Source organism: Mugil cephalus, chromosome 12, assembly GCF_022458985.1.
Source record: "Mugil cephalus isolate CIBA_MC_2020 chromosome 12, CIBA_Mcephalus_1.1, whole genome shotgun sequence".
NCBI lineage: Eukaryota > Metazoa > Chordata > Actinopteri > Mugiliformes > Mugilidae > Mugil > Mugil cephalus.
Genome location: NC_061781.1, coordinates 19,932,920 through 20,077,098, shown reverse-complemented (window position 1 = coordinate 20,077,098; position 144,179 = coordinate 19,932,920). Strand labels below are relative to the sequence as shown.

At 43.1% G+C, this 144,179-nt stretch overlaps 3 protein-coding genes across 3 annotated transcripts; 1 reads left to right on the top strand and 2 right to left on the bottom strand.

Annotated features, from left to right (window-relative positions):
* Positions 1-59,114: 59,114 nt before the first annotated feature.
* zic2a (zic family member 2 (odd-paired homolog, Drosophila), a) lies at positions 59,115-63,372 on the bottom strand. Its single transcript, XM_047600588.1, has 3 exons — positions 61,661-63,372; positions 60,315-60,478; positions 59,115-60,132 (listed from the first exon to the last, which is right to left on the bottom strand). Exons 1-3 carry the CDS (start codon positions 62,631-62,633, stop codon positions 59,938-59,940), a joined length of 1,332 nt encoding a protein of 443 aa, XP_047456544.1. The 5' UTR covers positions 62,634-63,372; the 3' UTR covers positions 59,115-59,937.
* A 4,078-nt stretch (positions 63,373-67,450) lies between these two features.
* On the top strand, positions 67,451-71,945 carry zic5 (zic family member 5 (odd-paired homolog, Drosophila)). Its single transcript, XM_047600587.1, has 2 exons — positions 67,451-68,794; positions 70,109-71,945. Exons 1-2 carry the CDS (start codon positions 67,753-67,755, stop codon positions 70,546-70,548), a joined length of 1,482 nt encoding a protein of 493 aa, XP_047456543.1. The 5' UTR covers positions 67,451-67,752; the 3' UTR covers positions 70,549-71,945.
* Positions 71,946-84,782: 12,837 nt separating this feature from the next.
* Positions 84,783-137,469, bottom strand: clybl (citrate lyase beta like). The gene is made up of 8 exons (XM_047602045.1): positions 137,406-137,469; positions 108,048-108,261; positions 97,491-97,679; positions 93,010-93,111; positions 91,830-91,923; positions 91,223-91,390; positions 87,700-87,824; positions 84,783-86,546 (listed from the first exon to the last, which is right to left on the bottom strand). The coding sequence occupies exons 1-8, from the start codon at positions 137,447-137,449 to the stop codon at positions 86,451-86,453; spliced, it is 1,032 nt and encodes a 343-aa protein (XP_047458001.1). The 5' UTR covers positions 137,450-137,469; the 3' UTR covers positions 84,783-86,450.
* Positions 137,470-144,179: the final 6,710 nt, after the last annotated feature.

Genomic DNA, 144,179 nt, shown 5'->3' with positions numbered 1-144,179 from the left:
CTTTTGTGATTCTATCAAATTAATGCTGATTATTTGACCATATCAAACCTTCACACTTGAATTCCCTCATAAGAGGAAAAAAGCCAGAGGAGATTTCAGATGTTCCCAGTCGCATGGCAGAAGGTTATTGAAGGCTTTGAATAGAAGAGCGAATAAAATGTAAGGTGTAGCGCAAAAAAGGGCGCATTACGATGGCATACAGAAAATCACCGAGCCTACAGTTTAGCCAGAAAGGACAGCGAGCCTCCCCGGGGCGTGCCTCGCCATATTAATGCTGCACGGTGTAGGTGTGGTGCCAGCCCACTACCTATCCTTTATAATCATAATCCATTTCCACTGCTATTGTCCTCCATGGAAAAGTCTCACTCCATGAGATCGCCAAATGAGTGTGAGAGAAACAAGGAGACGCAGCAATGACGGTGTAGAAAGCGTGCGCGGGTGCACGCGTGTCTGTTGCGGGCAGGAGCTCGCCAAGTGAATGCCTATTAGAAAGTCCCCCTGAAACCAACCTGCCTATCCCACCCACAGTCTCCCCCCTCGGCCTCACCCCAAACCTACCGAGGCCTAATCATACGCTTGGATTTCTCTTAGATGACACGACCATAGCATTGCAGCAGCAGCAGTTAACCACTCCGCTTCTCGAACGTAGCATTAGATTTAGAACGGCGGTGAAAAACCCAAAACAGCTTGATTCTGGGCCTGCGCCCTCCGTCTCGACTCGACGTTCGAGCCGTGTTTATTAACCCCTCTAACGCGGCTCCTCTCGCGTCTGCGTGAGGGCGTGCATGTTTGCCTCAAAGGCCCGTCTGCCCCGCTCAGGGTCTTCATTACTGAGTGAGTGAGCAGTAGCTGTTCTGCTTGGGCGATGAAGGGAGCAAAGAGGTTTGCCTCAGAAAATGGGTTTTCTGGATTTTGCTTAATCAGATTTTGGGTTACTCGGTTTGAGACACCGTACAAAAACGGGTAGAAGGTGGCCTTTTGTTTATAATATCTTGGATGACCTTGATGTATATATATATATAAAAAATGTTTAAGTGGGATTATCTTGGGCAAATATTCAGTCGTAAAAAATCAGTCTACAACCTGAAGCTTCTTCCCAGCCTCTGTCAGAATAGTGGCACGGGGTGTTATGGATAGAAGGAGCTTCCCCATGTGACAGCACAGCTTACAACACAGCTAAAAGACAATTCAAAATGTGCAATAGTTTTTAATGTGTGCAATATGGGCAACTCTGAACTATTTACACTGCACAACCTCAGTGAGTTTAACTCAAAACCATATTATATAAAGTGCATATAAAATTATACTGTGCATATAAATGCACTTTCCAACTTTAGTGTTTTTTAGAATTTAATTGTATTTGCCTGCTTTTTTTAAAAAAAATCTTATGCTTCTAGCAAAAATAATCCCCAAATCAAAGGGGAGTTAACGTAAAAAATAAGGAAAAATAAAAGCTGCTACAAACGTTCCATTGTGCGTGTCTATATGTGTGCAATTTCCCCTATGTATCTGTCCTATATATCTATAGAAGGGACAGTGCTCACTCAGACCCAAACACACTGACCTTTCTAAGTGTCCTGTGATTATGATAGCCTGCCATTACCGGAGACACCGTAGAAGCAGACACACGCACCACTGTAGCCTCAACCGCTTACCAGTATTGATTTTCACTTAAGTCTTACAGGTCCAGCGTACACCTCTAACCCCTTCCGATCCACAATATTTACCTAGTTGCCAATATTTTGTCAGGGTGCCGCGGTGGCAGATATGTGTACAATGTGGCTGAGGGGCCCGTCCTTTTGACATCTGCGCCGGGTCCATTCAACCGAGCGCGACGGGGGAGCCAAGTATGAGATGCCCTCTTCATTCATTTGTTCCTGCTCCGTCTCCGTCCGCCGGCCCATCTAACTGCACTCTTTTCTCCCGCATTCGCTTGTTCTCACCCATTGTCGCCTCCTCTGTGTATTGTTTGCACGTTTGAAATGATGGCTTTCCTTTCATAATAAACCGGTCTCTTTAGATGGGCTTTCCTGTTAGTGAGTGTAACCTTCAACAGGCGCAAACTACATCGTCACGAAACAGAGCAACACAGTGTGACCGCAATTCTTGCAATGTTCTTGTTGTTGTTGTTTTTTTTTTCTCACAAAGAGCAGTGTGTATCTATAGGGGACGGGCCTTTCAGATTAACGTCATATTAAAATGATCACTTAAAATCATACACATTCCTTTTCTTTCACTTGAAATCTCTTTATGTTTAATTTGTACCTTTAGCCGCTCACAAAATGTGTTTGTTTTCTCATTCATTTCACCAAAAACATAAAAACTGTATCTCAGCTTTGACTGGGTGAAAAAAAAAAAAAAGTACACAAACTCCATAAAGTTCTGTTTTTATATTTTCACAGATTTCACGAGGAGGACTTGTTTTTAAAAATTAAAAAACATCTCCTGAAAATAAAATATCCTAGATAAGGGTGGCCTGCTCTAAAGTGGCGGATGTTGTCACAGGCCGCTCATTCTCCAAGAAACAGGAATGCAGAGGTGACCACTTGACTTCACATTTCACACTTGCATGTAATATAATGCCATAATCAGAATGAGAATCAGAATGCTTAGGCAAATTGTAAAGCCAGTCACTCTACAATAAAACCAACGGTGCACCCACACCTTTACCTGTTTGTGCAGGATGAGCCTCGCTCTCAGAGTTGAGTCAGGTAATATTCAATATTACAGCAGCCATTCTATCTGAATATTCATGGATGGCACATTTCCAAGTCCAGTGGTGAAGGAGAAACACAGGCTACAGCACAGATTAAAAGCAGGAGTCAAAGTCCCGGGGAGGAAGGGTGGAGGTGTGTGTGTGTGTGTGTGTGTGTGTGTGTGTGTGTGTGTGTGTGTGTGTGTGTGTGTCTGGGTTTGTGTGTGTGTGTGTGAGTGGGGTGGGCAGATTTTAATGCATGGTCAGAAGCAGGCATCATTGATTTCAACACTAAGTGAAGGACAAGGAGTGGAGAGCTCGATTCCAAATCAATGACACAGTCCAAAATGTCTACCATGCCGAGTGCAAGGCTCCCAGATTAGTGTGCAAAACTCAGAGTGGCACAAATATTGTCAGACACACACGTGACGAAACGTCCACGAGGGGAAAGACAGTTGGTTGTAAAGACTCACCGTCGGAAACAGGCTGCCTTGTCCCCCGTGACGTATATGGGTTGGTTTACTTCCAATTGCTTTAAAATAATAATAACGAAAAAAAAACAGAAAAAAAAAAAAAAAACAGAAGCGTGTCTAAGCATGGCATATGCAAAGAAGAACCACTTACGGGGATCCTATAGAGACCAAAGCAGTGGGTGTGATGGACTAATTAAGTAGGGCCTGTGTACTCAAACATCAATAGGTTCCATCAGACTGCACATAGCTTCTATAATGGCCCATACCCAATCATAAAGGGAATACTACTGATTATACACCTGCACATATACACAGATTTAAACATGCAAGGCTAATAGAAACAGTGCTAATATTAATTTAAAGATGGACATGCATGCATATACCGGTTAACATCTTATTTCAAATTAATTTGTGGTCATTCCTCCTCCTATTTTTAGTTCTTTTAAACACATTCAAATCAATCTAGCTGCAAAAAAGGAAGCCGAAAAGAAAGATGTTAATCAATTTACCCCGATTCTTTGACTGGTTAAAGAGTTGGGAGGGGAAAGAAGAGATATTACACAAAGAGGAAGAAAAGGGAAGCCACTGCCTGATATCCAAGTGGAGGTGCGGGCAGAAATTAAAATGTTTCATATCGAGCAATCCGAAATGAATTGGGTGAGGCAAGAGGAGAGAAAAGAAAAATCAATGGATCTCTGGCTGCGGTGAAAGGGACGGCATCACGAATGGGATTTGCCAGTGGGGCACAGCAGCTGCCAAATAACCTAGAGCTAAAGAATTACAATAATACTGATGAAGTGTGTGAGGGCTTTTAGAGGCATTGCTGGAAAATTGCTCTGATGGAGGCATAACAATGCTATCTAATTCGAGTGCCCTCTCTGTGGCTCTGAAAAGGCACAACAACGCATGTAACGTCACCTTCTGTTACCGCCACAGCCAGTTGTACATAAAGAAAGAGACAGAGCAGCATATAGGACGGGTTATCTTTGTGGGATGCGTGGATTTGCATCAGCTTCCAATATATAACACTACCAGTGGTCATCACTCGACAAGCTTTGGGAAACAACCTAGTCTGCAGTTTGTATTATGACAGCTGTACAGTGTACGCAGATGAAAAGAAAGAAAGAAAGAATGAAAACAAGCGAAAGCATAATAGAAAAAAACACAGCCTTCTATTCCTTCATTTCATTTTGTGCATGCAGCTGTAAAAAAAAAAAATATATATATATATATATCAGCAGAGGAAGGAGGGAGAGATAAGACGGGGTGAAGAAAGGGATGAGAGAAACAAGCTCCCATCATCTATTTTTATGCTGCATTTAATTTACATTTTCTTTTTGCTGCCGATAAAAGCGGACAGGGAACACAAGGACGGTGACACGGAGAGAGCTCCCTGGGTCAGAGGGCAGCAGTTAACCTGTCAGAAGCAGAGTACTGATTAGAATAAATCTACACACTCACTAGAGGTCAACTGCGGGCTCTGCTACCAGCCTGACCCGCCACTCTCTTTCAGCGGCCACCGGCCAATGTGACGTGTTACGGTGTGTCGGGAGCTTTGGACTGGTCGTAGATCTGAATGAGAATGTGTATTATTGCGTATGTTTGCTTTACTGGAGGTGCATTTATATATATTTTTTTTTATATTTCCGCCCATTTATAAAAAGGTGAATATGAGAACACAAAAATTAATAAATAAGGCTAAAAACCTAGGTTGGCAAGATCTGGGTCTTCAGAAAGTCTGTTGTTACCCCAGTACATGTGTCATCATTTTAGATTTTATAGAGATGGATTTTATTGTGCTGTGCGCTGAGAAGTTGACACATCAATAAATATTATTTTTGCTCTATTTCTGTCTACGGTTTCTCTGTTTTGGCTTTGTTTCTTTAGAGACGTTAAAAAAAAAAAAAAAAAAGACATGAGGAATATTGTTCCGTAATAGCAGAAATAGAAATAGCAATCGTTTAGTAACACATCCACCCGAAGCTATTTATCCTAAACTCACGCTGCCTGTAGAAACTGACAACTCTGAAAAAGTAAACCACCGAGCTGTTGTCCACATCTCCTCTTTAATGTGAGTAGAGGGGGAGGGCCCGCTCTGTGGGATGGAAATCTAACGCACATAAACACTAGACTTCATCTCTGGGGCTCAGAGGGCAAGACCCTGCGGCCCTCTTACAGAGGATGAAAGAGCTATCGTTGAATAAAAGAGCGAGGCTGCCAGTGTACACACACGTGCACACTGCCAGATGCGTGCACACGCAAAGAATACCTCATATGAAGAGCTGGAGGCTATAACAGTGTGAGCTACCATGTGGGATGTTTCTGGGCCCACACCTATGGAGGGTGTAAAGCCGCTGCTGAACGTGCAGGGTGAAGTGAGGTTACCCGCTGGAGGACTGGGAGGCTGGGGTTGAACAATCACAACAATAACAATTAACTGATCTGCACATCATCAACACACGGCTAATGAAGGTACTTGCTTTACTTTACTCATTTTCAAACTTTAATAGTAAGAGCAGAGAGATGTGTTTTTTAGACGAACATATTTGGACATGTAGAGTTTAAGTTCTCTTAACTGTGACTATTGCAATAAACACTGATGAAAGGGCCCAGACAACACGTAGAACAAATGTACTTTAAATTTTCATTCATACATTTTTCATTTTAGAGTCCACTAAGAAGAAAAACTCACAGGTGTGTTTCCAGTGACCATATACTTATGGCGTTCCAATCAATACAAAAATTGTCCTTGCCTCCAGCTTGTACATTGTACACAATAATTATTCATTTATAACTACATTTATTTATTTGTAGAGGATACTTCAGCACGTCTATGCCCATCTTTATATTTTGTTGGGCTTATTTGCCTGGGGCAGCAAACTAGTTATTTGAAGATTTAAAAACGACACTCCACTGTCGCAAAGGTAGCCGACACAAAAGGCACTCTTGGGCCGAACAGTCGTGGGGACTCCCTGAGGGTGACGACCCACTGGGGAGCTACCAGAAAACTACATACCTTCAAGGACTTTTCCCCCCGTTTGCATTCACTCTGCCAAAGAGAACGCTGAAGCCAAGTAAGAGCGGTTGGTGGTTGGTATAGCAACATCACTTAGTTCTGAGCAACATACGACAACGTCACTTTTAGGCTCGATAATGCCTGGACTCGCAAGGCGTGTGCTATTTTCAAGGCTTGCGATAAGAGCTGTTGTTGTGCATGGCATTTACCAGTGTTTACACTTAAAAAAAAAAATAGCAGTTGCCAATGCTGCATTCGAGTGTTCCACCAGTCAACACACACTTACGCCTTGGCCAATCTCTGCACACTTACTGGAGCAATCACTCAAAGACCTTCTTGTGCTGGGGAAATGTCTTTCCTGAAGAAGATTGTTTCAGTGTCCTTAAGTGCGATTGTGTTTCTCTGATTGGCGATTCTCTGGTACAGTTTTACAGCAATCAGGCATAACATTATGACCACCCGCCTAATACTGTGTAGGGCTTCCTTGTGCCTCCAAATCCGTTATGACTGATCAGAGAGTGACATGGGCCCTCAGAGTCTTTGGGTCCTATGGGTTGAGGGGAGGGGCCTCTGTGAATCAGGCTTGTTCAAGTGCATCCCACAGATACTTGACCTGTTTGGGATCTAGTGAAGTTGGAGGTCAGGTCAACATGCTGTTTTTCATGTTTTTTTAGGTTTTCCTAAACCATTACTGTGTCAGGCTGCATCCTGCTGGAGATGGCTGTTGCCATCAAGGAGTGTCATTGCTATGGGGTGGGGGTGTCTAGTCTGGTCTCGGTGGGTGGTACGTGTCTAAGTATAGTTCACATAAATGCCAGCGCCAAACATTTCCCAGCAGAACATTAAATTGTCCCAAGATGGTCAATGTTATTTACTTCTCCTGTCAGTGGTCATAATGTTGTGGCTGATTTGTATATACTGTCGTCAACATCATCCGCATAGCAAAAATAACTTCTGGAGCCACACTTTCTGTTTAGTCACATCAATATGTGTAGGATATAAGCTCAGGACTTATTTAAGGCCTGTTGTGTATGGACAATACCGCATTTCATTTCCTTTAAATGTACAAAACACATTTGAATTATGTAGTCAACAAAAAAGTGATTCTTCAAAATAGCCACCCTTTGCTTTGATTACTGATTTGCACACTCTCTGCATTCTCTCGATGAGCTTCACAGGGAAGTCACCTGAAATGGTTTTCCAAGAGTCTTGAAGGAGTTCCCAGAGATGCTGAGCACTTGTTGGCCCTTTTGCCTTCACTCTGCGGCCCATCTCATCCCAAACCATCTCGGTTGGGTTTAGGTCACATGACTGTTGAGGCCAGGTCATGTGACACAGCGCTCCAACACTCTTCTTGGTCAAAAGCCCTTACACAGCCTGGAGGTGTGTTTGGGGTCATAGTCCTGTTGAAAAATAAATGATGGGCCAACTAAACCCAAACCAGATAGGATGGCATGTCCCTGCAGGATGTTGTGGTAGCCATGTTGGTTCAGTGTGCCTTCAGTTTTGAATAAATCTCCAACAGTGTCACGAGTAAAGCACCCCCACACCACCACACCACCTCCTCCATGCTTCATGGTAGGAATCAATCATGTAGAAACCATCCGTTCACCTTTTCTGCATTGCACATAGGCATGATGGGTGGAACCAAAGATCTGAAATTTGCACTCATGTACTGATTCCCACTGGTCCAATGTCCATTCCTTGTGTTTCTTGACCCAAACAAATTGCTTCTGCTTGTTATTTTTCATTAGCAATGGTTTCTTAGCAGTTATTCGACCATAAAGGCCTGATTCGTGCAGTCTCCTCTGAATAGTTGATGTGGAGATATGTTTCCTACTAGAACCTGTGTGGCATTTATCTGGGCTCTAATCTGAGGTGCTGAACTTGTGATTTCTGAGGCTGGTGACTTGGATGAACTTTACTCAGCAGCAGAGGTGATTCTGGGTCTTCCTTTCCTGGGACGGTCCTCATGCGAGCCACTTTTGCCGTAGTGCTTGATGGTTTTTGCACTTGGGGACACATTCCAAGTTTTTGCAATATTCCAGATTGACTGACCTTCAGTCCTTAAAGTAATGATGGACTGTCGTTTCTCTTAACTTAGCTGATTGGTTCTTGCCATAATATATATAATTCTATCAGTTGTCAATTAGGGCTATCAGATGTCAACCTGGCATGACGGTCCCAACCCATTAAGACAGGGGTCTTTCAGGCCAAGGACCCCCAAACGGATGGAGAGATTAAGTAGGGATCCCCTACCTACTATATTTGCTTAATATTAAACTCGGCCTAGTGCTATTTATAAATATGCATTATTAGTAGTATTTTGCATTTAATATTAAGCTATTCAAATAATAACATGCGCAATATGACATAAACATACCTAACTGGTGTATTGACAGATACAATTAAAATAGAAAATAATTGACAGATTCAAGTGTCAATGTGTGTGATATGTGGCCTTGTGATTGGCTCAGCAGTGGTGTGGGCGGGGCCTACTGTTGAGGCAGCTCCTGTATCGCTGAATGAGTGCTGAATGACAGATAACATCTTCTGCCGCCATTTATCCCTTTACTAAAATGTTAATTAAGAACTAAGAAGGCAGGAAATTCCACAAATGAACCCTGACAAGGCACACCTGTGAGGTGAGAACCATTTCAGGTGACCACATCATGAAGCTCATTGAGAGAAGGCCAAGGGTTTGCAGCGCTGTCAACAAAACGAAGGGTGGCTACTTTGAGGAATCTAAAAAATAAAACACATTTAGAGTTATTTAACATTTTTTGTCTTCACTACACAGTTCCATACATCTTGCTTCACGTATTTGATGTTTTCAGTGTGTATCTACAATGTAGAAAGTAGTAAAAAGAGAAACACTGAATGAGGAGTGTGTGTGTCCAAACTTTTGACTGGTAGTGTAGAAGAGCGTGCGTTAACACCATGGAGTATTAGTATAAATGTTTAAATGATAAGCATAATTTCAAATTTAAGGGAAGGGTTTTTCATTTTTATTTTTAGGCAGAATAAAATTCCTGAATGAAGCAGGTGCTTATGAAGCAGCACCAGCAACAGACAATGCCCACAGGTAACTTCCATCTCTTTCTTTGTGTGAGTCAGAGAGATCAGTGGTGTCAGAACTATCAGGCCCCAGTCTCAACAGAAGGGGGCTGGTGAGGGGGGGTTCAGGTCAGGGGAACTCTTTCTTCCCCTGACCTATTGTTCTTCCTCGGTTTGAAAACACACCGGAGCTCTTTCATCCACGGCTCTGCACCCAGAGAAACAGGAAGTGTCGGCATCACAGACTCCATCCATCATCTCCAGCAAAAAGACCTGTCACATTTATAGACTTTTGACTCTCATTGTTATCTGCCTCTAACATGACTGACTCACACCATTACTCGTGGCGGGGTGAACATTGTCATCATAATTCCTTTCTTTTACCATGATGGTTTCGAGCGCTGCACTTTTCTTTGATATTTCTGCATTTCTTGATTTTCACAGCTGCTATTTATTGTCAGGGTGACATGACGAGCGTTTGAATCTGATATGGCTTAAGCTCTCCTCTCTCTCTCCCTCTCTCTCTTCTTCAGACTGACCAGGGCAGTTCACTTAGACAGGCTTAACTCTCCTCATCTCTCCTTCACCCAGCTCCAGGCCAACTCTAATAGCAATCAATGAAGACCCAGACACAATAGCTAATTCAATTTCCCTGCACCAGTTTTCTCATCAGGGCTCAAGGTCCTGTCCCCAGCTGATAGGGCCCCAGAACATGTCTGGAAGTGTGAGGATTTATCCAGGCTGTCAACCAACCCTTCTGTAATAGACACAGATAACCGGATTGTTCGAGGAGAAGGGCGAGCAGAGTGAGGTGAGGAGCAAAGTGAGATGAGGAGCTCACCTACCTGCATGCCCAAAGTGAGGCCCTTACTCGAAGCCCCAAGATACATCCCTCTCCCACACCTTCTACCAATTCCCTCTGCTCCCGATTAAAAAAAAAAAAAAAACGTAATCAAGAGACTTCAACTCCCACTTCGCTCTCTTCAATGAGATTTCAGAGACTTAGGGCAAGAAGGCTGAAAAAAAGAGGGGAAGGGACCTAGAAAGGAGGTGGAGGAGTGTGGTTCATGTCTGAGGGGTGCCAAGGGGAGATTAACATCTGTGTGGCTTCGGTTGACTTACCTGGGGTTCCCAAATGAGTCCCTGACTGCAAGACGGCGTGTATCCCAAACGAGGGGGGGAAAAAGTGAGAGAAGAGTGGATAAGAAGAGAGGCGGCACCCTCCTTTCGCTGTCTGTCAACTGGTGACCCAAGGGGCAGAGGTTTGAGGAGAAGGGATCAAAGGCAAACCGAAGAGGAGGAAGAAGCGGTATGTGAACAAATATAGGGGGAAAAGATATAGTCAATGATCTCTTTCTGTCTCCTTCGATCTTTGCCTCCTTTATTCCCCCCTCTCTTTGCTTGGCCTTTCAGCTCTCCTGGACAGTAACCTGCTGTCCACACCAGTCATAGTAAATAATACAAAGCTAGAGTGAGGCCTAAGTGCGCAACAATCTCCTACATGCATTGGGATAACAGAGTAAACAATACAAACATCAGAGACACAACAGCCCTCGGGCTCCGCATTCTGGCTCTCACACAGCCTGTGTGAAGTAGGCGCTCATCCGTGTGTGCGTGTGTGCACGCACGGGTTTGTCTTTTTTTTTTTTTTTTTTCCTCTTGCGTGCACATGCACGTTCAAATGTCATGTTCAGCAGTGTGAAAGCAGATATACTCGCGTCTCTAGCACCATCCGGGATCCCCGGTGAGAAGACATCTGATGGCAGATGCTGCAGTCTGATGGCAACTGAATTATCCAAACACACCAAACCATTACCTGTACCTAACTTTTATGCACACATGGCAATGCGTTCACACACACACAGTAGCACAGATCCTGGCGTGTGCAAGCACATATGCTCTGTGATACACTCTGACAATTCAAACCAGCTCCTAAACAACAATTGAAAAAAAAAAAAAAAAGACACTCCAATTTAGCATGCATTGAAACAAGCAAAGGCAAATCCATCCTTTAACAACAAAGGAAATGGGCAGTAAAATGCACTGAAACACTGATTTCCATTCCTAATGCATCAGACATGGCGGGGAGATGTTGCCTCTGAGGTCTTGAATGGCATGCCGGCAGTTGTCATCTGTCTGCTGTACAGCGAGTTAAAGCCGCTATGGCAGCCCAGACCAGACTGGTGTACAATGAGCTGGACGCGAGCCAAAATGTCTCCTCTCCAAACATCACACATTTCAGACAAGCCTTTCAACTCGCGCAGGATAGAGAAAAGGCTGAGTTCACAGAAAAGGGGAAAAAAGGGAGAAATAATTCAATTTATTATGAGCATGAAATAAGAGTTAAGATGTTGGAAATTTCCAGAAACATCTTTTTTTTTTTTTTTTTAAATAAAACTGAGACAATGGAGCAACGGCGTCGGCGTGATTAATGGAAATGTCAGATAATTGTTTCCTGGCAGCACTTCATTATTCTGCGTTCCTCTCTCAAAAGTCTCAACTAAAGCAAGAATTCATAAAATATGTAATTTAACTCTGACCTTTGGCAGAGTTCAGCAGGTCCCCATCTGTGTGTGAGGAGCACAGAGAGAGAAGAATGATGACCCCTTTAACAGCTTGCCTGCGACTACCTGCTGATCCAAAAACACTGGCCAGACATGAAGCCCCTGCATAGTCAAAGGATCAAACAGGGCCAGAGAATACTGCTTATTTCAGAGAAACAGAAAGAGGGGGTACGGCTGGGAGGGTGGGGAGGGAATTGGGGGTGTGTTTGGAGGAGTGGGGGGGGGCTCCAGCGGTACGTTTTGTGCTACTTTGGCCACTGGGGAAAGCAAAGGGTGGGGTGCAGAGGGGGCTGAGGAACAGGGGGATATGGGAGAGATGAAGACAGTAAGGAGGACGGGAGGAACCACAGAGAAAAATAGCCTTAAAGAAAGATAACGGGCTAATGCCACTCTATTAGAGATAACCCACACCTCGACTGCTGGGGGAAGAGGAAAACTACACAAACTGTAGTGTTTGAAGCCTAATCCCCTTTTACATTCTTAATTAGGAAACAACAAGGCGTAAGCCTCTTTTCTGGGCTGACCCACGCAGACTGAACTCATACGTGTGTTAAGATCTGAGGAGGAAAATTCTCTCCGTGGTTATATGGCGAAACACATGCGAGGCGCTTTTGCTATTTTAGTAAATTTTCATGTTAAGGTGGTACTGTATGAGCACAGTGGTGTGCAGATGTATATTCTCCACCTGACGTTAAACATTTATTGATTTTTAATTGTTAATGACCATGTGGACGTATCTCTTCTTCCCGCTCCCTCTGCTCTTCTCATCTGTGCATTGTCCTTGTATGACTCGCAGGCCTCTCGCGTGGACACCCAGCCTTAAATTGATGTCCTCTCTATCTCTCTCTCTTTCTCTCTCTCTCTCACACACACACACATGTGCACACAGAAACAGCTGGAGAGGCACACAGGGGCGGGTGACGCGAAATGCCCACAATGGCTCCAGAGGGATTAATTTCTCCCACTTTATTTGTTTATTACTGCATGGAGAGCAACTGGGGTGGCAGGCGCACAACAAACAGGATATAGTAGTGAGTGGCTTCCTCCTGATGCCACATGCTGATCCCTATATAAAGATGACTAAATCTGGTGGAGATGGAACGCGTGCAGCATTGTTCTAGTCCAATATACAGGGCAGGTGAGAGCGAGTTGCCGCGCGCTGGGTCTGAAGATGTTAGCTGAATTTCTTAAAAAGAACCGTGGCACATACACGAACGAAATCCTAGTTGTAAGCCCACGTGACAATTTGTGGGTATGAATGATTTCAGCTGAGAATTAATTGTAATTTATCCGCACGGCGCGTTTAATTTAGAGCACAGCCATGCTGAGAACTATACACATATATATTCCTTGTGTGTTGTGTATCGGTGATTGATGCTGGTATTTTACGGCAGACCTGCAGTTCGTCCAGTAGCAAAATGGCAAATGCATGTGTTTCTTTTCTGCTTACCTTATTTAAACCCACATGTATGAAAGTAGTAACCAGTGATAACCATTCTCATTCACTCAAGCTGAAAAAAAAGAAATAAATTTCAGTGTGGTGTGTGTTGTAAAAATCAGACTTCAGAGAATATTGTCGTCACATGGAGCAGTCAGAATATGACGCTGACAAAACAGTGTTGTCTATTTTTTGAATTGCTGAATACTGGTATCTTTATTAAGGTTCATATTTACTGGACTTAAAACTACATAAAAGATATTTAATAAGAATGATAAAAGCTTGAGATTAGGTGCAGAAAACAACAGCAAACCTGCATACAAACTTTGAGGTGGATTTCCTAAATTCTGCTTTAGAGACAAACAGCATGAACAGTTTCTGTAAAAAAAAAAAAAAAAAAAAAAAAAAAAAAAAGCCTTTCATTACATGTAACTATCCGAAAAGAAAACCCTCTAAAATGAGGCTAGTGAGTGCGGAACAGAATGTCCAATTTTAGATAAATATTCTCAAATCAGTGGAACTTAATCTGGGTCCCAGTGTCACACAGGATGAGCCTGACCTCCTTTTTTTTATTACACCCAGAGATATTTTTGTACCTTCTTAAGCCATATTCCTCCCTCCTCACAGCGAGAATCTCACTCTGGCTATCTGAGACTAATGAAAGTCATATTTACAGTGCCCACACGCACACAGGCACACACACGTACACACGCACACACACACACAGACACACACAGATGCAAATCACATTGCGGGTAATGTGATTTGTGATTTAAAAAAAAAAAAACTAAAAGTGTTAGTGAAGGCAGGTGAAGACATGAAAACCAGAGATGCCTCTTGAAAATCCATGTCATGGCACCGATGAAAAATGAACATCGAGCAGCGTAAAGCATTAATTAGCCACAATGGAATAAAATCAACCCTCATCATCAGACCATTAGCTTTTGCACGAAAAAAAAAGAAAAAGGGGAATTCTCTCGGATTAATTATATAATGTCCATTCACTATTTGTCCGTGTTTTAATTTCCAGCTAATTTCCAGCTAACTGGCAAAATGATATTCAATTACTTAATTAAGTATGATCCAGCTGCGTGCCATCTCTCCGCACCAGGGGCTGTCTCCCTGTGGGCTGCTGGTTTAAGCCTCTCTGCACTAATTATCACACTGACATTATCAGACTCTACCTGGCATTCTCCGTTACCTTAAGCACTGCACCATTACGGCCCGCTACCACAGCATCATTTGAAAGGACAGTGAGTCATTATGTGGCAGGGACTCGCAGTGTGCTCCACTAAAAGAAGAATTTTATACTTCTTCCTCCTCAGTCTGCTTTTCACCGGTCTTGAAGAGGACGGATCATAAACCACTGCAATGTGAATGATTTGCAATTAACAAATTTGAATAAAACTTCACAGCAGGCACTGCCTAGAATAAAAAAACACAGAAACAAAATAAACATGTTAGCACTGAGACAATGGGTGTGTTTGCTATTATACGACGAGTCAAAGGGACGCTATAGATAACCACAATGAGACATCCTGTGAGCTTTAATATGTCCTATAAATGACATAAAAGAACCCATACTCCTACATGTAAACACAAACAAGTGATAGTGCCTACTCCTGTTAGCTCTTATGTTCAATATGCTATATTTTTAGGTGATAACAGGGTGTACCGTTTGAATGGAAATACCAATTAAAACCACCTAGGGACCCAAAACAGTACACACACACAGAGTGTCCAGCCCACCCATGTCTACCTGACAACTGACAGCCCAATCTGATTAAAGGTTGATGAGAGGAGGGGTCTCCACCAGCCATCCACGGCAGGCCAAAAGTGATCACCATGGCGATGGGTAATTACAGCTGTCAAACGCATCCTCCATCCTGCTGGCACCGGTCTGATTGCGCTCAGCAACAATGATAGACAAGCTTAGCATGTTCTCCACCGACCGCCATCACCCTCGCTCCCTCTCCGCTCCGTTTAGCTGACACGCAACATTCGCGCGGCCACGCAACAGCCATGGCATCCCAGCCCAGTTTTAATTGTTTCTCTCTCCCTTCTCTCTCTCTCTCTCTCCTTTTTTTTTTTTTCCTCCACAGCCTCAGCCTCATCTCTCTCCCTCTCCGCTCCCTCTCTCATGCGGACAGCTCAGAAGTGCAAGTGTTATTACATGAAACTCCCGCTGTAGCATTAATTGAAGGGAGATATGGTGGGACAAAAGCGACGGGGGGTAGAGCATGTCCATTATCACTCCTGCTTTCAACAGGTCTCACATTTGGAAACTGCAAATTGCAAAAACTTGCAAGGGCAAAATGTTTGACATTATTTGATCTGCAACCATATGGTGCAAGCCGGGAGGGGGAGTAAACACAAAAACAGATAAATAAGTAAACAAAAGGAGCACGAGATACAGGCAGCACAATGGGAAATGTGGCCGGAGAGAGCAAACAAATCAAGAAAATAATTATCTTTAAGGTGTAATTAATGAGGGGTTTTGCTTGCAAATGTCAAACGCTCTCCCCCCTGACTAACTTCTCTTCCTGGTAGCCTCTCCTTTGCCGTGCCCTTGCCTCCTATCTTATGGCTGACAGTGACAATAGCCATACTGTGGATGCTAAACAGCCTATCGTGAAGTCTGGGAGGCAGGGCTACAAGTTCACATTGAGAAAAACATAACCTTCCTGCTAGCTTTGTGACGGTTGATTTAAGTTAGCAGTATTAATGAAGTCCAGTGTAACTGGACAGGGCTTCCATATCCCCTCTTAATTACCTGGCTTTGTCTCGGCATGCTTGTCCTTAATCTGACCTAATGTGGCTAATAACTGAACTTGAAAACAATCAAAACAGCAATTAGAAACAACAGCCCACAAAATGCTGAATTCTCAAATTAGTGGTCCGCTGCCTTTCATGTCAACAGGACCGAATAAAAAAAACAACAAAAAAAGAACTTCCAGGTTTTAGAGGAAAAAAGAGTCAAAAGCAAAAAGAGAAAGAAAAATGAAAGATAGATTCTCAATGTAATTGTAATGTGAGGTGAAAGCTTTCTCTAATTAATAGTTACCTTTATCATTTGCAGTAAAATTAGATTTGAATATTACATCAGAGTTTACATTTGGATATAGATTCTAATCTCTCCACATTCTCTGAATATTGCGGCACAACTTTGATGCGCTGACCAAATCATTTTAAACTACATAAACCAACTTCCTTCCCCCTTTTTTTTCTGTCCCGACCCAAATACGTCTTCAAGGAGGTCTTGTTTAAGCCTGTAAATTCCTTGAAAGTGGATGAAATTAGGATCTGCCTATTCCGGTTACAGTCCCGGCATGGTACTGACAAAAACAGATGAGTGTTTCTCCTGAGGGAGGGGATTGTGGGTATGGAACGAGTTAGCGGCGCCTGTTGTTGCAGCTGATCATAAAAGGCTACGTGCATGGGAATTCCACAGTAAAAACTGGAAAATGTTTGTTCCTATAAAAACATGTTAATGCAAAACAGTTAGGCGAAAGACAAAACTTAACAACGCTTAATAAGGTCGTAAAACGGGTGAATTTAATTGTCCGCAGTGTGTTAATTAATGTGAACATGTGCTGCTAAGAAATAGTAAAAGTTTATATTCAGAATAAAGTCAGAACAAATAAAATCCATTTTATATTAATAAAACCAAATTTTAATGAGAACTGTTACTGGAAGCATGCCCTAACGAAAAAACAAATACATGATCCTTGGAATCTGTAAACCAACCTTTTTGTTTTTTTCTAATTTGCCCTGACCAAACTAAATCTTTACTGTGGGCACATCGGAAAGGAAGCCAAATCCTCACTGATGTTTGATTGAGCTGAGGCAGCTCCTCTCTCTGGCCCCCCAACATTGCCCCAATCCACCAATGGGGCTCAGGCAAGCGGATTAGCAGGAATCCTGAGAGGAAGTTTAAACAAGAGGAAACATTAAATTTGAAATAAAACACAGGAAATGGGGTTAACTACAACTCCTCCCAGTCAGTACCAGTGGCTGGGCTATTTTTTGCCCAATTATCCTTGGTTAACGGGATTAATTACTCTAACTTCTTTTCCTTTTCTTCCTCTCTATGCAAACGGGCAATAAATCCTTCTCTGGGCAACACTGTCCAAGAGGGCCACTCTAATTAGCATAACAAGTTACGAAAACATTATGGCCTTCAAGTGCTTTCAGAGAAAACAACATCACAAGCGCACAGGATGCAGGACGGGATTTAGGAGGGCTATTTAATTGAATAAAATGTTTGAGGAGGTGGGAGGAGGGGTAAACACGCATAGTGACGCGAGGGAGGGCAGAAACATGAGTTATAAGGGCCTGCCTTCCACAGGGCCGACCCTGAGACGTTTGACATACGAAGAAAAAAGGGGCTAATGTGCATAAGTGACCAGAGAGTGCGAGAGACAGAACTGAGCCTTTTTAACCACACATACACACACACACACAACTAGAATCTGAACATTTAACAAAGCAATTCCACAAGAGAATATCATCCAACGAGCTGTATAAACGCATGTTTAAAATGAATTTCCTGGATGATGTCTGCACAGCTGAAGTGCAGAGGAGAGGAGCCACTTCGGTTGTGGGACTGCCTGCCCACCATCCGCCACCGCGTGCCAAAACCCACACCGCAGAGTCTGAAGGCAAAAACAGCCGTTTGCTAGCCAACCTGTTTAGCATGAGTCCCACCCAGTCGTCTGCTTTCACTAACCTGTCCTGACAAGTACCCAGATTAACGTAATCTTATATCAGTGCAGAGGAGCAGAAGAGAGCAGATGGACCCCCTGTGCCCCCACCCCCCCTCCGCCCCCAACCTCTCCACTCAACACACACACAGACATAAGCAAGCACGCAAGCGAATTCAAACTCTCACACTCATAAACACACATATTAGACTTAGCTGCAGAGTGCTTAGCATGCAAAACCTGGGCCCCAGCCACAGCAATTAATGTTCTCCCAGCAAATTGCCACAGCTTTGGATGATGCTGTTTGGGGAATGTTACTCTGTACACTCATATGCTGCGTCTGAGAGAACACTGCGGTCCTGCTGGTGAGCAAGTGTGACCATTTTAGAGCAAGAAGGAGGAAAAAAAACCCTGAAAGGATTTTTTTTCTTCATTCATTTACAAATAAATAAATAATAAAATATATTAATAGACAAGTAATTGAATAAGACGCTCAACAAGAGACTGCAGGCTGGGGAATTGAATTTGGGATTTTTATCACTTGTCATCTGCCGCGTTGAAGTCAGCTTGTCTTTTTACAGTTTCCCTGGTAAATCTCAACAACTTTGCTAAACTGAACAGATGGGCTTGCTAATTAGCAGCGCTCAGGCTGTAAGTTTGTTTATAAAGAGAGAAAGGGTTCCAGACATCTTGACACATTTTATTAACATATCATACCTTAAAGCTATGCTTCTTGGTACCCACCAGGCTCTTTAGCTAAATGCACACACACATGCAAGGGGGAGTCTTTCACACGTGCACATACACTTTCGTATAAACATGCCCGTGTGCGTCGGTGCGCACACATGCACTGTACACACCAGGGAAACAATAAAAGTCAGCCTTGCGAAACGGAACACCCTGTATGTATGCTCATGAATATGCACAATTAACTCTGTTTGTGTGCGCGCGTGTGTGTGTGTGTGTGCATGAGCGGATGTCTTCGCAGGAGTATAACGGCACATTTTGCACGAGTGTGTGTCCACTGTATAAATGTCTGCGTATGCGAGAGATGGTGTTTGTTTATGAGGGTGTCACCGTGCGTGTCATGCACATGTCCCTGCTAGGGCAGTGGCATGCTTCTCTCTCCAGCGGGCCCCCGTCCTAAATTCACCCCCCACGGTTTTGTCAGCTTTCACTATTGTGTGTCGGGACACTGACACTAGATGATGTCCCAAGTAGACAGGGTCGGTGAGCTCCCAGAGGGGCCCAGAGTATTCAGCAGCAGGATAGGATGGACTGAGGCTCTATCAGTGCCATTTAAACCTCCTGCCGGGCCCCACTTAGGACAGGGGCGACATCTCGGCACCCACCCACTACGCCGATGCAGTGAGATGTGAAAAACAGTGACAGAGGAAGAGTGCATGATAGAGGGAGATAGAGAGATGGAGAAAAATTCCATCACGAATGCCAGATTATATGGCTCATATCACTGTTATCATTTTTTCTTTTCTTTTTTTTTCCTCTTTTCGCCACATACCCACACACATACCACAGCCCGGTGTTTCGGCAGCCGCATATTGCCATGGTGATCTTGGTTAAGAGGCTTACATTCGGCCCATGTGGATGGTTGCTGGGGGACACTCCCATTGCCATGGTGATGGCTACTGGGAGGACACTCACATTGCCATGGTGACGATGGCAGGAGCCAGGCATGCCAACCAATGGGATGATGGATAGATGCCATGCAGGAGGCAAGGGGAAAACGTGACTGGAATGCCCGCTTGTTATGTCTACTGTCAAGGAGACATTTCATAAATTGCATCTTCACACATGGCTACATCCAGCGGCAAGCAGCAGCAGCTTTCCTGCACAGCGACATATTTGTGCCTTTGTGATGGAAAAATGAATAATTACAATATTCAAAACCGTAAAAAAACAAAGGACAAATATAGGGGCTACTCTAAAGATTAAAAAAGAAAACAGTGCAGATTAGAGATTTAACATCGCAGATGGCATGAATTATGGATAGGAAACATGCAAAGAAGGAGCTTCAAATTCAAAGCATGTGTAATGCAAAATACATCAGAGAAAAACATAAATTCAGTCACTGATGGAACAAGGTTGGAGACTGTTTGTGTCAGCATTTGTGTGTGAAATATGCATACCGCCTAATTCTACATTCCATCAGTAATAATAACAATACAGTAACAACAAAAGGGATTGGATGGCAATCTGGCGATTTAGCTCCAAATAATAGCTAAAGCCATTCCGTGTGCCTCCCAGCAGAGGGAGGTTGGGACAGGGTTGAGGGCCAGCGGGACGGGGCTGTGAATCAAGGGACCTGGGCTGCCTGAAGGCATGGCCCTGGTCCAAATCTAGCTCAGTGTAGGAGACGACGATGAGTTGTTTCACATATGTTTATGAGAATATGAGCAACAGAGGAGGTGGGACATAGTCGGAAAGGTGCCAAATCCATCCTGTGCATTTTATTTTAACACACAGAATTGCACACCCCAACACATATTTCTCAGTATCACTTATCTCTTCTGCAGCCAGCCAGCAACTAAAAGGTCAACCAAAACAGCTCATGGACCGTAACACCTCCAACTGCCAATAACACTTTCAAACAAATACATGTTCTACACATACTTACAAGTATATATATATAAATTGGTATATACTTCAGACAAAATAATGTGATATTCCCTACATGTGGCTTTCTGGATTGGTGTCACAAGAGACTATCAGCCTTTAGGAATCAGAACCGAGTGTTATCGTTGACCCTTAGGCAGTGGGAGTTTAAAAAACACACACGTATTGGACAAACTGTGTGTTTGTGTGCGTATACCCACTCATCAGCAGCAGCCAGATCACTCAGCTTAGAAACGGGCGCTGCACTGCTGGCTGCCTAGATTTAGCTTAAGTTGGCGGTTCAGCTAAGATAAAAGATTTAGCTGAGAGACTGGCACACAATTCGCCCGAGAAAGAAGGTGTTTATAACGCATTCAGGAGTGTGTCATGTCAACAAATTTGTCTCTGCATGGGCAGGAGCGCCTGCCGGATACTATCTCACGGTACACCTAAGGTGCTGAGAAACATCCTTTACGCTTGCAGATAGATAGTAACACAACCACAGAAGCATATTAACAGAAGTGAAGAAGAGGCTGTTATATGCAATATGTTATGCAATACAATCCGCATACTGTGGATTTGTGTCTGAGTATGATCATAAAACTCAATCACCTGCTGAAACATTCTGCCTCTTACTCTGCAGTTCAGAGATCTGCACTCTACAGATACAGCCAAACACACTATAAATATCTATGGGACACAGCATGATGAATACCATATCAGCTTGGGTGCAATAAAACCATTCAGCACAAACGCAATAATAATTTCCCACATTTCAACCGCATGGAAATTCACTCAGACACAGCAGCCACCCAACAGTACGGAATCCCATGCAGCTGCTAGCAGAAAAATGATCTCTCGAGTCGATTATATCATGTAAAAGCAATAGATGATAAAAGACACAGACGATGCCTCAAAATGAAATAATAGGCCGCTATTAGTGCCTTCATGATACTCATGCAGAACAACAGAAGTGCCGTATTCAGGTGGTATAGCACTTCCCATGTGACAATTCGAACTATGACAATTGCTTTTACTTTGAGAATGGTATTTATTTTTTTTTAGGGTGCGGGCACAATCATTCACGTCGAGATTCTTAACTATTATTGAAGTTTCTCATAACAGAACATGAAAAAAGATTATGCTAGATGAGGTGAGTTGTTGAATAAAAGTTTTTCTGCTCAGAACTGCTCATTTGCCTGAGCTTGCCACTGGTCTTCTAACTTTATCAAACCAAAACCTAAAAGAAATGTATTAACAATATGATTCTGCATGCATCTTTGGCTCATTTTTGGAAATTCCAGGCATGAAAAGGCAAGCTCTGCAAACTAACCCTAGCCCTAGCCCTAGCCCTAGCCCTAGCCCTAGCCCTAACCCTAGCCCTAACCCTAACCCTAGCCCTAGCCCTAGCCCTAGCCCAGGCTAAAACATCTGCAGTAATAATATTCATTATATTATGTAAGGATAGTGGGGTGGTGCTTCTATTAGGAACCTGTGTACAACTTTAATTTGACCCAATAATACAAAGATATGGAGGACATTATCTCATGTTTGTATGTCTTTTATGCTTCTTATGTTTTAGTTTTTCACGCACGGGTTCTTGGGGGAGAAATTGAGCATGGATTGCACCTTTAAAGACCTCCCCGCCTCCCCCAAACCTGCCCAGCCCCTGAGGAGACCAATAGAGAGCTGCATAACCAAAGTCCCTGCAGAGACAACAAGCCATGTGAAGTGTGAAACCCCTCGCTAAGTTTTCAGAAACGTGCATCGGCAAGAATGGAAATATTCGGGGAGAAAGAAGAGAACGAAGGGAGAGAGAGAAAGAATGGACAGACTGCTGTTTGACAAATATTGTGAGACGTGGTGGAGAGATGGTGGTGTTTTCATTGCTGACATCAACATAAATTTTCCTGGCGCGGCTCTCCTTGCCCAGCATGGGCTCGGCACTGGGAAACTGGAGAGGAAATTCTCAGAGCCGCAAGGGAGAGGAATCAAAGAACCGGGGCTCTGAGACCTCTGACACACTGAACTCCTTGCTGACCCCGAAACGCACAACCCTGCTCACACACACATAATAGACATGTACAAATTGATTCACATACGCACAATATCCAGGATCAACAAGGGCACGCAGTCCGATGGGCATAAACAAAATGGTGCATATACATTACTTTCAAGGGTATCCGGAGTAAGTGCTCATTGTTTTGTGTATTTAGAACCTGATCTTTCTGAAAGCGGTACATCTGTTTCTGCCATCTGATAAGTAGTGTTTGTCACCGTGTGGCTCCTGGGGGTGGCACACGCTGGACTGCGTCAGAACTGTGAGGCGTTCAGTGATGGACCAAAGGTTCAATGAGCCCTGTCGGAGGAGCCTCATTAAAACTTGACAGACACACACACACACAGATCTGTGTATGTCATACTGAGCATATACGTGCACATACACACACGCGCACACACACACAAACACGTGGCTTGAAATAATGATGATGTAATTAGCCCTGATATCCTTGAAATGTCGGGTGCCAGGAAGTCGGGATATGCTTCGTGTCATCCACCGCTTCCGAGTGTGAATGTGTGCATGTGTGAGCACACTATGGCGTCAGAGTTGCTGGAAACTGTACAATGAATGTGATGGCCACTCCATTCTGTGCCGCAGTGAGTAGGCTTTCCACACGAGCTCCTCCAAAAAGAAGCACATGCACAATGGTCACCATAATGAGGAACTCTTCCGCGCCGCTGCACACGCGCACAATTGGACAATTTGAGCAGGTGCGTGCAGGCAACTGCAACAAACACCTATGGCATTTTCTAGAACTTGATTGCGGTGCGTGTGTTTGTGTGTGTGTGGGAGGGAATGCATCATACCTAATAGGTGCTTGCTTAGTTTCACGGCCATGTCTGGAGACCATTCTTGATTGGGCACCAGGTGAAAGAGGGTGCAGCTGGCTAGACTTGAAATAAATTCTGTTTCCTCTGACCCCTGCCTGTGCGTGTGTGCGGGTGGATGCACCTTTGTGTGTGTGTGTATGTGTGTGTATAGCTAGAAGGTCCGGGGCGTGGGAGGGCATAATGAGTGGACAAAGCGACTTTGTGAGATGCCACCACAAAAACACATCATCAGTGTGAGAGGAGAGGTTACAGAGGTGAAGAAAAAAAAAGGGGGGTTTACAACACTGCTCAACCATGGCAAGTGGTAACCCTTATTTTTTGTGTTTGTCCGTCTTGCCCCATCACCCACTTATTATCAGTGGAACAAAGACAATATTCTCAGGGAGTGAAGATGGGTTTGGTCCAAGTGCACTATTCCGTGTGGATGTAATGAAATAACAACATTTAACATCGCGAAGCTGTGATTTCAGAGCTCCGATCGATTCGGAGGATGTGGATCCTCTCTGTAAAAGAAAACAGCTGTCGTATAAACCGTGACATTTTCTGGTGCGGCGCCGCTTCTTTCGTGTCACCTTCCAGAGGAGCAACAAGGTCCCCAATCAGAACTCGGAACAGACGCTGAGGCCCACCGAGGTCTGTCAAAGTGTGCAGGCTGTTTTTAATCCACTCTGCTGGAAATCTCCTCTGTAGGCGTGCGCGTGTGCTCCGTGAATGTCTGGAGCAGTGGGCATGATAAGCCGCCACAAGATAAAAGCTTGGTTTGAACAATGATGTCATGGATTTCCACAAATTTTCTGGGAGGTTGGTGGAGTCAGACCTGAAAAGCCGAGGCCCCCATTATGCTCCAGCAGTCTACCTTCCCTCTGGTATAACAATATGATGGCGATGGTTACATGATTAATCAACACAGTAGGTCTGAGGCTTTCACTTTATCCTTACAGTATCACACTCCCAAATGTTAGCCTCCTCTCCCCGCCTCAGTATATCTTTTTTTTATCTTCTCTGTGTCAGTAAACACTTGTTCTCCCCTTCCAACAAGGAGGAAAGAGGAGGGTGACTAGAGGACTCCAAATAATGCAATTAAACACTGACCGCAGGGTTCAGTGCTGCTTATCAATACACCCAGCAGGGGAGCAAAGACCAGCTCAAACCAGGGCTTCAGCTCTCTGCTCTATGTAGACAGGCATTTTATTAAAGCACTGCTGTATCCTCCCTCTTTCAAAACTTGTCTCTCCACCGCTCGCTGAAAATGAAACTCCAGCACCATCACGGGAAAGAGAAGGGAGGAATCGTCAAATGCTGGCTTGCGTATTAGGTGTGCTGTAGGGGGGGCTGCTCCCGTACTCAGTGATGAGGACAGGTGTGCTGTTCAACAAGTTCCTCCCCTCTCTGCTGTGTTTCACTCGTGGCACAGCTGACCTCCATGGGAGGCTTGTCTGAAGCATAGCCAGACTGAGAGCTAGCACACCAGCTTGGGGGCCCACAGAGCACACGAACCAGGTCTGGACCAGGGTTTCAGCCACGCAGTGGCGCTCCTATCCCCGCCCACCCCTTTGGTCAATTACTGACAAATGCTCAGCCTCTCCCTGGATCTCTGGTTTCCCCAACCTGGACACCAGATACCAAGAGGATAAACCTTGTCATACATAATAAACAGTGGCCCCAGGGCCTGGTGTGTGATCTCATCATGCATGCGGCCCCTGTAGAAATAAATGTGACAGACTGCAGTGAGGAAGTGTGCGTCGTGTAAGTGCCATGTGTGTGGAGAGCTTCAAGGGTGCCAAACAGGATGGCGCACAACAGCAGTGTGCATCCTCTGTTGCCCCATTATGTGATGCTCTGACGACCCTCACTCATCTGAGTAATGAAAATATGCACTGATAAGGATGGTTAAACTGACACAAGGTCTAATCAGGAGAAATAATAATAATAATAAAAAAAGGATTTAGACCATGGGGATCCACTGGTAGAAGAGGAAGCCGTGGGAAGACGGGGAGTTGCAAAGCCAAAAGGGCAAGGCAAAAATTGGCAAGAATTTGAATTTTCACATACTTCACCCAAATATGCAAAAATAAAAAGGGAGGATAGAGCAAAAGATAAAAGGGGGAACTTTTCACTACAAAGCCCAACTGGAGTGATGAGTGATTCTAGACAAACAGGGCTGGAGAGTTTAGTGAACAGAGCCAAGCACTTAGGGGACATGAAAAGCAGCAAAGCTCTGGCGAGGTGGTCCGACTGTTTCATCTCTCTGCAGGCTGAGGAATCAATGGGAGCAGGGAGAGAGGGCATTCCTGGATGACTGACTAACAGAGACACGGCAAGCGAGCAGGGGTGACCACGCAGAAGTGGTGAAGAATTATCAAGTAGAAAAGGGCTTAAAACTTAATTGCCGCACTGCATCATCTGTAACGTCTTCACCACCACCGCTGTGATTACCATGATTATCCTCCCGCCTTCAAATCACCATTATCATCTCCGCCATGAGACACCGGCCTGTTTCCCCTGTGGAGTTCTGGGGAAGTGTGTGGCCGGGCGTCCTAGTTAGCTTCAGGCTGTCCTGTGCAGACCAGAATGGGCCTCTGAAAGGGAAAATAAGCAGTTCGACAACAGCTGGACAAATGGACTATTGAGACAGGTGGACAGCATACCGCCCAGAAACACAAACACTAACAGCCTGGCAGTGTTACCCAAATACACAGGGTAGATACACGAGACGTTTCTCACATGCAGCTGATAAAAAAAAAAGAAGAGTCAAGTTTGGGTGCTGCTTTCTTCAACAGTCCATGCAAAAATAGCCAAACAACTATTTAGCAATGAGTGAGCATTAACGGCAAATCAGCCCAAAGCAATTAGCCAAACAGCGACTCTCAGAGATGGGCTTTGATCACAGAACAGCCAGAATATTTATGAAGAGATGTGATACATGAAATGAGCTTTGAGAATGGGCATCTGCGGGGGTCCGACATTGCTCCCCTTAGAGGGACCTTCAGGGGAGAACAACTGCTTGGACACACAATGGGGTTACCGGGTCTAAATCCACATTCAAAATGAAGGGCAGCAGGGACCAGGCAGGCCTAAAATGGCGGCCTAGTTTCAAGGCAGAGAGCGGAACGCAGGGAGTTAATCCATGGTTTGGAATAGGAGCAGAGGCAGCCACATCGCCGGTGAGTTGCTGTGTTGTGTGTGTGTGTGTGTGGGTGGGGGGGGGGGGGGGGGGGGGGGGGACATTGAGCTGTGTTCTCCGCTGACATGCTCAGTTCCACTTGGTTCCGCTCAGACAGAGCGCAAGAGTTTTTAACACACTCAAGCATGCGCTAATTAAAAATCCACACTCTGCATCAATGCTGCGGCAATCAATATGGTTAATTAACTCATCTATACATCACTACAGCACACACGGCGTACGCCAAGTTTCGGTTACGGTACAAGAAGATGTAAAGAAGATTACATCCTATTAACATGCCATTTTGAAGGAAATGTTGTTTGTTTCAAACCCGCAACTCTGTTAATAAGCTCGTCAATTTCTCCTGCTGCGCCTTTTAAAAATATACTTAATATATATAAATCATTACGATTCGTTTCACTTTTCTTCCCTTCGAATTGCAGCTCATCTTGTAGGAGGTGTGGTGTAAATTATATACATTTCACCTGTGATTAATGTTAACCAGGTTTGTAGATGGCGGCACATGTCTCACTGTTCCTTTCCTAATTAATTCACCCTGAGAGACTCGAACAAGGAAGTAGTTCTATCCTCCAGCCCTGGTGATAATCAAACTGCCCCCTGGAATATTTTCACACTTCAGCGTGGTGGGGAACTTGGGATTCTTAATGCAACCCCTGCTTCTTTAGGAAGTGTTAATTTGACAGCAATCTAATATCAGAGGGGAAAGGGCTTGTTAATAATTCCTGTGACTTCTGATATAAATGAAAAAAAAAAAAACATTCCTATACCAAGTTATTTACAGTACAGTTTGTATTGGGTTTTGTTGCCAATAACTTGTTCCAATTCGAAGTTACTTCATACATGCTGCATGTGGCATAGTGTTCTCAGTGCAACCAAACTTGAGTAAGTGCGGGAAAAGAATACTTATACGTTGCAGAAAGGACCTGCAAACAGAGATCTCATCACAGAAATGGTTAAAGTAAAACTTTTGATGTGCCTCTGTAAACTTTTACTGTTACTGGCTTTTACTGTAAACCACAATTCTGCAATTTAGTTTTTTTGCTAGCCAAACAAGGCGCTATGCACAGAAGGATGAAACAATATTTTTTTCTACTGTTGTGATATTTCAGTATGGATCAATTCTAAAAAAATAAATGACACAAAAATATTTGAGTATGCTCTAAAGTTGTTTCAAGTGTGTCCGCTTTGCTGTGGACATGGTGCGGCCTCAGCCCTCTGTCTCCCATTGTTAGTTCAGCCAGTTGTTGGGGGGCCCCCGGCCCAGGCGCTCTGTGCCCCTGGTCCGGCCGGCTCTCCTTGAAGCAACCCTGCAGCATTTCTCTTGTGTTTGTTGAGGGAAAGCAGAAAGGAGAACCTTGAACGTGACCCTCACAAGGGCTTTTATTCTCGGTTCGTGCAACGCCGTTCACATGAACTCCCTCCTTTATGTCGCACTCTTTATTTAACCCTGACTATTTGCCGAGTTTCTGCTAAAAATCCAATTAGGTTAATTTGAAACAGCTCTGGTGAGAGAACTTTATCCTTTTGGTGCAGAGATAACTAACCTAATTAAGACTAGACCTCAGTCCTCTTTGAGCCTGCAAATTAAGAGAAGAAAAAGAAAACTTGTCGGAGATTAGGGTTGAGATTAGATTGCTAAAGCAAACACTGGAGGGGAGGCCGCATTTTTAAATGCCTTTAAATTGTTTAGTGCTCTTTTAAGTCCAGGTTTTCACACTATTAACACCACAGACGGAAGATAACGGGAGCCATAAGTGTGATTCAATAATAATAATTATAAAAACAAAATAAGAAGAATGAGGATTAACAATACATCAGTCAGTGGAGCACAGAAAGAGTGATGCACTTAGGCCACCTGTGAAAGTAGACAGTGACTGATGGTGTTTTTATAGAGGGCCTTTAAAGTTGCTGCAACATGTGAGGCAACATAAGGGTTGTTCTTTTCCACTAACTGAAACACACACGTGCACACACACACACGCACACACAGAGTAAACACAAACAACAGGCCTGCTGAGTTCAGTTTACTCCTATCAGCTGGCTCTGACCATCCACATAGACCACCCCGACTCCTCAACTCTTCACTCTCATTGGGACAGGAAGGGAGGGAGGGCTGTGGGTTGGGATTTGGATGAGGGGAAGGAAAGGAAGAGGAGGAGGAGGGTGTGGGGGGTGGGTTGTGGGGGGGGCTCGTGGATGGATTTGAAGGGGGCCCTCCACCAAATTAAAACCCAATCAATGTGAATCTCACTCGGCCTGGTCAAAGCCCCTTTCAAACTAAAGCCTTTTTTCCCCGGACCCCCCTCCTCACCGCCCTTTCCAGTCACCCTCAGTATAGCCCCCCGCCCCCGCCGCCCCTCCACCCCAAAGCACACAGCCTCCTTCCTGACCCAGCACTATCATGTAGCGTTGACTTGAGGCGCTGGCTTCTACTCCTCTATTGCACACCGGGCAAAGCAACCACAGCCGACTCAACCCAGAATTACAACGCAGTAGGGATTAATCCCCAAACAAAGGCATGCAAAAGCAACCTGATTACAAATTGTGAACGCCGTTTTAGTATTTGTAGAGAGATGTTTTGCGACGTGTGAGGAGGTTGTGCAGGCGGAGGGGAAAACTTTTTTATTCAGTCACTGCATCATGGGTTCATACACGGCAGTCACAAAGAATGAGACATTCACGTGTATTGTTTGTTTTTTTTTTAACTGAGTTATTTCTGCATTTGAGCACATTAAATGAAAGAATGAAAAGAATAAAATGAGGGAATACGAGGTTAAGGTGCTGATGTCCATCCGTAAGATTGTTTAGAGACTTGGTGCAAATGCCCCTTTATAATCTTCAGGTGTCCACTTATGCAGAAAAGGGTAAATTTCCTAAACTCTTAATTTGAAGTTAGTCATATCGTATCATTTTATTGCCTCCATTTAAATCCAGTCAAATTGTGCTAACACAGTTGTACTGTATGATCATACACCCACAATATGGTCCCCCCCCACCTCACCCCACCCCCCGAAACACACACACACACACACACTCACACACACACACACACACACACTCACACACACACACCACCTGCTGAAGCAGAATTGGTGAGAGGGAGAGTCCTTCCTGGATGAAGCCTAACAGTGGGGAACAATTAAACCAAATACCAGCCTTTGATCACTTGGTCATGTGAACATGACAGGTGACCATATGGCTGATAAAATGCAAATGACAGTTGGCGCTTCAACTCTGTGGACGTATGCTGTGATGAGAATGCCTTTTAATGACTTTTACTGAAAACATCCTCCTTCGGTGCTGGATTTTCCATGCCTTAAGTGCTACAGAGGTGGATTTTTACGTCATAAAAAATGTCTGTTTTTGCTTCATAATCTGCTTTTATTCTCGTTCCGTTATTTAACCGGGCTGAGAACTGTGCCTGTGTGTGTGTGTGTGTGTGCAAACACACAAAGACTACACACATGCAAAGACAATAAAACACAAGATCATTAGACTTTTATAGCTGGACGGGCAGACAAGAAGGAAGGGAGGCACAGTAACAGTCAGCCATCACGAACAATCACTTGCAGATGCTGGAGTTGTTGTTACTGAAAGACACAAGGGTGAGAGAATGGAAGGTGAGGTCACATACATATTTGTGGCAGGATGCAGCAGAACAGACCTACTGTGTGATGTGAAGGGATGGAGCACTGGGTAACATGTGCACTCCGGTTGGCGCACGTAAACACCGGCAAACAAGAACACAAAATCTCCCCTTAAATGCACAGGCGCACACACGCAGAGCTCAGAGAGTGATTGAAGGCCCAGAGGCAGTTTCCATCTAGTAGCAGCAGGGGGAGCAGCTCAACTATTGTTCTGACTGGATCCAGGCCCAGGGCCCTGGCTTGGAGAGTGTGCCTGTTCACAACTGTTTGTGTTTGTATGGAAAAGCGTACACAGGGAAAAGAGTGATGGGTGCAGGAATAAAATAGTAACACACTGTCGTTTCTATTTGTCACTTTTTACCATATTTAATTTTTTTTTTTTGTAAGAGGTGTAAACTCTTTATCTTTTATGGTCAAGTGGTCAAGACAAATGTATAAATAAAAGAATTCCTTAAAGTGTAATAGATTTTTTTTTTTTTTTTAAATCTTTTCATATTCGACAACAAATATTCTGAAGATATTAAAACCAGCAGTGAACTTATCCTGCCCTGCACTCGGGTGCAAAAATGGTTAAAAACACCTTTATTTCTGTCATTACAATGAACACGACAAGCACAAATTATTCTGAACTACTGTCAGTGGCATTTTTTCAAGTTCCTCTTCCTGCAAATGTACATGAGCACGGGGGATGCCATTCTGTTTACACTGCTGAGAGGAATAAACGACACCAGCTGTGTTCATAAATAGTGAATTATAATATGGCACGTAGTGCCAAAGCACTCCTCTGTCATGTGTTAGCTAGCTAGCAATAGCCTTCGGATGAAGGCAAAAACCTGAGCGCAGTCCAAGCTTTGCTGACAATGACTGGACGATACATTCATTCATTACATGCCCTGTATTTTCACCCGATCTTTGGAAGATAATACAAGTATGCTCATTTTACACTTTAAGCACCCCAGTACACAATGACAAGGATTGATGTGGGCACATTACAGACACACGTGTGGCTAATTCAAGTTGTTAAATAAAAAAATAAATAATTGCCACAGTTTGAGTTTTATTTCATTGATATGTTCAGAAAACATGTGTTAAGATTCAAAGTACCTTTCATAGCTGCGTGGACCAAATATTTCAAAGTCTATTCAGCTCTGTATTAAAGTGGCATCATTTCAAACCCTGACCAAATAAAATTATAGCTATTTGCACCTCTAAAGCTGAGTGAGAAATATGTTACATTGCAATTTGGCTAAAACCATCTTTTACTAAATTACAAACCTCTCCATGTAGAACACCGAATACACAAACAATGTAACACTGAACATATTTAGACTGTTTCTACTAAGACAAATGTGCCCATTGTGTCTCGCCGCGTTGTCAACAGACGGCTTGCGAAAGACATCTACTGTGTTTGATTACACTAATTCCTGTTTGAGTGTCTCACACAACCATCGCCGGTTCGTGTCGCCTGTAGCCTTTGTCCCCCCCTCCTTCACAGTTGTGTGAGGACACTCACGGTTAATGGCTGTTAACAGCACAAAGTGTTAAAGCATCCAAATGCGGACAATTAGAGAGCCGTTCCGCCAGAAAAGACGGATGACTGCTGTTGGTGCAGAGAAGGGAGAGCCTTTATTCAGCGGCTCACACTTTCTTTTCTTATGCAACGTCTTGAGCTGAAAATAGGGGTTTAACAGGCCACTTCACCTCGGCGGCCGCCGCTCGGCTTACTGGGACACACATGCACATACTGGGTGTCCACTTGGGTCCACTTAGACACAACCGCACACCCACTCAAAGACCTTCCCACTGTAGGTTGTAAAGCTTTATCTAGTGTTTTTTCTATATACAGTATGAAGAATATGTCAAAATGGGGAAACTGAGTGAAGAATAGATGGCAGCTGAGTCGATGACATTACAGAGACTCTGATTGAAACACACCCAGTCCCATCAATCTCCTCCTTCATTTTCGCCATCCCTCTCTCTTCCCCGCTGAACAACAGACCTGCGTCATTTGCCACTGGCCTTCTGAGTGTGTGTTTGTGTGTGTGTGTGCCGCGGCCTCCAACAGGACCCATCACCTTGACCACCACGGCAAACCCAAGCCGGACTGACCTTGGCTTCCCCATTACCCATTAATTCCGAGACGTTCTGTCCATCTCCTCCTCAAAACCTCCATCTCTCAACCTTGTCTCCCACGGTTCGAGTCGCACATATACGCTCGTGTGTGTGCTCGCAAGCGCAGCCTCCCATGGCTAGGATTGCGCGCGCGCGTCGGGTCCAGTGAAGGTGACACCTTATGTCTCGTGCCGAGATAATGAAGGCTTTAACTTTACAACTCAAGCATATCAGATTGCAGCACCCCAGTCCCTCAGACAAGCGCCCGCTACATGAGTGATCTGAATGGGTCGCCGCCCTCCATTTCATGTGCAGTGAGCAGTGTGTGCACTGTAAAATCTGCCAAAAGGCCTCATCATCATAACCATCACTTATTTCGGAGTGTGCTCAGGGATCTGGTTTTAGTGAGACATATCGCGGCGCCTGCACGGATACGGACACCCTTCGAGGAGGGCAGGTCGCGCGCTGCGTACTACCGACTGTCATGTGTTAAAAAATAAAATAAAAACAACGTGCATAACCTTAGAAGATGTGAGTCAAGATGTCAAAAATCATTCACATGCTTCTAATGTGGCAAAGAAAAAAAAACATCCCTCCTAAATTCCCTCACCGCCTCTCTTCTATCCTTTCTCCTCAACTCACCTTTTCCTCCCCCTTTTCATTGAGGAAGGGTTCTTTCCATAATAAAAGGAACCTGTGGAACTAATCCTTGCAAATCTCCTGTGCTTTCTGTCCTATACCTCCAGGCAACACAGCACACTGAAATCCTCCATTTGCATGCCTAAACTGCACTAACTGTGAATAAACCCTTTTAGCTGCTAATGTAATAACATCTCCATTTCAGGAAAGGAGCAGGGGGTTAGCCAGCCCTCAGAGATTCAAGCGAGCTCACCCCTCTCCCTCCTCTCGGGCTACCCTCTCCCTTTTTCCCCTTCTCATCCCCTCTCGCTCCGCAGCACAATAGGGCCGGCATACAGATGCGTCGAGTGGCCCGCCTTATCAGCCCCATCTAGTTAGGGTCAGCTTTGGAAATGGAAGTGGAGTCCTGATTACAAGCAAGATAAGCAAGAACACACAGGCAGGCCTGGGACCGTATATCAGGGGACTGAAAGTCAAGTTGAACACGATTTCTCTATGTGTGTGTGTGTCTTTTAAAGCGTCTATATTTCCATTTAGTTTATATTAAAGACCAAAAGTGAACTTTCTTTAAAAATTGTGCATTAATTGAAGATGCTGATATTGAAAAAAGATGAACGGTAATGTTGTCATCAGTTTAAAAAAAAATTTTCAGTGCAGTGATTAGTATGTGAAAAAAATAAAAAATGCAGTTACGCAGACGCCATTTAACAGCATCTAATTGGCCACTTCGGCTCTCCGTTCCTTAGTAACAATAACCCACAGAACCCCGACACTGCCTTTCATCTCGAACTGAAACATATTAGCGCTGTTAAGTAGTACGGAGGCCACGAAACGCGCTCGCTTTACCACACGCAGGCAAACTCACGCGTAGAGTTAGATAGCATTATTTTTTCCGCAGTCATATCAAGATGAAGGTCAGAATTCATTACAAGCTCTCGTTCTTTCTTCCTCGGAGCAGGCAGCGAGAGATGCCAAGATATCACTTTAATTGTCCAATTACATGGAATATAGCTGTTCCAGCCCACCCTAACCTAGGTACTCCTCCCCAAATTCATCTTATGTGTGTGTGTGTGTGTGTGTTTTTTTCTGCTGTGAATTAGGGCTTAAACATTGGAGATAACGGAGATATTCCACGTGCTTCCTCCTCCGAGAGCTGACGTTCACTACCTCACAGAGTTCACATGAATAATATTAACATCAAAGAGAATTTCTTGGAACCTATCTGATCAAGCTGTATCATACATCGCCATGGCATGCCTGTAACACGTGCCGCTCTCTTCCACGCGCGCACGCACATAAACTGACACACCTAACATACATTGGTATTCTCCTAGTGTAAAGGGGAGACCCAGCAACTTCAAAGGACCCATTTTCCCCCACTACTACTACTACTAGTAGTACTACTGCGTACAGAATCAAGGAGACGTCAGTGCTGAGTGCAAGTGCCGCTGCCACGCTCAACTCAGATGCGCACAATGCAAGAAAAACCAAGCAACATATATGCCGAAACATCCATTACACAAATTGTTTGTAGCAAATGTATTCTGCTGACCCATTTTCTTTTCATTCATCCAGCTGAGCGTTTTACTCTGCTTATTCAAATTCACACGCAGCCACTCCTGATCCCCCTGCTTCTTTATGTTTCTGCACAACAATACGCACACTTTGCTTTGCCACGAATGCACGCTGCACAAATAAAGACACCTTTCTGGCGCTCAGGATGAAGGAAGTAAAAAAAAAAAAAAAAAAAAGATGATGGGAAATGTTCTTCTTCCTTGATGTTTGATGACTAAATAAATAAACACGCAAGCAGAAGAGGAATGAGAAAACACTGAGGAGGAACAGCTTGTAGCTCTGCCACTCATTTCAACCAACCAACCAAATGCCAAGGAAGGCCCCCCACCCCAAAAAAAAAAAAAAAAAAACACACATGAAAAAGATGAACTTATTGAGGTCTCTATTTCCATGGCAACACAGAATAGTTTTGATGATGTTCCTTCCCAGTCGGCAGGCAGGGCTTGGCCGAATCACGGCACAGATTGGTGCTCCGTGGCTTGTTACTAAGGGCGGGTTTAAAACGTGTGGAGAGAGGGAGAGAGAGAGAGAGGGAGAGAGAGAGAGAGAGAGAGAGAGAGAGAGAGAGGCGCAGATGGTTGGAAGAATTGCCACTTTGAAGAAAACCCCAACCCACACTCACAACTGAGTTCTGCAATATTGATTTGAATGGATGGTAGGGAAGAAAAACCTAGTGGCCTATGAATAAGTAAGTAATAGATAATATGGGCTAAATCAAAAGCCATTCAAACCGAATTGCATATGCGTTCTCAATGATGCAGAGGTCCAGTGCGTCGTTCTCTCTACATGAGGGCACAGCGAACTATGGTGCTGAACAGTGCTGTCAAACCTCCTCATGTCACGCCGCTAATACGCTCCAACTAAAAAGCACATAACGCAGACAGAACGGCAAAAGAGGGAATGAAAAAGGACGAAGGATCTCGACTGAATAAATCTTAATCTCTTTTAAATGAGCTAAACCTCTTTGCTCGGATTTGGTGGAATATTAATCAATATTTGACTACAGAAATGATGGTGACATGTATTAAAAATGGGACGTTGACAGGCAGAAATGATGACCAATGTGAACATCAAACCATAACTACGACTTATTAGATTCCCGCTAGTTTGTTAGGCTTTTAAAATCTTAATTACACATTTCTTCTCAGCGCTTGAGAGCCTCCAGTTCTTTTTGAATAAACAACCGTCGGGGGTTTTAATTTACTCCGCCGGAGAAGTTGTGCGCAGCATTGTCCGTTTGATAAAAGAAACTCCCAAAACTTCCTTATTCCTCTCACTTCCTTTGGCGCTTGCGCTGCTGTTTTCCCTCTGCGGAGAGAGGAGAAGCGCGAGCTGCAGGAAGCAGCGGAAGAGCGCGGGGCCCTGGCAGGCCCCAGCTAGCTGTGATCCGTGTTCGACATGACGACACTGCTGTTCAGACAGACACGGCTGAAGATGCCGGGGCCGACGCGGTGGCATCATTTACACTCGCGGAAGCATCCCTCTGCTGTCTCCCCCTTCCCTCACCTTTTCAGCTGGCCCTCTCTTTCACTTTGACCCCGCAACCCTAAATCCCCCCAGCACACGGCAACATGGCAGACAGGCAGCCACGCAGACAGGTGACCGTAAACAATTAATCAACATTGTGACACCTCTACATCTGCCAGGCCCAACACGGGGAGGGGAGCTGTCAGCTAGCAAAACAAAGCAGCCCCCAGCACACACACTCTTAACACACACACGCACAAAACAATTCACAATTGTGTTGGTGAGTGGCTCGCCCGGCACATAAACAGTGTCACTCACGAAATGCAGAAGCTTGTAGGCGCAAAATATTTACCACACACCAAACAGGGAGTGACATGACACGCAGCTTATAAGAACATTTTTTTTTTTTTTTTTTTGCATCGCAGCGTGTCACTGGGTGCCACTTGCCAGTTGTGGTAAACCATCATAATGTGGCAGAATTTCCTTAAAAAAAAAAAAAATCTGCTACCCGCATTCACAAAATGTTTTATTACATTGTGTTTTCTCCTCAGCAATTTGTTGAAAAAAATTGGACGCTGAAGCGGGTGGCTACCCCATCTTCTGAAAGCCATTTTCTAAAAAATGTGCCATCTAGGTTGAATCACAAGTTGCGTTTTTCTTTCCATTTCAGGCGGAAAACGACAAAAATGAGTTGTTGCCACCATCATCATCAGCCAAATTACACACAAAAAAAAAAAAAAAAGATATATATTTATATATACACACACAGTACGGAAGTGGAAGTGAGTGGAACTTTATTTGCGGCGCTTGAAGCTGCAGGATGAGGGTCTCTGTTTTTGTAAGGAACTCTTATCTGGAGAAATCCCAAACCATCCACATGGCTGGAAAACAATGCACAACTGCAACAGTGCAGATGACCTCTTAGATGTAGTTAGAATTAATTCCAAATCAGTGCAGTTTATTGAAATTACAGTTATTTTCAAGCTGTTTCGTTGGTGAAAAATGCACCACAGCAAAGGTTTGGAGTCGTCGATTGATCCAAAATGTGACATGGCTATCAGTGTTGAGGATGTTTTTCTTGATATGCCGCCATTGTCTCATTGTCTCAGTCCACCCCCGGCCCCCATGCCCTGGAATCGTCCCGCATGCCAAAGAACGGAGCAGAGTGGCATATTCATATGGATGAGTCTAGCTAACAGGTGATGAATGTCAGAGCCGCTGGTGGCCTATTGTCACCAGGGACAAGGACAATATGAGGGGGAGATGGAGAGGTCAGCGCTGGGATGTCTGCTGCTAAAGTTTAAGCCGTAGCTGACTCGTGTCATCCATCAGTGCAGACATATTAAAATAGGGCAACAGCTCCCCAGGCTATGATGAATTCACTTAGTATATGAACGTGCATGGCATTGCTCCGCAGACACTGGTGGCGACACTTCCGGAGGCTCCCTTTCAAAAGCAAATTTTACGTTTTCGCATTTTTTAATCGGCGATATTTTCTAAATGAATTCTAATTATTTTTGGATTTTGTTGACGTAAAGATGCAGAAGGGTAAAGTGTGCCTTTGCACAAACACTCCTGGGGATTCTAATAACAATGCTGCAGTCCCGGGGAGCCACAGAGCTGCTAGAGCTGTCAGGCCTTTTGTTTTAAGGGGCCACTCATTACATTACAATCCCAAAGATAAGGATCCTTCTGGGGGTACATAAGGCCATGGAGGAGGTGGCATTGTTCCTCACTCCATGCGCACCGCCGTGCTTTTGCAAACCTACAGGAAACGCGGCCTCCTGAAATGAACAGAGGTATAAAGGGATAAATGCTCACAATAAGAGTATGTAGGCAAAGGCACTGCTCACCTGGTGTGGGGAGGAAGGGGGATAAAAGAGGAGGAGGGGTTGGAGGAGAAGAAGGGAAAGAAAAAAAAACTTACTTGGATTTAGATTAACCTGCTATTTTCGTGAAGGTGATCATTATGCTGCCAGTAGGAAGCTTGTGGGATGAGAGCCGTAAGCAGAACACAAAGCTCTCATTTGATTTGGTTTGTTCTTCCAGAATGGCTATCAGTGTGAGGGTTATGCACAGTGTACAAAAGTGGGGGAGATGTTTACTATGGTTTTGGCTTTTGGGGGGCGCCTTGTTTGGTGCTCGTGTTTGACTGCATCTCACACATCAAATTGAAGCAAAGTGTAACATGTGAATGTTGTGACAAATGAGACACACATGACAGAAAGGAAAAGTAGGTGAGAATTGGGAAGCGAAGGGAAGGCTTCCCCTGGGGAATGTGTGTGTGTGTGTGTGTGTGTGTGTGTGTGTGTGTGTGAGAGAGAGAGAGAGAGAGAGAGAGAGATGGCGCGTTTATATATATTTGTGTGCAGTTGTGCATGTGGAGGCTGCTGGAAATTTTTAAAAGCAACATCAGGTTTTGGGGAGATCATTAGGGAAGCATTTTTTAACATTTAAGGAACCTTTTAAGTGCTGCTCTTTACAACGCACATCAAGTCCATAACTCTTCACATTATACACTCCGTCTCACAATTTCCATGGAGACAAGGGTGCATGAAGTAAGGAGTGAAAGGTTGTCAGCAGATGGCAAAGAGCGGAGCAGTCAGAGGTGGAACACTAATCATCTGACCACGATTTTAATGAGAAATGGAAAAGCCAGTCTTCTTCCATTATTGGCTCCAGAAATGACATCTATACCATCTAACAGAGTTTGATAGAAGCAAAAAAAAAGCAATGATTAGAAGAAACATTAGAAGAGCTTGTAGCATTTAAGTCGTTTGACTTTGACACAACTTTTTCAATGATTAATAAAGACCATAACCATTCTCTGCGTTTAGACTTTTCACTTAAAAGATGATACTGAAGGAAAACAAGTAAATACATTGTTAGTGTCAGTAGTGGCAAATACATATGAAATCACTTTGCATTGCGTTGCATTTTCTATTCAGCAAGGGTACAGTATACATTTCATGTGTTACTTTGCTGGGGGTGTTATAAATGATTCCTTTTTTTGAATCCCTTCTGGTTTGATCTCAACCAGCATCAGAAATCTGTGGGAGAAAATACAATCGGCAAGTTGCAGAAAACTACTTTTTAATAGTGCACCAGATGGGATTTATAGGAATAGTTGTGTTTCCATTACCCATAGAAATGCGCAAAACCTAAATATCGCGATAAAGCGATAAGGTAATGGAAATACAACTAATGTAAGGAGCTCAGGAATTGGACCATGTGTTGGTAAAGAGTTGAGTTTCTCCTTATATGGGAAGGTCTTGATCTTACTATGTAGCGCATCTCGGGGATTACTTGTGCTTTGATTTGTTATAAACTGAACTGAATTTAAATGAATTATTTGTGCATCTATTTTCCCATTATTAAAGCAGCCTGTTTTTTTTTTAAGCGTTTGAAGTGAAGGTGTCTTATAACCTCATGAGAGATGGGGCACGATACGGCGCAGCACTTAAAAAAATTCAAATTCAAGCATCCCACGCACAACAATCACATTCGTTTGTGGTCCCCGAGTGGCATCTCCGTAGCCACAGACATTTTTGAGCAGACTTCTTGCACCATTTTATCTTCAACCTTTCTGTAAGCTTTAAAAACGGAATTATTGCCACGCCGCACGTGTGACCCCGAATGAATTCGTTCATTTGAACTAAGTTAAAATGGCGTGAAAATGCAGCAAAACTGACACCAGCGCAGTGTTTAAAAACACTCCGGTCATTAAGGTCTAGAAGACGAGTCTGTAATGAAAGAGTGCGAAGGAAATAGCGCGGTGATCCGCCTCGCACAGAAAAACCTGACCACACTTTCATCACCTCGCTTTCTGCGGCCCTTTAATGTCGCACAAATGCCACAGAGACCATCTTTTAACCAAAGATTAAAAGATGACCACAGACTTTTTTTTTTGTGTGTGTAATGTTTGATTCTTGGCTCCATTTGTTTTGCATCTGTTTATAGGGCTCAGTGTGTGAGCGTGCTCTTGGCAGGAAAAAAAGCAACCCAGGAATAAACTGAATGTGAAAAAATATTAAATTTTATGGGTGAATTCAAACAAATGACTGGTCACCTGGGCATGTTATTACTTTTTTTTTTTTTTTTTACGGGGTCATTAAAAAACTTTTCATCTTCTCCACCACTATCACCAAAACAACTGAGCTTGATACGACAGGAATAAGTTCTTACTTACTAGAAATATATATAGAAGCATAAAGCTAAAAATGTCTTCCTTCCAGAGGAACTTGGAAAAAATAAAGGGGGACAGTTGATCCAAGCTCAGAGCCTTGGGGCAGCCCCTGCTTAGAGTAGAGGAGAAAGCCTGAGGGTGTCCACCTGAGGAAAAAAGGTTGCCTTCCAGACTGCCACTTTTCTCTCCTGTCTGCTCCGCTGCGCTTGGACGACCATTTAAGTTGTCCAATTATCCATACAGGAATAATTGGTCCTCCTCCGTGTACAGTGACCCTTGTGTTTTGTGCGTGGGCAAGCACACATGCGAACGCATGTAGGTGTGCAAATCAAGTTTTCACCTTGACAATCGCAGCTTTAATTAAATTAAAGCAAAGGTGTTAAAGCTGTTGATTGTCACCGTGCACGGGTGAGGAGCACATAATACAATGCATATCAATGCAGCCATGAGTGACTGCAGTCCCCCAGGTGTCAGCCAAATGAGTGTGAATATTCAGCTTTTTCCCCTCCACTTAACTCTCATTTCACTCTGATGACATTTTATTAGCCTTCCCTTGGCAGTGCTGGTGGGTAAGTGTTCAGCAGAAAACCGATCTTTGTACCCTGTTCCATAAAAATACTCCAAGATGGAAAAACAAAAAAAAAATTATCATTTTTAAAAAAAAAAATTCATGTTATCAGCTAAGGTGAAGGCAAATACCATACATTTTAAAGTGATTTTTCTCCTTTTGCTTGTCTCGTTTTTATAAATATACAACTCCTATCATCTGAGTGCACACCTTCCCCCCCTGCACCTCCTCTGAGTGTCCATTGCCAGCTCCTGTATTTCTTCATGTCCGGGCACATCGCCGCGCCTTCCCCGACGACCACTCCCTTCCTCTGTCAACCCCTTCTTTCCTCCGCGCTGCCTATCGATTCAAATGAAAACAAGTTGCCAATCCAAATAAACACCATGTCAAGGAGCCATCCAAGCAGACAGAAATATCTGCCCAGCATGATACCATAGGGCAGAAAACCATGGGGGCACTGGTGCTCCTGACCTCACGGGGGGTCCACGGATGCTAGTGAGGTGTATTGTGTGTGGACACATGCATACACTCATATGTGCATGGGTACACATATGAGCAGCTAATCATGTGTGCTCTTGTGACTCTATTCGAGACATTTATCTGGTCAATAAGTGCTACTGCTGTTAACGTGGCCCTCTCTTGGCACTGGAAGCAGTTTAGATAAGGCTCTAATGGAGATATGCTTGTGTAGAAACAGTCACTAATCAACGTGTATGGGTGAAATACTCTAGAATGGCTTATCAATGGCCGTTACTGCCTCGTAGGTCATGTTATTACTACAGTATATCATGTTTATAACATATTAGATGGAGAGGTACAATGCTATAGTATGCAATGATTCTTTTTTGAATTGCATTGCATCACACAGACTGGTGTTGAAGTGTGTATGGGGAAAACGGTTTTGTAGAAATACTGAGTTACAGATGGTTGAATAAGTTTGAATCGAACGGGGAAGAAGTTTGAGAAGAAACCCAATCCCGACCACAACTATGCTTTGCTGACTTTATACTTAATGGAAACTTTTACAGAAGTTTGGGTTCTGGTTGTTCTCAGACAAACCCATAACTCAAAAATTTGAAATAGCTGCAATTTTCTTGAAATACAGAGGGTTTTCTAGTGGCGGGACGCCGCGGTGGAAACGGAAAGCGTATAACATTTCTTCTTCTGTGGTTTTTTTCTGGGTCGTGTGTCTCTGGCACATGCCCAGCAGGAGGAGGGATACGAATGGGTGCAAATGGAAGTTTTTGCATAATGTGGACATTGCATTGTGTGTGGTTAGTTTTAAAAAAAAGAGTTTTTATAGTTAAAATTAAGTAATAATTAAATAAATAGAACACACTGTATCTTGTGATAAAAGTTAATTTATCAGTATTAACTGAGACCTCTAACCACAGCCAAGTGCTGTAAAAGTCTTGTGGTATGTTGCGGATAAATTATTCCATTAAACATTCCTTTTTCTCTAGTGAAGATACATTACTGAGCATGAAAAGTAATTGCAAACAAGTCATTTAAATGACATTTCAAGAAGCTGAAGGAACACCTTTAAGCTGCAGAATATAAAATAAAAAATGTCTTTAGTGAAGTGGAGCCATCCTTGAGGGCAACAATTTGAATCCAGCAGCAGTCATTTCCTGTTCTCCTCATTTGAGCAATCATTATCTGGGGGTTTGGACACAATGGAGAAGATTCCTGAAGGAACTTAAGGGCCCTGTGACCTCTACTTGTGTCCTGATGTGGTCCCCCAGGGCCTCACGGAGGAGAGGGGCAGCAGTAATCGTTGGACCCCACTGGGCGTGAGCAGAGCCACGGCACACCGGGGTCAAAAAGGAGGACAGGCAGAACCGGTGGTCTACAGGGCAAAGGGGAATGTGCAGGGGGCTGAGTGCCAAGGCTCTCGTGGTGTTTTTAAGGTCATGCTAATTGCCATGGATGTACAGCATGCTTTCGGTTAGCCACAGTTCTGCTGAGGCGGAGGCTGCAAAGGATGGCGGGTGAGGAGGTGGTGGTACAGGTGTGGACCTTTAATTAAATACCACTGCAAAGGTTAATGCATAGAACCAAGGACTGCAGCCACCGTTAAGTGGAGGACATTTAAACACGGCCAAGAATATGCCCCACACTGTGTATGTGCATGAGGAGGAGGAGGAGGTGCAAAATTCAAAAAAAGGCGAAACTCAATCCATTTTCATTTGGAGGTGCAGGAATCAGAGCGGCTGATATTGCATTATAATGAAACTTGGCAGTCTCTGCACAGAAATAGAACAAAGTTCAATCTATTAGGGGCTAGCAGTTGAAGAAAATATGCACTGCAGCGATATTAAAAACAATTCAGACTCTGGTTTGCATGCTCTCTACAGCGCCATCCACTAATTTCATCCCCTGTTAAGTGTGAACTCTGGCATCTGCATGATTTATCGAAAAATATATTAGAAGCTATATTAAGAGGTATTGTCACTCCATGAATAACCTTTAATTCTTTGCGTGTGTGTGGAGAGGGATGCATGTGTGTGACCCTCGATAATTAGTACCATCTGCCATATTAGAACACCTCTGGAGAGATAAGAGATCGTCACAAAACAAGACGGACGAATTTGACATGACTTTCCCTGCTGCTGCTTCCATCATACGCACAATGATGATTTAAGAAACTAATTAAATGAGAGAGAGTAAATTTTCTAAATGAGGCGCTACATTAAATATGCTAAATGGAAACGCGTGCTTAACTGACTATTTTATCATTCATTTATTCATATTTACATTTTATATTAAAATATATTGTCGTGCAGGTATGCAGGATTTGAAGAGACACAGATGCCCAAGGAAAGGAAAAAGATGCCTGACCCTTGTTAAAATTTTGGCTTGCGATCCGCAGCAGAATTAAGAGCCCTCACTCGCGCGCAGGCGTAGCTACACAACATGTTCTTCAGAATCACCACCGGGGAACCGCAGGCTGGAAAGAAAAGAAAGGAGCTCAGAGACTATTTCAGCATAACAAAGATATTCTCAAAGCCAAGGAATACACACGGTCCAAATCCACCGATTCAAACGCGTCCTCCTGAGAGAGAGAACACACTTTCATACTCCCATCTGAAATTAGGCAAAGCACACATCTCACTTGTCTCCGTACAATAGCGGCGAGCGCGTGCAGCGCGAAAACCAAGGAGATTCCGCGTGAAGCGCTCATCATGGTTGAATCCGTGCACCGCGGAGCACGGCGAGTCGGTCACGTGGAGAGCGGCCAAGCTACGGTTCTGGTTACCTACCCAGTCATGCCTTTTTTTAAGGCCTTCACTCAAAGCACTAATTGGGTATTCACGGGGTGTTTTGTTTGTTTATCGCTGTGTTACCACTGAAAGTCTTGGTTCAACACATCTCATTTTCATCCTCGACATGAAAGCTGGAGACAGTGGAGCTACTGCACTGTATTTACGCCGCAGAGCATAATCTCAGTTAACACAAGCTGGTCCCAGTCCTCTTTTGCTCTGAATTACCACCCGCAGTGGTTTTGTAGTCCCCCCTTCTACCGGTTCCCTCATGTTTTGTTAAATAATTCATTCTTCCTTCAAAATTTGCTCATAATATGTACCTTTTTTGCACGCAGAGGAGTGAGGTGGGAGACAGCGAATCTGCAGTCTTATATAACGAGCAGGTGGCGGCCGGGAGATTGGTCATGGAAGTGGAGGATGATTTTGGTGGGAATTTAATATAAAGGATTGTGATTTATGTGAATCCCGTTGACTGTTTTGCTAACACCGATCCCCACATCCATGTGCAGCCCTCCTTCACCTTCCGATCCGCGCGCCAGAAAAACCTTGCCCACTTTTCAGCCGAGAGGCAAAGGCGCCCCTGTTGTGTCCGTTTCTATGCGGAAATACCGCATCCCATGTTGCACATCCCTTTCCTCTCACTTCTAACAGCCTCCTTCTCTTACTCCTTCTCTTTTCCTCTTTTACCACCGCCATGTTTCTCTGCTGTTTCCAGGGTTTTGAGTTTGGGGTATGTCTAAGCCGCTGCCCGGCTGAGAGCTGAATCTGGCCTCTTTCAGACTCACAGCTTGCGCTTGCCTCTATACTCCTCCTCCTCCTCCTCCTTGTCCTCCTCCTCCTCTTTTGCCTCCTACTTCTCCTCAGCTTCTATGTTGTGGCAGCCACAAGAGGCTTTTTTGGGAGAGGGCCAATCCCAGCAACCATTGCCGCCATTTTCCCCAAACCGCTGAATAGGATGTCCATCTTATATTTCAAATGCTGACTTCTATCGCACCTCTATAAACGGATGCGTCTTCGAGTTGGTTTGGACTTGCAAAGCTGCAGCTTTTGCAAATAAAATTCGAAATGTACGCAACATAAAAACGCTTGTTATTGATTATGCATGTTTTCCCATGTATTTCATTCATTTTGCAGAAGCATATATTTGATTACTGTATTGACATGAACTTCATGAAACCAGAAACCAACATGATTTTCTGTAAAAAAATATTAGACATAACCCTATCCAGGTAAACTGTGTAATGTATGTCACTGATTCCAAAGAGCTCATACCTTAATTTGGTTAGTTAATTGATTTTAACTCTTGAGCAAAAAAGCCCCCTAACAAGGTAATTAGCACCCGAGTCTTATGAGTTAATAAACACACAGGCCGCTGTTCTTTAAAAGTCATTTTCCAGATCCCTTCTAAGCACAAGGACACGCGACTGACTAGAATTCTGTCAAATTAACTCTCCATTCAGTGCTTACAAACCGTCTGATGTTATACTACAAGCAGCCGAATTTGTTCTCTGATAACTCTGAATAATGAAACTGATGCAAATGTATGAGCGGATTCATGGTGAGACAAGGGAGTGAGGGTCCCTCAAACTCAAGATGATCATTAATTAAGGCTTCAACAGCCAAATCTGTTTAAAATCCATCAGTGGTGCAGCTTGTAAGAACAGAAAATTGCCTTTTTCCCTTGCTGTCATGACATTTTTAACTCCCTACCGCTCCCTCTGTCTTTGCTTTCGGCTCCCTCTCGCGCACTAAGTGCCAAATGTTACGCTGGCATGCAGTTCTTTACATAAATGTGCTGTCACGTCTGAATAAAGCCATAAGGGACATGAAAGTGACCTGTGCCTGCGTCGGAAGGATGGAGTCGGCAGATTGATGTGTGCCACGTCTGAAAAGAACTGTACCGACATTGTTCTTTTGGCACAAACTTTGTTTCACCTCACTTCCACGTTCGTACCTCTGAGCAGAAAAAGAACAGCTTTTAGGTGAAGAACAAAAGAAGTCACTCATTTTCACTCATTTAGTCACCTTGTTTCACATCAAATATCCCAGTTGCTGCTACCTGTTAGAAAATTACTGTCATGACTTATTACCTATGTGATTTTTTTTCTTCATGGATTCTAATTTGGTGCAGGCATGCACACTTGTGAATTGAACTGAACAGCAGGACCACACAGATGTGCAACACAGTCTAGAGAAGAGGAGGAAGGCTCTATGATCTCACATATGTCACGAAAGATGCTAACACAAAGAGAAAAAAAAATCTTGTCATTGATAAGTGTGAAAGCAATGTGTTTTACATCTAAAAAGAACTTGGGGAGCCTTTTAATGGTTACACGCTCATCTCCTCTCCACACTAATCTCAACTGCTGTTTTCTCCCAATTAACAGAGTTTGGGGTGGCTTTTTCGTCATTTCCTCCCCCAATGGATCGACTCAGTTTTCTGGAAACTCCACTTCTGCTTTTCGGCGCAAACGTCATGCGGGTTCATCCAAAGAAGCAGAAAGTATCCACCGGTAACCTTAGCTCCTCCGAGCTGGCAAAATTGTTTATACATGCAGATTGAAGGAGCAACATTCAGATGCTGCTCTGCACCGGCACCCTGGGCAGAAAGGCATAATTAAAGAAATTGACAAAAAGGGATGCGATGAATATCCCAGCACAGCGTCGGGTCAGGCCTGCTCACAAATTAAAGCCAAAGAGCGTAAAGACTAATTTATCTAAAGTGGGAAAGCAGAAAAGTGCATTTACGGTTCATCCTATATGTTTAATTTCCAGTGCTATCCATTCTTGTGTGGTACATGATGGAACTCAATGGGATTTGTTTCTGTCTCAGTTTGAATTGTCACCTTCCGCTATGTTTTCACAGTTATTCGCAAAGTAGGAAGAAATTAACAATACAAAACAATGTAATACAATTTAGGCTGCTCCCTCCAACGAGGTTAGTAAGCAGCAGTCCGTTGAGAGAAACTAGGGATAAGATTGAACCCCGAAACCTTCTGCCTCCTGCATAGCATCTAGTCTACTGCACCACTGCGAGGACAGTAGCCGCATACTAGCATTTTAGTCGACACATTAAGCCCAAGTATGATTGCGTACGACAGTGAAGGCTCTGGTCTGTTGGAACCTTGGAAGGTCCGAGGTAGTGACACCTTAAGATGAAGATAGAAAAGTGCATACAAGAAAAAGAATGTAAATCTATATGCATGACCATATATTCTGCAGATATTTTATTGGTCCACCACTTTTCATCTTATTTATTAATTTTAATTTTTTTTCCCACCTACACATTGCTCAGGTAACATTTAGATGAACACATGACACAGTGTGCTACACAGAGACGCGCCGCAAATTCTGATCCAACCAACACGAACAGCTAAAACTTGCGACCGAACGCACGCCGCAACCTCTGCCGTGCTGCAACGTGTTCTCGTCTGCATACGCCGTCCGCTGTCACGCGCAGTCTCTCTTTACCTTTCCGTGAACCACTGCAACTTAGAAAACAAGCGGCACCTGCGTACTCCCGTCACAGCTGCACACGCACGCAAACACAAACAGATATACCTGAGGAGCATGTGGCGCTAAAACGGGAGGCTAATTAAGTGACAGACAACAGCATGCGAGGATAGGTACGCACGTGTTTGTGTGTGGAACTCATCACGAATTGCGTCGCTGCTGTACGAGCCACTTGTTGTGGTGATTTTACCAAGGGCTAACTTTATATTCGAGAGAGTTAAATATAAGCGTATGTTTTGGAAATATGTGCAATTTCATTTCTCCTCATGGTTCAACACCCTCACCATTCACTACTTACTCTGCACTGTGTACAACTCTGTCAAATAGCCGACAATCATTATCTGTTTATCTCATATCTCCTTATTTATCTTGTATACAGTCCACTCTTTATTCTTGTTATTTTTCTTATGTTATGTATACTGTTGTAAACTGTAATTTCCCCATTGTGGGACACATAGGGGTCATCTCAAAAAAGACTCCACTGCACAGTAGTCTTTTTACATCCCGATACCTGTAGAGGCATTTAACTCTGAACCCAAACTACGAACCTTATGGTGGTGCAGAACACAAAGGGAACCTTCAGACTCATCGCATTCATCCTATGAACTGAAGGAATTATGAAAGTAAGAATGTTCCTGGCAACACATTACGCCGTAGCCGAGGCGTTTCAGTCAGCGGTAAACCAACCAGGCTGCAGACCAACAATGCCATCCCTGTTCCGTCCTCATAAGGAAAAAATGCAACACTGTTGTAAGATGTGTTATTGATGTTTGAGCCACAAAGCCATACTATAGTCATAAATATCATGTCATTAGAAACAAGCCCCATGTGGACCCTGAAATGTTTTCCTATGGACGTTAATTGAGCCTAGAAATGTTGGCCGTAAATGAGAAGGAATAAGATGGAAACAAAAAAAAGCGAATCTGACACACCACGGCCTGGTTGCCTGACTAATTTTCTTGCTATCTGAATAGTTCCTCAATTCAATTCGCTCTAATTAATTCACTTCATTAAATCAAATATGGTCAAGTCAATACGAAGGGGGTTTGCATGAAAAATGTGATTAGCTTGCAAATGACACTCCGGTTCTTGACACCGTGCCAACAACACACTTCAAGCTCCGAGTAGCTGGATAAAATGACCCTTCGCTAGGCATTCGGGGGCCTGATTGATAATAACCCCTTCTGTGGGCGAGCTAGCTGTAGCCATCTGTAGTCACAATTTCAGGTGTTTGGCTGCAGGAGGTAAGAGCGGAGCGGGCCGATGTGTTCTAAAACACCTTTTTTGTGCTCGACAAGAAAATGAATTTGCATTGCGGGCCCGGTGACGCATGCACATTGTGATGTAAATTTTCTTTTGCACCGACATGAATCTAAATCCAACAGGTAAACGGTCCAATTCTGTTGCTGTGACACTTTGGCATGGCCGGTGCTTCAGAAAACATCTACATTAGAAATGCTTTGGGAGCACTCCGGTTTGCGAAAACCAGTTGGAGCACTTCTGGATTACTGCCTGTTGTTAAACCTTCCCTATATTCAGCTTGGCCCGTAGTACAGTGGAGAGGTGTAGAAATGTGACGTGCTATTGCACATCTCTATCCTAGACTTGTGAACCCCCATACTGTAAGTGTCCCATTAACAGTTCCTAGAGATGGGCAAGATTGACTCTCAAGGGTTTCCTTTTGTGTTTCTAATGTATGGCACCATTGTTGGCTTAGCTAGAAGGTAGCGAGGCAATCAAAACAATCAAGCATTCACATGAAATTAGGAAGTGGGGAGAGAAAAGCAAACGCATCATCCCGGTCACAATCAAAACAAAAAATTCAATCAGACGGGATAAGGAAATATAATGAAACAATTTTAAGCATGCACAGCTCCGAACAGAATATTGCCGTTCACAACGTTATGAGTGAAGAAGCTGGTAACAACTCTATTGTGCATCAGGCATGCCACTTATTGGTGAACAGGCGCCCCTGCATGTCAAGCAGAGGTGGGACAGTGTCCCTAGAGTCCACTATCACAGCAGGTTAACCTGGCACTGCTTTTCTAAGGACTGATTGCCAGGCCCCCCGCAGCTCGAGGTAAACCGACAATTTTCCATCAGCAGGGAACGTGGCTTTATTAGTAAAAGTAGGGGGGGATGGTGGGAGGTAAGGGAGAAAAGTGAAATCAAGTTCACATAGTAGCTTTACACGTTATGTAGTGGGGCGATAAAAGTGCGATAACCCCTAAAACTAAAACTGATTATAATATCAGTGTTCACTGTTCTCAAGTTGTTAATAAGTGTATTTAAGTGTATTTACAAAAAAATAAATAATAATAATAAAAAAAACAGAACTGACAGAGTGGCAGCCACTCCAAAGCTTAAACACAGGCTTCATGGAGATTTTTAGACAGATGCTGCAAATAAGCTCTAGGGTATCTTTCAAAGTAGTTGGATAACTGTAAAAGACAGGCAAGACTTAGTTTAATGTCGAGCAGGATTTCATCTTGCAACGACTTTCTGACAGGTAGGAAAACATTCACCTGAATAAAAAAAACTGCGCTCCCTTGTATCAGAGATGAGACGGAGTCTGCACAGCAAATCAATACCATCCCCGGGCTCTGCATGCGAATTTAGAAGGGCCATCTCAGCCAAAGACACCGCATTTCTAAACAAAACACAGGTAAATCCACAAACAGAACCCCGGCCACTGAAGCTATCGGAGAGGGGGGAGGAGGGAGGAGGGGGGCGGGAAAAAAAAGCCCAACTTAGAGGGCAAACAAGAAGTGCCTTATGGTTTTCAAGGTCTCCATTTGTTTTTCCGTGTTCCTCTGTCAGGTGCAGAGAGAGGAGAGAGCAGCGGAGAGAATGGCGAGCCGTAGAGGGTTAAAAGGCCATGGCTGGGATTATAGCACAAGTAGGGACCCCATACCGAGGCTTGACATGCCTACCAGCTTACAGTGCATTTTTCTCTGACAATGCAGGGTCATACACTGTCAGAAGGCATGAAATGTGTTCACACACATGTTGAAAGACAAGTGAAGAGCTCAATGTTGAAGAGTCTCTTCCTCTCAGAGGTTATCTATTAGCGTCGTGCTTTTTATTAACAACAAAGTCACCTTTAAAAAAAGTCAAAAATCGTGTCGTGTGACAGTTTTTTAGGCGCTTATAACGTTTGACCTTACGGTACATTTAGAAAAGCGCATGTGCCGGATGCGAACCCTCCTTCCGAGATAACGATCATTCCCCGGTGACACCTTCAATTCTTTTATCTTCACATTTCTGGGCCTGAATTATTCTGCAGCAAGGAGTATTTGTGGACCTTTAAGCTCCCTTCACTGTCACCAAGAGGGCAACGCGCACATATAGCACAGAGCTGAGTGGTAGTTACTAATCAGCATGGGAGCTAGCTAATCCTGCCACCAATGAACTCATCTGTCTGTCCACTCCACCCTCCGACATGTGCTAACATGCCATAATAGTCATAATTCTACTCTTGCCCTGGGCTCTGCCAACTCAGCCACCTGATTAAGGCCTAAGTCCCAAAGGTATCACCGTTAAAGCTTTAGTAATTCCACCTTAGCTTCACACCACCGCCGTCTATAGCCCTTCCATTAAATATGGCACATCCAAAGCGGTGTGCGAGAGACGCGCGTAGCGCTAGGGTTCAGGGAGGGGAGACGGGCTGTTATTCTCCGAGAAGCTTTCGCTCGCGCGTCTGACACAAACATGGATGCCCCTCGGTGCGTCTACGTTGCTCCCTGATGCAGCGCGGGATTGTCTTTTATCAACAGCCAGCGATGACACTTTCCAAATATTTAATACATGGGGGAATTTCTCATTCAATCTGTTTAAACTGAAAACTGTTTTCCCTTTCAAAAAAAAAAAAAAAAAGAAATGCCCCACCTCCAAATCTTTTTTTTTTTTCTACCAGCCGTGAAAATATCATGTCATGAATACCACTCTTTTCATGTAATTCCCCATCCTCCTGCTTCACTGTAAGCACCTGTCAACAGTGTGTCTGATTTATTTCTCAAGTGCTGGTGGGACAGGAGGGAGGGTGGGGGTGAGGGGGGGCTACCGCATGGCACTCCCGAACCGGATTGTGGTTGGGCAGGCGTGCGGGGACGTGAAGGGTGGGGGTCCGGAGGCTCGGGAGACTCTTGGCGGGAAGTAAACTTACTACCCAACACTCCAGAAACGGGGGCGCCACACACACCCATCAACGCCTCCTTTGCAGGTGAGCGCGGAAAAAAAACAGGAGACGGGTGGGGATGTCAGTTTGTGTGTTGAAGAGAGCTGCGCGTGTGTGTGTGTGTTTGTGTTTGTGTGTGTGAGGCACGTTTTTTGGAGTCATGTTTATATTCATGTTCCGCAAGACAAATATGGATCCTTCAGAAATATATGCGCGCACCTGACACCGAGCAGGGTAAAAGCACACTGACAAACATGTGGTACCCTGACACTTTTTATCACTTGTGTAAACACGCACACCATCCATCAGTATAATGCAGCTCATACATAGCTAATCGCTGGCTGCTCTCTGGAAGCCGGTGGCGGTGGCAGTTTAAACTTTCACCGGGAATCAGAGCAAATTATTCCGGGTGTTTAAAGAAACAGGAGCACGTATAAATCTTTAACAAGCTGAATATGTAATTTTAGTCAGAAGAGGGTTCAGGGTTCATGTGCGAAGGTTTGGAGCAACAGCATATCATAGGAAAGAGTGGAGCTCTCATTTGTAATCTGCTCTATTTCTGTGTTATATAACCGGCTTGTGTATGGACAAGCACCAGAACTCCAAACTTTCCCCGCTACCTGCGTGCTAAAAAGAGTTTGACACAGCGGATAACACTGCCATGATCTTCTAGGCTGCTGTCAGATAAATCAGCCTCCGCCGATGAGAAATACACAGAAACACCCGGCATACGGCAAGTCCAGACCGGACCGGACATTGACATGTCAAGTGCTAACTGACTGCCTGTCAATACACTCACTGACCAGAAAAGTCTCTTACTGTCAGGGGACTGTAGAGCAGGGGAGAGGGAGGAAAAAGAAAAGGAGGCGAAAGTCAATCAAATTAGCTCCTTCCAGCTCGCTAAGCTCGGGAACTAAAGGTAAGCAACCACAGCCTCTTCGGAGAGAACTGACAATGTCCATGGGGTGCAATCTGAGTGGCACCCTGCTGAGAGAGGCTAGCACTGACAAACCAGGAAGGAACTGTCTCATTTCTTCGAATTTCCAATGAAATAGAAATATATGTATTTAAATATATATATATGTATATATACATATATGGGATCAATAGGCAATACCACCATTGGGACCAAATGGTGGCTCTGATTGAAATGCTAAAAAAAAAAAGTTGCCAATTTGCATGTGACAAAACCTACACCAGTGTGCTATTTGTTTGTCTCCTCCGGTGAATGGAACCCTCTGGAGAGAAGCAGACAGAGAAAATGCTGTTAAGATCAGAGTGATAATGACTTACTGAACAAAGAGTCTGCAACGCGGGGACTGCGACCGGTTTGATCCCTGTCCTCTTTCATTTCTGTCTCATTAGATAAACCTGCGGAAGTCAGACAGCCTTTTACCACCGATGTGCTTTAAGACGTTAAACACGCAACACAGTCATGTCACAACAAATCAGAAATTAAATCATCTCGAAGCGAAAGGGAAATTCACCCAAAAAAAAACCTCTCCTCTCCGCTTCGCTTTAGACTGAGCTCCTGTCGACGGTTGTCTTGTGAGGTTTGAGGGGAGGGTAAAACAAAAAAATCAATCAGTGAAATTTGAAAAGATGAGGAGCTGCGTCAGGTGACTGGAGACTTGTTAGGCTATTCTTGTGCCATGTCTTATAAATCTATTTGAATACGAGCGCTGACTTTTGTTTTCTGATCACACTTGAATTGAGTGGCAGAACGCCACGCTCACGCCTCAGCTCGCTGCCACAAACGGAACAATACAATCCATCAAAACTTTCCTAATGTGTCACAGCGAGCTTTCAAACCCAACGATCTGATTGGCAGCGACTTGTGCTTATTTATTTATTTTTTTATTCTTCGTGGTAACATTTGACCTGTCACCTCTGGGCCTGCTGTCGCCATCACAGGAAACATATCAATATCTGTTTTCTGTGAGAGTAACACAAAATCACAAGTTTACTCAGGCTGTCTTTTTAAATGAAGACGCTCTCACAAATGATCAACAGTGATCATATTTTCCCTTGCGACAGGGTGAACAAATTTGATTACACACTCTGACTCTTACTTAATTTGTGTCGGCCTTTTCTTGCTACATTATTTTAAGAAACAAGACAGTGTATTTTTGGCCGCTTCAGTTTTAGATTCGGACCTGGAGGAGAAGTAGTTAAATGCAACTTGATTCTGGCCTGACACTGGTTTGGTTCAGGTCAACATAAGGCAACCTGGATGGCGAAAGGAGTCAAGTCAGAGGGTTTTTTTTTTCAGCATGAGCTCAAAATATGAAACGCAAAGTGGCCACGAGGTATGTTCCATGACTCGCCTGCGTTCCCATAAACCAGAAAACACACACCACCCAGTCACCTTTCTGCACAGATCACCCCAGGGCACGGCTCTGGTCTGTTTGAAGATCAAAGGAGCCGAGGTGAAACAGCATGTTTACAGGTGTGGGGAAATTGAAAATTTCCTTGGCTTAGTGTGGTTTAAATGGTGGAAGAAGTTTGTGTGTGTACTGGGGGTTGGAGGTGGTGATCATGACTGTACTTCTAATGTATTTTTATCCAAAAAAAAAGAAAAAGAAAAAGAAAAAGAAAGAAAGAAACTTCTGCATCTGCAGTCTAATGCTTAATGCTTGTTGGCACACCTGCTCCCGTGTTAGAGCACCTCAGCTGCAGCAGAAAGGAGTCACCTGAAAAATGTCTCCCATTAACAGCACATAACCTAGTGCGGCAAATAAACAGAACTGGCAATGGGCTGCATGGGAGCCATATTGAGAACCTCGCTGCAAAAGCAACAGCAGGGGAGGATGCTGAGTTTGTGAGGGATTAGCGGAATTCTAACACTTTTTTTTGGTGGGAGACCACAACAATAAGCACACCTCAGTCAAGCTCGAGTATGTCATTTACTCTGCACCTCTCCACTTTGTGTTTCTCCCTGTGCATGAGAGGGCCAGTCATGCCAAGCTTTCTGCATGAAAGGGAGAGTGTTTAGCTTTTGAGGCTATTTGTGCTTCTGACTCTGTGGTGTTTGTGTCCGATGGGAGGTGCCTGCGCCAGCTTCCTTAAAGGAGTAGGGGGTTTTGTTTGTTTCTCCACCGTGCCAGGAGAAGTGACAGCCATTCCGGCTCTTTCACAGAAACACATTCATCTGTGTGAGAAAGGCGGCCGGCTGAACTCAGATGAAAGGCCATGGGAGCTTCGTTGCACAGGAAGGCAGACTGTACATCGACTTCAGTACAAACACAACATAAGCCATGTCACAGACAGACAGACAGACAGACAACCAGACGGTAGAGAGCTTCAGAGAACGAAAGGAGGAGAGAAAGAGAGAAAAACATCTCCATCTCCAAGAAAGAGAAGCAAACAGTAATAAAAAAAAAATAGGATATGAAAGAAAAGTAATTCTTGCCTTGCATTAGAATCAATATAACATTTCCTACATTATTGCACTTAACAATAAGATGCAAAGCACTTTCTGCAACCCAAACTTTTGCTCGTATCAGTCCATAAAAATACACTTTTTCTTTAGTATATGAATAAATCAAGTTGCATAATGTCCTTTTTATTATTATTATTATTTTACTAAATATTTTATCCAAGTATTTAAATCAGATTTCTTACCGGTCTTAAATTCGTCTTTTGCGCAAGGACGCCCACTGTTTGAAGTGACACTTGCGTGACTATAAATAACACGGGCTCGGCGGACAGACGTGCTCATTTCATTAGAGCAGCTCCAATTCAATTAAAGGATATGGCGTTTGTTTGAAAAAGTTTTCTCTCAAAACATGGCGACCGACAAAACTCCCAGCAGAGCCTCTGTTATTTCTGCCGAGGAGGCCCATTTGGGAAGTATCACATTGTGAAATGAATTTTTGGCTTAAAAGAAACGAATTGAAAAGTGCGCAGCTGACGCAAACATTGTTCATTTTTGGAATCGTTCGCAGGTTTTGCTTTTATAATGAACGAGTTATTCATAAACAGAGAGGGGGGAATCTAAATTGCATCTGCGGAGATTTATTTGGAATTCGTCAGTTTAAATGAGAGAAAAGTGAGAAAAACTTTATTTACAAGGTTCATTTTCTATTTTTTCTTTCTCTCCTATTAATATATACACGTATATATTTATTACTTTGGAATTAATTTCAAAACTTTACCATTTAAAACTTGCATGCTGTCTTAACAGGGTCAAATAATTACAATGCAGTAGGTTTGTTTATTTGTTTCTTCACTTATCTATTTGTTTCAATTACCCCTGCACTGTGAAATTACACGTCTATGTCACATTCATTTTATTGTATGATGAAGGTGCTCGGATGTCATTTCAGAGAACAACAAACCACTTCCTGTCGTTCAGTGCTGCGCATAATTACACACTTCGTATTGTGCGTTATGACGACCATCCGATCTCACTGAGTACATCAGCTGTTTTTCTTTTCTCATTATTTTACCTAATGCCACTGTCCAGTCAGAGGAAAACAAAACGACGAAAAAATAGGTGCAGCTCTATCCGAAGGTTTCATTAAACATAGAAAACAAACTAAATGTTTGACATTAACGCCATTAATAAACATGATCGAAAAAAAATGCTGCCATAAAAGATGAATTATGAATGGCAAAGAGCAATTATTTATGCTGCGGTGGTGGCTGAGGCCCGCTGCTGCTTTAGTTTTTATTTTTCCAACCCTTTAACGCTGTAATGAGAGATATTTATGCGGAGACACGTTATACAGTAAAGCACTATTATGCATTTTTTTCTTTTCTTTTCTTTTTTTTTTGTACAAGCAAAAACAATTAGTGTGTGTGAATGACTATAAGAGATACCGAGAGGACGAGATATTCACTTGAAAAGATTTGATGTGATCGCAAACCAACAAGTACGTCTTGCGCACGCTCGCTCTGTCTGGCACCACTGGGACGCGTGGACTCGATTCAATATCCAGGAGGCTACTGATGGGCCCACGGTCCCATCAGCACTGCTTCACCCTCTTGCTCAAACTTCAATCCAACTCCCAATTAACGCGGGGACCACGCTTTAGCTCGAATCACGAGCTGCCACCGCAGTTAGGCTTAATTTAAACAGTGTTCCCCCAGATATGGACACGCTGGCTCCTGTCAACTGGTGTTCATCATAAATGTGTCTCTAAATACGGCCTATGGCAGCTATGGCACTACCCCCTCCTCCTCCCGCACTCTTTGCCACACACACACACACACACACACACTATGACCGGGGTAACGCGCATCTTCGCTGATGATAAATATGTAAAATACATATTTCAAAAATGTTGGCTCCTGTTGCACATGCCTCATGCAAACTGTTACAAGACACAAATCCGAAAGCAACCAAAAACGTGGCTTTCTTGCCTTAGATGAACAAGATAAACACAGTAATTCAGATGTGGACCCAGCACTATCCACTAAATATCGGCCATAAGATTTTATGTGAGAAATTAAAACCCGCATATTTTTTTTTTCTGTGGGGATTCTCTACAGCTTGACATCCCGTGCCACTGCGCAACGTCTGAATCTGCTTGTTAGAGAATTTATCACATGACTTCGAGGAACTGAACTTTGACCCGAGTCCCGATGTACCTGCACAGGTTGGGCGTGTGTTCCCAAGGTGTATCATCCTTACAGTAGAGGAGGAGAAAAAAAAAATTAAAAAAAAAAAAGCAACGAGAACAGAGATGGAGAGAGGGAAAAAACACCGCTTCCTTCTCTGCGGATCAATATCAGCACAGCAGGGGCCGAACAGGAACCGACATCGACACACTGTGTGGAGCTGACCTTTCCCACTCCCCACAGGTCATGCCTTCCTCAGGCGAGGAGGTCACCGGGCCGGCCGCTAAAGTCACCGTTAGCAGGTGATTTTAGCGTGCGTAATATTCCGCATAAAATCCAATAATTTCGCTTGTCCACCTCTGGGACAGATGTCACGAAAAACACTTTGTGTTTTCTTTTGGCTGTCAGATAATATGTGAGGTAGTAGCATGGAAATGAGCCAAACAACACGCATAGGAAATCATTTAAACAGAAAAAAGGTTCTAATAGATTTAAGTTGACATAATTTCCTGGTTGTAATCATCTCTCCCATGAGATCTTACAGCGAGATCTAACTTTTTTTTTTTTTTTTTTTTTTTTTTAATTCACTACATATTACTACCAGCCATGTGAGCAGAGCTTAATAGAAGACAATGTTGCCTTGCAGTCAAGCTGCTCTATGAGACAGACAGCCACTTGCTGCTACAGGGGAGAGTCGGCCTGCAACGGATAACAAGTCCCACTACGTGTTTGCTGTGCTCAACACCCATGAAGCACGACCCATGTTAACAATGATGACAGCAACTTACACACACACACAGAAGCATGCGCAATCAGCAGAGGCCGGTGCCTCAGAACAAATAATAATAATAACAATAATAAAAAAAACAATTTCACCTCCACATAAAACCCATCCACAACCTTCTATAGTTTATATTTAGCATTTCTCTTCAAAGAGCCACGGATCAGTATGAGCAACACAAGTTCACAGACAATAAGCTATGTCATTATCTTTAATCGCACAACTGCAAACCGTCAAACCCAAACGCGCCTGGAGCGTTTTTTTTTTCCTTTTTTTTTTCCTCCCTCTCAAAGCCATCTAAATTAATAGCAGGACTGCGGCAACATATGGTCATCTCCCATAACAGGTTAGAGCTCGAAGATGCTCTCCTAGACGATAAGCCGAGTCAAGTTCAAGTTCACGTCTGTTTCTGCACCAAGTCCTGCGCAGTGAAGTGTCCAGCGTCTGCTGGAGGGGGGTGGGGGTGAGGTGGTAGGGGTAGTGCATGGGTGGGTGAGGGGTGAGGGGGCGCGTCACAAATAAGCTCAATAACTGAAAATTATAAAGATGGCTTTGGAAATATGGAACCGTTGGAACAGAACAGCCTGCACACAGACGTACTGAGTTTACAAAAAAAAGAAAAAATAAAGAAAATATGCTTTGTTTAGTTTAAATGAATAAATTATTTTAGTTAGTTAGAATTTAACTAATTGTTGTAGTTCCTCTTTAGGGTAGTTTTAAATTTTGTGCACACACGAGTTCCACAAGCTTTTGTTTCTTTCAGCATCAATCCAGCCTCCTATTTTAGGGCCTGTGAGCTAAAACACCATCAGCTTCTTTAGGCCAAGATCAAGACCTGACAGAAATTCAGGAGCTGATGGGTTTTAGTTAGTTAGTCCGAGACATGATAAACTTCCTTGAGATACCAGACTAAAACTAAACGCCGGATTAAAAAGGATTTAAAAAAAAAAAAAAAAAAAAAAAAAAAAAAAGCAATAAGAATATTTAGCACTTGCAACACCTTTTATTATATTTGTATGCAGTAAAATTCTTATCACAATAAGGGAGAAAACACCTCTTAAAACTTTGAACAAAAGCACAGAACGAAACAACTGCCCATGTTTAGCTCGTAATTGTACATATTTATAGTAAAGAAACATTCTTTATAAATACTGTTTCATCTGTAGCAAGTAAATACCATAATTTAATTACAAATGGATAAATATGGCAGTTGATATTTACAAAAGGAAGGGTGTAGTTACAGAAAGTCGAACGGCACAACGTTTATTGTCCTCACAATCTTCCAGATAGTTTTTCACAATTCAAACTTGCAAAGCACAAAACATCACAAGTTAAGCCCAGCAAACTAAAATATACATTCACAAGCATAATATTGTGGTCTGTTTGAGTTAAATGTTAACTTTGGCACGCTTTCCAGTTTATAGATGTTTAGTATAGTACAATCAATTTGCCTCAGGATCACAATATTCAATATTATAGTACAATTTCATCGTAATATGTGCACTAAAAGTCCAGTTAGAGAAATAGCTACCATTGAAGGAACATCTATACACCAAAGACTGACAAACTATCACAACCAATGGGAAAGAAGTGGGCTTTTAGTAATTATTTACAATATGAAATACACCTCGAATATTATACATATTTTCCTCTGTTGGTAATCGTCATCTTCCCTGGCAGATCGGAAATAATAAAATAGAAAATAAACAAATGTTTGTGTGCCCCTCGCGTGCACGTGTCCCAAACCTCCTGCTGAATGGCCCAGTGCTGTGAAATGAGTGTGTGTTGCTTCATTTCAGCATAGTCCTACACATACCATTCACTGAAATTGGAGGACAGGCCACTGTGGCTGGTGGTGTTGTGCACAGCTGAGGCTGGAGACAGGGTGGTGTTGCTTTGGGTCTCGGTGGTGGGAGACACCAGGCCTGGAGGTGTGGAGGACTCATAACCAGAGCTGGCTGCTGGCGATGAGTCTGATGCTGGTGGGGTGGATTCGTGGACCTGGGAACATACAGAGAGGCAAATTAGTATTTACGATCTTTACAACAATGAAGAAATAAATTAATTCTTTTTTTTTTTTTTTTTTTAAAGGGTGAATTTAAATGACATACAATTTGAAACACCCAGCACTGTAAAAGCACAGGCAGTGCATAAACACACACTTCCTGAAACGAGATATTTACCTTCATGTGTTTTCGTAGGGAGCTGGGATGTGTGTAGGACTTGTCACACATTTTGCAGAGATATGGCTTGTCTGACGTGTGAACGTGCATGTGTTTCTTTCGGTCGCTGCTGTTTGCAAACCTTCTGTCGCAGCCCTCAAACTCACACTGGAATGGTTTCTCTCCTGTAGAACAGAAAAACGAGGAGAAAACAGTCAGATATATAAATATGTGTGTATTTATAAAAAAAAAACTGTGAATGCCTCGGGCTCAGTGTGTAACAAGAAGGGATCGTGCAGATCGCTCAGTGCGTAATATTCAAATGGGGAAAGGAAAAAAAGTTGAGTGCAGAGTACTATGCATGTGCTCCCTAGAAAACTAGTATAAGCATCCCCAATTGTGACATTCAAAGTTAAATGCGCCGGTCTTTAAAAAAAAAAAAAAAAAAAACGAGATGGGGGGGTTCTTGCATTCTATTTTGCCTAAATAATGCGCATAGTGATTTGGAGGGGGTGGGAGAAGGCGACAAGGCCGTCCTCAGTAGGGCCCACAGAAGGCGTACCATTTGCTGCGAGACAATAAAAAACTAATTAGCACCTGACCAATTTCGTGGCACGGCACCGTAATGTATGTCCCAAGAAAATAAGTCCAAGTCCAAATGTGAAAGGCTGGTAATGGTCCTGTCTAGCACCTTAGCTCTTATCAAAAGGGGGCGAATAAGAAAACAAAAGGCATTCCTCGCTCCGCTACTGGCGCTGGGCTCGGCTAAATCTACACACACTCGTAAACAAACAACTGCAAATCGATCCAGAATTCTATTCAGATATTTAATAAATCCAGTAGGGGGAAAAGTCGACACGTAAAACGAGGCAAATGAAGAGATCTGAGCTGGGTTATGAAAGCGCAGCATCGATGAGTACAGGCTGGCGTGATTTACTACGAGCCTTGCTGCTCTGCGACGCACGCAACGCGCTCCGGCTGTCCCCTTTGACCCATTTCTAAAGTTTACTCCAAACACAAACATCAACAGGCCTAGTTAAATTGTTTTTCAATCCTCGTTGAAACGGGTTTACGCCACAAGAATGGTGCCATGATGTGGAGCCATGTGAGCAAGAAATGAATTATCCTGTTATTCTAAACGCATTTCCTCTCCCTTTTGGATGCGTTCCTAAATCTACTCGGACTGTTTCAACAAATACTACCTACTTTAGCAGCCTAAAATAAACGCTGGTAATTAGATTTGCAAGGCACACACACAGCATGTTTACTACAGCGAAATAAATGTGCATGCACAATAAACGCACACGGTGACAACGATCTCACTTTTCGAAGAAAATATATTTTTAAAAGTCTGTTATTAAATTTACCTGTATGCGTTCTCTTGTGTATCTTCAGGTTTTCCGACCGTGCAAAGACCTTTCCACAGCCGGGGAAGGGACATGGAAAAGGCTTCTCTCCCGTGTGCACCCGAATGTGGTTCACCAGTTTGTATTTTGCCTTGAACGGTTTGCTCTCTCGGGCGCATTCTTCCCAGAAACAGACGTGGTTGGTTTGCTCCGGTCCACCGACATGCTCCACGGAGACGTGCGTGACCAACTCGTGCATGGTGCTAAAAGTTTTGTTGCAGCTCTTCTTGGGGTTGCTGAGCTGCTCGGGGTCGATCCACTTGCAGATGAGCTCCTGCTTGATGCACTGCTGCCTCATGTAGCGGAAAAAGGCACCGGGGTGGTGGTGGGCTGCCATGTTCATCCCCATGTTCATATTCATGGAGCCGTACTGGTTGTGGAGCTGCGCGGCCGAGTACGGGTCGGTCCTCGGACTGGAAACCTGGTGGTACTGGTCGGAGCGTCCGAAAACTTCCCCGGGTAGTCCGAGCCTCATTTGCCCATTCAGGACATTTGGGGATCCGTGGGACGCATGTTGTTCGTGGATCCCGGGGAACAGAATGTGGCCTTGAGTGTCTGTATGAGAGTGATGGAGGGATCCCGCCGTGGGGCCAAAAATAGTATGTTGGCTGCTCGCCGGAGAGGATTCTCCGAAGCCGCGACTACGAAAGAGAAAGTCCCTGGTTGAGTTGAAAGGAGAGCTTGCATACGACGTGACATGGGCGGCATGAGCCCCTAAAGCCGCAGCGGGGTAGCCCGGCGCCTGGGTGGTGAAGGCAGAGCTCTGTCCCGGAGAGAGATCATGGTTCAGCTTAAACGCACCCATGTGTGCGGAGTCTACAAAGCTATTTTGTGCCAAACTCAAGTCTCTCTCCTGCATCTCGCTTGCTGAGTGATGCCTGGCAAATGAGCCCACTCCCAGTCCGGGAAACTGGTGACCAGCATCCAGTAACATTATATCAAAAAAGCGGTGATTTTTTTTTTTGCTGTTGTTGTTGTTTAAACCAGAGCTGGTCTCAAAGCTACAACGAGTAAGTTAAAGAAAATTAAAAGAAAATCAAATGTTGATGCTGCGCAACGATTCAACTTCCAGCCTTGGAAACACCATATCAGACGTGATTCAAAGCGCAGCTCCGCTCATGGGTGAAAAAAAAAAGAAAAAAAACAGCTTATCAAAGAGTGAATTTACTTCTAGTTTACTTGTGACTGAAAAATCCAAATGCAACGAAGTGAAGAGTTTCCGCGTGTCCTCTCCTCTTGACTACGACAGTTGGGATGCGTTAAAATGCACTGAAACAATTAAATAATTATCTTACTAGGCGTCTTCTGCGCACACAGAACGGGAGTAGCTGGAGCATCTCACAAAACGCTGTTCCAAGTAGGCTCGTATTTATTTCTCTGGCTTGCCTGTGTTTATCGCGGAGGGTCCCTGTTTCTCCGTGGACTGGCTCTACCTCCTCTTCCGCCCCCTTTAACTGGAGCCCGTTCATTCGATCCTCGCAGCCCCATTGGTCAGTGCGTCTCATCAATCCCAGGTGCCCCTCCAATAGCAGGTAGCGCTTTGGCGACTTAATGCTGCAACGCCATTTTCCACTAATAATTACCGCCTACTTTTAGGAGAAGATTTGGGGGGTGTGCAGCCGAAAGGATCACGACAAGCAAGAGGAGAGGACGTTCCTGTTGTTTATATTCCGTAGCGGCTGAGTTGTAGTGTGTTTAAAAGATTTTTTTTTTTTTTAAAAAACATGGCACCGGCTCATAATGTCAAGAATGTAAAAAGTTAATGTCTTGGGTGGAAAATTGGTTATTTACTGAGTCAATATATGAGGCAACAGCTCTGTTCTGATTTTAAAATATAAACATAGTCCTGCTACATAATAACAGTGCTATTAAAATGTAAAATTAACGACTAGGAAATTTAAAGTGACGCATGTTATTTATCCAAAATGTGCAGTGGGCGTGTTAGTGTGAAGAAATGTAAAGAATTAAATAAATAAAGATATTATAGTCTGTAAGTGTTTATACCATAAAGGTACTACGGTCTTAAATCTATAAAACATTAATTTTGTACATGTTCTCCAACTGCAAATGCATTTTCCCCAATAAATATATATCAATAAGCATATAGTTTCAGATATAGTTTTTCGTGTGAGACCCTCACAGCTGAAAAAGCATGTGGCTCCATATGGAGTCCAGTGGTTTTTCACTGGTTGTACAACAACAACTGGGCCTTATGTGGTGCTCCAGTTCTCACTCTGGCAACCGCCACTGGTTGTGTTGTTGGTTCTTTAATGGTTTTGCATGTTACTAGTTCCTTCTTCCTCTGTGGTTCTCACATTCACCACACCAATTAAGTTACACGTTATGGTGGCGAAGTGCGCTAAGATCCGAGTTAACCCTTCGTGACCTGTGAGGTCGAGCCCGAGTTGAACCGACAATAATAAAAGTTTCAGCAGTAAAGCGGGATGCTTCGCGGTTGATAGTGCTTTTTGGATGTCACTGTTTTGTCTGTGCGGATTTACACTGGTCACATTTTGTTTGTTTTCATCCCTCAAAGCGGCGCTGACATGTTTTTTTCTTTTTCTTTTTTTTTGTCTTTTGTTTTTGCCATTGTTAACCACACTATAGTTCTCATAGGATTTCCTTCTTTGGTTTCCCACACAGCCGTCAACACATACAGACAGAGAGAGAAGTCAAATTATTAAACGAGTACTTCGCTTAATTTACTGGCAGACATGCGCCAGATCCGCGTCCAAATGGGAATATACGGGGAACACACCACAGCTGCTCGTTCACATACAAGTCAGAGGAAGTTTACTTACATTTTCACCACATCAAAATCCCACAGGCTCCGCCGTTCCATTACACAACACATGTCTGTCTGTCTGTCTGTCTGTGTCTGTCTGAGCTCCGTGATGCACTCTAGGCGACAAAATAATGGTGAACGAGAGGGAAACGTTTAAAAACTTTTTTTTTTTTTTTTTTTTTGAAAATGTGTGTCTCCTAGCTCAGAGTGGGACAGGCTGAGCGTTGTGTGCCATTCTTCCAAGTCTATTTCAGCCCGCACCACAGGAAACGCAGGAGCTGATCCAAGTTCAAAGTCACGTCTGCCGACCCCTATAAGAAGTTCTTTATTTCTCTGGAAAAACCACAAAACCTTCCCCAGATAGGGAAAAAAGCTAAAGAAAATTAAAAAAGGGGGAGAAAAAAATCAGTCGGCAAGAGGCACATGACTGCTGGGTTTTCCCTCCGCTTGGAAAAGAAAAGGGGGTCTAGCCTATTAAAAAAATCCCCCAAAGACCAGTATTTCAACAGGTTTTAGAAGCACCGATAGACACGGCGTACACATGTAAGAAATAAATCACTCGAAACATGACTCAGAATGTGATCCGAAGTTATAGCTGAGCAAAAATAGGTGACAGCTTTCACGCGTTGTGTAGGAAGGCTATCAATAAAATCAACAACCTACATCACATAAGGGGCGCTCTGGCGGCGTATTATAGTGGGTGCCAAAGGCGTATTTCTCCTCTCTGTTATCCGACAGTATCAATATGTTGACACACTGGAAGGTTACTTGTGTGGCTCGCGTGACCTTGTGTTTCATGGATGTTTGACCTATGACCCGTTAAGACCACATATGCTGCCCCCTTGACTCCTTTCGGTAAAATAACCCTGTTTATGACAAAGCGTCTTTGTTTTAGAGAGAGAGGGAGAGAGAGAGAGAGAGAGAGAGAGAGAGAGAGAGGGCGAAAGAGGGAGACAGAGAGAGAGAGAGAGAAAGAAAGAGGGGTTTAAGACGCCCCCTTTTTCTGTCTGAGGCATCGACATCTTTGGGTAATTTGGAAGCGATAAGTCAATAAAAAATGAACCTAAAACTTCTTTGAACTTAAGTTCAAACGCAAGTCTCCCTGGCCTTTTTTTATTGTTATTATTATGGGAATTTATTATGCTGGTTGCGGTGAACGTGGAAACGTACACACCACCACCACCACCACCACCACTGTGAGTAGCACATACTGAGCAGAGCATAATTTGAGTAATATTCACAAACTGAGCAACGGCAATAGTAACCACTGTTAGTATTTTATGCTCAAAATGCTAATTAATTGCTGTTAATTACATCCAATTTACCGTGCCGTTTGATTCAACGTGGATGACTGGGGCCCCTAAACAAATCATAAACAAAGCACCCACTGGTCTCTCTGGGTTTTATGGGCGTCCAGAAGCTCTTTTTGGAGCTGGGCATAAAATGTATTCATTTAACGACATCCCGGTACAAGCACAAGACCATGGGTGATTTCTTTTAGTACATTTCAAAAATCGGGAAAAAAAGACACAAATCTGGCACAGAGCCACCGCGCGACACCAACGGAAAAACACATCAGGACTAAATTTGATTTGGTGCACATTTATTTTGTTTTTTTTTATTTTACAAAACAACGCCCTCGTTTTCAGGTGCCTCAAACTGAAGGTTTCGCTTCAGTTGCTGACCATCAAGTTCATTAAACAGTTTCAACAGAGGAACTCGTGCAACAGGCCCCTGATATGCAGGAGCTTTGCTCTATAACATAATGAAAATCAATTATAAAACATGCACGTTGCTGAGAAGGAAACTGAACTGCTGGTCTTCAATATGTTTTTAAAAAATAATAATAAAAAAACAAATGTTACCCAAGGCATTTTTTTTTAGGTGCACAAGGAAACATAAGGGCGAGTTGTCATAGTTCAGCTGGAAAGGTGGATTAAGACATATCAGTGAGCATGTACTGCTGTCGACGGGGGCAACTTTAACACGGTGTCTGTGTCTGCAGACCAAAGGTATAACAAAGATTACAATAAATATATATATATATGTTAGAAGGTAAATGCTGATTAGTTAGCTCGATGAAACGCATAAATAAACTAGTAAGTAAATAAATAAATAACCTTTGGCAGGTCGTATTAACGTATTCTCTAGTGCTAGTCTTAGTTTACCAGGTTACTTCAAGTAGGAATCAATTTATCAATATATCAAAATTACCACCAGCTCAAATTATTTTCTCTGTATATTTTTTTTTAAAGGTAGTTTGAATAATGGATAGAAATGCAGATTTAAGCCACCACTGTTGGTTTTCCTGACTTTAAAGTTTTATACCAGAATGACAGACATTTATTTATTTATTTTTTAATTTAGACAGACATATTATTCAAATGAACGTACGAAGATCACGCTCAGGTAATACCGAGTAGTAACTTAATTCTATTTTTTTTCTCGTGTCTTTTGTATTCGGGTGTATTTACATCTAATTTTATTTTGAATTTAAAAATGCAAAACCCTCGCACACACGTGCTCCATCTTATAGTTTCCTCCCAGATCATGTTTTCAGAGCTACGTCTTTTCAAAACGCCTCTTGTTGACTTAGAAAAAAAAAAAAAAAAAAAAAAAAAATGCCAGATCGGAAATGCCAAATAAATAACCTCCGCTCCATTGCCGTCGTCTTTACGCATCTGTACTCTGACTACATGTTTTGCACCGGTCTCATACATCGACAGACAGCGACTTTGCGTTTTATTTTGTGGCACTATCACATCGATGAAAGAAAAAAAAAACGCACACACACATTTGGACAAACCAAACCGAGGATAACCTCGACTATACTTGTCGCGTAAACTGATATTTCGGTCATCCACTTGCACCAGCTCCGGTAAACAGAAAGACGCACAAACAGATCTGCTGGTAACTTTGTGAGTACAACTTTTTGGAGTCAACAGCGATAAAGAGAGTGAGGGGGCGGAACCCTGCTGAGCCCCTGCGCTGAACGACAGCCAATCGCTTCGTTCTCCTAACTGCCAGTCACCGAAATCCGTCCAATACCCGCAGTGCCATTTCTAAACTGTATTCCCCACTGTGTCCTCCAACTGTTGTATGTTCTGCCAATCGCTTGAGGACAGAGTGGGAAAAGGAGCAAGCAGAGTTAGAAGCCGGACAAAAGAACTTATAGACCCCTTATATACATATTTTCCTCATGTTTTAGAGAGCGTAGTGAGGAGAAAAAACAATTTCGGTGAGTGCGGATGGACTTGCCAGTGTAGTTATGGAACCCCCTTTAAGCAAGAGGAATCCAGCGATAAGATTAGCGGATTTGGCAGCGACTCAACCCCTTCCTCATCAGAATATGACAGGCTTCCCGGGGCTAGGGGGGCATCACCCTCTCTCCCACCATGCCCACCTCCACCCTGGGGAGCTGGGCAACGACCCCGGAGTGGCACTCACTCCATTTGGACCAGAGCACATGGCACAGACAAATGCTCTCAAACTTAGCCCATCTCAGCACATTCAGAGCCATCCCGAAGCCCAGACCGCGGCATCTTTCACTTCTGCTCAGACCACAGTTGGTTTCCCCGTGGCTCACCCCCACTCAGGCTACTCAAGCAGCAGGGACTTCATCCTCAGGAGAGAACTCTCAGCCTCTGCTATGCATGCACTTGGCGACCAGCATAGTTCCGCCTCCTCCCCTCATCACCATGGCATGTTCATCTCCCCAACAGGTGCTTATGGGCACACGGAAAGTGGGGCCCATTCACTTTTCTCTGGACTTCACGACCAGGCGTCCCCAGGTGCCCACCACCATGCCCTCAACGGGCAGATGCGCCTGGGTATACCGGGGGACATCTACGGCAGGCCAGAGCACTTCGGGCACAGGCCAGAGCACTATGGACCTTCTTCTCTCCACAGCTACAACTCCATGAACCTCAATGTGAACATCGCTTCTGCTCCTCACGGAGCCGCGGGGGCGTTTTTAAGATACATGCGGCAGCCCATAAAGCAAGAGCTAATCTGCAAATGGATCGACCAGGAGCAAAGTCAAAAGAAGCCCTGCTCTAAAACTTACAGCACCATGCACGAGCTGGTAAACCACGTCACGGTGGAGCATGTCGGGGGACCGGAGCAGAGCAGCCACGTCTGCTTTTGGGAAGAATGTCCACGGGAAGGAAAGGCTTTCAAAGCGAAGTACAAACTGATCAATCACATCCGAGTTCACACGGGAGAAAAGCCCTTCCCGTGTCCTTTCCCAGGATGTGGAAAAGTGTTCGCTCGATCGGAGAATCTAAAGATTCACAAGAGAACTCACACAGGTCAGTCCTCCTAATTGTTTAAAAATGTGCACGATACAGTCTGAAAAATAACGCCTGGTCGCTCAGTGTTATCGCATACTCGAGGCGACCTTGTTTTATTTACATCCTTAGCGGATAGACATGGCGAGCGTGCGTAATTGCGCATAATCGGTTAAAAAATAACTTTGATTTAGTAACGGATCAACGCAGTGAGTTAACGTGTTTCCTTTCCTTTCTTAAATATAAACTTTTTTTTTTTTTTTTTTTACTCACACGCCGAGGCGCCTGTAGTAGGCGTGAAAGGATTAGGGCATATGATTTGTAAAACGTGCTTACGTACGTGCAGCACAGCGCTGGAACACGCGTAAATGTAATTGTCTGCGAGCGTAGGACGTTTACGCATAAGCACAGTTTATATGTCGATGGGTCTATCACATGACATCTGTAGAAAATAAATAAGTGCATTTGGTTTAGATACTGATTTACTGTTAACGATCGGGAGAATTAAACACAGGCTGCAACCTGTGTGGGGCGAGTAAATCTATTTACTGTCAGACAAAACAACTGCATCGTCAGAAATCCTCAGTCAGAGCTGCTTCGTGCTTAAAGTACAAACCAGGGGGTGTTAGCAGAACAACTTTCCAGTGCGTTAGATTCTCATATGCACACTTTATAGTTGGATTTAAAGTCGTATTTTGGCTGTTAGAGAGCTCAATTCGGTTTATAGATAGGCCCCTCCACCTTGATGAAACATGTAAATTCCCCAGGGAAATAAATGATTTGTCAAAAACTAAAGTTGTCACACATTCCAGATCACATCATTCTGATAGCTACCAACGTATCACATTAATAACCCATGACTTTGCATTGGAAAAATGTCCCCTGCATGTTTTCCATGTTAGTATGACTGTGTGTGTAGAGCTATAACCAGTCCACTAGGGTAACATAAACGTCTCCTGGTGGTCTCATGAGTGCCTCCTTTCCAGCCACATACACACATACATGTAAACTAGAAGGCCTAAAGGCATGTTACACGTGTTCACACGGGAATATGTAAGTGGGTGTGGAGTAGTGGCTGTAATAGATGTTTAGTGAATAAGCTGTGGCGGAGATGAGGCCCCTGCGGAGTAGAGCAGACAGTTACACCGAGTATTTAATGAGTAATCGACATTTTTTGTTGTTGTTGTGTTGTTGTATTTATACTTAAACTTAATTTTCAATTCTCGCCCCACGATTTGTTTAAGGCCCCTTAAAATATGACGCTGTCACGACAACTTTTTAAGATAAGGAAATGTCCGCACGACACTGATTGTATCCGTTTCTCCTTCATTCCAGGGGAGAAACCTTTCAAGTGCGAGTTCGACGGCTGCGACAGAAAATTCGCCAACAGCAGCGACCGGAAGAAGCACTCTCACGTCCACACCAGTGACAAGCCTTACTACTGCAAAGTCCGCGGCTGTGACAAATCCTACACGCACCCGAGCTCGCTGCGGAAACACATGAAAGTGCACTGCAAGTCCCCGCCGCCCCCGTCCACCAACGTCACCTACATTTCCTCCTCAAACCCCCTCGGGGACCCTCTTTCGCCCAACTCTGAACCGCACAGGAACCGCTCCGCGAACCTCTCCCCTCAGGTTACCAACCTCAATGAGTGGTATGTGTGCCAGGGGAGCGGGGGACCCAACCACCTCCACACTCCCTCCAGCGATGTGCCAACGTCAGATTCAGACGATGAGGACTCTTTCAGAAACTCAGACCCGAGGACAATGCTCTGATGTCCCGTTCTCAGCTATAAGTGACTGTCGAACTTGCCACCTAGCAGACCCAATAAAGTGTGTATCCATGCTGGCCCCGTGCGCTTGGGACCCTGATCATTATTTTCTCTGTAGTAATGTGCTAAAGGCAGCAAATTCACATTCATTGCGGATGCCATGTAATTATGAGGAAGAAATTTTTCTGAGGTGACCCCTGAACTTTGCCTGAAACGTAAACAGTCAAAGAAACCTTGTAAAGTTTAGAGCTGAGAGTGGAAGATTAAAAGAAAAGCGGCTTCTCATTCAAAACAGAAATCTTTTTTTTTTTTTTTTTTTTTTTTTTTATCAGAACAATCAGATTTCAATAGGACCTTTCAACATGAATGATTTCCATAAGATTAATGCGCAGGTTTTAATAATCTGCATGGCTTTAAGCCTCAACTGGTGTGCTGAAGTGACATCTTTCACATGGCCTCCCATCATCATCATCCTCCTCTTGTAGTTAATAACTGGACTGCAATTACTCACTGTCATATTAGGGACATTTAAGGTACTGCCTGTAAGCTCAGGCGCAAGTGGAAACAAATATCAATACCCTACATGAGGCTTATTTTTTAAAAATTTGATTTCTTTAAAAGGCGTGTGGTACAAATTTTTAAAAAAGGACAAAAAAAAATAATAATATGAAGAGGTAAACATCTGAGGGTCTTAAGGGTTCTCATTTAACCTTTTTGGATTTATACACGTGTTTGGATGAATTTTTTTAATATTTAAGACCTATTTAAGACTATATTTTATGCAAAATGCACAAGCGTAATGCTTGTTAAAGAGTCCAGTAAGTCCCTTGAGACCCTAAATGTCTACACTGACAGGCTTTGACCCTGTAAGATTTGTATATATGTAATCGTACTGATGCTTGTGAATGTTGTGTAGTTTTAATTACTGAAAAAAAATGGTTGTTTTGTACATTGTAATTTATTTGCTGGTATCAATGTTGTACTGGAATTACAGAAACACCAAAGAATAATAATATCAGTTTTGGTGATGTGTAGTACCCCTGCTGATGTTTCCTCTTTTATTTTTATTTCAAATTTTAATACTCTTTTTTTTGTTTATTTTCCCAGTTCAAGTTTTATTTTCATTTGTGTTCTGTAAAGGAAGAAAACATTTACTTGAATAGGCTGTGTAATGTGAAAAGTTCCTTTCTCGCATGCCTTTTGTAGTGACCCGTCTTTCATATTGAGGTGCATGGTGCCATTGGACATGATGGATAAAAAAAAAAAAAAAAAAAAAAGAGGAAGAGAGGGAGAGAGAGGTGAATGAGTTATGATTGTGCCGTCCCTTGATGTTCCAAGATTTAATTTACAATATAACAGTCATGCTAAAAATTAATAATAAAAAAATAAAATAAAAAAACATTACCAGGGCACATGCAGTAAATCATTACCAAGTGTCAAATTATTACCAAGAATGATACAGGATACAGGGTAAAAAAAAAATTGGGGGGTCAATTTTCCAAGATATATTGTGACTGTTAATGCAGCAGGAGAGTGTGAGGTTTTTGTGAGACTTTTCTGACCAATAGGTTTTAATTTGACCTGTAAATGAGAGTCAACAGAACATCAATGTGAGCCTCACCTCGAATGGAAAAGCTGAAGTAGCTCTGTTCACTCGCTGGCCTGACATTTCTACAAAATACCCACTGCTCTCAGAAACGGGCCTAACGGGCCAAGGAGGCTGGTTTAAACTAATCACTGAGCTAATGGGAAAACTTATAGCCCCCTGATGGCGCTAACTCTGAAAGGCGCGACAGCACAAAGCAGCCGAAGGCATGAATCATTCATGGGAAAAATAAAAGATAAAAAGATATCTGACAATAGCAAAGCCTTGTATAGAGTGTCTAAAACAAGTTCCCTCTCTTATTTCCTCCATTAAAACGCACAATCTCACTTTCAAAGAGTTGCCTGTCCAGCCTATAGAATTAAAATTGACCAACGCCAGTTCTGCACCACTTCAAAGACCGCAGCTTCTGAGAGGAAGGGCTGGCTGCTTTGACAGTCTTCATGGTGCGTTAGGATTTCTATGGCAATTGGGTGGCTGAGACGCGCACATTTGAATATGTCCGGTTGAAACTGCCACTAAATGAACTATTATAAAAGGATAGGATGCACCCTCTCCAGAAATGTGTGCTGCCTCAAATACAGTTGGCAGGTAGATGACGCACAAGCTTCAGACGCCCTGGTTATATTCAATAAATGTACAGAATTAAATAATAATAATATTAATCGTGTCAAATGACACATTGCTTCAGAAAACCCTTGTAAAATATTCTGAGCATTCACGCCGCATCAATTAAGACACACTTGACTCAGGTAAATCAGGAGGATTCGGGTAATAAAATACACACACTAAATGCGCACTGGACAGTGTCAGACATTAAGCAAATTTTTTGCTTAAAAGAGTCACCAGCTCAATATAAGGCAGCATCTGTTTGTCCACAGAATCTTTAACGATTTTACAGATGCCTTCTCAGGATTTTTTTTTTTTTTTTTTTTTGAAACTATTTATCTGCTGCTCCATTGAAATTAATAGCACTTGTGGGCCTCCTCTTGTTCTGTGCGTGGACATTTACAGGGGTAAGGGCCAAAAGAGTGGCGCACTCTTGTAAGTGCTGTTTGGAAACAAACGCTCAATGAATGTTACAAAATAAACACGATGAAAAATAACCAGAGACAGTTCCTTCGGCATTAAAAGGAGGGAGACTTAATAAAAGGAGTGAAGCAGTCACCCTTCAGTGAGAAACGCTTTGAAGTAGAACTTATTATCTGAGAAATACTTTTTGGTTGTCCTAACGACGCCGCTGAATGGGAAAGGCACTCCTTTGTCAACGATTTGTTCTCCTTTAGTGGGATGTCCGTGGAAATCACTTACATGGGCCACCTTAACATACTGCCTGCAAATCAGTAACTGGCAGAGTCAGACATGCAGACGCCACTTTGGAGAGGACAAAGCAAGAAGTCGCAGTGAGAACGCCGCTGCTTCTCAATTGCGCCCTTTAAAGGGGTTGAACGATAATTTCTCAGACGAGCGTAGAACCAAAACAAATGCCGTCTTGTCAGACTTTACAAGCATTATCCATCTCCTGAATACTGCTGGCACAATGCTCGCGAAAATTGCTTGTGAAGTGATCATTTTGGTCACAAAAGTTAAGTTAAAAAAAAAGAAGAAGAAGAAGAAGAAAAAAAAACGCAGGTCATTTGATCCGAGCACCTGCGCCCCAGAGATGGCAGCGCGCTTGGCTCACCTTGACAGGGAACTGGTTATGGAGACAAAAAGGGGGCGATTAAGAAGAAGAAGAAAAAATCGCAGTAAAAACACAACTTTTTCCCTTTTTCTCTCTCTTTTTTTAATTGTTTTGGGGGAAACGGAAACAGAAAACAGGTGTCGAGGCACAAGCAGCACCTCTTCACACCAAATCCTCTCACCCACACCCGGAATTGCACACAGCAGAGCAGCAGCACATTGTGACAGCTTTGGCCCGGTTTCGCTCAGCTATAAAATTAAATCACACTTCCCTTGTTCCTAAATCTGATAAGTGAATACTAAGAATTGAGTGATAAACGGAAGCCAACACCCCTGGAAATAAGAAACAGAGTGTCGGCAAATCAGCCTTTTACAGAGGGACAGGGGCATTCACGCTCAGATATTTTACAGTGGGGGAAGATATTTCATACATGAAATTATGAAACTATTTAGTAAAATCAAAGCACAACGATGAAGACTCAAATAAAGCCTCCCTTCCAGATGAAGTTAGTTTTGAATGCTTATCGTGGGCGTAATTAAGAAATTTAAAAGAATACTGAAGAGTTTAGTGACCTTTTTTACTTTTATTTTTACCTCTCATCATTTACTAAAATACCGCTGTAATTATTAAAGTAATATTATTTATTCATTGTCAAACCTTAGTTTGAAGCCAAATGTTGACGGGAAGGGATCTTTCTAAATGATTGTCTCAAAAATACTTAATATGTGTCTTTGCCACAGATTTCCACCTGTTTATCTCCCCAATCCAAAACTTTCTCTGAACTCCTTTATTTTTTTTTTCTTTGCTCACATACACGCGGGTTTTATGGCCCCATATTTGCCATCCAGGCATATTGCCAACTCTTTTTTTTTTCTACCTGGTTACTCTCTTAAGTTTCACGAGCAAGTCAGAAACCGAGCAAGTCCAGTTGCTGCTGCACCTCTCCCCGGTTAACTCGAGACTCTCCTCTGCAAGGCTGCCTTCGATCGGAGCTGATCTTTCTTTTCTCCCACACAGAAGCAAAAGCGCAGCACCCTGAGTCTGCTCTGCGAACAGAAAGTGTAGGTTGAACACGTTTCCACCTCAAGTTTACAGGAGACAATCAGATGGCGAGTTAAAAAAAAATAAAAAAATAAAAAGAAAGAAAGAAAAAAGGGAGCGACTTAAAACTTCTTGGTGAGGCAGGAATCTTCACCCCGCGTCGTGGACCGTGAACGCTGGAGGGACTGAACAATCTGTGTCCAGTTTTACACTCGGGCTGTCGGACGTGTGCAGAGGGAAATGTCGTTCCTCTCCAGCCCAACTTCAGCAGCTGTGGTTTCACCCATTAGCCCCGGTGTCTTTCCCAAAGGAGTGTTGGAGTTACACGTCTGACAATGCGCACGCCTGAAGGGTTACTCAGCTGACCTGTACTTGGTATTAGTTTACTAGGAACTTCATTAAATCAATTACCCAATGCGCACATCAGAATTTTTAATATATATATATATATATTATATATAATAACAAAATGTGTTTTCCTATAAATGTTTATCTTATTCTATAGAGCAACATGAAGGCATCACGGTGTCGTTTAGGCTCTTATACCATTAAATATAATCAGAACCTGAACAGGAGTCCGTGTGCTGTGAAGAAAATTGCGTTAGTCCTGCTCTGACATTTAGAATGTGTTATTTCCAAGGCTTCTAGCCCGTAACACTAAGGACACCAGTAGTAGTAACAGAGTCTGAGTGTCCCCGTCTTTGGAGGACTTATTTTCGAATATCCTCTTCATAAATTAATTTGACTCATAATAACGTTTCACAGAAATCAAATGTTTTTTTTTTCTCCAAAAATATATCCAGTGACACGATCACTCTTCTTAGAATTAATTTGTGTTTCCTGCACCAGTAAAAGAAAAAGTAGGAAAAAAAGCAATGGAGAGGGAGAAAAGGGCAAATTTCAAGGCAAAACTGCAAGAACAGAATCTTTTCTGAACACAATAAATTAATGCAATAATTTAAAATCCGGGGCAGAATTTTCTGTACAAATGCAATCTGACACTTAACTGCAATCCTGAAAAACATTTCATGCACTTGAAGGCATGCCTCGCTGGATATTATTCCTCACTGTGATGAAACACTTCGTCCACAGCCGTCTGACAATCTCTGACATAAAAGATAAGAGTTGATGCATTTACATTTTATCTAAATCTTTTAGGGACTGGGTTGCTTCACTGTTTCCCTATGTTGCCACAATGTATCACGGCTGCTTTACAGCCATGCAGTGCTATTCATAAAAGCATGATACATCACTCAGAAACTGACATAATATCTGGTGGCTCAGTAACATCTGTGGGGGTAGAGACTTGGTGCTGGTCCAAAGCCCCATCCCAGGACTGGGAGCCACTCCAAGGCAGTAGGTGAGGAGAGCAAGGTCGTCCACGGACAACCGCATGAGCCAGGCCCTGCTACCTGGCCCTCATACAGCCAACCGGCCAGAAAGTAGAAACTAAAGTGCAGATAAGCGTGAGCATGCTGCCCCAGTAGTCTCTTATTGAGTGACAGGGCTTTCCTAAAAGCCTCTAAATGCAGGATGTAGGCTTCAGCGTACTTGGAAACTAGGGATGAGCGGGTGGAGGGAAATGGTGAACTATATACTCAAAGAGAACCAGATGGACTTTTTAGCGTAGGATATTTTTGATTTGTGCCCGGGGATGATACTGCTTACGAGGTACTAGGCAGAACTAAAAGATACAGCTCATTATTGGCACACGGACGACATCCCGTGACTTTAACTTGTTCTGGTTGTTAATAATAATCACATTTCAATGTTAAGGGGAGATTTTTTAGGAAGAGCATCACAAACACGCATGTATGTCAAACTACGGAGACCTGTCAGCAAACTTTTAACATGCTGTTTTTTGAATCTCGTGCTTAGACGTTGACTTTGGGCAAAACATACATTTGAGGTCTCTTCATAAATGGGATTAGGATAGGAGTACTTTCAGCAATACAATTCCTGCTAATCGAATTTAATTCCAAGTACCTAACCCTTTGTGGGGCAGGGAACCATATATGGTAACTTTGGCACATATTTTCAATTGTGACCCGGGAGCCTCTGTGTGAGGTTTGGAAGCGTGTGGTTTTCACTCAACCGATCTGGGAAGACCAAGGAAACATTCTCAGGTCAAATTTGACCTGCAAAGTCCACCTCTGTGCAAACATTGAGCATATCTGCTTTATTAAGAAGAGGCCTAATGTTGTTCAATGTGACAATGTTGACAAGTGCCTGTATCCGCACTTACGTTCTAATGGTCTAATACAATTTTACATTTGTTTGCCAGTTAAAGAGAAGGAGTCACATATGTTAAAGTATTTATCCTTGATTTTGCCCATGAAACAATAAGTAAAAAGTTTTCTTATGTCCTACAAAAACACGCTGGGCTAGAAATCTAGGATTTCCAAGGATTTCAATGAGTACCCTGTAAAAGGGTTAAAACTTATCTATGATTGATCAAAAATGATTTCAGAAGCATAGTGCCAGTCCACCAGTTTATTCCAGCACTCCCTTTCTTAGGATCACCCTCTCTATTGTAGGCAAAGATGGCTATCAGAACCAGATATGTGCAGAACTATCACGCCCAGGACATCAGAAGACTGGTCGTGAATGCATCTGGTTTTATTGCATTAAAAGGTCAGCATTTAGAGAGGGTGGAGGGGGGGAATCACCTGATCGCAGATGGAGAGAGGTAAGAAGGGGCATAGTTGGAACCGAGAGTGCGGAAAGGGGAAGAGGGTTATGTCCAGATAAGGCAAGAGGACAATTGGGCAAAGTAAAGTCAAGATACGGCACAGAAAAGAAAGACGACATTGTGCCGACAACAGATAAGGCGTGACTCCTTCTCCGCCTGCGAACATCTGACTGTCATAGTTGGACAACTATATGCTCATCATGGGCAAAATGGTGAAGTTCCCAATCATCCTCAGCTTCCAGGCTCACTGTAGGAGCTCTAATCCAATGCGATAAGCCAGTGCACTAGCAGTAAAGTATCCAGTGTGGAAGCACCACTGCCTCCTCAACCATGCAGTGCCAGGACCTCCCTCTGACTTCATGGAGATGTCTGCATGGATCCCAAACATCACAAGCCTCACACCCATTCTCTTTAACCGACTTGGGTTTTGGCAATGACAGATACGGCCCCGAATGGGCAGAAGAAAATGTGGTGTCTTGATGTTTCCAATTGACCAGGGATAAGCCAGAAAGGAAATATGGCTGGATAGGCAATGAGATTGAGATATGGGGTCTCCATCTGACCCAGGGCTTCAAAGAGATGTGATTTTGGTCTGCGGAGGCCCCAGATGAGGCTTAAGACATGAACGATTGAATACCAAGATGACCTACGGTAATAGTGCTGTCCAAGAAATGGCGCCGATGGGTCTCCATCCACCGCTCCTCCCTTAGCCCAGTGCTGCAAAACACACTTTTGTTTAAGCCGAGAGAACTGTGAAATAAAAATCAAACTACTTCACCTCGTCCAAGAACATAAACAGCACACATACATAGTAGACCAATCCTTTTGAGCTGAAGATACTGATGACAGCCATAATGTGTCTGGTCGTCCCACAGGACGCTTAGCTCTGGACCATCCCAATCACAAGACTAATTGTATAATTAGGCCTGCTCCATTGGGGACGGGGGACCTTTTGGCCCTTCACAGACATTTGCCATGGTAAATGACAGTATATATCACAAACCATCAAAGCTTATCCATCTTAGTGACATGAACCTTGAGAGATGGTGAGGTTTTATTAACGTGACTGATAGCTCACCAAAAATCCAAAAACATAAGCGGCACCTCTCACACTGACAGTTCCACATGTTTATATAAGATTAGGTGTAATGGCCTGGACGTTTATAGCCCACATCTAAGTGGAAGAGAGAAGACCGGCCAACATATTGTGTATGCATCACTTCAGTGGGAGGCTGCAGAGTGATGCTGGCGGAGTGAATTGGTCTTGAGGAAAAATGCTAAGGCCCCCCCTCCCCTGCGCACACGAGTCCTTATTTCCCTACCACAGCCCCTCCTTAGATTTTCAGCATCACCATGCACATCATTATCGCTGTCAAAAGTTGTACGGGAAGTATGAACTCTCGGTGATGTGGGCGGTGGCAGGCGCTGCCCGGGGGAGCCTCGAGGAGGAGGAGGGGTGACGCGCAGGTGTCGGCGCTTCAATTCTGACCGGCCGTGGCGAGGTTAGGCCACTTCTCCATCCAGGAGGGCCCCATAGGTGCCCTCATTAAGCAGGCCCCTGTAGCAGGGAGCGGCGTGCGCACGAAGAGGAGAGGCACGACTCCTCGCACTTAAGCCTGCCTCTCTCACCTGGCCTCTGTCTGTCTGTCACAGCTCCTATAGGGAAAACTCTCGATATGAATTATAATAAGCATAATAACAACCCCGCGGGTTCTAGATCACGGAAAAGGGGATTGTAATGGCGCGTTATTAGGCAAGCATCAATTTCCCAACACCACTGAGATGTCATTTAAACAAGCGCAATAAACTGAGTCATCACTTAAAAAGTAACGACGATCCTTTACCGGTTTTTAAATGAGAATCTGCTCCAACATCATTTTAAAAAAAACTGCTCCCTCATTAACTCTTTTGTGGCTGCAGTCCTTTAAATTATCACCCCCGTCCTAGTTTCTAATGCAATGCCAGAAAAAGTGTCCTAAACGAGCGAAGTTTCTTCGAACTTCCCCCGCTGCACACTGTGACCGAGATTCAAAGGGCAAGTGGTGCTTCATTAACCGTATCCCCATTTACTTTAGATCCCCCCTGAGTCTCAGAGAGAGCGGATTAATGTCAATTACCTGTAATTTCGCAACACCTACAATATGTTATTCCAGCTCGGGTTTATTGGAAGCATGTCGCATTTTCCTCGGAAACGCTTCAAATTTTAGAATTAGCGACGACTTCAGGAGAAAGAACGTAAAAATAAATAAATAAATAAATAAAATGTACATATGTTATTTCAGTTTAGTTTATCGATATATATTAGGATTTGGCATCTTAGAGCTACTGTAAAAGCTTCAGCTACAAGTTTGGCGCAATGAAACAATATACATATATATTAGAAGTCGCAGTGAGCTCATCATTTGTGCTTGAGGTTCAGAAAGGAAATTGATGGCTTAATGTTATCTGTCATTTTTAATGGCCAACAGGTTTGATCTGTCAAAATAAAAGACTAATTAGTTTGTCTTTAAATGCCTATGAATGTTTCCCAAATCCTAATTAGCAGGCTGTTTGGATTACAACAAGTTTTAACAATTTAACAAGATAACGATTAAATGCTTCTGGATTTATTCAATTTGTTTCTCATAATTCTTCTCTGATCCAAACTAATAATTGCCAGCAGCTCAATAAACGTGATTTCCTCTTTTAAAGCCTAAAATAAAAGGACTTGCTATGCGTGATGGTCGTACTGAACAAAAAGCCATAGTACTGGACAAAGAAAACACCATCCAGCTCGAGGACCAATGAGGGGTTTCTTTCACTTTTCAATCACTTGTAGTCGTGCCCGGGATTAAGAGAGGGCTCTTGACTCTCTCTTTCACAGAAGACCAAGAGTGCTTGTCAGCAACTTGAAGGAAAAAAGAAGAGAATAATACGTGAAGCCAGGGTTATCGTGTTTAATTGGATTAGATGGTGTCATGTTGAAGTCCGGAGCATGACAAACAAGGGAGATAGACGGAAACACTGCCAAGATAAATATTTTACCCGCACTAAAATATCTAATAAAATTCATTATTATAGGGAATATATATCGATGTCTATATATAGATATATCTATATATGAAATTAAATGAAATCTAATAAAATGTGCACATAAACCTCCTAGAAGGAGTGCATGTTGCGGTGTCCCATAAATTGTAGTGAAACATGCGGAGGTTTTAAGAACCGTGGCACTGAAGAGGTTTAGCTTGTCGGGATTGTGTTGTCGGCTGTGCGCTGCGCTCATCTGTGCGTCAAGCAGCGGCAGCAATAACAAGGTGCGCGCAGCTGTGTGTGCAGGTGCGCGGCCTCCACCTGCTCAGCGGCGCGGGGAGAGAGAGAAAGGCGGAAAAGAAAAGGGAGGGGGAGGCCGGCGCCGATCAAAAGCTTTTTTTTTTTTCCTTTATTATTGTGCGGAGAAATGGTGGAATTGTGGCACCGAATGCGCGTCGATGTGAGATTTAAACGCGCAGCACAAGAGCTGATGAAACTTTAAACGAAGTAAATGCGTTAAAGGATTAAACGCGGATGCAAGTTAATCTGAACGGCATGCAGTTGCTTGGTTTAAACTTGGACATCTCAAGTTGGCACACCTTACTATTTGTCAGTAACGCGCTGTAACAACTGCATGCAAATCTTTCGAATTAAGTCAACGTTAACGCCTTAAAACAGGACGCGAAGGTATTGATAAGGTCCAGGTAAACACGTTGGAACAAAGAGTCAAAAAAAAACAACAAAAAAAAAAAAACGAAGGATCCGAGCGACACATGCGCGTCAGTGCGCGCAGACACCGGATATTTGAAAGTTATAATGGTGTCATATATTTCCATATGAGAATTTGCAACTATGAAAGTTTGCTGGCATTTCATACAAGCCAGAAATAGTCCATGCAGCTCATTCATTTTGCATTGGATTAGCAGTCTAATTGGCTGCTAGATGCAGGTGTGAGATGTGATCTCTGTCCTTCGTCAGTTTGACCACAAACCTCGGCAGACCTGCTCGTTTTATGAGGTGCTGTTGCTTTTCTTTTCTTTTTCTTTTTTTTTTCTTCCTCCCTCGTACTGAATGTGTCAGTCGCGTAAACTTTCTATTGGTCTGTCTCGGCTGGTGCGTTCAGGGACAACAAAGAAAAGCAAACAGCAATCAGGGGCTTTTTAGTCTCGCTCGGCGCAGTTCCATAATTGCATTCAAACGTGGGGATGTTATCGAATCCATGCGTTAAATACGAGCGACGCGAGTGCGCGCATGTCTGGAGCAAAGGGTGGCCTGCACACGAGTGGAGAATAAAATAATGACAATGAAATATACATTCCCAAAATGCACGTCGGTTTCTTGTTGGTACACTAACAGTAGGGTAATGTAAACAACCTGCCGGAAACACAGTGAGCTACAAATAAAAGTAATGATGTTGAAGTCAGCAGCTGCGGAAAGGAAACAAGTCTAATCTGAGGACAGATGGGACACCATGAAGTTAAAAAAGAAAAGAAAAGAAAAACACGAAAAAAGTTGTAGAGTCTTTTTGTGCCTTTGTAACAAGTCTCATTACCATGCTACCCTTCCATCACCACCTCCTCCTCCGCCTCCCTCGGCACCCTCCTCACTCCTGGCAACGGCAGACAAAGCGGCCGGGTTTTAGTGGTCTCCGTCGGGCGATCAGCCTTTGATCTGGGCCCGTTAAGAAGGAGTGAATCTGGGGGAGAGTAAGGCCAAAAAGAAGGGCTATGGAGGAAGGTAAAGTCACCTCGAAACATTTTCAAGCAAAAAAAAAAAATAAAAAATAAAAAATGATCTAAACGGAATTCAAGTATCCCTCCCTTTTGGGACAGCTTATTTGAATATGCATATGAGACAGCACATACGAGGGGAAGGCTGCGCCAACTTGATTCCATTTGATATTAAACTCGTATGTTTCTTTACCTGCTGCAGATCATACTAAGCGGCCAGTCTGGACGTCAGGGGAGACGGTGCTTGCAGAACCTGCAAGAAGCACGAAAAGGGGGGGTTGGGCTTCAGAGGCCCGGGCAACTTTGGTGGGTTAAACTAAACGCAGACGCCTCCCCGTCCTGTCACCTTTAGGATAGGTTTATACAGCAGGTGATCTGCAGCTGCTGCAAACTCTCCAGAATGACACACAGGGTATGTTTTACCTTCAGGGGGGAAAATGACCGAAATTAGAAATAAATTAATAAAATACGTTTGTTAAACATATATAATTATTCTGCTTTGCATTAAAATTATATGGGCTTCCAGGGGGGGTGTTGTAAACAAAAATAATTAGATTCATGGTCCAATATAAAACTGGGGGAAAGTCTGTGTTTAATATCCCCGATTTTGATTCGGTCCCCTCGGACTCTCCTCCTGATGGGGACACTCAGACAAAAGGTCTCCTCAAATGAAGTTAGTAATGGTCCACATGTGCCAGATGACTCACGCGGCAAGGACAGGGCCGCGGTGATTTTCTTTTTTTATAGAATGCAAACGGTTTGAAAAAAAAAAAAAAAGAGAAGAAGAATGAACACGCGTCTGTCATCAATAGAGGGAATGAAAGCCTTGGTTAATAAAGATTCTGGGGGGAAAAAAATCAAACAAAGCTGGAAAATAACGTGCTTGATGATGCTGGATACATGGAGCCCATGAGTCATCGTCTGCCACTGCACTAAATAAAAGTGGAGGGAGTTAAATAAATAAATAAAATATGGTGCATTCTGTTATCAAATTACATTTCAAAAAGGTAATCAGTCGTTTTTGCTAAATTATTATTATTATTTAATTCTGCAACCAGGGTGCTTATCTAATAAAAAAAAGTAATTCCCCTTTTAATTTAAACCCTTCTGTATTATTTTTTTAAAGCAATAATTGATCAAAAGAAAATAAATTTTGTTGTCTGCCTGAGGGCTGTGATATGCTGAAAATTAAGACCTGATTGTAATAGTCCCGTCTCAGAAGATGCCTCATTTGAAGTCACTTTAAAAATGCTCCAATTCATTTAAACGACATTTCTAAATATTGAAACAGAGTTAATCATCTTAAACTAAACGCTTTCTGAGGATCGGCTCCATTTTAAGTCCCTTCCCTCTGATAGCTTTACACTTCTCAAACTGTGCAGTACGCGCAATAACGAGGTATTTTATTGCTTGGGAATAATCTTTTATTGCAATTAGTTTGTCATATATTGTCATTAGAAGTCTATTAAAACATCAAGTCATTATTTGAGCATCCCCGGGCGGGGAATTAGAATAAAACTATCTTTGCCACACGGGTCCCATTTAGATTAATGGAAAAATATGTAAAACATTTCGTTTTAATTTTCCTCTGACAGTGTTTTGCATACATGCATTTTCTCCGCCTGCGCTGTCCCTCATTATTTATGAAAGCAATCTCGACCAGCACATTACCAGGCTATGAAATACTGCTCGCAGCCTAATTGATTCCCGTCACAATTTTGCGAGGTTATAATCGTGTTAATTGTAATTTAATCTCTCAGGGAATACCGGAGAGATGTGTTTAAATAAAACTGCCGAGCGAGCTGAGGAGATTTTATCAGTTCCACACATAATAGAAATGTCATGTAGAATTACACAGCAAAGGCAGACAGGGAAACATCCCTCTAATCTACAGAGATGTCACTAAAAATCTACTTTTTTCCTTTTTCTCTCCCCCCTCGCCACCCACCCCATCACCACTTCCAGATGTTATTGAATTGTACAAGTCGCGGAGGTGCAAAGAAAGCTCAGCAAAAACGAGCTCTGAAATAGTTTGTCTCAGGGGGGGAAGGGAAGGGAGAAGATGTGTGGCTGCGAGTGGAAATAAAAGCAAGATTATTGGGTGGAACGCTGTATCCCTTTAGAGGATGTTTTGGTTGTTAAAATACAAACTGGTCAAATAATTTCCTGATCATCCTCAGAAGAGGTGCAGTTTTTTTTTTTTTTTTGCTTCATCTCTGCGTGATGCCCTGTGCTGCTTCCTCAGCTATGAGATCTTCCTTCCTGGCTGTGGGGACACCTGTTGGTACAGAGCAGCTTGAGAAAGTCAAATTGTCCCATAAGCCCGGTCTCCATCGCCACTAAAGTCACGTTGTAAGTGTAATTTTTACAATTAATGCAGGTATTTTATGCAGATATACCGCAAATACTCTCAGTTTTTTTTAATGACACCAAAAAAATGTTGTAATTCAAACAGTTAAACAACAAAAACAGCAACTCAGGCAAGGGAATCTTGCTTTAATGTGACTAAGTACTGAACATGATGAGCTGACATTCTCAAATCAATGGGAAACGCATCAAAATGGAACTTATTCACACAAGATTCAGATTTCATTTTCGTTCGCAACCCTATTACACAATTTACATCTTCCAAGTTCATAAGTGCACCTGTCTAAGGTCTCTTTTAAAGTTCGCCATTGCTTTACAAACTAATACTTTTTAAATGTATTTGATGGAAGTCACAGATAGTTGGATTTACGTCCACCAACCCTTGAAAACAAACAAACAAGCTGAACGCATCTTCGTGATGGGAAAAAAATAAATAAAAAAAGTGAAGCAGGGGTGAGAGAAATATGTGGCCAAATGCCAAAGAGACAGCTTACTGTTCGGGTCTCTGGCTGGACGCAGGAGTGGTTTCGATCTTTTTGTCTGGCCTGGCCTGGCACAGACACCAGCCCTGCCCCAGACACAATAGATCATACAGTAAGAGAGAGGGAGAGAGGGAGAGAGAGATGAGTGGATGAGGTGGGGTAGAGGAGGTATGGCGCCTTTCATTACCATGGTCACCAATGGCACTATTAACCATTCAACACCCCCCCAATTATCCTCCCATCCACAGTCAGAGAGACAAAGCCTCAGTCCTGGTCTGCTGGAGCAACATGGCCACTAATCTGTCTCATTCTAACATCACACCCACTTCACTGTCTCTGCAAGTCAGACGTGGACAAGTGCTCCACAAAGCCCCTTTGTACCTTCAATTGTGACAGAAAAACTTCTTTACCGAACTCATTAAGGAGTTCATTTTCAAGTTTCTTCATGTTAACGAGATTAAAAAGTTGTCGAAGGTGCTGACGCGGGGGGAAAAAAAAAGAAAAAGAAAAAGAGTTTAAGAATGCTGCAGCAGACTAGTGTTCGTGTTTTGCCCAGGTCATGGTGTGTCCGACGCCACACGCCTTCTCCATCAACACACCATCAACCACAGGCTCACGGCCGCCGCAGAAAGAGCCGCATGACTTTGCTAAAGAGAATGGCACAAAAAAAAAAAAAAAGCCAAATCGCAAGTTTACGCACTTCCATCTGTGTTGTTTTTAAGCGAGCGGGACTTTGATGTTTGTGAGTCAGGCCCCGGGTAGGGGGGCTGAGGCCTGACTGGAAGACTGGGGCCCAATGAATAGGTTCCACAACAGTGGCTTGTTGTGTTTGTTTACCCTTTTGCCCAGCTGCCTGGACCATGGAGATGGGAGAGCATTCATCATGACCTAGGAGAGATGGTGGCCATGGGCGCGCGCGCGCACGCAAAAACACACACACACACACACACACACACACACACAGGGGTGTGACATGATGGCTCACACACACTGCAGAGCGAGTCGAGAAAGACACACAGCGCCATAATCCTTGCAAGGGACAAATGCAGTTGACATTCACTATGTGCTGAAATATGTGAAGATGCAGTCCAAATGTGAGCCGCAGCACGGGGACAGTCACAAAAATCAGCTGAATTAAATCAAAGCAATTAACTAGTCATTAAAATCCTAAATTAAAACACACAGTTTGCCACAAGACATCGGTCGAAAAGTTTTTTTTCCCATTTTTTCCCGTTTGACATCTCCCGTCAGAGCTCAGTTGTGCGGTTCCTCCCATTCCTTCTCACCGGGCTGGTTTATTGTTTTGGCACCGCGTCCGAGAGCGTTACGATGTTCTGGGCCTGCTTCAGCGAGGGCATGTCAATCATGCTGCCGCGGAAGGTGAACGCGCCCTGAACAGGTGTGCGACACATGCAGGAGAGAGAAGGATTAGGCCAGGAGTGCAGAATAAATGCATTCGATACTCTGCCACATATTAAAAGCTAAATAAAAATTGTATTAAATCGTAATTAAATGCTCGAATTTCACATCTGAAATATGAATCGCAACCTCGAGGGATTAGCTGGGTCCTTTAACACCGATTTGTTTTAAAACATTAAAATTTCCAAGCTCCTCAAGTCATAAAAAAAAAAAAAAAATCCGTCTATGATTGCCAGTACGAATTGTAACCACATCACACCGTAAGACAAAGGGACTAACCCTGCACACCGTTCAAACCATTACACACACAGAGAAAGAGACACATGCACATTAAACTCCACGGCAGAGGGATGGGTAAGATATGAATCCCTCGGGCGATGCTTAGTAGGAGCAGCCCTGGCAGAGAGAGGTGTGGGCAGATTGTGTATTACCTCAGCAGATAGCCCACAGAGCTCAACACACAGGATCCAACCATGCACTAAATTAGGAACAATAATATTGTACACTTAATTGGCTCAACTCCCCCCCACTTTCCTATGTTGTCTCTGAGAGTCACCCAGGGGTGTACAGTATGTATTCTTTGGAACTACAGAGGTGTGTGAGAGGATACACAAAGGATCGGCCCGAGTGTCAGAGCAAAGAAAGACCGCCGTCACGTCAGCGCGGCCAGCGCAGATATTTCATCACGCTGGAGACATCTGAGAAAGTTCTCCCGGAATTATTCAAGGTCTCCTGCAGCATTTGTAAAAACGTTTCGTAAAGTCGAGCGACGTCCTGACTACGGAAAAACGTCCCCATTATTATAGCTGAGAATTAAAGGGACATTTAAATGGGGCTGAAGTACTGTATGATAATCAGAAATAAAACACTTTGTTCCTTTTTATAGTTGTGTGCAAATTCTGCATTTGCATGAGAAATTATATATAAAGATAAATAATGCAAAAAAATCTATTGGAGGAATATTTCTTTTTAGTTTGAATTTTAAAAATTCAAATTGTGTTAATTAATGGAAAATGTTACACCAAAAATCATCATTCCGTAAAAACTCAAAACACCTTTTATTTTAATATCCTTTTAATATCTCCGAATTAATGCAATTTAAAATTAAAAGGGTGACAGCATTACCTTTCCCTCCTTTTGATGCTGGTCAAACGCAGCAATGAGCTCTTTGGCCCACTGAACCCTCTCCTGAGTCGGGGAGAACTCTTCCTGCACAGCCTGGACCTGCCCTGGATGGATAACCTGTTTACCTGCACATAAGCACATGCACAAAACAGAGAGACCCTTTGTGGTTGTAAATTAAATTATGTGCAAGACGTGTGTACTTGTGCAAAAACATAAAAAAAAATTAAAAATGAAACAATGATTGTAGGTGTTTGCACATAAATATCAAAAACGCAGTTTGTGCCTCTTGTGACTTTCTTTACTATAGGAAAATTATATGTATTTTTTCAAATATAGAAAAAAAATGCACAATAGAGAGGGATCACAGCTGGCCACGTTCTGCAAGAAGGGCAGCAACACAAAGTGGCAATGAGAGGAGAGGCGAACCAGGAAATACAGAAGACTGAATTGAGTTTGTGTCAATATGTGTTATGGCAGTGAGTCCGAGGGCTGGCTTAGAACCATAGGATGCTGTGCATCATGTCTCCTCTCTGCTTGCAACCCCCGCTGTTAAATAGAAACTCTGCTGAATGCTTAGATTTCATTACGATACAGAAGTGTCGAGAAGAGCAGAATAAAAAAAACAGGTTACGACAGCCTCACAGAGGCTCACCTACACATACAGGCGAGTAAAATACAGACAGCTGACGTGAAAATCACGAAGAATAAGAGAAATATAACTACAAAAAAAGTTCCGATCCTACTCAAATGGATCAAGCACAGAACATTCAGAACAAATAAAGAACATCTTCATGGACGGTGAACTATTAAAACAGAGGCTTAACATGGAGTATAGGCTTGTGTGGCCCGATCCCCCCTCCACCCTTCCCGCTCCCGCTCCCTCTCAGTTAAATGTGGGTGAACGCCACAGACGTAATCCCGTGTACATTTGCAGATCAAACTTGTAGCGATAAGTTAAGGTTATGAAACGTCTGGTGAGAACGCCGGCTCAGTGGCAGCCAGCAGGAACTCGACACTTTAGGGCTTAGCTCTGTCGCCAACAACAAATCCTTCAAGGTGGCCGAGCAGGCGGGCCACACAAGCAAAAAAAAAAAAAAAAATTAGCCCAGGAGAGAGGAGGAAAGGCAAGAAGGGGAGAGGAGGAGAGGTGAGGGCAGGGGAGGAAAGGGGGAGGAGAGAACCCAATGTCTTCAGTCCGGCTCCGTTCACCCTAGTTAACCTCTAAAAAACACACGGCGGTCACACAATCAACACAACGTCGTTCTGTGCTTGAACAATTAGTGAACATAACTCGTGAACTGCCAATTAGAGTACAACAAACAGACGTCATCGCAGCATACTATACCTGTCTCTTTGTGAAGTACAGATGACTGCTGATGTGCGTTTGTGTGAAGCGGAGACTGTGACGCCTCCCCAGGCCGCACTGGATGTGTACGAATGTGCGTCTGCGTGCATGCAATAGCTCACGTTACTGTGCATGCAAAAAGCGGAATACGACTACGTTTCAGTGCATCGTCACTGTGCGTGTGCGTTGATGTGTCTTATGCAAGCCTGCGTGTTGCATTCTATCAGGATTGAGGCAAGTGGAGTGTGTATTCCCTCCTCTGCCACCTGTTTTACCTCTGGGCAGAAATCAGGAGCATGTTTCCACACTGAAGCTGGCAGGTTTAAATGTACTGTAAGAGGGTGTCTCTTTGTGTCAGCGTATGCGCGTCGTTGTTTAGGACAAGGGGAGAATGACAGAAAGAGAAAACGGACTGCGTGACTCAGGTGCCCTCAGTCACAACCCATTGGTTCTCCCAAAATACATCATTCATGCCCTCCAGCCAATCGTGGCCTGCCATGTGGTGCTGGCACCTCATTGGAGGATTGCTATTTAGCAAAGTGCTCTCAGGCGAATGATGGGCAGGATCCCGGGGATGGAAGTGAAACGTGGTCCCTAACAGCAGAGAATTTTGTGGAACCGCTTTCCATTTTTCGGGGAAGCAGGAAATTTCACCAGGACCGTTGAGTCTTAACAGCAACACACTGATGGCACATTCTTCTTAATTCCCCAAACGAACTGCATTTTTTTTCCCTCCATACATTTGATCGTTTTCAAGTTGTAGGATTCAGCCTTCACATAATTCTGTTTACCAGTAAGGAGCGTCATTCCGTGCTCAGTGCTAATGGGTGCTGTACGGGGCTTAGGTAGTGCCAAGGTCAATTACTGCACAGGTAGAGGCTTTTGGCTGCACCGTATTATTGCTTAAGCACACTCGGTCCAGTAATAGCTACTAACTAAGATTATACAGAGTGCCCATGGCTTGTAAGCCTCTAATCCAGTGCTTTGAACAGTTCTGTTCCATATCAAATCTTACCAATTATTTCATCAAGCAGCTGTTTCCACTCAAGTGAAACACATTTTGAGTTGAATTTCCGTTTGCAGAGAAGGGAAGCGAGTCGCAAATCGCTGTGATTCAAACAACTACGAACAATTAGTAAAAGGATATTATATTTCTAACATGAGCACAAATTTGGGTAACCCTTAAACAATAAAAAAATAAATAAATAAATACATTCAACAATGAAGCCTACACGCAGAGCGGCAGCACCAGAGAACAGTCGCGGGAAATGAGGTCACCTGGAAGAGTTTCTGTTGGAGACGGCTCAACCTATAAATTGATTTGATGGCATGTAGCGCAAGGAACATATGTGTCTGTGCCAGTGCGGCGCGAACAGTAGGCTCTGGGATTTTAGATTTTTGTGCCATTTCCCCTTTTTTTTTCTCTCCATTTCTTTCCAGTTAGAAAGCTGACTCATGTCTGATGCTGGTCTGTTTAAATGCTCTCGCACCAAGAGAGAGAGAGAGAAAAAAAAAACTCTAATCATTACAGAACATTTGTTTTTCATTTCCCCAGGTCTATGTGAACCTGGGCTACCAGAAAAAAAAAACGTGTTTGATTTTAAATTCATCGAAAATATCAGCTTTGGAACAAGCTGCCCTGCCTTGTGTGGTCTGTAACAGGCAACCTGTCATACTTACACCCGTGTGCACTTTAAAATGTGCCTGCATATACACAGACACAAAACTATTCATGGTAGGCGTAACAGAAACATGTAAAAGTTTAAAGATTGAGTGAGCATTGTTCATCTAAAGTATTAAAAAAGACACACCGCTAGTCCTAAAGCCACCAATAAAATGTTATCATCAAGACGAGTATATCAATATCAAGTGAAGAACCAAGAGATGTTCTGTAACCTCCCACAGTTTTGCAGGCCACATTTTAAAAACATTTACCAACCTACTCATTTCCTGGTCTCATTCAAAAGGAGACGGAGGCGAAAGAGTGTAACAAGAGGAGTGAAAAGTGAATTTGCGGATGCTGCTTGCAACAGGAAGTCAAGGGACGTCGGTTACCGTGTCACACGGAGGAGTGAGGGCGTCATCGTACACAACTTTTGAGGGTTCAGGAAAGAACATACTCAAGTCAGGATTTGGAAGGGGGCAAGGGCAGATCTGAGACGCAGAAATTGGACCTACCTGTGAATCCCATGAGAGCTCCTTCTCTGGCCTGTTGCCTCAGGCCCTCGACGTCTTTGTAGTCAATGTAGACCAGGTCGATGGCCTGTAGTCCAAATGCTTTGGTGGTCACCACCACCTTCTGCCTTGCATAAAGGAGCTCTCTGGCATCCTTGGTGCGCGTGGCACCTAAAGGAAAAGTATGAAGGGAGAGACACAGCAGGTCACATGTCAGCTGTGTGTGTGGATATGAGACATGAGGTGGAGTGATAAGCTGAATATCTAGGTACCTGTTGTTTTTCGGTATATCAGCATCTTTCTATTCTTTAGTGGGAGACTGTTAAATATCACACACTAAAATCTGACAAGTGGCTAAGATTTTTTTTCCTTCATTACCAGTAACTAACTACAGACTTAAAAAAAAATGATATTCAAACACAGCCTCTATTCTTATCTTAATGGCCACATACATTCTGAGATGACCTGCTACAAACATCTCTGGACAAAAAGGAACACATCCGTTTCCACATCCATCGCAGGCATTATACTTGTAAATCAGAATATCTAATCATCTGAAATCCATGTTTAACAAATAACGCGAGACTTAAGCAGAATGTGTGACAGCTACCTATGCTGGCACAGAAGTCATCAGAGCCAAACACCACGCCGTCGTGGTGAAGACCAGCCTTCGGAGCAAGATGGCGAATTTCCTCACACACTGCCTGGAGAGAATACACTGTGCATGAGCGTGGTTTATTAAAACTTACACAGACGCAAAGAGGAAGAAGTGAACATGCATTTTTTTAATCCATGCATGCACAAAAAAAGTTTTAAAGCTTGCGACACTTAGCCAGGAAAAGGCTGGGTTTCAGACTTAAGTAAGTTTTCCAATACTACGTTTCAGCATTTCCACTAAGGGTCCACATTTTAGCTTTGTTTATCCATGAACACAGGCTTCTTGATTGTCTTTCTCCAAGACATTACTTGCTGATGCATGTTATTTCTTAAATAAAAAATAACAGAAATTCTGTAAAGAGTCAAATATTGCATCTTAGCAAATAAATACATAAATAAAGGGGGGGGGGGGGGCAAAGTTATGAGCAAAGTAAAATAAAACAAACTAAGAAAAAGCAATTGTCTGGGGTGAAACAATAAGAATGTTTTCTGTGCTTTTGTTGGTCTGCAAATTAATTTCACCACTAGCTGTGTCACAGCGAGTTTTCTTCTTCTTTTCATACGTGTAACCTGGGGTTCAGTCTGGGCAAAAACACACAGGCTTCTCAAGAAAGGAAAAGGGAAAGAGTCCCCCCGCCCTCTCCTGCCATCAAAACACACATGCACGCACTCATAACCACAGTCACAGAATTAGAGTGAAGCACCAAAAGACAAATCAAAAGACGGACTGACAGCTGGTTTCTCCCCCAAATGCCCAAAACCATGCCCTTTTTCCCCATGCAGCTGAAGGTCGCGCTGCACTAAAACAGAAAGCGCTTTGATGCTAGCCAAAATATCATTAAGAACTTTTCCACTATGATGATATTAAAACAGATCTAATTAAAAAATGTCAGTGTGTCTGGAGGGGGACAGAGACAGAGAGAAAGGAAACAAAAAAAAAAAAAAAAAAAAAAAAACCTCAAAAGGCTCGTTTTGAGAGACAGTCCGAAAGCTTTGAATCCCTTTTATTTTGGACATGTGGAGTTCTCCGCTCGCCGAGGCAGTCTTTAATCTAAAGTGAACAATGGACGAGCAGGCAAAAAATGTCTTACGCGTGCAGTTTTTTTTTTTGGGCAGGTTTGTTTGTGATTTACCTTAAAATTGAGCAGGCCCACAGCGGTTTCCACAAAGGTGACGAGGCGAATGGGTCCCGTCAGTGGCCGTCCTTTCAAGTTGCGCTGAAACCTGTCAACAAACTAAGCACATGGGGACCGTCTCATGCACGACTCATTAACAAAAACCCACTGTTTCTGTGAGTGGGGAAGCAAAAGCCCTCCAAACAATCACAATTAATTAATTTGCTCTCGCTACTTTGTACAGTCGTATTGAGGAGATGTTTGTGCTTTGCTGGAGCACACATCCTATTTTAGCATTTAAACGCTGCTGATTTTCAAGATTTTCATTCGCCCAACTTCCTGCTCTTCTAGAAAATTGTCTGTAAAGCCGCCACCATAAGTGGACTTATCACTGTACTATCAGTTATACGAATGATAAAAGTCAACAAAAAAACTAAACTGAAATAGTGTGTCAGAGAGAATTTAAAACTGGAAGAAAAACAGAATATTCAGCTGTAACAACCGTAAATGATTTGACACATCTATCAAAATCCACTGTGGGGTAAGACAGACATTCAGAGGGGAGGGGGAGAAGAAGAAGAAGAAGAAAAAAAAAAGAAATCTTAATGTGCAAAAACTCACTTTTGATTCAAATCTTGACACCTTTATTACCTGCACCGTTCCCATTTCAGTCCTCATTCAGAGACACTTCTAGGAGGGTTCAAATGGCGCAGAGTGTGGCAACAAAAGCAAGTGAAATGAAATATTTTACATTATCACCAGGGTTCCCCCTTCGTCTGAAGTCCTCGGCTCTACCTTCTTTCAGAGGCTCCGCACAACTACAGCGTGTGTTCCCCCGAGAGAGCGTGCACACATGTAAATGCGCACACGCACGCCAGGAGCACGCGCGCACACACACGGCGAAACCGAAGAAGAAACAAAACACCGAAGAAGGGGAGAAGAAACAAGATTTGGGTTGTCTTTGAGTGTGTTTTACTGCCACATTATTCTGTTTTGCGTCCCTCCTCCGTGGCAGGGAACAGGGGAGACTGCAGCAACAATCACGAGTGTGATGTGACACTTTGCTGAGGCCTTTATTCTGCACGACTCCTGCTAATATGCAAGCTCACCTAAGTAGGGCTTTAAAACCAAGTTTAATTCTTTGAAGACCAAAGCATTCCAATTTTTTCCAACAGACCAGTTCACAGCTAGCCCTGGACTGCCAGTGGGGTAGCCCAAATTCCTAAATCTATCATCTGGAAACACACAAAAGCCCCCTCCGCCAGATATTTCCTTTCAAAGCCAGACCAAAAAAAAAAAAAAGAAGAGAGTGCAAAAGCTCAGAGTAGAAATGTCTACCTCCATGTCCCCCCTCCGTCTCCTTTTTCTCCCTCTTTGACACACCAGGAAAAGAGACGGTTATAAATAACCTCAGGTACATCGCTACCATTTTTTTTTTCCCAAACGAAGAGCAAAACAACCCCCGTGCTCACACTGCCAACTCTTGTTCTCGGAAACTGAAAGAGAGTGGGCGTCCATTGAATGATTTTTAAAAAATAGGGGCAATTTTAATCATCTCTCCATTCAATCTCAGTTGGATAAATCATATCTGAGAGATTTGCATAAATACAAACCATCAAAGACTTTTCATCTTCAAAGAGGTTTTCAAGACCCAATAGGCTTTGTACTGTAATCATCTGAGGTCACAACCCTGTGGGAGCAAGGCTGCTATGGCAACATAAAAACTAACGCTGGGGGCTTAGCATAATATCCCCCCTCCTTCGCAAACACAGGAAGGGGTGGGGGGGTAGGAGGGAGGGGGGGGTCCGAGAGGGAGTGTGAAAAGAGGGTGTAGATAAACCTATTTCTGTGACAGAGGAAACTAGATAGATAGGGTCTGTTGTGGGGATACCTAGCTGATATTACACACAGAGATTACCACCAATACACTGTTCCACGCAAACCCCGAGGCTGCGGCGAGCAGATTGGGCTGTTAAGATTCTACCGCAGGAAAACAAACGACAGCTCCGCGCCAGCGCCGCGGCTAAAAAGCCTCGCAGCCTGTGTGATTACATGTTTCTGTCCTCGTGCCGCATTCTCCTCTTCAGCTATTATACACTCTGAGGGTCTGATTTACACTGCATAAGAGGCACTATAGTGCTCGCCCATTGTTCTTCCGGCGCGTACAGCAACCATTAGCTGTCAATGACTCTAGAAAACCAGAGCCCTTTTAAGACGTTATTCACCGCCGAAATGGGGGGGAGAAAAGGAAAGGTAAAAAGAAGAAATAACACCTCTTCTCGCCATTCAGAGCCACGCTACAAACAAGCCCTCTGACAATTTTCACCACCCAATCATGAAAAGAGAAGGAGGGAGAGATGACGCTGGAGAAAGGAGGCTATAGTGGGACAAGTTTCAATTAATTTTCTTCAAAAGGGGGCCAGATTAAATGTTTCCGGCCTGCTGAAGTGTTCATTTCACAGAGGGGAAGCGGAGAAAGGGACGAGGGGAGGGGACAGGAGGAGGAGTAGAGGAGGAGGAGCGGGACAGGGTGCGATTCTTTTGGTCCCAGTGCACACCAAATAGTGTGGTGGGCAAAGAATGCACACGGCTCCGAATCTGTGTGAGAATTGTCCCCAGACAAAGGAGGGGAGTTACGCCCGTTATAGCCCAATAAGGCCTGTCAGTCACACAAGGGTCGGAAGGAGAGCAGAAAGACAGAGCAAAAGATTTCCACACAAAGAGAAACAAGCAAGTCCATCTTTTAGCGACAAATCAGTCCGGAGGTTCCTGTGCTAATATCAATAAAAAAAAAAAAAAAAGAAAAGAGGGAGAAAAATAAACAAGTGAGGGATTTACTGCGCTGCGTTACAAGAGTGGAGAAAATCAGACGCATGCTTACGACGCGGACAAGTCTGGAAAAGTTAGAAGGGACAAAGATAAGATTAGACGAGCACGCATGAATGGATCATCCCGAGCTACCAACTTGACTTTGTCTGAGGAGCGCACATGCACCTGCTGACGCTGAAGGAAAAGAGTGGATGAGATGTGTACAACTAAAAACTGCACTCATTTCTCCTGAGGGGAAGAGTCCCAATATGAACTTTAATTCTAATTAGGCTTTAATGCTGCTATAAAGCATTGGTTTAGGGGAAAAGCAGGCAATTATTCACATTTCAGAGCTTTCACCGTGTTGGCATAATAATACAGTACAATAATAAAAATCATAATAATAACAGCAGATTTTTTTTTTTTTTTTTAAGTGAAGAAAAGTAGCCAAGGGAAGAAAAGAGGCGGGGGAGAGAATTACTGAACACCTGTCAGCAATTATACTTGGAAGAAAGAAAGGGCAGCAGGAAATAGACGTGTTCTAATTAAAATCACTAGTTAAAAACTTCCTGCTCCTGCCCCAAGACCATGCATGAGTACGTGTGTGTGTGTGTGTGTGTGTGTGTGTGTGTGTGTGTGTGTAGTAACACCAATGTAAAAAGCCAGACTAGACACATGCCTTTCACGACTGATTACCTCTCTCGTTCCCCTTCTCGTCTAAACGCATCTCAGTTCCACTCATTTAATCACCGCAAACCGTTCTGAATATTCGTAAAACTAAATAAATTCTCATTAATTTGCCAATCAGAGGTGTTTATAATGCCGACCGAAACTTCTTGCCTACTCAAGAATCCACGCAGACACATGGAAGGAAAAAAAAAGGCGAACATTCACAGCCGAAATGGCCGGTATTTCTAAGTGAACATCAATAAACTGTCTATGAAATAGTGGAGACGACGGACGGTGTCCTGCTTTCTTAGTACCAGAGAGTAAGCCATATGGAGCTGATCAGAAAGGTCTGCTTTAATGATGTCACTGTCTCCTGACCTTTAGGGCTTGACATCTGTACGGCACTGCCTTTTAGGAAGCCAGAGAGATAGACGAGGATAGAGAAACACCTCTTAACTATTGCAAAGATCCAATTTGTAAATTACATTCAGTCAAAATCAGATATTTCCAATACACTAAGACCTCAATAACTGCCTTTAATGCTTTGCAAATGTAATGCACATCTATGGCATACTGAGAGCTATAAAAAAAAAATGACTGAGTTAGTTCTTAGGCACAAACTGACATGGTTCAGATGAGCACCAGTGGCAGAAGGCGCCATTGTGTTCCTGCAGAAAGCTATCTGGCCTCTGAAGCTCTAAGAAATGTCATCTGTTTCTTGAGCAGCAGCCAAGAAAAACAGCCCATCTGTCCGTGACAGTCCTGACACAGGGATCGATTCCGCCCCCCCCTCTCCTTTTTTTTTTTTTTTTAACTGGGAAATGGAAAAGTTTGTTATGACTGCTTTGAAGATTCCCGAGGTTTCTTCTTACTTCACGAGTTTGTGTAAGAAGCCCAGAGGTGGAAGAGAGAAATGTCATGGGCATTTTTTTCCCCCCCTTTTGGTTTTGTTTCATTTACATCAGAAAAAGAAAAAAAAAAAAAAGAGTGATTCTATAAGAGACTGATGATTTGGAGCTCACCCACTGCACTTCCTGTGTGTCCTCCACTTTGGGCAGCATGATGGCAGGAGGGAGAACTTTAGCCTGCAGAATGACCTGAAGGTCGGCCTCGGCTAAGCCACTGGACACCGAGTTCACCCTCACACACTTCTCTGTCCGGCCCAGGTCCAGTTCTTCCAGCATCCTGGGAATGGTCTCCCTGGCTTCTGTCTAACGAAAACACAAAACATGGAGTCGCTTAGGGTGCTGCAAAATGTGCATTCAACACAACAGGTATCCCCTGCATGCGTAAATATCATAAAAAGTTCCACAAACAGTAGAGAAACATTAATAATTTGTGTTGGGTCGATTCAGCGTGTACATAAACGTCACAAATTACATCCACGCGATGAAAAAATAATGTAAGATTGCAAAATTGCAACACAAGCCCATTTTCTTTCCAGGAAACATTGCATTATAACGTGTAATGACAGCAGGCGCCTGACAAAGCACACGTCAGTTTGGACTGCGAAACGTCAGGGAGAACAACAAACATGTTTAGGAAAAGAAAACATGGTGAAATAACATACAACATACATTTGCGCTCTCACTTCATGGTAGCGCATTTATATACAGTTTTCAGCGAAACCAGAAGCAGCTCAGTCAACTTTGTTCTCTCAACACGGGCACGGTACGAGCCGAGCAGGAAGGGAGAAGAGGAGGTTGAAGGAAAAAAAAAAACAACAAAAAAGAGAAAAAATCAAAGAGAAGCCTACTACACTCCCAACTTCTATCCATAACACAGTAGCACACGCCGCTATATTCAAACCAGATGCTGGGCTACAGGAATGGAGAGAAAGAGGGATGGAATGGGGAGAGAAGTCAGGCTACGGGGAGAGGAGAGAGGCACTGTGGGAGAAATGTGGTCTGAGTTAAGCAGCATGAGGAAACGGTGGCTTAGGAGTTGTCAGCTCAGATCAGAGGCAGGAGCCTTTGAGTGGTTGTGTGTGTTTGGTGATGCTCGGAATGAGATTTTTTTTTTTTTTTTTTTTTTTTAATATAGCGAAAAGTTTGGACACACCTTCTCATTGAATTTAATGAGACGCTGTGTCCGAACTTATGACTAATAGTATATGTTTAAAGAAAAATACCCTCCACCTGATGCTAGTTGCCAGGAGATGCTAAAAAGATGCTAATTCGTGAAATAAAACATTGGTCATCAAAAAAAAATAAAAAATAAGGATGATGGATGGTGGAGAACATGGCAGCATGCCATATGTGATGTGCAAAGGTTTCGCGTTTACTGCTCAGTCACCGCATATTCTGCAAGTGCATGAAAGAGAACCAATAGACGGGTATTACACGGAGAGCCCATACATCACAACCTCTTGTAAAAGCTAGAGTGGACTCAACATAGGATCAGTTGTTTGAGAGCTTATGGGTCCTCTCAAGGGTCACGAGACTAAACAAGCCTTGCTCTGATCTCCTGGAATGCAGAACTGTATTTGATATTGCGAACACCCTTCCAGTATCAATAAAATATGGTATCAATGTACATATCAAAAGATTTTCTCGGATTTAATAGGGGTCAGGAGCGGGCTGGGCTGCTGTGTGTCATCCATGTCTGCCGTTTGCCTCGTCGAATGAGACAAGGGGGATTGTCACACCATAAGAGGAGAGCGCTGTGATCTTTGACTCTTACTGAAGTTTGGCTCCCTCTTTCTCTTTCTTACCGTGGCTCTCATAAGCCAGGGGAGACCTGTAACTGTATCGAGGTAACTTAAAACGGATGGAGCGATTTACGCAGCCATAACTCAGTATTCATAAACCTGCTACTTGGTGGATAAAATTCTGTCTGTCCTTGTGCAGTTCCCGGTGACTGGAGAAAATTGATCTATGAGAACGGCTGGCCGCTCCGGAGCGCACGGAGTCACGTTGATCCCCGACCAAACTAAATAAATATAGATCCAGAAATGATCAAAAAGCATGGTTTATATCACTCACAGATCAAACGGACAGGAGAACTCCAACCTCCTGCTCCAAATTCAGCCTGACTCACTGGCGGCCTGCATGTATAAAATTCTTTTAATGTAACCAGAGATCGCTCTTTGCTCTTCGCAAAGGATTGTCTCCTGCACTTTTCTCCTTTAGAAACAATATTTCTGAATCCGTGATGCCAGGAATGGCTAAGGAGACGGCCAGGTCACCACGCACTCTTTGCTTTTATCTACCCCTTTTTAGATTTCTGCCTAAAGAGACAGAGAGATTATTCTGCCGAACACCTTGACCCCTATGGGCTCCGCTACTCCAAGCTTGAATAAAGCCCTTTGAAAAGAAGATATTTTACATTAATAGACAGCCATCCAACAAGTTGCTTCAAAGCTCCCTCCCCAATCACCTGGTGTCCCATGGAGAGCTCACCCCAACGTCAGCTCCATCTCCTCTTTGATTCCCTCCATCATCCTCATCATTAGAGGCTGACACGCAGGCAGGCGAGCTCGCGAGCACTCGGCCGGGCGGGCAGGGACGTCGAACGCATAGATGCACATGAGAAGCTTTTCAAGTGCAGAGAGGCTGACCTTCCAGGAGAGCGAGGGCAGCTTCTTAACACACAGCCTGAGCCTTGACGCTCAGGATCCTACAGAGTGCTGTGTATATGTGACACAGCATGGCTGCTGCCTTGTAGACACCACATCAGACCGGAGCGTCCAAAGTGATGTGTGTACAGGCCACAGCGGGACCGACTTCCTCACCGGCATCAGATCATGGTTGTCCGGCCCTTCTGTCATGCCGCTTAAAACAAGCAACATCAAACTTCGCCTCTGGACAAACTACGTGTGCAGACACACTCTGTCCCTCCGTTCAGTGGGAATTACCTCCCAGGATAGCTACAATACTCACTGGACAGAAATGGCGGCAGTGTCTATCTGTGAAATGCATTTCATGGAGCGTGGATGGAATTAATCTGTCTGATAATGCAACAATTGTATGTACGGTATCAGTATCCTGGGAAGCAACAAAAGAGGCAGATGGCATAAATTAGGATAATTCACAATATTAGCAATCGGTGTCATTCTAAAAACTTGCATGTGCATCGCACCTTTTATCACTGATATAGGGCCTTCAAACGGCAGAGTGCTGTATCTTTATTCTAAAAGTGTAATATGTACATAATTCCATGCGCAGAGTGGGAGATCATGAGTCACAATGAGCATAGCTGTGTGTCTACTTTCTTTTTTTTTTTTACCTTTTAAGAGCTGGCGTTTTGCACCCTGCTGTGCAACTCGTCATGCCATTTAAAATGAGCTGTAGACTCTCGCAGGTGAAGGCTGCCTGCCTGAAGTGTGACTCTGTATGCATTTGTTCGTCTGTCTTTGTCAGTAAGCGTGTCTCGGTGTGTGTGTGTGTGCGTGTTGGGCTTCAAGTCAACGTGGATGCGTTTTGACAAGTGACATGCCGCACTCCGGAAAGCCGGAGTGAGATGACTGACTAATTCAGGCTACGCTGATAACTGAGACGTAGCAGAAGGAGATTCAGGCCTTCACTCTGTCAGTCGGGAGGCACACTGTGTTTATCCGCTATCCTGTCAGGCCCCGCAACAAGACATAACTAGCAGGATAGCGGAGGAGGAATTTGTACATCATCAAACCTGCTTGTCATAGTTGGCCAAAACTGACAGCCCGAGGTGGAGAAACAGCTAGTTATTACACAGTACTTATACACTTTAATTAGCCATGAAAGATCTCATTACAGCTCTTTGGTTACAGTTCATTACAAGCTGCATTCTAATGTTTTGGGGGAAATTAATTTGTGTAACCGTTTTGTAGGAAAAACAGAAGAGCCTTAGGCTCATTGTTCACCATCTGTAGGATGTACTGTATATGCTCTATTTTTCGCGTAATTAAATGTAGACGTTTTGTTCGCGTGCGTGATGTTTTTGTTTTGTAGCTTCTTGCACATCTGTCCACCGACAAAATGTTGCACTAAGACTAAAAGATTCATAACAATAGTGCAGGACATTATAGGACGCTCTCCATTGGCATCCAGTAAAAGAAAACAAAAAAAATAAACGTTTGTCAATGCTTTCATTACTTGACCTATTTAGTAAAATGTGTTCTGGTACGTAATTCTTAACATGTTGAAGTCTATAGCTTGCCTACGCACTTCACAAACATCTTATTTTCTCATTTATTATCATCACACCCCTGAAGCTCTCCATAAGCCAACACCTTCTACCCTCAGCGACCTCCTCTACTGGCACACGCTTTTCCAAGGACTGTGCTCATCTAATGGCAACCTGGAACTTGTACTGCGAGTTGTCGGTTAGTGTGTGTTGAGATTTGCCACTTCTGTACCAAGTATCTTTGATGGATCAGTCATTTTGTCTGTGAATGAAGCGGCCGAGGGGTTTAAAGTTGGCTAAACCATTGAGCTTTAAAGCCTGGACAGGGCAAAGATGGCTAAATCTGGTTTAGCCCAAAGAAAATTATAGAAAATATGAACAGAATATAAATCTTGGCAGTTCTTTGTGAGGATTCGGTCAATCCGAGTAAGGTGCAAACAAGACAGAGAAGGTGTGAAATCTAAAGTAAACTGCAAATATGTGTCTTGAGGACAAATATAAATATTGAAACTTATTACAAAATTAGTCATTTAGAGTGTACATAAAGTCTAGTGAATCCTCTTTTAAGTGAATTGATATGATTTATAGAAATGAATGCTATCTTCTCACTCCGTTTCATTCACTATTTTAGTTAAGAATATAGAAGACAATTTGGAAAGGGGGTTCAAATATCTTGCAGAGATCTGATTACCTTAACACGTGGATATTTCTATTGCAAAATCAGAGATGCAGTTCTGCTTATTTTCCCCACCTCGTGTGCTCACATCTGCTAGATTCCTCTCCTCCTCCCATTCTTTCATGCTTTACCTCTCCTTGTACGCCCCTCCATCATCACTCCTCCTCCTCCTCCTCCGACTGAGGTTACTCTCAGAGAGCTGGGTGTGTTGTTCAGCCCACGTAGCACAGAGTAGTGCGGTCTGTGGCTGCCAGTGAAAACACAAGAGTGTAACAGGATAATACGAGAAAGAGAGGACCTCTCTATTCCCCATCTCAGCACTTTCTGAAGTCTCACTCAGCCTCAGTCTTCGCCCTCAACAGAGTTGCTACACAAGCTTTTGTCAATCCAAATGTAATCTGTGACATCTATGAAAAGAAACAAAAAAAATATTTTAAATCCCCTCCACATTCCTACGCAATGAAAGCTAATCACAGCACTGTCATCACTCTCCCATGCACCCTGACCCCTTGTTCGCCCACGGTGGCCTCCCGAAGGACTCCAATCGATACTTGACACATGATACTTAAAGCACACACAACCTTACCGTCTGTGACAGACAGTAAGGTTGGGAATGGAAGGTCTTTCTGATCTGGGTCTATTTTATGGCTGAGCGCCTCACATCCCGTTTGTGAGTCTTGGCAGCCTGACTGGGAGTTTCTCTGGAGTCTCTGGAGTCCTGTGAGGTGTTGAGCACACACACAAGCACAAGCACATACAGGGAAGTAAACACACGGACATATAATACACACCGAATGTTCGGCATTCATAATTCAGCAGGTTAAAGTTATTTCCCAGGAGCACTTTCCGTCAAGAGTTTATTCATTTGAATCAGCTTAAAAGAGAAAAAAAAAAAGGGGGGGGATCTTTCAGTGCCCGCTGGTATAATGTTGAGCGCTGAACTGAGGTCACGTATCAGGTGACAGTTGGCTGCATAATTTATGTTAAGTTGAAAATCTCTGGTGTCAAGACACAGTTTATGCATAGACCGTAGCTCATGTTGATGGACAACCAACCAAAGGTAATAGACCGTAATAATGTCATCCAACTGCTCTCACTCAACGTGCAAAGGTCCATCGCCAGACCTGTCATTAACAGTGGTAATGACAAGGAATGAATTAAGAAAACGTGACCACTCTATGAATTAAACATTATGATATAGGCACTTTTTGGTCACTCGAGAGACGAGAAAGGCATACTTTAAAAAAAATAAAGGACAACTTTCCAGTGACAGGTAATTGTAAAAGCCTCTCTGTAACTGGTAAAAGTTTGACAACAAGACTCTTGGACAGCTTATTAGACAAAAAGCAAAGTTTCTGCTACATGGGTTCCATGACACTTTTACATCATCATCCACCTACGAATAAATACGACTCATGAACCGTTTCTCCGGTTTGTCTCGATCGTGACAGCTTCACATTTCCCCTCATTTTTCAGCCTTTATGTTACTTTACAGTTTAATATTTTGCAGTGCTCTCTTGTGCAACTTGAAAGATTAATTATTCCTCGGGTCGTCCCGCAGCTGTGGTCCGATGGCTATAGGCGTCGATTTGAGGCCGCACAGATACTAGTTCGACTAAAATCTACACGGCGGTGCCTTGTGCAACCACCTGACCCCCAAAACTACTCCCCAGGCGCTGCAAGCATGGCTGCACACCGCTCCAAAGTGTGCTCACTACTCTTTGTGCCAGCATGAATGGATGGGTTAAACGCAGGGACGACCGAATTAGCCCAAGAGGGATCAATGAAGGATAATCATTATTATTATTCCAATACTAGTATCTCTGTCGGGCCCATTACTGTGATTGTGAACTCAGAAAACAGTTCAAATTAGTTATTTCAACAGCTGATAAACCCAAAAGAAGGAAAAGGAGGTGGGCACGGGTTAGCGATCAACTAATTTCCAGCACTAACAAGTGGTCCAGGTTCTGCAACACAGCGAAGTGAATGCAGGACACTGCTCCTCTGAATTTTACTTGACTGACGTACAGTGAGCTACCAACCGTAAAAATCTGTATATACTTAAGTGTGTGTGCGTGTATATATTTGTGTCTGTGTGTGCACTCCAAGGATTGTGTGCATGTTTGTGCTCTGCATGTCTTGTGTGCATTTGCAGGCGCGTGCTGGTGCGCGAGAGGCGCTCCCCGTTGTGTCGGCCGCGCCACTATGCCATCTGGAGAGGAAATCGAGTGTGAAGTACAGTATAGTTTGGGACCAAGCTCCGTGGCAGCGGCTCAGCAGTTAGTTCATTAGTTCCAAACTTCCAGGGATTAGGAGTGAATCTCTGCGGCAGGGAGGCAGGGGGGAGTCACGGAGGATGGAGGGACCCATGTGGGGAAAAAAAGAGGGGGGAAAAGAGAAACTCCAGGAGGAATACTGGACCAAAGGGCACTAAGAGACAGAGACAGAACATGAGGGAGAGAGAGATAAACAATCTTAACCCTGAGGACCCAGGAGAGGGGAGATGAGCGAGCGAGGGGGACAATGAAAGAACAAGACAGCGAGGGAGAAAGGAGGAGAGGACAGGTGTAGCCGTCAGTTCCGCTCCGGGGTTTCAACCTGCCCTCCCTCTTCCTCCACCCCACTGATCATACAGATATGATGATATGTGTAAGAGTGTTAGAGCAGTCAGCCTTGTCTTCCCTCCCCTCTCTCCTCCCCCTTCTTCTCTCCCCTCTGGGTCTGTGGCGACAGTTAGCGAGCTCTGGGAGGCTCCTACCCTTTACTCCCTTTCTTATCTCCCTACCTCTCAAGCAGCTACCATTACTGCCAAGATGGAGTGCAGACATTTTTGGAGTCAAAGTGGCAGGCAATTAAAGCAGGCACTCCCGGATTTCAATTTTCAAGGGGAGGGGGGCGGACTGACCTTCATCGCGTACCTTTTTGTCATGAACATCCTTCCCTGTTTTAGGGTGAAGGTGAACGATAATGAAAAGAATACATTAATGAACACATAATAGAGGGGAGGTGGTGGGCAGTGGACCCATTTACGGCCTATTCATGCATACCTAGTAACTAACCTCACATTTCACCTAATCTATTGTCGGCTTCACCAAAACAGTGGTACTGGATGGCATTTAGCGAGGCCGGTCTTTGCTTTGCTCCCATTAGACATGCATTACGAGGCTTTGAAATATTGTCGAGGCCTGGCATGTCTTGGCAAACCCATAGTGCCGACTGTGCAGTTGTCATGGTGAATATAATCGCAGCTAGGGTATACAGTGTAGAAAGTGTCAGCGCAAACACACTCGCATTGCAAACGCTCACCCATTTAAAGATCAGCTGGTCCCAGAGCAGATCATAAACTGAATTAATACAAAAAAAAAAAAATGTTAGGGGTAACGTTTTAGATAAGACATTTTGTTGTATGTTTACAAAGCTTCCTGAAAATGACTCCCACGGTTGCAAAATATGTGTCGGTTCTTCAGTTCAGCTGGGTGTTTTCTTTGACATCACGACGCAAAGCCTCCCCTGCAATATCTGCATCTAATTTTCATAAAGTGCCACCATTTAATGTCTATACATTACATTTATTTGGCGGATGCTTTCGGCACACAGGCTTGCAATTAAAGCAATTGTAAAGTGGGTACTCTGGGCTCACTGTGAGCCATTAACGCAGATCTTTTAACATTAATGGTGGATGGGGATAGAAAAATGTAACCGTTTGAAACATTTGGCGTGTAAATGGAAAGACTTCACTGAATTGATTTAATGTCTCCTAGTGCTGCATTGAGCTTTTATTTTCTAAACGATAACTGAAGAGGGACTAAAGTTGTCTCAAAACTGCTGTAATTGCGAATGTGTCATCACACCCTCAAAACGCACAGGGCACATTCATGCCAACCTGTAGGTATTCTGTGTTGATGTACATAACTAGATAAAATAATCCTAAAGAACTATGAAATAATTTCATAAATTATGAAATTAACAGTCCTGTCAGACACTTTACAACCATCTAAATATTCAATTTCAATTAAATTCTAGATTTAACGAGTCTGAATTTCCCAGCAAGGGCACCCCAACATAAATATAGCCTCACATAACGTTTTGTCAGAATGGCATTTCATACGAAGCATTCACAAAATCCTGTTTCTCCTCTAAAGACATATTGGAATGACATTTTCTAAACACTCAGTTAAAAGTTTAACAATTATTAACCCAAACTGATTTCAAACCAGAAATAAATATCCTGAAGACAAATTGCCTTGGTAGTTTTCCAAGAAACCTCCATCACACACACACACACACACACACACACACACACACACACACACACACACACACACACACACACCAGAAGCACTGTTTATCCAACAGGAAAAAATATCATCTTAAGAGAAGGTATAAGTACACAACAACCCCCATGGATTTCCAATTGCCACAGAGGAGAAAGACACCGAAGAGTGTGGGAAGTGATGAAAGGGTGCCAGTAGGGAAGGTGCATTTTGTTATTGAGTAAATAACTAATTTTTATATTACACAGCACGACCTAAAAAACACATAATAGGTTACAAGATTTCTGCACACAGCGCTGGAAGCCGACATATCAAAAAGTGGCTGTAATCTGTTCTGTTGCCAAGCGTTACTTTGTACAGTACGGTGATGATGTAGCTAGCTGAAGGAAGGAGAACGCGATGGGATTATTAGGCAGGGAACTACTGAGGTACAAACTACTATCTTCCAGAATTTAATATTAGTATTTTGCTATGCATTACACAAAGTGCTCCTGATGGAAGACATAGTGGTAATCCCACCGTGAGACATTATTCTGCATGTTAAAGGAATGGATCTACCCTGTAGCTAATGTAATTTCTCCCTTCATTTATATCAGCATACATCAGAGCCATGGTGCAACCTGCCGGTGAGTTACTAAGTGAAAAGAGCCTTTAAAAAAAAAAAAAAAAAAAAAGAAATGAAAAAAAATAATCGTGTACGATTTCAAATTCACAATTTAAAAAAAAAAAAAAAAATGTTCAAGTCAGAAAAAAATAGCTTATGTGTGAAATGAGTGGGCTGGTGAAAGAAGTGCGTGGGTTGCAGCAGTATTTAAACAAAAGAACACTTCTGTTTAATTGCTTGTACGATGGAGACGTGGACCTGTCACATGCTGACAGCGCAAGAGTGCGTCCAGCATCTGACTTCTTCCCGAGCCTGAATGGGCTGCATTCCTCTCCACATTTTCCCCTTAAACACATAATAAAGACAGAAGCTCTGACATCCACCAACACCATCACAGGGTCACAGTTTTAGCCTGTCAGTCACACAGGCCATCATCTCATTGTCTTTGTGTGCTACAGGAACAGCCTCCAGCCATATCAATCATCTTTATTATCATGACTTAAAAACCTTTGTTAGTTAACTTTTTAACCGGGCCCCTTCTTTATCCCACTCTCCAATCACAATTTCATGGGCAGTTCAGAAGGGCCAATGGGGAGGTTGTGTGGGCAGGAGGAGAATGCTTTTAACCTGCTGCATCTGGTGCTTTCCCACTGCTCGCCCAGTGGGACGTGGTCACCTTGTTTTAAATGACTCTGATGGGGGGAACCGCTGCCTTTATACTCTAATAATGGGGTGAAATGTGCTAGTTTTAAACATCTCACTTAGGTTGCTTTCCTTTCAGTGATTAAGACCAAGCACCTGTCTGAAGGAGAGGAGGTGGAATTAAAATCATTCGGCATCCCACCGCACTCGTTCTGCGTGTTCCTCGCCGACCTGCCCGCGCAAAGCTGCATTTCCCTTATACGTCTGCGTATTTATGTACCTTTTTGCTGAGGGCAACGCCATCCTCGCAGTCCAACACAGCGCAGTCGACGTCCAGCGAGGCTAGCTTCTTCAATTTGCGCTCATCATTGCCAGGGCAGTAGAGAACTGCCCTGCGGGGTATGTAGTGCAGCGAGGAGCCTGCAGAGTGGTGGTGATGACGCCATGCTTCGGGATACAACCGCCAGACTGTGGGCAAGAGCCAACCGCGCTCCCTGTCAACACAGATATGCACATACATAAACAGAGGGTGGCATATGGACACACACACACACACACACATACACATATATATATATGCCTTTGTGTACAGCACAGATATACACAACAATCAGGATAGGGTGAATGCACAAGTACACGTCTTTGGTGCATATGCTACTCACGAGCACACACAGTATCAATACAGGGCTAAGGGCAATGAATAATTAAAGGTTGTTGCTGCATTCATAATATCTACAGTATTTCTATTACACACCGACATGCAGAAGGAGGCAGCTTCCAAGAGTGAAAGTCTGGAAACATTTCATTTTGGGAGTTCTGTTTGCCCTTCAGCTGTTCACTGAAGTGAATGAGAGACGCTGACCTGCACTTTGGCGCTCTTTGTTGAGAACAAACTCACCCAAACACTAAGGCACTCATATGCTAATGCTGCCACACTGCCGAATATCCAGGCAGGGGCAGAAAGTGAATGAGTGCGGTTGTCAGTGGTTGTTTAGAGCTGAGTCAGGGGGAGAAAAGTGCGCCCGTGTTTCCTGAGCCCAATTTCCAATTACTTAAAACTGTTATTTTTTTTGTAATTCTGCTGTTTTAGTCACATATTGCTCAAGTGCTGAAGATGTGCAGCTTTTAGGATGTCGTGATTTGCTATTTCAGTCACAAAGTATAATTGTAATAAAAGATACATATAGTAATAACTCATTTAACATTACCAAGAAGGTAATGTTAAATGAGTTTTTTTTATCTTAGAAAAAAACGCAACAAACTGTTTTATTGTCCAAGCGAGCAAAGGAAAAGCAACACAAAGCTGCTCCATTTTCACAGCCTAAAAATATAAAGGGTGACAAGTACAGGGATTACTACACAATGAAGTATAACGCAGATTAACACCCTGCTCATCATGATCTCTACATGCACACCCAGTTGTGTTGTCAATGGTTCGCGCACAAAGTCGGCGACAAAAAGGATTAACGCTGGATTGCGCAGCCTCTTCCTTATATGCGCACACCCACACGACTGTCACAGCTTAATATTAGTTTCCATCAATCCGGCTCCTCAAACAATTGATATTAATAAACGGCTTAAATGTTTAGGATCAGATATATCTAATTACAGCGGGAAACAGATTCCCCCACCGCTAACGCTCTCTGGGCATCAGAAGCCCTTTGAGGCATCTTATTGGTGATAGTGTCCTTATTTGCCTGAGGAAGGCAAAAGAAAAAAAAGGCAAGAGAGGGGATATCCCCTCTGTTAAAAGAGGGGGCCGAGTTATTCGCTTTTCTCGTCTTCTGCTCTCCAAAGAAGCTAAGTGACTTCAATAGCCACTTAATCCTGTCAACTACGCTTCCGCATGCCCTCCAGTCCCAATAAGGCCTAATCTACGCTGAGATGCTGCAGCCGTAGCAGGCAGTTAAAACTAATTCACAATGCTTCAAGCATTTGAGCTCTTCCAGGCATAGAATTCATGCAAATTGTTGGCCGGTTAAAATACAGAGAGCTCACTGTAATTTGAGGGACAAAAAGCTACAGGTCCAAAACGAGGAAGGGGGGGATGAGGAGAAGAAAAGCCACTACCAGAATTAAAATAGTGGCTATGCAGACAAAGGTGGGAGTGAAGAGTGGTAGGGTGGAAAGGGAGCCGTTAAGACCTAAATGAAATCAGACTATTATGTGAGTAGTGCTCAAGGAAAATTGTTAAAAGGCCATACTTAGTGCCCACTTAAAATGCAAATATATTATAATGAAATTGAACTACAAATAGATGAGTGCAGTATAAGAACAGGTTTCATTGTGAAGGAGGAAATGAACTGGAGGTGCCTCCATGCTAGCTCCAGTCAACGGGGAGGCAGAGGTCAATGACTGAAATCAAAATCAATATTCATCTTGTATCCTGTCTTTAGCTGAACTTAGGAGGTCTCAGTTTACAGATAACTAATGGGTCAAGAAGGGACGTGGCAGCTTTTCTCCATGAAACATGGAGTGATTTAAGGAGTCCAACATGTGTTAGAAAGCATTCTGGGCCCCATACATTATAATGTGTGAAGGCACGAACAGTGGAGCAGACCTCAGCTCAGACTTCCTTTACTGTACACTTGAAAAAAAAAAAAAAACTATTGTTGTCATGATTGTGAAATAAGATGTAGCTTGGCTTTACACTTTAGCGATTTACTACTGCTCTGGTGAAATGTAAATTATTGCTGGAATCACTCAGTTGAAATAATGGCTGCATTTGTGAATTCCAGTTGACAAAATGCTTACAATTAAGAAGCTGGCACGTTGTTTGTTTTGCATTTTCATTTGAAGGATGATTCTTTTTTTTTTTTTTGACCAACCTTTACATTGCAGCGATCCCTCATTCTATTCTTTCTTAACTGTACGTGGAATTTTTTTCTGCAACGAGGCCACAATTGTCATCGTCGTTTTTGTACTTTTATTCCCCTGAATGACTCATTTACAGAAATTCTTTTCTCAGCTGCAGACCATTCTTCTCGGGCAAATGAAAAAAAGCCAAATGCTCCGATGCAATTAATATGTCCCCAGATCTAAAATTATATCAGCGGTATATCACGGAAGCCTAATGTCGCAAAAAAAAATATGAGGAAACTCAGGGAACAGGAAAAGGCTTAGTGGTAAAGTTGGAGCGTTTATTGAAATAATACGAACCAAATCTGGACTTTGTTTGATTAACGTGGTCCTGGACTTTGGCTTTTTATGAGAAATTTGTTGTTCGATGTAAAATAACAACTTAAACGGTCTGGAAACCATAAATATTATAGACTTGAGAAAGCCTTTGACTAATGGGGATCCATCCGGACGTGGGTAACAAATGCACACGTCGCTTGTGTATACTACATGCAATTTGGATATTTCTGTTCACATCATCCCACATCTGGTTCACATGTTCTCGTTATTAGATCAATATACGAGTCTTCTACTTACTTAAACAGTCCCCGAAGTACCATATGCACCCATGTTACCAATTTATTTTCCTGGGTTATGATAACACAGGGCTGTGTGGCTACGTAGCAGCTGTAAAATGGTCAGACCTAGCCACAGTGTTCATTTTACTGGTCTGAGATCAGAGGTACGTGTGTGTTAGTGAGGTTATATGCTGCTGTATGAAGCTGGTTCTTGTTAGCAGAGAAGCCACAGTCAACCAAAGCCTGGTGGCACTGGAAGTGGGAGGAATGTGGGGATAGAATGTGGTGAGAGTGTGGCCCAGTGTGTGTGTTAGACCCCAGACATGGGTCTTACCAAGCTATCAGCATAATGTGTTATATTTGGTCCTGCTATCTAACAACAGCACAAAAAAAACAAAAAAAAAAATAGTGGTTTTAAGTTTGGAATATTTTCCTCTAGAAGGCAGCTCTTCAAACTGGCTTTTTTTTTTTTTTTTTTTTTTTGAACATGCAAATTTGCATCCTCCAACACCAGGCAGCGTCTTGGACGAAGCCGCTCACAGATACAGAACTACCAACTGTTCTTCAATCCAACAGGATATCGTCTGATGATCTGACACTACCCCGTCAGCGTCTCTGTCCCGCCTAACTACAATAAATCCACCTTGAACAACAAATCCTTGAACCGTTCGCGTCTCATCTTCACCATTCGCAGGTGACTCTGCCTTCGTGAAGACTGAAGGTAAATCAGAATTGTTTCCCACATCAGATTTGAGTGGGCTGCTGTGGTAACTACATAGGCACTGGTGTGGCTTTCCAACATGGGAGGCATGAGAAATAAAAGCCTCCCTCAAAAGTTGCGAGGCGATTTATTTCCTCATCTGTTGTTGTCCATGTTTAATGCCATATTGCTCACCTAGTACCAGCGTAGAGTGCTGTCCAAGTCTACAATCCATCCACTCATTTTTAAAACTCATTTCTACAGGGCTCAGTGCAAATTCTCCCTTGTGTTGAAGAAACAATGGTGTTTTTTCATTTTTTTTTTTTTGTTTCAAACTTAATTATGAACCCTAATGATGAAAGAAACTACAGCACAGAGTCTTTTGTGGAGCTGACTTGTGCCAAGAGGCAAAGATGTGCGAGCAGTAATCTCAAGCTACACTGGTTACAAACATCATTTTATTGTACCCCTAAGGAGAAAATGCTTTGTTTGTCATAGAAGGAATCGGTTAGGAATCGTATGTGTTATTGTTCGTTATACTTTGAGTACTGTTATTTATTAATTTCCAGTGAATATAATTTCCTTTGTTTTGCTTTTAACTTAAGCTGAATTTGTTTGTCGTACTCGGGACAAAGAAGGAATCTTTTTGACTGTATTGCTATGGTAATATCTCATCTGTTAGACCTTGATATGTGACATAATACTGTTTCAAGCCACTGTTGAATGTGGTCTGGCAGTCAATATTGTATTATGGGTAGTCTGTAGTAATTGCTTCATTATCATGACACGATGATCACTATTTCTTGTAACTCTACTGGTCTCCGCATGGCAGCATAATAGCCTAATTCAGGTGGTAATATTCATCCTACCACATGAATTACAGCAGATAACAAGAGGCCCACTCCAAAACAGACGCCGATGACAGCCTCCCTCTCAATATGTAGATTTCCACAATTATCTCCAGCATGGCGGCGCAGGCAGAAGCTGTGTCTAAAATGCACAAAATTAAAGATCTGTGTTTCTACCCCACAATAATCAGCTCCTTCTTAATATGCAAACTACATTCCGAGGTCTGTGGTGCTTAAGATTCCAGATTAAATTTGTGTAAAAATAAAGATGGAGAGAGAGAAAAAAAAAAAAAGGAGTAGGGAGGAAATCGATGTTGCTGAAGCATCAACAAGCTCTCCGCCTGCAGAAAGCTGTCCGCGGGTGGGAAATAAAATGGTCAAAAAGTCATCAATATTTACCTAGCTTCATGTCCACCTGCCTGTCTGACACTTTTTAGTTTTTCAGAATGAAAAAGAGAGGTGAAGCATTCCCAGCGCATGGTCCTCCTCCCAGCGTGACGCTGTATGTGTATGTTTTTTTCCTTTCACACTGCCTCAGGACTGAGGACACAACTGGATGGCAGAGAAATGTTGAAAAATTAACCAGAGACACCCAAGACAGGGAGAGGAAAGAATCAAACACTTTTCTTTTACTTTTGTGCCCCCTGCTTCTTTTGCTTGCCCTCCAGCAAGATGGAGCTCAGGATGAGCAATCCGTTCCCCCCCAGATTAGATCAGCTGGGGGCTGCAGAGTTTACTGGGGGCAAGCCTCTCTTTTACCGAGACAAGCAGGACCGACGGTACATACAGGACGTGCAAATATTTAGTTGAAGATACGCGTTGCCAAACAAAAAGGTGAAGAAACACCACCAGAGCTTCTGATGAGATAAGAAGCGCAGCGCTACAATGAATGTGTTCCATTAAGGTCATACAAATACAATACAGTTGCTCCTGCAGGCAAAAGGAGCCACAATATACCTTCCTTCAATCTAGTTTTTCCCATTTAAGCTAGCATTTTTTTGCGGCAGAGATTTTGAAAATGGATTTTATTTTGAATTGTTCTAATATTGCTACCTCGGGTTGCAGATCACTAGCAACAGTGGCTCTACATCTTGCTTTAAGAAGCCAATTCCAGCGACAATGTCCCTTTACTCGTCCTCCCATCCATGCCTTCTTCCCTTTCCAGTCTCATTAGTTTGGGTTTTATGCCTTAATCTACACAATGAGGACGGAGTCATGGCAGTTATCTTCAGCAGCCAATGTCTGTCTACCTGTAATCCTTCTCAAAGTCCCCGGCTTTCTTCCAGCTCACAAATCGGCACACAATGCTTTTATGCAAGGCCTCCGCCGTAATGCTCAGAAGCGGCGGCAGCCTTTTTTTCCTCCTCTTTTCTCCCCCCCCATCCCTCCAGATAAAACTAGCTGAATCCACCTCCTCCTTAAGTGAACAGAGACATCTTAATCTAGGTCTCAGGACGGGGAAAAGTCAGAATGTAAAGGATGTAAAGTCATTTGCAAGAGTTTCAAGCCGGATTTGATGACGGCGGATGTCACTCCAGCTGCTCTTTCTCTGTCACTCTTCAGCAATTCAGTGAATGAATTCAGCAGCGTCGATCAATGATCTGCTTTTGCTGCTGTAGATGCGTTAAAGCTACTTTAAGATGAACGAGTTATTAACAAAATAAATGTACTTTATGGTACATTTATAATAAAGAGGAAAAAAAAATCAATGAATTTATCATTAAAAGTTAATTGAGAGAGGAGCTTAAAAAGGTCAAACAAGTCGCTTCATTCGAGGAGGGCATAAGGGGGTTAGCTTTTAACTTAGCATTTTTATTGACTCTAGCAAAACAAAATGAGCGGGCTCTGTAGGATTGTGCACTCTGCATTGGCCATTCAGGCCTTCAGAGCCCCATTGTAGTACTTTGAAGAGAATGAAAGGAAACCCCACTGGTGGAAATGCAGTGGAACAGCCCCACAACAGGCCACAACTGTTCCCTTATGCATGAAAGGCAGGGACATAAAAGACAAGATGGACTTCTGAGGTAGGGCCAAAAACAAAGGCAACAAAAGTGCTGATCACGAGGGGATGACACGACTCGTCTCGGCAGAAGGAGCAGGGAGAAAAGGGGTAGGGGACAATAGTACTCCCAGCCAAATGACATGTTGAAGAATTGAAAAATCCACACAAGAAGTGTCTTCTCAATTCACTAAACCCACAAGAGCTGGGTGACTGTCGGCTGGACCCTGGTCAGACCGAGGGGGGGTGATGGGGGCAAAACAGCCCAAAGCTTTTCTCTCTCCAACTTTCCTTCCCAAATCTTTCCTCGTTTTGGCAAACAACTTGGCAAGGGCAGAGACAAACTGGGGTGATGGCTTTAGTCTGCGCACACCAAACCGAAACCAAACCAAACCTAATCAAAGCGTGGTGGGTTCCGCTCCCGCAGCTTCCGTTTTGATCTGTTGGCTGTCTGCGTGTCTGATCCCTTTCTGTTTGTGCCCTAAACACAATTATGTGACTGCCTAACCTCCATGGAAACAGTCGGACGAACAAAAACATGTTTGCTCTCATACAAAAAGCATCCTTGTTTTGGGTGACACAGTGTAGGAGCTGTTGATTTCTGAGCCAACGTTTCATAAGTCATACCACATGATGCTTCGTTAATAAGAACGCTTCCTGCCGATTCTCACACTGACGCTTCTTAGGCTTTCCCAGTGTGGGACCTAAACATATTCATTAATTTATTTTATTTATTTTTTTAAATGTGATGAAGCCCACCACTGCCATGTGTACGATTTTGCGGGTGTAGAGCATATAAAAGGATGTCCAACTTTAAATTTAACATACATCCATGACCCACTTGGATAGAAGATTTCCTTTTGATGACATCAATATACATTAACATGTTATGAACTGAACTGTATTATGTCTCTAAATTAAGTGCTAGAACTTCTTGGAAAGTCAAACTCCAAACGGCGGACTCCACAGGTGAAGGCCCTCCTCCGCGATAGCCCAAGGCCTGTCCCACATTTCTTCACACATACCCATGGGCCCTTTCACTGGCCATCACCCTGTCTGATTAATGGATCGATGCGGTAATTGATTAGTGAAGAGGAGGTGGGAACAGTAACATAGGTCAAACGTCAATAATGTCCCCCTAACAAAAGGCGGAAGACGTAAAATGTACCAGTGATAGCCTGCAGCCAGACCTCTACCCATCAAAGCCCTGGCAGGGCTAACATAAAGGCCGCGGCACATTCTCCTGTCTGCACTGCCCTCCCTCCTCACTGCTCCTTTTCTCTTGGTAATGCTGTCTGTTAAAGTGGCAGGAACCAATCTGGGAGCTGCTCGTCAGCTCACCTTCATAAAACAAGCCGTAAAGCAGCAAATAGCAGGCTTATACGGCTTCATTATGCCGGCCACGCAGGATCACAGCCCTGGGCTGAGGGGTGAGGGGTGAGGGGGTTTGCGCTGGGAGTGGAGAGGCGGGGAGAATGTGGGCAGGACAGCATGGTTCTCGTGGAAATTTGTCGTCCCGTCGGCTGTCGCCATGTCCGCGTTTGCTCAGGACAGGGGACCACTTGACCCCCTTCAACACCGCATTACCTGAAATCCGAAGCATCGCACACAAAGAGCAACGACTCAGTTTGGAAATGGTGAGACAGTCTAGTGGGACTTATTTAACCGTTACACACCTCCTCCTAATGCACCCAAGCGTTCAAATTTGAGCCTCCGACAAAAATCCATAATCAAGCAAAAATTATGATGGTGTATTCGAACAGTTAAAGAGCGGCGATGACGAGAGCAGGGCCAGATGGAGCGTGCATCTGCGACAGTAAACCTTTGGCCGCAGCAGGGCTGGACATGAGAGAAATTCTCATTTATTTAATGCAAATATCTTGGGGCTGTTTCACAACCTGACAGTGGGGGCTTCGGCGTGGTCAATATCTCAGGTTGCATTGCTAAAACATTTCTATTTTTTATTTTTAAAAGTCAGCCAAGGGTGCCTGGCAGAGAAGTCTGAATCAGTAATGACGCAAATAAGGCCAGCGCCTATTCTCTTCACATAGCTCACAGCATTTCCCCCGGCTGATTTGCTCTAGATTAAAATTCGACCCTCTTCCCAGGGTAGCAGCTTTCATCGTATTCTTAAAGAGGAACGTTTGACATAAAGAACCGTCTTATGTGCCTATAATGTGCGATAATTATCCTACATATAAAATGATGACACCTCTATTAGGGTTCACAGCTTCAAGAACAACTATAAATAGTTTGCAGGTATTAGCAAGTCAAATACGCAGCATAGAGGGCCTGCAGAACATCTGGTATGCAAGCTTGCATTATATCCACCTAAGTAACTGTCCCTTTATGTGCTCATCCGTCATCTGCCAAGTCCCAGTTGTGTTGAGATCGGTTACTTATCTCTTTAGCGAGGCTGTGAGGCAGCAGTACGAGCGGCATCACTGCGATTATTGTATAGTTAATCGTCACCTCCATCAACATTAACACCCTCTAACATGCTAACTAAAGGGGGACGAGGGGGGAGCTGACTGCACACTCTATTCTGAGGCTGACACTTGTTCTCTGAGGGGCGGTTTTTGGTGTCAGGATTACAGTGCACGAGAGAAAAGAGGCGGAGGGGAGGTGGGGAGCTTTCTCCACAACTCATGTCACCGGGCCTGTGTCGTGGCAGCGGAGGAGGGAAGAAAGGGGACGTGGAGGATTGATTGGTGTTTACTTTTAGCAGCCTTTCAACCAATGCCAAACCAAAGAGACAAGCGCGCACGGGACCATCTTTCTGTTGACACTCTCTCATCGGTCTAATAATCCGTCTCTCAGCCTCTTCTTTCTGCGTGGTATAGACTGACCACACGATACGGTCACATTCTCACATGACAAAAATAGGACTACAAACATGCACATAAGGTTTTATAGGGTTTAGTGTAAAGACAGTCACAGAGACACACACACACACACACACACTATCTGTTACATACCTTTGGCACAAGGCCAGAAGGACTCAAATGAGTCGCCACTGAACCATATGGACACACATATCTGAGCCTAATCCAACAAACACTGCAGCGCGCAGACACCTACTCCGACCTGCACACAGACACACATATCCGGACTGCTGAACACCATTGCCATCTTGAGCGCCCTGGATCACTGGGGCCATCTGACACTGTGGAGCCTGAATGCATTAAGACTGGCAAGGTGGCTGCACTTTCCATCCCAGCTCGCACTGTTACATAACCCTCCATGATATGAATGCATTAACAGCATTAGTTCTGCAGGTGAGAACACTTCTCACTGCTCACAAATGCTCACATTTACATAATAGAAAATGTGGCTGCAAGATGTCAAAGCAACTTGAGTTAATTGCCTGAAGTTAAATAACTGCTGATGAGGCAATAAAAAGTATTTTAAGCAGATTTTAAATTTCTTGGCTTAACAAAAGTGTCAGCTCACCTTCATAAAAGGCATATATATATATATATATATATATATATATATATATAAAATTTGGAGTTTACGCAGTGTAGATGATGTCTGTCTGTTTGACTCCACAGGTGTCACAGGTGTCAAACAAGCATTGGTTCGACTGTAGTGGAAAAGAGCCAATAAAGAACGAGCAGGCCCGGTTGCACGGGCTAGCTTAAATAGGTGGCGTTGCGACGTCTCCTGCATGCGGCCGTCTGGGTTGGGCCGTGCCTGGGTGAGTCCTGGAAACGGATATGACCGAGACGGTAGATCAGAAGGTAGATCAGACTATTAGGATATTTGGCCTGCGATGTGATGTGAACTGCGTCTGGTTCCTCGCCCCCCACCCACTCACCCACTCGGGCTCAGACACAAACATACACCCACCCCCGTACCCCCTCCTTGGAACTACGAGAAGAAATCTGACAGATGGGTGTACTGGAAAGATCCACTCAGGAGACCAAAACATACTAAGGAGAAGTCTGTCTGACGTTTGGATTTGGAGGGAAACTATAACCGGAGAGAAACAGAAGAGAGAAAAAAGGGACATCTGTGGTATTTGTCTTATTTTCTCTCTTGTGGGGCATGATGTGTCATAGAGTCTTTTGGATCATATTCCATTTAATTAATGAACCCCCACCCCCCACTCCCATGCACAACATTCACTCCAGCTCCAAGCTCCTTATCCCTTCCATGTAAGTTGCCTGTGCCCCCAAGTGGTTGAATGTGATAACTACATCAGTTGTAAGCATGCAAATTAAACTTCAGCAGCTAAGACCACTGAAAACACACTTGTGTGCTGTAAAATTCACTTTCAAGCTCACAACTCTTGCGCTTGTAGTATTTAGCAAGTGCAAAGAAGAGTGACTATAAATTAGGATTTGCTTTGCGACGGTGCACAACTGAAGGACGTCTTTCTGTGACTGGAACATCTTTACATAATTTAAGTATGAAAAATACTTTGAAGAGGGGTGAATGGAGGTTCCTCATAACAGAGTGAGCATTACTGTCCTTTCATGGTAGAGTGCTTGAGGTCAACCCTGCCTCGTCACAATTCGTGTGTGAATAAAAGTGTTCTTGAACGCACACAAACCGTCTCAAACTGTCAATTTTAGCGAGTCACAATATGACAGAATGAAATATGACCAGGCTATTAACATAGCACTAGCATAACTATGGAAACAATGAAATTATCATCATTACTTCCATCTATAAATACCCTTCTTTTACCCACGTTTCTTTGGATGAAATATGGATAAATCGCCATTCCCTTTTGTCGTGACTGAGTGGTCGGACTTTTTAAAGAGGAATTTTAAGTAATAAAGCTGATGCTCCCCATAGTGTTGTAATGACAGACGCTTCATTCTTTTAACCGACAGGGATGCCTTTTGCCCTCGACTTCTGCCCAGCCCCGAGCATTTAATTAAGACTGGCTTAGGCCTGATTGATCCTGACACACCAGGAAGTTTCTTGAAAATCTGACTGCCAAAACCATGGAAGTATTATATAGGACACAACCCCCCATTGCAGCCCACAGCCCCTCCCCGCACCCCACATAAAAAGGATTGTAAGCTGAAAGCCCCTCTAGTCGGTCCATGGGACCCTGCATTAATAAGGTATGTCTACACAATTTTCAATGACCCTTCTACATCTACATTCTCTCGTGTCCAAATTAATTATTAAATTTTTCGGCAATTATCATACATATATTATACATAAAAAGAAATAAAGACCGTTAGCAGGGACTAACACACTTGTGGCAATCCCTTTCTTATACACTGTTTGCACATGGTCTACAGAAAAAAAAAAAAAAAAAATGTGAAGTTCTGTATCTAAATTTAATCCCTCACATTAAATTTTACTACAGCTTCGTCAAATCCAGGAGTTCCTGCACAACAACGGACCCACACACCGCCACCATCATTAAATCAACAACACGTTTCCTGTAGCAAGAGCTGTGATGCAAATAGGAAACTGGGATTGTGAGATTGTCAGCACTGTGTTCTGCGGGTGTTGTGCACCACATGGAGAGAACTGTACCAGCTATCGCCGCAACACAGCCACTGATGACTCAGTGAGCCCCGTGAAAGTGCAAGAGCTCCACAAACACTACGTTTGTGCAACAGCGTTTACAACCAGCACCAGAACTGTATTAATGTACAAAGAAATTAAATTATATGAGGGACAAAAAGTAACATAAGGCAACATTGACTTAGTAAGTAATAAAAACTATGGTTTGGGTGGAAACATCTGGTTTTAGTAAATTTCTGGTACACATCAGATAAACCGCCTTGAGTTTTAACAGTGTGACAGAGTGTCCATGACGTCCTGACATAGACGTGTCCAAAGGAGGAGTGAGAAGTGACAAATTTATGACACTTCTCCAAACCAGGGCCTAAGGGCGGTCGGGGTTAGTTTAGTTGCTAATTGCAGCTGTAGAATTACTGAATCGATGATATCCAGACATGTCCCATGGGAGTTTGTGAAAACAGAATTTAATCAAAGAAATTTGGGACCAGTTAAAAATGCATTTTATCTGGCAAATAAAATTCTGAGTGAGAGGGCACTTCTACCTGTTGGTACTGCAGCTTCCAGCAAGAGCCCTTTGTGCACATTTACACATATCACTTGAAGAATTCCATGCAAGTGTGCACCACAAACAGATTTTCTTAATTCAAAGCCAAACTAATAATGAAGAAGCCACTTGGAGAAGTAATGAAATGTCTACAAGACGTTAAAGATATTGCAAAGTGATATCATCTTTTTTTAAATCACAAAAAAAAAGACAAAAAGATTAACTTTCACGACTATTTCACAGGCTGTATTATGTCGTATTTAGTTTGCTAGGCAGGTTCTGTTTCTACTGATATTTTAAGCCTCCCAAGCATCCTAGTATAAAGATGACAGAATATGTGTAAAAGACCATAATAATCCTTATAGTATTAACTTCACAGAAATATACCGACTTCTCGTTAAACAATCATTTATAAATTCAAAAATCTCGTCAAAATGTGGTTTTATTCGCTTTGATAATGCAGCATGCAATCTAGAATGGGTTAGAAAAACTGCACAGGTGGTGCCGTTATACAAACTGACTCACTTCTAGTGTTTCATCAACAGCTTATTTATAGGAAAGAAAACCATGTGCAGACAGAACAGTCACTGTAGGTCAGTCTTGACTCTTAAGTGCTTCCTACATTTATTACCGAGCACTTCTTGGACGTGCCTCCTGACATTTGCATATGCTATTTGTCAACATTTTTACATCAATCAATATTACATAATACGTTCTACTGCTGTATAACAGTTTTAGAAGCAGGCAAAAGGTTTTTCTGACGGTGAACGAAGAAGATCATGCCACCAGGCTTGCTTTAATGGCTGATGATAGTGTGATAGGACAGGAACATAAACACAGACCCAGCCTCAATGTGGAAAGTGACGGGGGAAAGTGCGAGACCCTACCTTGGCCTATTTCTCCATTAAGGGTGTGGTGTGGGTGGGGTGTGCACAGTAACCAGTGCCCCTTCCTTCCCTTGCTGGAATGGAAAACCTTCCCTTACTGGAATGGAAACTAAACTCGCACATTTTGATTAATTTGGCACCAACTCATTGCACGACCAGACTACAAATTATGTATTTACAGCATAATATATAATGAAAGATGTCCAGACATTTGTTTAGAAAAGACACAGAAAAGCCATAGCGGTTTCACAGGAGTCTGTTGTGTATAATTTATGGCAGAAGAGGGCAGAGCTAACTGTTAATGCCTATGAGAAGGTTGTTACCTTGTTAGTATAAAAGCTTATCGCTGTCATCCATTATATGGTAAACCTGTGGCTGATCCATGCACCTAGTCAGTTGTCTTCTTTATCTTAGTGAGACATACAGTATTTAGATTTTTAGCCACACGTTTTAGAGCATGAATATTGCCTTATATGGTCTTCCAATGGAAGCATGACTACAGAACTATTTAGCCATGAAATCGCAACCATAAACCACAACTACATCCAGCTACAAACTCCCTGTCACCCTTCACTATCAAAAACATGCATTTTGGTTGTAAATTTTGCAAAGCTAATGTACTTTTAATGAAGTCTCTGAGAAAAACTAATCCATTTCCATTTGTTATGAAAAAAAAAATAAAAAATCTATGCTGTGAAAGAAACACAACAAAATTCCCATGCTTTTTGATTTGGGCTTTACCCTCATAATTGTAGCCCCTCAAGACTAATGGGTTAAGATGCCTTTGCTCTTTGCTTCACATGTAGAGATTCAGGAGATGTGACTATGGGGAATTGTGGTAAACCATTCCACATAAACACAAATCTTTAAAAACTATTCTCTCATCCATAGCAATAGGAATTAGACATTACATTCCATTGGAGGCAACCAGGAAACTGTTTGCTAATATACCTTTCAATGATGCATGCAAATCGTCACGAGTCGGTGAGTATCTGATGTGTAATTGTAGTTTAACGAAGAGACATAATGCTTGCATGAATGGCAACAAAATATTGGGTCTCTACTCAGCAAAAAGAGTATGAAGACTTAGTCTTTCATAACAGAGGCTGAGAGGATGATGCATTTGGCACCGTCATTAATGTCAGTGGTGGATCCCTGAACACAACAAAAATGTTGTGTCAAGGTCAAAAGTGTGGAATACTGTCACACTGGCCCATTACTGGAATGCAGGTAGTGAAAGCAGGCATCTGGTACAGGAAGTCATCAAGAAATTTCCATTTGGAATAATCGAAAGGTTTCCTGAACAGCGCAGAATGGGTGTTGGAATATTGTTAGTGGAAATGTCTGCTGATTGACACAGGGCATGACGTCTGACGGACGACTATTTGGACTGGAGCGGCGCCTAATGATCAAGGTGTCACCGCAATGTTATGATACAGAACTTTTTTTTCATGTATCCAAACAAATATGATCATTTCATGACGTTAATACTTATGCAGCTGCCAAAAGAGACTGAGACTCTTTAAAAGATGTCCAGAAATCTACTAGAAAGTTCTTAAAACAAAATCCTGAAACTCAGAAAACTCCAGCTCAGCAGCTGGGTACCGTTTTGGTCGCTCCCTTTAGGTCCCGTAGTAAAGCTGGACTTCAAAAGAAGCTTATCGCTGTCACATTCTCTCAGAAGAGAACACGGTAATGGAGACCGGATGCAGAGGCTTACCCTAGGTTAGGCTAACATAAGGAGAGGAGTGAAGAAATGCTTTGAATGTTGCCTTGTAAAGGGAAGAGCTCCTGTATAAGGCTTCCCGACCTTCCCACTCCACTTCCTTCCTGAGAAGTAAAAAGGAATGCTGTGTCAGGTTCAATAAATTAGCACCAACATGCATTTTAACAGTAAAGTCTAAGTTCCCACTGAATTCTGTGATGTGACCACACATGAACACAAAATGTAACAGATTGAAATTAAACGGAATAACCGGATTATTCGTAGGCTGTTTAGATTTCTCAGCTCAGGATTTGATATTTCTTTCAGTATAAATAACTTGATGTAAATGCATATCTATGCAGTAAGCGGAGCATGCAGTGTCTCTAGTATAACCCAAAATGCAGCTCCCCTTCCCACAAATCTTTGGTATCAAGAGGAGAAGGAAAAAAACTGGGCAACATGGTAAATTCAAAATAACATATCTACTAAGGGAAGGATGGTTTCACTATATTCAAATTTCCCAAATGAAAAACTGACAAATAATAAACTGTTGGATTTGTTTCTTTCAGGGGTACAGTTTATTCGTATAGCAGTCAGGGTAGATGTAATGAGAGAGGCTTGAAATGTACCACCCTTTACACATTCCCATTTCTATAAATTGGACTAGCATGGTATAGAGAGCCGAAATCACGACACCGAGCTAAACTGCCTGGACATGGGCTGGATATTTATCCAACAGGATAAATAAAGTATATATCTAATCCTCTTTTAAAGTCTTTATGTATTATGATCCATGGCAGCTGCTATAAAGAAAAACAAAGTGTTGTTTTGCCCTCTATAGATGATACAATTGGTTGTTTCTCCTTGGCCACCTTATGTTCTATTTAATAAGGCCTTCTAATTAAGTAGTAACAGCAAGTTTATCATTGCATTTTAAGTGTCATTGCAGGGTTAGTTTTTTTTAGTAACTGCTAATGTGAACTAGTCAGGATTATGTTGCATATGTGCAGCCTGGTATCACAAGACATAGAACAAAAAGCTAAGTTTGCATATTTGATTTGTCCCCTTCGTATCTCCTTGTACATCTCGTTCCGTCTCCTCCATCCTTCCTATGGCCAACTCCATCTATCACAAGGTCTCCACTTTGACTGTGGCTTCATCCTGTATTTTCCAATTATCACCTTTTAAAGGCCAGCTGGGTGCATTCCAAACCATCGGGGGGCAATTCCATTTGCATTGCTCTGAGGCAAAGTAATGCCCAAGTACTTTCATGCCTAAGTTCATAACAGACAGTCTAAAAGGATGTTATAGCTGCAGCTTATAAGTCACTGTGATAGAATAGCGTCAAATAAAATGCATCAAACTATACGGATGATGCTCTTTCTTTGGAAATATTGTGTCGTAAAGTGCAAATTTTAAGGTAAGTTCTAGCACAAAGGTAAAAAGTTTGTGGAACGCAAACTTTTTACCATTTCAAACTGATCAATGTAACTCTCCCGGGTGTGAGGCTCTGTTTACAGTTTCAACTCATTATGCTGATTTTATTCTTTTCCTTCATTAACTTGATTTTTAAGCAGCCAAAGGAGTATTTTACATCTGTTTCATTGAGGTCAATTTACACCACTTCAAATTCCCTGCACTCAAAGAGTTCTTACCTCTGCTGAAATGAGCGTTACATCCGTGTGTGTGTGTGTGTGTGCGTGTAGTTTGAAAGGGGTGGAGGGGAAGTAACTGTTTCATTTGCTTTGCACATTAATGAATACTACCTTCTCTGCCTGCCTTTAGGCTCTTTTTTTTTTTATGCTGGGGCCATTCACTTGTGTAAACCTGTGTTTGATTTCCCCTCACCCCTCCCTCTCGGACTGCATATAGTAGCATTTAGCTGTGAATTAATTTTCATGTTTGGATATATCCTGCTGAGGTGTGATGCCAGCGGTGCATAATCAGAATCTGCAACACTACGTATGGGTAGATAGGCCTTGTGGGCATTTTCACAGTCCAGATCTGTAGCTGGGCGGGGGGAAAGTAAAAAGAAAGAGAGGGGTCAATGGCCAACACACACACACACACACCAGCACCCAGCTATAGGACAATGGAAATTTAACACAACTGAGCAAATCTGTTGTCTTATAAAAGGGCACGGAGCATATGATGACTTTTTGCAGTGTGGTGTGCAGCTGTGAGTGTGCCTGTGTGATAATGCACATGTCTCTGGTCATGGGACAAGACAAGCAACCAAAGCCACAGCTCAAACACCAGCAGCCCTTAACATGGTGTGTCTAATGCTCCTATTTAGTGTTTGGGGTGCAGTGGCGCGTGGCCTGAGGTTTTTGGGAGGGGAGCGTGGATAGCACCTAGCCTGACAGCTGTGCCCCAAACTGAAGACAAAAGCCAGAGGAAGTACCGCATCAGCGAAGATGGGACTAAAAGGCATGGCAATTTGCTCCTGGCCTGTCCTATAACGGCGCCCGAATCGGCGCAACGTCCACTATTCATGCTAAACGCGGCATTAGCGAAGACTGCCCCTTATATCTCGAGCTGAAACTGGGAATATCTTAAAACTAATTCTGCTACACGGGAATAGGCATCATGTGGTACATTAAGATCAAAAGCGGCAACACAAACTACTAATTCATAACAGGCCTTATTTCAAAGAAACACAAACAGAGAGAACATAGGCCACCTTTTGTGCATCAGTCTTTTCACTGGAGTTTATTTGTAATCCTTTGATAGGAGGGGGTCTCTTTGTCAATCGGTGTACATCAAAGATTTTGCGAACTTACCATGCTGCTTGTATTTGTGTGTCCATGTGTGCACGTCCGTATTCAAGCCTTCAACATCACACAGTAAGGCTCGCTTTTAATCTATTGATTTAGTAAGTTTGGGGAGCAGGTCACTGGCTGGACAAATAAACCAGTTGTGAGCCTATAGGCAAAACATCTGAAGTATGTGCGTCCTTGATGAATACCTAATGCAAAATATAGTAGAGGACATTTCTGACAACAATACAAACTACACTTACAGCATTTTCAGGAAGTCAAATTCTTTGCCGGATGATTTGTTTTTCCAAAGATGACATCAAATGCAAAGACCAAAATTATTTATTTTAGGAGGTTAGAGAAAAAAAAAAATTGAATTAAGCATTCAAGGCATTTAGCGCTCATGATCAATTTTCATAATCACAAGCCCTTTATTACCATCTGCCAAGGTTCCTGCGTTGGAGGCTCGGGCTAACAGTAGCAAAAGAGATAATAATTACTTGTTTGTTGTCACATAGCCATTAGGTGATAATTAGACCCCGGTGCAAATTTGAACTCTCTTTAATGGTTTGTTTTATCTGAACACGTGTTCCCAGATGGATGCCTGATTATCCTACATTTTTGCAAATTAAAGGATAATCAAGAGCGAAGCAAAACAGACCTGACGCTTCAATACGCAGTTACACCTCAGCGCGGACTCGGTGAAAATATCACATGGTACCAGGAATGCTTCACTACTCTGAGGTGATTTGCAAGAAGGCGCAGAATGGCGCAGATTTTCTTTTGTGTTTTCGTGAATGCGGCAGACCTGAAATTTGGTCTCAATAGATACTGACCGTGTGCTTTGCTTGGAGCGGCAGCAAGGCAGATGAAACATGCGTGAACAATGGATCAAGAGGTGCTCGCAAAAGGGTGGTGCAGCCATTTCTGGCATCCATATCAATAACCGTCATTGTGATAAAATGGAAAACTAAATATTTAGAACTATGTCTTAACATCAAAACAGGAAAACTGTCCATCCGTCACAACCTTTAAACTACCTTTACTATGGCCATGTATCCACAATCAAATGCACAGATGTCAGGGGACTGAAATGGCTCAAAAATATCCACTGGTTTAAATTAGACCATCAAACAGCCAGCTGCTGATTTGCTTCCTGTGTGTGTGGGTGTGTGTGTGTGTGGGGAGAGAACCGAGCAGGGTTCTGACCTCCCATGGGTGTAGAAGAGTGAGTGCAATGGTGTCAGTTCACTAAAACAACAAAGTGTTTAAAAGAGGGTATTTCATGATTTAGAACCAAAAAAACTAATCTTTTATACAACCTAAATAACCTTCTAAATTGAACTGAACTAGTGATCTGAACATAACATTCTAATTTGTAGAAAATCAAGTTAATCAGTTCATTAAATCCATAACTACTTTCTAAACTGTAAAATCTCTTTGCTGCCTTGTGTGATCTTGCTTGACAAGATAACGAGGTAATTTTACCATCTATGAGTTAAAACCAAACAGGTTGTGTTACTTACAAACATACTACAAGTTCCTTTAAGCTGTTTGACTATTAGATTAAATGACAGTATTACTGAAGCTGCAGTGATGCACTTGTGACCGTGCCACAGTGGTTCAATAAACCAGCATCCTATGACCAACGTCAATGGTGACAGTAGCAACAGTGAGAATACAGAGATGTTGTGAATTGTGTAGACTTGCTACAGAGCTTTCAACAATAACTGCTTGCGAGCTTCTCAAACTGTTGTGTTCAGCCCATGTCAGCTCGACATAAATGGCTTGGTCAAAACGCGCCTGTCAAACAGCTTCCAGGAATAATTTTGGTTCAGTGCAGCAAACAAGCTTGCAAACGTGGTTGCTCAAGTCAAACTGAACTCGACCTCAGTCATGTCGCCTGAATTAGCGGAATTTGGCTGAGATGAATGTGCAACCGCTCACTGATTTCCGAGGTAGAAAAGACACCAGTTGTCTAAGATACGTAACAATTATTTGAAAAAGCTTCTCTGTTCAAACGGTCAGACAGAGCAATGTACTTTATTAAAAGGGGTTAGATGAACACTGGACTCACCTCTTGCCGTGCAATGAAACACCGGCATGTGCAACAGTTAAAACACAAGTAAACTAGTAAAAAAGAAACTTTACTTTCAAAGAAAAAAAACAAAAAAAATCAAATGGCAAAACTGATGAGATGCGACATACAAAAAGTCTTTCGAAGTAACACTTTAATAAACCATAAGATGATTTGCATCCCTGCTTTCCTTCTGTAAAGCACTTAAACATTCTACATAAGAAGTTTGTGTAAATGCATTAACGTGGTATCCTACTATGGAAACTTGTTACAGTGCAAACCTACAACATATCTACACACCTATCACTTCCTACAAATAGCCTGACACAATGAAAAAGAGCAGATCCTCATACATGAGAGGGGCCGTGTCCTTAGTCGGCATTAGATCAGGCATTATCTCATTGTGCCAGACATTTCAGTGGTAAAGTCTCTGGCAAAGGGCCTCGTAATAAACTCTGATAAAACTGCACGGTAGACTACGAGTGTTGTAGTCGTCCTGGCACAGAGATATGGGTCACGCTAGGCTGTCCTCTGGCTCACCCCAGCACCCGAGCCCAAACCCTGATGAGATTAGCTGGCCAGCCAGGCGCTCAGTGGTGGTAAAACACAAACAACACAGATTACGTGAACATTAAAGTCGGATCCCCCCTCACACTTCAGCTCGGATCCCCTTGTGCAGGATCACGAGAGGGTTAGCGTAATGACTGCGCCGCCATTTGCAGCATATTCGGCGGCCGCGACCGTCCCCGTAGACGCGCAACTATCTCTGAAATAGAGATGATGTCAAGTGCTGCAACTTTGAAGGCATGAAGGGTGGCACAGTGACGGAGCTGGCATCCGGAAATCCTTCAAATAATGGGCGGTTTCCAAATAATGTGACTGCTTGGCCTACTTATTTGGTAATAACTCACTGACACAGGAGCCCAAACCGTTTGATGGGTCCTTTCAGTGGCTACTTTTGTGGGATAGGTCAGTGAATGTAGTGGCTTGGCCACTGCTACTTTCTGTTAAATCACTGCAAGAAATGGGATTAGGCAGGTTGGAATGCCAGGGTAATCACTCATTCAGCAGCAGCCAGGAGAAAAAGGCCTCCTTAAGGAGAAGGGGTGGGTTTTATATAGCTGAGAGCTTTGATTACTGCCCCGTCTTAAAACCGCATCCGATGAGTAAAGACGTGCACAGGTCCTCCCCCACATTTACTGGGCGAGTCGCCCTCCTGGGTTCCTGTAAATAAGTGATGTCACAGCGCTTAATGATGCCCAGACTAGACTCAGCGAGGTCCTGAGGTAAAAGAAAAAAAAAAAAAGAAAACACTACCAGCTTCATCACTACTGCGAGCACGCTGCCTTACCGTCAAGTCAACAAAGAATTAGTTTTTGAACACTGCATCCTACGTCTCTGCGGGACTGCTGACGATGCAGCCGTAGTGCGGAGCAGCGAACACGATCAAGAGCATTCTCTCTAATTCCATGAAGCCAGTAAAGTTCACCCTCTGGGAAAAGAAACATCGTCCTCATCTGAAGTTCGACTGCTCCGTCACTAATGAAGATGTTCACTTTCCGTGGGCTTTCTCCCGGCCTCCCCGACACAGACTGGTAGTGACAGTTGTTTCCAGTTGCTACGTATAAAAGGGCCCATCATAAAGCCTGGCTAGAGGAAACAGGATAAGCGCTTGAGCCAAGGCAGTAAAAAGCTCTCTGGGAACTTGAAAGCCACACAAATGAAGTCTACGTCTGCCATCTGGAAACAATAAACAAACAAAAACCCAGCAGCCAAACAAACACCGCGGACGCTGGAGGGGGCGAAGAGACGGAGAGGGACAGGGAGAGAGCGAGAAATCGAATCAGCCTTTAAGAGATTCGGAGTGCGAATGAGTGATAGGAAGAGGAGGGTGTCAATGTTAAAAAAATGTGTGCAGCATGCATCATTAGCAGACGCTGATGGGAAGACAGACAGCGAGACAAGCCTTTGTATAAAATAGCCTTTGATGCTCGGGAGATGGCCCTGCTGTTTGAATGTGTGTGGTACCAGTGAAACCTGGTTCTAATGAAGTGTAGTGCTAACAGGAGGCTGCCTGTCTGCAACCAGTGCTGGTGCCAGGGAAGTGATGAGAAGTTAGAAACCGGTTTCAAAAAAATAAAAAATAAAAAAATCTGAAGAAAATACCAAAGGAAATGAGCCAACTCTTTGCTCCCTGCCCAGATACATCAGAAGTACTATGTTCTTATTTTTCACAAATTCAAAAGGATCCATCGCTTTGGTCTGTTTTTCGCTGGGAGGTTTTGTGTGTTAATGATCATACAACATTGGAGCTGCGTTTTCTTACTGCTCAGAAGCTGCATTGAATTTTGGCTACAGACGAGAACTTTAAAGACAATCACGAGATCAACTACACTGCAAACATGAAACAAGAAAATCAGAACTACTTCTTTTTAGGACAATGCACCGAATGAGGCACGTTTACCATTCAGAAACAATATTCATAAAATATTTGTAAAATCCCCACTTGTAACGGTCTTAACCGTAATGAATTTCATTGATATTTATTTTAGAGAACAGCATAAATAAATTAACTTCATGAACAAGGAGAATGTTCTGCATCAATGTTGTCAAACGTACGGCACAACAGAGGCTCTCATCTGGCCCGTGGCATGAATTTGCAAAAACTTCAACTGCAATTCTTCAATAAAAGTAACGTATTTGTCCTAATCTGTCCAGTGTTTTAGTGGGAGTGGACAGAACACAGCACACACACAACTAAACAGCAGACAGCATTGAAATTAAATGTATTTTTGTTAAGACAGATTAGTTAGGAAAGTTAATAAAATATAAATATTTTCATAATGCACACAAAAGGGGGAAACAACTGGAGTGGTCGTTATTTATAAGTTATTATGCTGTTAAGTTACAGCTCCTACCTGCTTGAAATCAAATTGGGCTCTATGTGGCCTCTGGACTAATAAATGGGGCTTGACACCCCTGTACTACATCAAATCTTAAACTCTGTAGCAACAGTTATTACACAAGAAAACAGGCCAGTCAGAAAGTTTTTAACTTTAATTGATGTGTTTGTTTCTAATTTCGCTTAAGATCCACAGATTTCTTTGAATTCTACAATTTATAGTACGTCACATACTACTGTTTATCTGACGGGAGGTGAAACCGGCTCACTAACAGCAGCACAGTTTTATCATATTTGATATTACAAACCAAGTTTCATGGAGAGACATTCACTGGGGCCATTTACTGAGGGAAGTCCATGAGATGACGCTTCACTTGGTACAAGAGTTAAAAAAAAAAAAAAAAAAACACACAAGATGCTCTCATGATCACAAGGCACGCTGTCAACACTGACACCGAGGGGGTAAACCAAGAACTGCAGCCGTGCAGCCTCAGCATGGACCCGTGCGCTGTTACAGTCAGTCTCACCTATAGGTGTGTATACGCTTAAGCAAGGCAGCACGGCGAAGGGAACGACACAAACACACACACACACACACACACTCACGCATACGCAAATCCCCCGCTGGGCCTGGTTAACAAACACTCGGCTATAAAAGCAGGCCTCTTACTCATTAGGGTGCTGTGTATCAGACAGGAAATGCTGGGTAAATTACACCTCATCGCCCTGGAACTAGCCAACCGTCACCATGGCAATGAGCCAAGCTCAGTGCCGTGAGAAGACCCAAAACCATCACGGGAGAGGGATACGGGACAGGACAAGATACTTTTTAAAAGAACAACAAAAACAAATAACTACCCAATACTAGTGACACTTATGAACTCCTACAAGTTTCTCAGTTTCCAACAGAACTTTATATCTACTTAATAGTTAAAAGAACTTTTCTGGCATTTTCACAGTTGCTGCTGAAGTAATATCCTGCCCCCACACACACAAAATACTACAACTACTACTCAAATCAATGCTACGGAGATTGAAGTGTGCCAGCCGCTCTTTATGTGAGATTTTAAGTCATGCCGACATAAGATTTAATAAGTTACAGCTAGTCAACAAGAAATTATGACTCAAGAGAAATTCATATTATATGTGAGTAAACTTTTATATTAAACACACTTGACACACTTCTGAATCTGATCCTATAATCCTAACAAAAATAGATGCTTAACGAAAACACATTTGCGTCCACACCTACAGCTCCTAAACACTGCACTAGTCATAAAAATGATAATTTTATCACAGCACTTGTATTGGCTCACATCTGCTAAAAAAGAAGAAAAAAAAAAAGCAAAAGCACAAGTTTCCTAACTTGTGTTGTCATTAAAAACAGAAAATATTTCCCCAGCTTCCCATTCAGTCCAACCACCACGCTCAAACTTCAACCGCACAAACCACCCGTTAGCCAAGTCCACCCCATGTTTCTAGAACAAAATTCTTTTGTTGCATTGTTCACACATTCCTCCGCGGCCCGTGTTTATACAGATGCAATTCCATGTGCGCCGCTGGGTCCCACTCTGACACTGAAGATGTGTTGCTGATCAAAGGCTTTATTGCTTGAGCAGAGGCACTTGTTTTGGTTGAGTTTTTTCTTTTTTTCCTCCTCGCGGGTTTACAGGTTAACATATCCATCTGTTGGCCGTATGGATCCACCTTGGTTGGCGGTGGGACAAGTGTAGGCCTCTCACTCTCTCCTCTGCCATCCCACACTGCTCCCTCAACCCTGTTTACTCAGCTGGTCCCCCAAGCCAGTCACCAGAGCTTTGTTTTCACACAGCAACATGTGTTAAGTTAATGCTCTGTAACAGATTTCAAAGGCAAGCTTAGCTGGGTCAACAACAGGTAATAGAGCGATTTATTGATTACTTTTCCTCCAAGAAAAAAAAAAAGAAAGAAAAGCTTAAAGAAATTATTTGAAATACAAAATGAGATTATGTTAAAATATGAAATTATGTGATAAAGATTAGTGTTTGCATTGTTCAATCATTTCCTACTAGGAAATGATAATACAATGATTATACATATCAACAGAAGTTTCTCACAAGTAATTAGATGAATCCTTAAAAAGTTCAAAAAAAATCCATAGGGTTTGAGGTTACTTGACCAACCTGCTTCCCCTCCTATAGCTGCAGAATTTGGTCACACAATCCCCACGGTTGTTTTCTTGCTTGATTGGATTATGGCCACACACACAAACCTCAAGCTCGGCTTCCACCACCAATCAATGAGGAAATGAGGTGTCAACACTCTGGTGTTTATTCTACACTCATTTATTTTTGTACCGGAAGCCAAAGAAAGCTCAGCCACGGAGGACACCAGATGAGCAAAGGGGATTTACAACTGCCGCATATTTCTAATAGCGTTACAAACAAGGATTTTGTGGTGTGCCGCGGCTAATTGCATTTTAAGATTATTATAATAATGCATGCGGTTTTATTTCATTTTCTTTAATTGAATAACATGTAAAGTCCTCTGGTATTACACAGCTTTTAATTGAAATTAGCCAATTTATTGTGAAATCGCTAATGCATATATAATGACACTTTGTACTAATATTAAGAGAGTATAATAGAACGCATGTACATTAAAATTCTGTCTCATTTCCAATCGCTTTTATAACTGCAAAGACAGGGCTGTTAAACTTCTGGCTGTGCGTCCATATGACCAAGCTGAAAGAACTGGTAATGGGGAAGACACCAGGAAGTCTGTAATGCTTCCAGTCAGCATGAAGTGCCATCAAAATAAAATTCTGCACAGTAGCTGCTGCTTAAAACAACTGGGGCAATTGAAAATTCCCCTTCCAATTTATGCCAAATGCCACTTTGTAAACATTGTAGCATGACTGCCAAGTGTCTGCACTGCTTTATGCCCCTTCTCTTAATTGAAAACGTTATAGGGGTGCATTACACTTGGGGTTTTTATAAGCTGTGCTATAAAGCCCTAGCAGGCCCTGAGAGGGGAAACTGCCCATTAACTTATAAGGTCCAGGCCTTGGCTCTCTTAATTGACAACCTCTAGGCTACTTTCATCACTTGTCGACTTCATAGCGGCAGTCAATGCTTCCTCCAGGATGCTGTTGCATCTTTGACACGAGGGTGTTTGTGACAAAGAGCAGTCTGCCGCCAATGCCAAGGCGAGGGCTCTAGGCTGTCCATAAAACAAGAGCGCACATTCCTGTCCTAGCTCCAGCCATCTGAGAGGGCTGCATTTAACCATTAAAGTACTGCTTCCCAGAAACGGCAGTCCCAAAAAAAAACAAAAAAAAAACAAAAATGTCAAAATGAATCCTATTAGTAGAGACGTCTTTTATATGAATAAAACATTTCAAAATGTCGAAAAGAGACAGTTTCAATATCAAAGTCAATTTAAGATGCGAAATAAAAATTTGAGATGCTAAGTTATAAGACAGATTATCAAACATACCCACAAGCACAAAAAGAAAGACAGACAGACAGACACACACACACACACACACACCGTAGTGGCGTGACAGTCACTTCACACTCTAACTTGGCAGGATCATCAGCTTTGTGCCTCTGGAAATTCATGCATCTTGAATTAGAGCCACATGTCACAATGTTGTTGACCAGAACAGACACATTACTGAAATATTGAACCCACTTAAGATCTTTGTAACCAGCATTCAAAAGTTTCTCATTACACCTCTGATGAGACTTCTGTGACAACTTACAAAAGTAGAAGAGCTCTAGGCAGCTCTGACTGCCAACTATCAATCATCATATCTTGACTTGATCTTAGAAAAAGGCAGATAAGACTAATGGGCATGCGTTTGTACTACTCCAGCGATTTAGTATTGCAATACAAAAGGTTAAAAATCAAAACAATAGCAAGCAATACCATTTAATCTCAGGCTGAACTGAGACATTGGCTAATTTAATTTAGTTAGTTTTTTTACAAGAACATCAGTATTCGCTTGGTAATGATATTAATAGTGCAATCAAAAGGAGGATGGTGTAAACATTTGATTATACTGTATGTTCAATGGGAAAATATAAATACCCGATATCCACATAGACGCTAATCTTATTGATTCTCTCTGATTGGAGTGAAAACGTTATTTCTCTGCATGTTTGTTTTTAACCATGCGAGTCCAACGAAGTCCAGATGAAGGACCAGTTTGAGTTTGGAAAGTAATTTTAGAATGAAAGTTAGCATTTTGACTCAAAGAATTAGCAAGCTTCTGCACAGCCGCAGCTCGTAGAGTGACTGCAGACTACCCGTTTACGTCACTTTACCAAAGTGCTTCAAAAGTGCTTGTCTCTATTGCACACCTATGTTCTCATATACATGGAATTTGTTGTGGTGGTGGGTGCAATAAATCATAAGACAGGATGAAATCAACCAATGCAAAAATGTACAAATAGACATGTCAGGCATTTAAATTGCAGGAGTACCAACTGGAAATTATGCAACACGGATGCAGATGATTACAACTACAAATTGATTATGTGGGTCGTTGATATAGATATGCACGCAGGTGGGCTTGTTTATGTTTGGAATGACAAACAGGTCAACACCTTCAAATTAAGTAGGGCACTGACCTTTGTTCCACATTAAAACACTTAAACCATGGAATTTTGTTTGACCGTGACATCCAATAACCTTTATTATCATAATTTGATTAGGCCTTAGCTTTGGCAAACCTAAAACAATCAAAAGGGCACTGGGATTATTTTAACACAGACATTTCATTCGAGCAAATTACTAAAATTACTACTATGTTACTGGAACTGTTTCTATTAAATTATAAAATGCCACCACTGCCAGGCAGCTTGTGTAAAGCTACACAATTCAACCACAAACCACCACTCCTAACATGAACATAGAGATAAATCTAAAGTCATTGCTTCAAATGTATATTTAGCTTTGCAGAGCTAATCGCATTTATAGCCAGTCATCATACTTTCACTACCTGGGTGCAGGTAGTGGCAAATGTACACATATCAGAATAAAAACAAAATAAAAATCCCGTATTAAAAAAAAACCAAAACAAAATAACAGTTGCACTGCAAGTACAGAAATGCTGGGCACCTGCAGAAATGGAGAGGGTAGCACTTTTGCTATGCTACCAGCCTTTATGCTAAGCTAGACCAACTGCCTCCTTGTGATGTGCGGATCAATACTGAAATATCGATACCTCCGATACCAGATCTTCAGCTCTAAAATTGTTTTTCATATCAAAATATTGATACTTTCAATACTTAAGTAATTTGTGGTAAAGTATATTTTACATGTATATTACATTAACAGGAGCACGGCTAAGCTACTGATATCTTGTCTAAATGATATGTGGTGGGTGAGAACTACTTTTTCTCCGGCCTGGGTAAGTGCATAAACGCAGAGGCACCTGCCCAGTCAGTCACTCTGTCTCAGTCTGTAGACACAATGGCGGAGCATAAACGGAGTCATGTGTGGAGCAAAACAGCACCATTTTCACACTATGTGGGGCTGCTAATTCAATATACTTTATGCAAGTTTAAAATAAAAAAAAAAAAAAAATTATTCTGATGGAGCTATGTTCTAAAATGCACTACTTTTTTTTTTAAGATTTACAAAACATATTAGGTGTATTTTCACATAGTATCGGTATCGGATCTGTATCACCGATATCAGTCTGACTTTTACTCGGTATCGGATCGGAAAGGAAATCGGTGGCATCGATCATCTCTACTGTCTCCATGCTTGAACTCTGCACACAGTCATGACTTTAACATGGCTTGTCAGCGTCTACTTCCTGGGGATAAAGCTTTATTTCCCCGACAAACAATGCAAACAATGCAACATAAAAAGCCAAGTTTCATTCATTTTTCCTTCCACTTCTTTAATTAAAAAGCCGGGTAAGCGCTCCTCTGTTAAGTCTGTTTAATAGTATAAGTAAGTAGCTCGTCTTCATTCATAGTGAAGCTGTAAGCTAAAGCTAACACTGTTTATGCACTAAGGCAGATATTGTCACAAGTTGCTCCAACGTTTGCACACACTCCTCAAGTTTCTACCTTCATTCAACGACTACAACATGCGGCCACTTCATTATTTTTGACAAACAAATTGCAGTTAACAAGTGCTACACTTGTCCCCAGGAGAACCAAACAAATGACATTTGACAAACAGCCACTGTCGTGACACAGACGGAGCCGAGGGAGCGGGTGAACGCTTTGACTGAGTGAGCGATTCTACCTGAAGCACAGCAAACTCACGTAGAAGGAGAGAGAAAGAAACACAAACTGACTCACTGTGGGACAAGTCGTTTTGCAGCTCTGGTGATGCGCGCCGCCATGTTTTCCTGATGACGCGTCAGAGGCGCACGAAGCTATTGGCTATATAAGTAGTTCCCACGTACAGCGGGAGTCATGTGATTGGCGACGGGACGAAGAGGGGGAGGGTCCTGGACGGCTGCTCGCACATGGGATGGTAAACACAGGCGAACTGTGGCTGTGGAGAAGGGAGAAGCCGCAGAAGGTGACACAGATTAATCAGAGGGACATTCACCAGCAGTTGTTATTAAATGTACATTGCATTAAAAAAAAAAATTAAATTACTTAATTATTAAGTCGCAGGCAACGTTTTTGGATAGCAGATGACCCCTGTCTACTGCTGTCGTTGTGCCCCACAAGCCAGAAGAGACTGAGAAACAGACTGGAGCTTGCAAGGGAGGGAAAGGGGTGAAATAAAAGGAAAGAGAGGTTTGAGCACAAGGTCACCCCAGGAGTTGTCTCTCACAGCAGTGGTGAATTACTACCACTACCATCAGCCAGGTCCAAGTGTGGGGCACAAATGACACGCAGTATTTGCCATGATTAAGTCAGCAGGGGATTTGCTCCAAATGTCAGCATTCAGAGGATGGCCATTGGGCTGTATTTAAATGTGAATATTGCTGCAGGACGTGCTGTACTTTGTGAAAGCTGCAGAGCTAAATGTGTCTGGTGGCAGACCTTGCCAAGAAATAGAGGATAATGAAAACCGCTCTTCCATCGCAGATCATAACAAAGCAAAAATAATGATCTTTCTGTAGCCATTAAGTGCAGATGTAGTTTTCCCACTAATGCGGAGACCAAGACTTGTACAATCGTAGCCTAAATATAATTGAATTCAGTAGATAAAGCATATTTAAATACCTGTTTTTATTATTATTATACATATGAATACATGCAACCCATGAGAACTGAGTAACGTTTCTTTACTTTTAATGAGCATGAGTCAAAAAGGTTGTAAACCACTGATAGTAGCATTGGTGCTGTGTATTAATTCATTTTAGATTGGTAAGTGATATACCATAATTCTCCAATTTTCTCTTTTCCTGACAGGCTGATAACACAAATATATTTATATGCAACATTTAAAAGGACCTGTATTATTCATTTCCATTACAAAAAATGAAAATAAAATCAAATTTGAGGCAAAAATAATTACAGATTGTGAACTAAAGTGGTTTCATGTGCGCATCCAGTCTGACATGAAATGAAAATGCAGAGGACTTGGAAAATTCCATCCATTGGTTACTTGGAAACTACTTCTTTCCCTCCCCCTTCTGTTCATCGAACACAATTGTTGTCTACTAATCCAGTTTTGATAGCATTTGGCACACTTTCTTTGGATCACAGCAAGATGCTCAACTTCCATTCTGGTCTCCCCTAGGAACCTCTGAGCCCAAGAAAGCAGCCGACACCAGGTCGCGCCAGAGCAGGGGGGTTCTCTGTGTCCTCATAAAGCCCAGAAAATTATTTTTTGATTCAAGTCACCCCTCGTCTCCTGCACGCACACACACGCACACACAAGCGCACACAGAAACGTGCACAAGCTCATCAGTCTGGAAGTTAATTTCAGATATATGCTGAATATGTGTTTATTCTTGTCAATCTGTTATGTTGTCGAACGTTGCAGTCACCTAATGACCCCCCTGTAAGGCAACAAAATATAAAATATTATGTCAAAGGAGAAAGCTTTTTGCCTTTGTCCCCCTCTGTACTCCCCCATCCAAATGGACAATGCATCACTAGGCCTTGATGCCTCAGAAGTCTGGGTTCATTAAAATCTTGAACGAGTGCCAAAGCTGTAGTCATAGATAAAAGGAATATGAAAGGATAACAAAATTTATGGATGGCAAGTCACCACCTCACCCTGGCATTTATAATAAACAAATGGTTTCTGTTTCCAATTTAAATTTCTCATTATACTGTGACTTTTGGAAAATGTGTTTTGATTTACCAACATTTTATCTGAAAAACTGTATAATTGATTAGATTTACATGGCTCTGATTTTAATGCTGATCGCCTTCCTTCCCCGGCAGCCCCCACCCCCGACCCAACACTCACCAAAAAAAAAGAATGATCTGAACAGCTCCTGAGGCACATTAACATCATATAAAACAAACCTACATATCAAACACTTTTTTTCCCTGATAAAATAATTGGTTTAAACCAGCATAGAATCCAATTCATCCCTTTGAAAGAAACCTCTGTGAGGGCACCAAAAAAAAAAATGGTGAGATAGACTTCACAGCCCAAGTGAGATGGACATCAATGCAGTGTGCCAGCCATGGCTATATTAACCCATGGCTAAATCCCATCACACAAATGTCAGTGTATCCGTTATGAAACCATGACATTTAGATCCAAGGTCTCCATTGTGGTTTTAGAGGGAGCTGATGTTTGTCCATTCTTTGCATCCATCAAACCCGCACACAGCCTCACAGCCAACTATACTCTAAACATAGAAAGGTTAAAGATCATAAGGGCTTATGTATCTAATTTTATTGCATAATAAATTGTGGATTTTTTTTTATGATAACCCTTTTCTCATGAATACACTATTCTGATTCCTTTAAAAAAAAATTATTATTTTTTTTTACATTTTAAGAATCATCAGTGGAAACAGGATTTTGATTTATTTGGTTATTTTATAAAACAAAATAAAAAAAACAAGATATTTTTATTCTCTTAAACATTATTATTTATGACTTTCAAAGTAAAATTACAAGTAAAACAGTACTCTGAATATTGATGTTCAGAATGTGGTTAGTGTCACACATTGAGTTACGTGCATCCGTAGGCCTAATATTTCTGAGACCTGGCAACCTTCGACTTAGTCCTACTAATTTACCCCCTCCGAACATCACCACTATCACCACAACACACCAGGACGGGCCCAATCTGACACATCACGACCGCTCATGAGTCATGTGTGATAAAGAGCAAAAACAACATTCAAGAACCGGACAACGTGTCACGAAGCTCTCATGTTAAGAAGGCAACACCTATAAGGCACTTGGCCGGGGATCACGGGATGTTTAATTATTGCCTCTTTACATTAGCTTGGATCTCCCCCTTCAGGCATCCGTTCGGGGGTCAGGCTGTGGGGAGAGGGTGGGGGGGGGCTGAGACTGGTGGAGACGGTGAAGAGGAGCAAAACCCTTTCACTGCCAGGTCCCTGCGCCTCCCTCTCTCCTTCTAACGGCAGTCCAGATCAGGAATTACAAATGATATCATGACAATTTTTCATGCTCTTCAAACCAGTGATGTTTTACCGACTCATTTGCTATGATACCTTGTTACGGATCCAGCTGTGAATCAGGGATGTGTCATGGGGCTAGAAGCCCACCTCCCGCTGAGCCTGGCCAATGACCTGGAAGGCAATAGGGGATGCCAGTGCCTGCAGCATGTGCTGCACTGACAAAGCAGCAGGGCACCGTCAAAAACCCTCTCGTACAAACTTTGCAGATCACTCTGTTTTTAACAGATGAGTAAGCACTGGTGCTGACTTTTTTTTATCTGTCCTAACACAAGGTTTATGGATTTCCCTTCACAAGTGTGTGGCTCTGGTTGACGCAGAGCAAACCCTTGCCCACAAGGGGAATAGTGTAGGGGTGGATCTGGGGTGGAAGGGTGCAGATAGCATGTGGCAGGGTCACTGAGCAGGTTAAGCAACAATTCAGTTGAGTGCCCATAAAGGAAGTGGAGTGTGGTTGGAAAAGACCAGCACACCAGCTAAAGAGGCCACACAATTCAGATTAAACTTTGGCCCTTGAACTGAAATTGCACTGACCCTTCAACTCATTCGGTTGTGCGCGAGTGTGCGTGGGCTTTAACGTGAGCATATTTTGCAGAATATTTGTTTCATGTAAACAAATCTGTTTTTTATTTTTGGTTGTTGTTTTAGATTTTATTTCAGAGTGCTGTTTCCAAAAACACACTGACCCACACCGGTACGGTGTAATTCAATGAGACAAAGTAGCAAATTAATCCATTCATTAATTTTTGTATTCATCAAGAGGATTTCAACGAGGTTAAAGTTGTTTGGGTTTCCAGATGAGAGCCCTCACGCAATCCCAGGCCCCGATGACTTCTGCATTACTAAAATGATGCTGCCAGGACTGATGGAGCTGTGAGTGTCAGGAGGCATTAGCCTTCACAGCCCAAAGCTGGTGGACAAAACCAGACTGCGCCCCCTGACTCAGTCCACAACCAAGTTACTGACCCAGCAATCATGAGCAAAAGAGGGAAGGTGCGTTGCTATAAAGACCAGGAAAATATGAAAACCAATGCGAGTCAGATGCAATAAATGTACAATCACTTTGAAAGGAATGGGATGGAATGAAAAGTAGAAAGGCTCGGTGTTTCTTAGATTTTGCCCCAAGTCCCAGGAAGGTTTTTTTTTTTTGTTTTTTTTTTTCCTCAGTTCAGTCTGATTCTCCCTCTCTCTTGCTCTCTCTTTCTCACTTCATTTAACTAAATTAATGAGCAGGTCCAGTCAGACCACAGAATATTAACTTCATGAGCATTTTGGTGGAGGGACTGAGCCTCTGTGTCTCGGCATTCACACGGATAATTTGACAATAACTAAACACGCTTATATCGGTTACCTCAAATTTAATACCTCTGGACAAAATATGTAAATCAGAAACATCACAATCATCACAGTCCATTCTATGCATCTGAGAATCCTCCGCGTGTGACGGCGTGAGCTTATGAATGAACGTTCCCATGGCACTCCTCTCAGTGCGCCGACACAGTGGGACGGTGGCCTGGCAGCGCGACACCGGCGGACTGAGAAACACCTACATCAGAGAGGACCTAAAGCTGTGTACACATGGTTCACCTCAGGACAGACCTGCTTACAGCGCAATGTCAATGCCGGACTCCCCCTGCGCACTCTGTCAAATGCACCTCTGTGATGGTACAGTAGGCCGCGGACTCCCATAGCATGCTGCGGGCTATAACGTGTAACAGTGTACAGTATTACAGCAGTAAAAAGCACTTTAATAACGTGCTGTTTTTTTTCTTCTTTTTTTTATTTAACGGGGGAAACCCAGTGGCACGCATATGCACGCTTATTTCCATATGTTGTACATCCCGTCTGATTTATGAAATGATATGACTTTATTCATTATTCATATTGCTTGTGGAGTTATTACCATTTGCCCATCAGGCTTGCCACTGACACCATATTATTATGAAATCACAGTTCGCCCAAGGCATTTCTGCCTCTACTGCTGCTGCTGCTGCTGCTGAGAAAAGTGGTCACAATTGACTAGTTAGCATGGGCATGCAGAACACTGGAGACAAGCACTAAATGCCATACAAGTGACCCGTGAATTTTTAATACAAGCAAAGTGGTGACAATAAGACAAGTGACAGGGAAAGAAAAACGACTGTGGAACTGGATATCAGTGGGGCTTTGCTATGCTTTAAAAAAAAAAGCTCTAAACAGCACTTCCAACCAATCCTAATGCAGTCCAGGTCCGAACTCTTCACTAGTCCCACCAGGGCCCAACGTGAGCACCAGCAGGTTGCATTCGTTGATGTCCTACTTTTATAAAGCTAAATTCTTTTAATGTGAATAAGAATTTCACGCCACAGCAGACTTACTTGTAAGCTAATTTGTCACAGGCTTATCAAGGCCTATTCATCACTGATCTAGTAATTACCAGAATGAGCTACAGGATAACCCCCCTTTGTCCCCCCTCTTTACTCCCCCCAGCGATGGTCAGCCTGTAAAACCAGGATGTGTTGGCACCTTTATGATATAAATACTCACACACCCTGGGCATAAGAAAGCTGTCAACAGAACATTTGTTTTCCATTTTTCACCACCCAAAGCACTTCAATCTGAGAGGGGAAAAAAGGGAGACAAGGCGTTAAAAATGTACCGCAACACTAACTATTTTGCCCTTTGGTGGATTTTGGTGCTTAAACAGATGGGGCTTGAATTGGCTCCATTTTTTTTTTTTTTTTTATTTAGTGCAACAGGATTGTCTGAATTTCCGTTCGACATAGCTCGCACCTCCACACATGCTCGGCCGTCGTTGGCACACGCGCGGCGAAGACACGAACGGCGCACGCAGAAACGTTCGCACGTGATCCCGTGCGTGCGCCGACACGCGCGCTTCCGCGAGCAGCAGCTGCCGGTGCTGTTCTCTCTTAATGCCCATTCATCACGAAACGTTTTTGCTGATTGAAAAACACAAGTGCATGTCAAGTGAACTGAAAGACAAGGGATGTCAGGGCTGCATGATTTGACCCACGCATGGACGTAAGCTGTTATGACCCCCCCATCGACCCCACCATAAATAGATCAAAGCACATCTGTTTCTGTGTCCAGCAGACACACATCTATAATTGCAAACTGGCTTTAATGGCTTAGAGCGACCCATCGGATGCTAAGTAGTTTAGACACAGGAGATACTAAAGCATATGAGCATAGTGCAACCATCAGTAATCGCTGGACAGGGAATTCTCTGGAGCCACTGTGGCGGCTGTCTGGTCTCTAGTGGACTGAAATAGATATCACAACTTCAGCCCAGGGACGGAGGACCTGAGGAGTCGGAACCGACCACACAGCTGAGAAGTACGGGGTTGACCGGTGGTCAAAGTCGAGGGGAAACTACTGGGATCAAAAGACAGGAGTGGGGAAAGAGTTGGCCAACAGTGATTTAACAGAAGATGGTGTATTAGACAGAGCTGCAGACACCGAAAGGTTATTTTGTAGGCCGAAAAAAAAAAAACGAGAT

What these genes read in the sequence shown, in the direction of transcription:
- zic5 (XM_047600587.1), top strand. Translation starts at nt 67,753, where the DNA reads ATGGAACCCCCTTTAAGCAAGAGGAATCCAGCGATAAGATTAGCGGAT. An exon ending in TCACAAGAGAACTCACACAG is followed by an intron (nt 68,795 to 70,108) that starts GTCAGTCCTCCT and finishes CCTTCATTCCAG; the next exon opens with GGGAGAAACCTTTCAAGTGC.
- clybl (XM_047602045.1), bottom strand. Translation starts at nt 137,449, where the DNA reads ATGGCGGCGCGCATCACCAGAGCTGCAAAACGACTTGTCCCACA. An exon ending in TGGGCCTGCTCAATTTTAAG is followed by an intron (nt 91,924 to 93,009) that starts GTAAATCACAAA and finishes TATTCTCTCCAG; the next exon opens with GCAGTGTGTGAGGAAATTCG. An exon ending in AGCTCTCATGGGATTCACAG is followed by an intron (nt 87,825 to 91,222) that starts GTAGGTCCAATT and finishes GCTTATGTGCAG; the next exon opens with GTAAACAGGTTATCCATCCA.
- zic2a (XM_047600588.1), bottom strand. Translation starts at nt 62,633, where the DNA reads ATGTTACTGGATGCTGGTCACCAGTTTCCCGGACTGGGAGTGGGCTCA. An exon ending in ACACAAGAGAACGCATACAG is followed by an intron (nt 60,479 to 61,660) that starts GTAAATTTAATA and finishes TCTGTTCTACAG; the next exon opens with GAGAGAAACCATTCCAGTGT. An exon ending in CCCTACGAAAACACATGAAG is followed by an intron (nt 60,133 to 60,314) that starts GTAAATATCTCG and finishes GTATGTTCCCAG; the next exon opens with GTCCACGAATCCACCCCACC.